Below are 144,179 nucleotides of genomic sequence, written 5' to 3' on the forward strand. Positions count from 1 at the left end.
AGTCGGCAGACCAGTTTGTCAGAGGATGAGCAAGAAGCCCTCCATTTCCTCTCCGCCACCCTACACTTCCGTTAAAGTGTAGCTAGGTCAGAGTCATGCCAAGAATTGCACTTGGATTTGGACTTCAAACAGATTCTCATGACAGGGACAAGAGTATCAAGAGTAGCAGAAATAGAGAAGTAGAGAAGACAGAGGTCTGTGTCAGGGTGTAATCCGTCAAATTCTGCCTGTTTAATTATCTGACTGTTTGTACCTCTTATCAATCACAGTTTAATAACATTTGTCAACCTTCAGCTTGATTGTAAAGATTGTTAAAACCATTGCAGGGCTCATCAGCAGGGCCCTATTAAATAATTTGCTCTACAGCTATTGAGTTGGGGTCAGTCGTCCAACTCGAATTTTGTGAAATAACAACAGTGAGAGATTGTTACTGAGGAAAGATGGCTCCATATGGGCCGTTTCTTTTTATTTCAAAGCTCTATTTTGCAACGGTTGAAGAACACAGAAAAATCAAACAAAATTAAGAAACATTTTTAAACAAGTATCACCAATAACGTGTTGCCTACAGTGCACAAAAATTCCAAATTAGAAAGATGTAAAATCATATGTGACAGCTGATTACAGCCCCATAATTTTCTATCTGGAGTAACTGTGGGATGTTTCAACCCACTAGTCCAGGCCCTGCAACATTCCTGTGTGCTGCTTGCATCAGGAACATCAGAATGGCCGCTGGAAAGCATTATGCACGCTAAAATCACCCAGAAGTGTGCAGGAAAAACCTGAAAAATAGGCTGCCAATCCACTTCTGCCTATGTCAGTGGTAACACCGGAGACCACTGCCAAAACCCACCATTGGGCTACCCAAAAAGTAGCCTGAAACTACTTGAAAAAGCAATGCTGATTGCAAAAGAAACACAGAGCTGTTTGGAAATCCGTTTTTCTTGGTTGTCAAATTTGCAAAAGTCATGGTTCACAAACCACACAAAAGATCCAACCTCCTTGTTGGATATTAAACATCATTCTACTTCAAGAATCCACATAAATATAATATCAGCAGAAGTACATTTATCAGAAGAAAATCCACATTTAAAGATGCTTGCTTGGGAAAATATGTTGAAAATAGGCTCAATACCGCTACTCACCTGTGTCAGAAGCTGGCAATCTCTAAACCTGTCATGTTAAACTTGTGTCTCAAAGTCTAAGTGTGGGGAAAGAAGAGACTTCCATCAAATGCAATATAGGTTGCCACTATTCATTTTCATGTTGAAAAAGACTGGAATTGAAGATATGTTTGCTTATTTTAAAATGGTATTTTTAATTTTCAAAAGGAACAATGTCACAATTTACTGTAAGGTAACCTGATTCAGCTAAAACTTCAAAGAGGTTTCCCCCACTGAGAACACACCACCCTTTTCCTTCCCACCAAAAGGAGAGGATCTCTCATTTGGATGCTAATGAGAAGAGGAGGAGACTTGCTCTGCTGCTCTGGTAAAGAGACAATGGGTTTCTTGAACTGAAAGAAAATGCTAATTCGGGTGTGAACTGAAACCAACTGCCCAGGAAGACAAGCCCATGTGACTCTTTGGCCCAGCCAAGACCTTGGAGGCAGAGATAAACCATTTGTGGATTCAGAAAGCACAGAAAATATGTTTGAGAAAACGACTTATAGCAAATTGTACTGAACTGATATAAATATGGAATTTAGAGTTTATTAAAATGAAAAGTTTGCTCACAGTTTAAAACTAATCTGGAATCTGTGCGAAATTCAGAGACTGAACCACGAAAATGTTCATATTCTAGCTATTGTGATTATGTTAGGAATATGAAAAGTTACAGGGATATGCCCATATGGTATGTGCATGTATGTAAAAAAAATTGGTACAGAACTGACACTGAGTAGGTGCCCAAAAGCACGAAAAACTGTCATTTGTGAACCAAAACTCGCAGGAAGATGAGGCTTTGACGGAAACGGACCATAGTTAATCTGTAATATAAATATGTATTATTAACCAGTTGGGGATATTGGAAATATGTTTTTTTGTGAAAAATAGATTTTCTGGGTAAAAACAAAGGGGAGGTTTTTTCTCTGGACCATAAACACAGTGTCACTCTGACACATGATGACACATCATGACACACTGTTCCCTTCTCAAATCAGAGGAGAGGGAATTCTCTGACCTATCAGATTCTTAGAGGGTTGGGCATAGTATAATCAGCCTCCCCACCCCCTTGGAAAATATATAAATAGGGACTGCTGAGGACAGACACACACACATTCACCCATCACTGATCTACCGGCGAAGCGCTCTGAAGAACTATCCAGATCCAGAACTGTCCAGACTACAGAACTATCCAGACTCCAGAACTATCCTGACATCAGAACCCTGAAGCAGAAGCCCAACCCAAAAAGCTGAACATTTCTCAGCGGGCCTTCAAAATCTTGCAACCTGATTTTAACCCCTAAACTTCCATGGGGCCTAACCAATTCAACAGCCTGGCTGCACTGTTTGGTTGCTTCTGGCCAAGAACCCTTGCTAGAACCCAAGATCCAGATCATTCCAGCAGAGCTGTACACCCGTCAGATCCAGTCCAAAAGGCCGTGCATCCCAGAGTGCCTTGCTGAGTGCAGAACCAAGCGCCTGAGACCTGTCCGGTGGCAAGCGAATTCCAGCCAAACCTTTGACCAGATCTCTGACGGGCCCATTCCAAACCATAGTTGTGAGTATTTACTGTAGAACTGTCCATAACCAACCTCTTAGTATTAAGTAATCCAATCCAACTGCATTCCATCTCCTTATATTTTATCTGTAATCACGTTTTTCGTGCGCTGAAAAGTTAGCCACGATTTTGCATTTGGCTCAATTTCACCACATGTAAAAACAGCTTTTTCTTGCTTTTAACTTCTGAATTATGTTTTCCATCTGCTAATCATTCACACATCATTGCTAGTGTCTACCTGAACCTATCCAAAGCAATTCTCACTAGTTCTGAATCCTATTTAGTGAATTAAAGTCATTTTTAGCATTTTCCTATTCATTTCAAATCACATTTAAAAGCATTTGACCTGTTTTCTCTAAACTTGCTGGGGGAATTGGGATTGAACTGCAATTGTGATTGTTATTTCTGAAACCTGTGTGCCCTCATTCCATCTCTTCATATTGCATATTGGGGGGAGTGTGTAGTATCAGGGGGAAAGAGTAATTACATTGTCTTTGATTGAATTCATATCAAGTTTCATTTCTGTGCTGCATTAATTTCAGATCATTGCATTTCATTGAACCCACACAAAGTGTTATTCTCTGCTACATTATTCTTCCTATTCCTACTCCTAATTGATTAAAGAGATTGTTGATTACTGTCATATTACCCATTGCTGATCATTGTTCATATTCATAATAGTGTGATATCTAGATATTGTACATATTCATAAAAGTGTGATATATATATATATATATATATATATATATATATATATATATATATATATATATATATATATCAATTCATCAAATAAATCTTTTAACTTTGCAAAACAACCTTCTTCTTGATTCAGTGAGACCGGGGGGATTCAAAGAGAGGGGCGTTATATAAGGGTACATCATCCATAAATAAAAGAACTTTTGACATAAAAATATACAAATAAGGGTTTCGATTGGGCATCCCATACTAGGCATTGACTTAGGTGGAGTGCTGGGTTGAAATCACTTACATAACGTTCAATAAATAACACGTATTATAAATAGTTCTTTAAAGACTGGGTGAGCCTGGATTGCAAAGGTTGATAATTTGAAAGTCCCTTTGAGTTTAACGAAGGGATCTTCCTCCATGACATGGAAAGATGTTTCATCACCTAAGGTCTCATGTATATTTGCTTAACATGTTGGATACATGGAGTCCAGACATTACAAAATATATGGGGGCAAAGGGTAAGGTTGACAGGGAATGCCCTTATTGAATCAATTTATAACACGAAAGTCCAATTTAAGTGAAAAACCAGAGTCTAGTCTATTTTCTAAAGTCAGGTAAACAACTTGTTCATCGGAATAAAACCACTGTGGTTGAGGGCACAATTAGTTGCTACTGAGGGAGGGAACTACTGTGGGTTTTAACACCCACAGGGGCAAGGCTGTGTGGGAAGACAGAAAAGGATAGAATGAGATTCTAAGTATCCCTTCCTAGTCAGCTATTCTGTCCCTGTGTAGCGCTGCTGGACCGCCTACAAAAAACAGGGGATAGAATAAGAGGAAAAACTAGCTTCTTCTAAATGTAATACACCATTCAGCCTTGCAGCAAATGTGCCCTACAACCACTCTCTCCCCCTATGTGTTTGCATGGGGAGAGACAAATACCAGATCTAAAAATAGTGTTATTGTGATGGGGAGCAACAACATCCTATGGGTTATATACAAATTTATCTACCCAAGGATTGTTAGTCACAACTCATCCACTGTGATTTTTAAAACAAGGCATATCACAACGTCAGGTTGAAATCACTCTGAGCTAGTGTTTAGACCAACAAAAAAAAAGACAACAATTACAACATTCTCCACTCCGCGTTCTTCTAGAACCTCCGATTGATCTAGCGAGTGGAGGATGGTAAAAAATTGCTCATAATTAGAAGGTGAATGTGGTATCTATTTTATGTAGCAATTACTGTCTACCGGTTTCAGCGGCTCATGTTTATTAAGGTCGCTTTCTTCAGGACAGTCTTTTTCTATGTGTTTAACACCACCGGGGAAGAGGGATGAGTGCTAAACCCCATGTGTAATTTCTGGTATGGAAAGTGTATAGTGAATACTTAACCACCTTCTTACTATGGCACGGCTGGACCAGACAGGTGACCTGTGTAAGAAAACAAGAACATATTCACTACACGTGTCTCCATAGGTTGTTCACTGCCAATCAATGGCTTTAAGGATTAGCAATTTTTTAGTCCCAACACTGATCTAAAACACACTACGCAGGGCGTGTTATGGGTTACCTCTTTAGCAAAGTTATGAGTCAAAGGATAAACAGAAACCAGTTGTGACAGCCAGGGGACCCCCGACTACCACAGGCTAGCTAGAGTATTAAATAGCCTGTTGCACGGCCCAAACCACTCTTTCACGATTATGCTACTGAGCTGTGCTGTCTATTGTTAGCCTGGTCCTATACATTGATATTGACCTAGGTATGGGTCTCTTCATGTGCCTCGGATGTGTTCACAAATAGCGAACGCTTGGTCTCACCCTGGATCAACTGTGTTGTCCTATTCCTGGCTCAAAACAAACAATACAAGCTGTGTTTAGATTCAGCTGTTCACATTGGAGGGCCGTAGCTATAGGGTACTTCAAGGTGCATTTGGTGCTGACAAATGTCCATTTAAAACTCGGACCACGTAGCCGGCAGTGCTACTAGCTATTTGGCCCACTAAGCGCTTGTGAAGTCTCTTACCGTACTCCGATATCAGCTCCAGTCCGTAAGTGCCCTCTCTCTACCACGTACACCGGCCGAACTATTGGAGGACCAATAGAAAGCCCATCCAAAATCACGTGCCGTGCATCTAACGCATCTCGTATGCGGCGCGTGTCGCCCACGGCACCGTCTGCCCGGAAGTCAGGCATCTGAGAGGACTCAATACGCCGACACGAGCAGCCATTACTACCATCAATTGTTGAGCGTATTGCTATGGTGACACGGCCCAACAAGTTTGTAATAAATGGTCACAAGTGAACCGCGTGGCTGATGTGAGTTAGCAATCGATGATACGGTGTCATCGAGCGCTGTCTCCGAACGGCCTTGATAGTCAAAATGGGCAAGATCTATGCTCCTGTCCCATCTATGAGCGCTGTTGTTGTGAAGGCTCATATCGAACAGGCATTCTCTCGCTGTGCCAGCGTAAAGTATGCTCTGTGAAAGAAATTAGAAAAGTGGGGGGGGGGGGGAGAAGGGAAAAAAGTCCATGGATGCTCAGTTGTTCATAGCCAAAGTTTGCCATACAATATTCTCATTGAGTCCGACCTTGTCTAATTTTAGACGGAATATCCATCTTTGTTCTCTCTTAAGGAGCAAGTTGGTCATATCTCTGCCTCTTCTTGGGCACGTGACTTTCTCTATGATGGTCCATGTCATTTCATTCGCTTTATGTCTTTGTGCTTTGAAGTGCTCGACTAGAGGGGCATTTTCCCTCTCAGTTCGTATACATGACATATGCTCTTGTATGCGCTTTTTGACTGATCTCGTGGTCATCCCTATGTATTGTTTGTTGCACGGACGGGTGATCATATAGATCACATTGGAGGTGTTACAATTGGTTAGAGATTGTTGTCGCCATTGAGTAGCTAGGCCCAATTCCAATGTTTGGGATTTTTTCGTCAGGGCACACACATTGCATTGTCCGCAGGGTGTGTGTCCACAAGGTGGTGTAGTACCCCAGAGTGTTGTCTGTCTCGTGGGATCCTGAGGTGGTGTGTATGAGTGAATTAGAGTGTCTCGTATGTTCTTCCTCTTTTTGATGGCAAACCGTGGTGTGGGCAAAGTAACGGGCCCCATGTTTAGTAGTGGCCAGAGTTTAATAATTTGTCTTTTAATTTGGTTCACTTTGTTGGAATAACTGAACACTGCAGTGATGGTGTTTTCACCTGATGGGCGTGTTTGTTGCTGTAAAGTGATGGCCCGTGGATTATTTCTCGCTCTTTTGCATTCCATTTTGATTGTCTTTTTAGGGTAACCCCTCTCCACCAGTTTGTCTGCCAGAATCTTGGCTTGGGGATCATATTCTTGGACGGTTGAACAGTTACGCCTGTAACGCAAAAACTGTCCGAATGGGAGATTTTCCCATAGGCTTCGTGGGTGGAAACTTCTGTAGTCCAATAGGGCATTTCGGTCTATAGGTTTCCCGAAAACCGTGGTCGAAAGATACACTCCGTTAGATTTGATTTCTACATCCAAGAAATGGATCTCTTGTTTGGAAATGCTGTGGGTGAATTTTAAAAAGGGGTTACGGGAATTGAGCCATTCCAAGAAGTGTAAAAATGAAGTTTCTGACCCTGTATAAATAGCCAAAATATCATCTATGTATCTTGTACTTAGAGATATCTGTTATTGAAAGGGGTTTGTTGCTGTGTAAATGTGTTGTTCTTCGAATTCTGCCACATAAAGGTTGGCCAGGGTTGGGGCAAATGTAGCACCCATCTCAGTCCCCGAGTACTGTTGATAGAACGTTTCGTTGTATAAAAAGAAATTCTGTGTTAGGGCCAACTCTGCCAATTGCATGATGAAATCTATTGGCACAGCCGGTGAGATCCCAAGTTCTCGAAGTACTTTCTCCACTATTTCTAGTGTTGCTGTCTGTGATATGGTTGTGTAGAGTGCCTCAATGTCTAGTGTCACCAAAAATTGAGTAGTAGGATCAAAGGAGACATCTTGTAGCATGTTCAGTACACTCATGGTGTCTTTCAGATACGACCGCATTTTTGGAATTTCAGGTTTGAGAAAGAAGTCAATGAACTGCGAGAGGGGTTACAAGATGGATTCAATTCCAGCTACAATGGGCCTGCCTGGGGGGGTTGATATGCCCTTGTGCACCTTAGGTAAGGTGTAGAAAACTGGTAGTTTCGGAAGTCTTGGGGTGAGAAAGGCTGCCTCTTTTGTACTGATGTATTCCTCGCACGCCACTTCTTCCACTATATTAGCGATCGTGTATCGCAGGGTCTGTGTAGGATCCCCTCTCAGGATTTTGTAGTTAAGTGCTGGGCGAGCCCGGAGACAGTGCAAGGGCAACTGGACAAGAAGGAGCTTGTGCCAGAGCTCAGAGGGTAGCCAGGAGACCACTGCGTGGAGCAGTCGGGACATGAGCAAGGGGAGAGAAAGAGAGAGAATGGAAGCAAAAAGGAAGGTCTTGAGTTGCTTTCGGAACTGGAGGTGGTTCTGCTCAAGTTTGAGAGAGTCAGGGGGGCTGTTCCAGAGGGAGGCCCAGGACGAAGAGAGAGAACTGCCTCCAACTCTCTACTTGGAAAAGCATCTGACCCTCAGAAAAATGGAAGTGTATGAGAGGAGAGCTCGAGAAGGGAGATGCCCCAGAAAGCCTTGTGGACGATGCAAAGGGTCTTGAACTTGATCGTTGCTGCCACAGGGAGCAAGTGAAAAGATTTCAGAGCTAGAGAGATACGATCCCTGGGTTTGAGGCCAGGGGCAAGTCTTGCAGTCCTATTCTGGATAAGTTGTAGAGGTCAGAGAGTAGAGGCAGGCAGATTTAGAAAGAGGCTGTTGTAATAGTCCAGCCTAGAGAGGACCAGAGCTCTGGAGACATTGAGCTTCTGGGGGGAGGTGGGGAAAGGAAGAGGGGGTGCAGCTGATAGTTTGACTTCTTAGAGATGTCAGAGATGGGAGAAGAGAAGGAGAGGGTGGAGTTGAAGATAACATCAAGGTCGTTAGCCTCACGGGTAGGAGCAGGAAGAGGGCCCAGAGTGGGCGGCGAGAGAGGAAAGGAGTGTCCAGGTGTTTCAATGAGGAGGTTCTCAGTCTTACTGGCATTAAGGCAGAGATCATTAGCAGCACACTGTTGGGAAGGGGGCACCCCCATCCCCCTCCCCTTAGGCGCTTTCAAGTAGGTGAGATGCATTTGAGGCACTGTAATGAACCAGGGAGTTCGGGGGGGGCAGTGAAAGGGACACTTTCCCATCCAGCAGGACCACATGCTACCATCATCAATTATAGCGTATTCATATGGTGTAGCCCAAGGTGCGGGTGGCATCACTATTTTGCCTAGATATTCATATTCTTAGGTAGAAGAGAAGGATTGCGAGGTAAACACGGTAAAGGCGGCATTGCATGCACTAGGCCCAAATCTACGGAGCAAAGGAAATCTCCAGTCATGCCCAAACTCCCATGAGGACAGTTCGCACCCCCACTCATTACACTGTATGTTTATTGTTCTTGAAAGTGTTGTGAAGATGAGTCTTTCACCCAAGAGGAATGTGCCCTACAAGGCCGTGATCAGAGGCTGGCACCTGGTGTGCATGTTATCTTACTTTAGCCAAAACATGACCTGGTCCATTCCCGAGTGACCACGAGTTATAGCCCATACAACTGACTAAAACCCTAAGATCCCCGTATTTCATGACACCAGGTGCCCTTTGACCATTTACCCCAAAGTAACAAGTCCTAAAATGCTCAAAGAGGATGGACAGGATATTTCGAAGCAGCGTCAATCGAGTGATTTGTATTGCGAGGTGCTGGGAGGGATAAACTATAGTTCAAGACGAGGGCAGAGGCCTTGATCCGGAAGGCACGGGGGAGTGAGTGAAATGTGTGTGTGAAAGCTAGAGTGTCGGGGAACATCCTGTGTCTCCATTTTGAGGCCTGCCAAGTGCACAGTGTGAGTGATAAACAATCTGTACAGTGTGATTATAAGTCATTTTTTGTCTGACCTTCGACATGAGAAGATGAGCCCCGCAGCGCCCACAAGATGGAAGATGGACGAACTGGGCTAGGACCAATAAACTGCCATCCCATATGGATAAAGGCAGCACGTGTATAGGGTCCATCCAATCAGCCAGTTGGATTTTCACCATATGTATTGCATCATTTATGACAATGTTTTGCTTTAAATGTTTCTGTTTGTACCTCTTTTGGCAGAACGTTCTTGGCAGCAGAGTTCTTTGCTGTTGCTCTCATCTGCATCTGAGATTAAACTTGATATCCTTACAAGATGGACTTGGGCCTTTCTTCCCTAGCGGGTAGTATTCTCTCTGGTGTGAGCGTTTAGGTGCTTACTTTCAATTGGTGACCCCAACGTGATCCCAGTGCCCCCCATACCTACGGAGGCTTCCAGGCTGCTTCTCCAGTGGTCTAGTAGGAACCATTTTAAGAAAAGTCCTCTCTGCTCTTTGAAGCGGGGCGCGGCTCCGCAGAGAGTGCTGGCCGGTGTTGGAACCCCATGATGGAGGAGTTTGGGTCAGCACGCACATGTGAGTAGTTGAGAGCAAGGTCATTGATGTGATGTGGATGAGGGTAGGGTTATTGTTGATAAAATTTGTATTAGTGATTAAGTTGTTTGGTAAAGTATTATGAGGTGAGGAATTATAAGGTAAGGCAAAGGTAAGGCAGGGATCAACTCCTCAGGAGGGGAGGAAAGGTGGTACCACGAGGCAGAAAAATATTTAGAGGAGGTCTATGGAAGTACAAAGTAGTGGTCTCATATAAGTAGTAGGCCAGGAACAAGTACTGGTTGTTAGTGTAGTGTGTTGGTTTAGTCTATGTAATTGTGTTTTGTGGGTGAAACAGAAGGCCCAAGAGGGGGCGGTAATTGTGTGAGTTGCAGTGTTGTGTGGTGCTGGCCAATTGCTTGGAGTGGCGTGTGTGTGTATGGAAGGGTGAGAGAGAGGGTTTGGGGTTGGTTCTTTTGTTTTTGTTGTTATAAGCAACCTGCAGCATGCGCAGAGCTTTCAATTGGCTCTGCAGGGCTGGTAAGGGATAGACATCACTAGTATGGGGGAGGATCACCAATAGAGTACATGTAAATGGCCCTACCACTGTATTGTGACAGGGTGGAAAAGTATCATAATCAGTGAATTGTGGGGACAGGAGGATGGGGGATGCCCTGCCCCTGCCCAGGGCAGGGCTCACACAATAAGACGATTTGGGAGCACATGTCCACATTTTTTGTAGCGATCTATCCGCCTGAAGTACCAGCATCGACAGAGCACAGGTCTAGGGAGTTTCAGGAAAGGTTGACAGGTTTGATAACAGAACTGCAAAGGTAACAGACATCCCCAGACACAGGCAAGGTGTACATTAGGAGAGGGATCAGGAGAGTGGACATCGTGAAATATTGCTTAAGATGGACAGTGAAGGCATAAAATGTGTAGGGGCTGAGAAGGAAAAGGGCCCGGGCCAGTGGATTGGAGAAGGAGAATATAGTGTTGAGAGAAAATGTGGAGGGAGGGGATGCTGGCACGTTCACAGAAGACCCAAGTGAAGATGAAGGGAGGGGTAAAGAGGAGGCTGAAAATAGCCCCCAAGTAGAAGGTATATGGGCAGGAGGTAGGTTGAGAAACAGGGCTGGCTGTATGGCATTGGTAAAAAGAAGAGGAATTACGAGGAAGGGTGTGGGATGTAGAGCAGAAATGCATATGCCTCTAATACATAAGGGGGAAGGGAGGACACAGTAGGTTCCCCGGCCCCAAATGGATAAGAACAATTTAATTAAGGCCCTCCCACATCTTACAGCAGGGGCAAGTAAGTGGATATATAAGTTTGAAAAACAAATGGCTGGGGTGGCCCTAGCAATAGGGGATCTTAAGAGTTTATTGGTTGCCATAATTGGAGATCAGGCTGGGGAGGTGAGGATTATGGCTGGATAACTGGGGGTAACCCTGGGGGATGATGCGCATGATGGAGCATCATTTAATGGAGTTAGGGAAATGGTATGGGACGCATTACGGAGGACCTTCCCCGACACTCCCAATTTACTGTCTTTAATGAAGTTTACCCTGAGGGACAATGAGACCCAGCTGGATTTATTCTCAAAATGCAAGAGAAATGGAGAGCAGAGACTGGGGAGCCCTGGGACCAATCAATACCTTTATTCTATTTTATCATAAAGCAAGGTTTGACGAAAGAAGTGCAGAATGCACTGAATAAGATTGTGGGTATTGAGGCAAAGAGGTGTCCAGAAATACAGGGCATAATAGTACATCATTGCAAGAGGATTAAGGAGCGGTAGAGGGAAACAGTGTCCAGAACTGTTGTCCAGAACGGTGTCCAGAAATACAGAGCATAATAGTTCATCATTGCAAGAGGATTAAGGAGCGGTAGAGGGAAACAGTGCAAAGGCATCAGGGCGATAAAGCAAAGTTGGTAGAGAAAGAATTGGCAAAGGTACCAGTTCAGGTGCCCGTGCCAATGCCAGTACAAGTGGAGGGAACAGAGAGTACACAGCAAGATGTGAGTGCCTCTATTGCTGTGCTTTGGGTGGAAGGAGGACAAGGACAGTGGGGAGTGGGGCAACCAGACCCTGGCCCGCAGTGGCAGCAAGGAGGGACGCAGAGAAGAAGAGGGGGATTTTGAAGAGAAAGAGGAGGAGGGTTTGGACCCAGGGGAGATGGGTTCGGACAGTCTCAATGTTAGAATTGTTAAGGTGGGGCATTTTGCAAGAGAGTGCAGGAGGAGGTCTGCGTGAGGTATAATTATGGGCCGCAGTAGCAGGGCCAAGGCCTTTCTGGATGAATGTACCAGCAACAGTGCTTAGGGCACCAGAACCATGAGTATCCTTGGGGGCAATACCAAACTTATAATCAACCGCCCCAAGAGCCGGATACACAAGCGCGATAACCGCTGCAGCAACGGCTGGGTTGTGTCATCCCAGTAATCAGGATGCTGGGTGGGGCGGCCACTCCCTTTGAGGGAGCAACAGTCACTGGAGATAGCCCCTTCTCATTCTCTGGAACGAGCATGTATCCCAATTAGGACAGCCCACAGAGAGCATTTGCGAATCTGGTTCTGTTGATGGATATCCACCCTGAAGAGGAGCCATTGGTGGGGGCAGAGATAGGAAACAAGCAATTCATATTTATGACGGATTCTGGTGCAACTAAATCATGTATTATGGAAGGCAACTTTCCACTATCCCGAAAATATCTTGATGCGCAGGGGTTCTCTGGGGCTATTTCCAAGGTTCCATACACTGAGGAGTTGGACGTGAAGGTGGGAGGGAAGGTAGTATGGCATCACAGTGCTTGTGAAGGTAGTGCCCCAGATTGCCAAGCAATGCTGGCGAGTGACCACTGATACCATTTTTCGCCCCGATGTGTTGAGCGAGGTGGTGACAGGAACAATACTATTGCTGAACCTGCAGGGTTTGGTAGTGTCGGGCAGAAGGATTGTCCGATTAGGAATGGATAGGGACGGGTATGAGTGCCGCGCTTTGCTCTGTATGGACCCAACAGTGCAACTAAAGGAGGTGACGGATGATGAATTGTTTGAGAATAACAGTAAATTATGGAAGGTAACTTTCCACTATCCCGAAAATATCTTGATGCACAGGGGTTCTCGGGGGCTATTTCCAAGGTTCCATACACTGAGGAGTTGGACGTGAAGGTGGGAGGGAAGGTAGTATGGGCACCCCTACTGTATTCCGAGAGTTCCCCTGTCAATCTACTGGGTAGTGACCTGCTCAGTAAGTTAAACATGACAATATCCTTTAAAGATCATGAAGTAGTATGTTCTATGCCTGGGGTGTGCGCTGTGAGGGCGATGTTGATAATCCACATAAGGGAGGTGGTAGTCTGTGGGTTTCCCGTAGACCCAGACATGTTTATATACAGTCACACAGTGCTTGTGAAGGCAGTGCCCCAGATTGCCAAGCAGTGTTGGCGAGTGCCCACTGATTTCATTTTTCACCCTGATGTGTTGTGCGAGGTGGTGGCAAGAACAATACTATTGCTGAACCTGCAGGGTTTGCTAGTTGTGGCCAGAAGGATTGCCCGATTAGTAATGGATAGGGACGGGTGTGAGAGCCTCACAGTGCTCTGTGTAGACCCAACAGTGCAGCTAAAGGAGGTGACGGATGATGAACTGTTTGAGAATAATGGTAAAGAGGGGGAAATAATACTGGAAATGTGCATCCCTCGTGACATAATGATACAGTACCGAAGAGTGCAGTGTCCTTTAATGGCAGAAGTGACTCCATCGCCATTTTTCAAAAAAGCTTTAAGGTATGTGCTGCCGCAGTTGTGGACTACAAATCCACTTGATGTAGGGTTGTTGAAGGATGTAACAGCTGTGCATATAACTCTAAAACCAGGTGGGGTGCTGCCCCAGGTAAGACAATATTCACTCTCAAGAGAGGCAAGGAAGGCAATAGAAAGACCATACAGGCTCTACTGGACCAAGGGATTATCGTGCCATTTATGTCCCATGCAACACAGCAGCATACTTGGTTAAAAAATCAACGGGGGCAATTGGAGAATGATCCAAAACTTGTGCCCCCTAAATGATGTGGTACAGAAAGGAAAGAGTTTCCAGTGTTCCAAATACTGCAACGATTTTATGCATCATCCCCAAGGAGGCTACATATTCACTGTGGTGGATTTGAAAATGTATTTTTCTCGATTCCACTCCATCCAGAGTTGAGGTACCTTATGGCATTTGCGCAAGTTCAGATGAGGATCAAGCATACTAGATTACCTCAAGGGTACGGTGAGAGGCCAAGCATATTTAACAGAATACTGCACACTGATTTAGGGAATATTAAGGTGCCCAGCATGATTATCCAGTATGTGGACAATCTGTTAGTGTGTAGTGACAATGAACAGCATTGTCGAAGAGACTCAGTTGTACTGCTACAATTACTAGCTCGTAAGAGGTACACGGTTGATAAGGCCAAATTGCAATATTAACAGCAGGAAGTACATTATTTGAGGCAGTTGATATCAGTGAATGGGAAGAGGATACTACCCGGTAGGGCAGCATCGGTATGTGCCACCCCCAGACCTGCCTCAGTTAAGGAGATGCAAAAGTTTCTGGGCCTGTGCAATGACTGCAGGGCCTGGATCCTCGATTACGCGGTAATAGGCCACGTTTGAAAGCCCTAAGGGAAGCACAGAAAACAAAGGACCACAAGCCATTGTGTATGCAAAAATTATTAGACAATTTAACAATTTAAAAGAAGTGATCAGTTCGGCACCCGTACTGGCCACCCCAGACTTTACACAGGAATTCTATTTGTTTTCACATTGCGATGGTTAGTTAATGACAGTAGTGTTGACACACAAGAGCACTATGGGCCATGAGCTATTGGTCTATTATAGTGGTAGTCCAGATGCAATGTTGCAAGGGTAGTTCACGTGCGACAAGCATTAGCCTTCACTATAGAGAAAAGCTCTATGATCATAATGGGGTGTTCAATAACATTGTATGAAGAAAATTCTCTATTTGCTGTTCTCGGACGGTGGAAGCCCACCCTGACTACACAAAGGTCATCTGCATATGAAATTATCATCTTGAGACCCCACATTCATGTGGTTAGGTGTAAGATGGTGAATCCTGCCACCTTTTTAACAGGCACTTGACAGCGCACGACTGTGCCACATATGAGGTGGAGGAGGATGACACTCCCAAAGCAAGGGATCGTACATTGACAGAGGGTATGGTACTTTTCTTTGGTGGGTTGTTCACAATTGTTCAGGAGGATGGACAGAGATGGATCGGGGAAGCAGTGGTACGACTTGAGGGAGGGGAGTACAAGATGGTGGTCATGAAAAGGTTGCCTACACACTATTCTGTGCAAGCAGCAGTACACTCACAGGACGGACAAAATCTCAAGAGGGAACCCATCCTCTGATGTGGCAGCCAAAATGGTGGTGTACCTGCCAGACAAACCATCCACTGAGTATGTTGTAGCTGCCCCACCGACTGACGAGCATCCAGTGCCTTATACTGCATTGCCCATCTCCCAGATTATTGATCTACAAGGAAGAGCGCCTGAGTGGGAAGCTGTGTTTTGGTCACAGAGAGGATGTAAGCAGTCTCTGACAGATCGCTTATGAAGACAGGAGAGCTCAGGGAAGACAGTTGTGCCCCAGGAATTGCTAGCAGTAGCATTTCAACAATTGCATTACCCGTCCCATAGTTTGAAAACAACACTTAGCCGCAGACATACAGGAGGACTGGTTCACACCAAATATTCAGGAGAGCATCACTGGTATGATCGTCAGCTGCACCACATGTCAAAGTTTCAGCACAGGGATGACACTACAAACGGTTACCAGTCAATTGGTCGAAAACATTTGGTCGACGGGACAACTGGTCGACACCATTTGGTCGAATGCCAAATGGTCGAATTTTTTTTTTTTTTTTACCCCTTTTTTGGTTTTTTGGGGGGGTCCCCCCCAACCCCCTTTTTTTTCTTTTTTTTTTTTCTTTTTTTTTTCCCCCACACGAAAACCCACAAAACACATATATAAATAAAAAAAAAAAAATTCGACCATTTGGCATTCGACCAAATGGTGTCGACCAGTTGTCCCGTTGACCAAATGTTGGCGACCAATTGACCGGACACCACTACAAACATTACGGGGTACTTTGCCCTGCCCTATTGGGCCATTCCGGGAGTTACATATAGACTACACCGATATGGGGGGAGCGTTGCAATGGATCTAGTTACCTCATTGTGGTGGTCTGTCCCTTTTTGAGGTGTGTGGAAGCAGGACCATATGCCAAATGTGCTGCAAGGTTTTTAGTGCAGGAAGATTTCCCACACTGGTGTATGTGCAATGTTTGGAGATCAGATAATGGCACACATTTATTCAATGCATTATTCCAATATGTTACAGCACTATTTGCTATCAAGCATCAGATATTTTTGATTTACCACCCACAGACCAATTGCATTGTGAATAGAATAAATGGCCTACATAAGAGCAAATTATCCAAATTGTGCACCACATTGAAGAAAAACTGTATGCCCCTGAGCCTCTTCATTCTATCCACGCAGCCCAGTAAAGACCATCATCTGTCACCTTACGAGGTGGTCACTGCTTGGCGCCTGCATAGCCCTCTATCCCCTGTGAGAAGGGTTTGTAATGCACATAGGGTTGCAGCGGTGTTAGGAGAGGAATTCAGGGAATATTTTATGACATTAACTTGGGTCATTAAATGTGTCTCCCGACAGATTGCCCCTCCCAGGATAGCGACTATAGAGATGCCCGATGCTGCACAGACAACAGGGACAGATCCTGAGCACATAACTACTAGACCATTGCTGCCAGGGGATTAGGTCTATGTTCCCAAATGTGTGCGCCGTTGGAACAATGGTTAGTTTCAAGGACCGTACAAGGTGGTGTTTTGTACCCCCCTTGCGGTTAAAGTCAAGGAATTGCGCTACTGGGTCGACCTCCAGAGAGCACAGTGGTGCATCAGTTGTCTTGAGAACAGGGGTATCAGTACCTGCACCCTGAGCACCTTACCGGCCTGCCCAGAGGAGACACAGGAGTAGTGGCATGTCCGAGTGGCAGGCAAAGGATCAGCTACTGCCTCTGCGCTTTTCATTTTCTGGAAGTGCTTTTTTCTCTATCTCCCCTCTCTCCCTCTCTCTCGCCTTCTCTCCCTCTCTCTCTCCCTCTGTCTCTCTTTCTCTCTCTCTCCTTCTTGACCCCTTCCATTTTCGTTTTTTCCTTTTGTAGAGTGCTTGTCTCATACATCTCCTACTTATTTTTGTTGTCTTGTGTATCTGTGCTCTTATTTCAGGAGAGAAGAAGATGGACGCAACTAATGTACATTGCTTGTTAAGTAGGGACCCGAGGCGTAGAGACATGAATGAGAGACTGTGGACATATATTTATTATTGCGGATCAGCTTTTGCTCGAGGACTATGTATAATATTACTGATACTTCTGGGAGTGTATTGGGGAGGGTATTATGAAGGGAGGTCCTTTTGTAGAGTGCATGTGGGAAATAGGATTGAATATTATGCAAATGGAATGATACATATAAATGTTAATAACAGGAGTGGAGTTACATATATTAGTACTAATGTGAATATGAATAATAATAATGGTAATAGATTCAATGACTCGAATATGCAAGCTCGCCCTGTGAATGGAGGAGAGAACAAGTTGTTTACAATAAGAAGGTGATTGTCTACCACTATGTAAAGGTATAATGCATATGTTTGACCGTATTACTAGAGCGACCATCGGTGAAAATGTGTATAGAAGAATGAAAAGAGAAGTACAATGAAAGTATGACACACTTTGAGGGTTGGGGTTTTATGTGATTGAGGATATTCATCACCGAATTCTCTAAACCATGGTACTCTGATATGAGTGGAAATGCTGTAAATGGGAGCTGTTATGTGTGTTCACCGATTCTGCACACGTATTAGTGCAAAAAGTAGTCCCAATTACAGAGGCGCAATGCCTTGTTCATCTTGTGCTATGCCGAATAAAAGGAACGTTCCAGGCATACAGTGTGGAATTGCAAATGGTGCGCCCAGATTTTGTAAAGTGTCCCGATGACCAAAGAAACATCAAGTGTGTGGGGTTACCTTATCTGATGGTGAAGGGGCAGAAACATGTGATTTGTATTGCAAGGTGCTGGGAGGGATACATTATAGTTGAAGATAAGGGCAGAGACCTTGGAGCCGGATTGGCGCGGGGGGAGTGAGTGAAATGTGTGTGTTAAGGTTAGAGTGCCCGGGAACCTCCTGTGTATCTGTTTTAAAGCCTGGCAAGTGCACGGTGTGAGTGATAAATAAGCTGTATATAGTAAAAGTCATTTGTTGTCTGAACTTGGACGTGAGAAGATGCGCCCTGCAACGCCCACATGATGGAAAACGAACAGACAGGGCTGGGACCAATAAACTGCCATCCCATATGGATAAAGGCAGTGTTAGGCAGAATCACATGCAGTACCCTTTGGGAACTCTACACAAAATTAGGACTACAAGTGTCAGTACATTTTCACCGTTGGTACAAGACTGTACTACACAGTAATGTGGTAGCAGTGGCTGAGCAGCCAGACTTATCTCAAGAGTAAAGTGAGCAGTACAAGAGGGTACACAAAGCACTAGCAATCACAGTGATTCAAACAAACACTTACTCAAGGTTTCTTGGTAAAAGAATATACATTTATTTACACAGTCATTTGTGAAACATTCCACTAGCAAGAGCAGCTCAATATCACAATCTAATACACTACAATACACTACCAATCAGTGTCTGAACAAGTTCAGCTCCCCTGAAGTAGAAACAAAAGGGCACTTCAGTTGCATTAGAAAGGGGTAAAAAGACAAGGTTATAAGAATCAAAGCACAAATACTTTGAGAGGTAGGGCAAATAGTTTCAATTCACTACAAACAGCAATTCGATTCAATAGGCCTGGGCCAAAGTCAATGGTTCAGAGTCTTGGATAGGATAGCACAGTTCTGGTAGTAAACGGTTAAGTCTTTGCCACAGTTTTTTTAAGTAGTTGGTCAGCTCGTCTTTGGTTCTTTCGTTCTAGTGGGCGGCTCTGCTTCCAAGTCCCAGAGGCCTGCTTTTAAACAGTTTTCCCCCCACTAATTCTAGCATGGCTGTCACTCACACAGCAGGGTGGCTGTCCTTGCCAGACAGCCAGCCGGCCAATCACGCCAGAGTGCATTCAGGTCTCCTAGGAGACTAAGCACAGGGAGTTTCAGGCATCTCCCTCACATCCTGTCCACCACAGATACTCAGGCGCCATAGGAGGGCTTCAGCACTGAAGCCCGCCAAAGGCCAACAAACAAAGGGACCAAACCTAGTTTGGTGCGCAAAGTTAAACACAAGAAGGACCTTTCCTAAAAGAAACGGTGAAAAAAGTCGACCAGAGTCTGTTTTTACAGATAGGTCTTGGGTGCCATGTTGAAAAACATGGCTGAACCGATTTTTTGCAACCGGTGTTTGCGGTTGGGAAAAATTATGGTTGCTTGTTTAAAGCCACTGCCATCAGCCATTTCTCGTATAAAAGGGTAACATTTGACTGTTACATGAGTGTTTAGACTCAGGGGAAGCTAGGCAACCCCTCCAGCACTCAATAGGAAGATAGTGTGTGGTGGGTCTGTAAATTTAAAAAGACTAGTAAAGTCAATTTAACTTTACATGCTCTGGGAGACAGTAGTCGGTCCCAGAGAAGGTGTTTAAACTTTGGGGAGTCTGAAAGACACCACTGTGCCACTGCACTGAAGGTGCTGTGTGACACACAAGAAAAAGATGATGACTATGGAGTTGCTTTAAAACCCCATATCCAAAGAAGACAAAAGTAAAATACACATCAAAATACATGAAAGAGTGGGGAAAAAAGGTTCACACTCTTTTTCAGGTAAAATTTTAAATCCTAGAAATCCAGCAAAGTTTCTGGGGGTCTCAGAAGGTAATGGAAATAAGCACATTCTTGAGAATTCTCCCTAACAGGCAGCACCTGTATAGGTCCATCCAATCAGCCGTGCGGGTTGTCACCATATGTATTGCATCATTAATGATGATGTTTTGCTTTAGATGTTCCTGTTTGTACCTCTTTTTGACAGAAGATTCTTGGCAGCAGAGTTCTTTGCTGTTGCTCTCATCTGCGCATGAGATTAAATTTGTTATCCTTACAAGATCGACTTGGGCCTTTCTTCCCTAGCGGGTCATAATCTCTCTAGTGTGAACGTTTGAGGATTTAATTTCAACACCATTCCAGACAGTCTGGTATGAGAGAAAGGGAAGAGGCGGCTGAGGGGAGCCTGAAAGAGAGCTGGGTGTCATCCGCATAACACTGAAAGTTGGAGCAGAACGTAGCGATGCCGTGGGTAAGATGTGTCAGGTAGTGGTTGAAAAGCCAGGGAGCAAGGTTGGACCCCCTGGGGAACACCACAAGTAGAGAGAGAGATATAAGAGAGGAAAGACCCCAGTTGGACCCCAGTTGGACCCCAGTTGGACCTGAGACGGTCGGTCAGTGAGAAAGGAGGTCAGCCAGGTCCGGACCTCTCACCACTCCTGCCTGGGGTATTCTGACTGTGTGGAAGGCCCTGCGCTTAGAAACCTCTTCGTAATTAATCATATCATATCATGCGTATAGAACGTTACCCAGTAAATGGGACGGCACGGTGCGACATTCACGCTGAGATATCACAGTAATGGGACTAAGTACAAGCAGTCACTGTGAGAGAAGAGGGACAGGGATAACCCGTTAGTAATTCACAACATAGGCTTTCATCAATTCATATGAATATGGATGCCACAACTGGGGGTATACAAGCTGGAGAGCGCCTTAGCAAAAATATCCGCAGCATTCAAGATATTTGTAAATGCTACGGGAGATGCATTAGAGTGAATGCAGAGAGAAATACTTAGCATAGGGGCACCTTTATGCAAAATAGAATGGCTCTTGTGTATTACTAGCTAACAAGGGAGGAGTATGCACATTATTTAACAGCCCCTGTTGCATGTATTTAGAGGAGGATGGCTCCATCACCAAGGACTTTCAAGTGATAAGAAAACCAGAAAATATATATCACCAGGTAGCATTGGATGGGAGTGGGCACTGGACTGGTGAGCATAGACTCAGGAGGATAGCTCAGGGGCAACATGCTCGCCTTGGAAGCAATATGATATAGAGCAACACGGGTTCAATCCTCGGGTCCCTGCTTAGAAACCTCTGGATATTAAGCACCTTGTAAATATCATTTCATGGTTGATGGGGCCATGGGGGAACTGGGACATGAAATAGCGGCATTCGTGATGTTCCTCTGCATTTTTGCTATGCATATGCAGTATTATTGCTGTCTTGAAATGTAACATGAATAGGGGATCAAAGGTGGCAGAAATGAGGGGTGCTCAACAACATTTGTAGAGGGAGATGAAAAGAAAAAATGTGTTCAGTGCTGTGGAATGCGTGACAGACATACCTCAGCAAGTTGGGTAGATGTGAGCTCCTTCCTGAGAAGTATATGATGTACGTGGCTGCAAGCTGTAACAAGACCCCCAAGGACGAAAGACTGAAACTATCTTGTTAGCAAGAAGCCATTATTGCAACAACTTTGAAACCTTCCGCCTGTCCCTTTCTTGCCCTTTCTCGCCTTATATAATAATAATAATAATAATAATAATAATAATAATAAATTAATAATAATAATAATAATAATAATATATTAATATATAATATATGGACCAGGATGCATGTTCACGGGCACAAAGGGAGTGACATAGAGTGGGCTAGCTACTCCGTCTGTTTATAAGGATGAACAGGCCTGAAGTGAAGAGAGCAGCCCGACCAGGCATTTGGTTCCTGCATTCATTACACGCTATACCTTTTCTACTTCTGGTCTCCTGTGTGGTTATTTTGGTGTTGGGGTGCGCTGGTATCATGGGGAGCAGGACAGACTGAGAACAGAGGCACAGATCAGCTGCTTTCCCGTAGGGGGCATACACAGAGAAAGTGCTCTCCAGTCCACATATTCTTTCTGGTAGTGGCCCAAATTTGTGGCACAAAGGGAATTATTGTATAGTTCTAGGGCGCATAACGCCAAACTCATTTACTGTTGCATGAGGCTAATTTATTGGTTGATTTAGGGCTATCATTACTCACAATTCTGAAGTCTAACAGGACTTTATTGGGGATTAGCGATAATACTGACTTTTTTATTACTAAACTAGACTGATTTTTTTTATTTTTGAATGCCACAACCTATATTTAGGGAGAGCAGTGAAGCCAGAAGAATCTCCAAATACTGCCGGTTTAACCACAGTGGCTTAATTAATTATTTATTTATTCATTAACAATTCTTATATCATCGTGCCACACGCCCGTAGGCCTCAGGGCGTGCACGAAAAAGACACAAACAGACAACCGAGACAGATGGCATTGGAACGGTGCGATGGGGGAAACCATGTCGGAAACTTTGACTCAACTGAAAGCAAATATAAGCTGTAATGAGGCTCTCTGAGAAGGTTGTAGGTGTTTGGGGGAAGGTGTTTTATACAGGAAATTCTTCCCAGCTCATGTGTTCTTCTGTGAGTCCCTATAGTAGGTCACAGGTCAGAGTCTCTGTAAGTTTGTTAGCACTCGTTACCGGTACCAGAAAATGACAGTGGCAGAGTAACATTTTATTGTGACCAACCAACGTGATACCAGAGCAACCAATGCTGTGTTTTCTTCTTTTGTTTAGCCAAGAGAGAAGAACACCAATGTTCATTTGCAAAGTGGCAAAGGGTAAGATGGCCCCCGATAAAATTGGAGCTGCCAAAAAATGGATGGGGCCGTGGCCACATCAATAATTCTATTGAAACACCAATGGAAAATTCTCTCCAAAACCTGCAGACATGCCTGGCAGTTAGTTCAACCACCATCACAACCAAAACCGCCAGCAGTTGCAATAATTCATCCTAAAGGTACAGAGGCAAAAATAGGGAACATGCAGCCTCAGACTTCAGCGAAGCAGAGGGTTTGCAGGAACAAATAGAAGTAGATGAAACCATATACGCAAATCAAAAATCAAGTGCGGCAATAACAGGCTCGGGATATGAAGGATGTAATATGCAGGTGATATTGCAGGTGATATTGCAGGTGATATTGCAGGTAATATTCAGAAACTGATGGGCAGCAATTGTTCTAAATTTCTAATTCAGAGCAATGATAGAAATGACAGAGTAGAGCGACTGGGGGAATAAGCACGACCTCAGGTATCACATCTGATGCTCCGCTGCAAGCACTTCTCCGCCCCCATCAGCTGGAAGCAAGATCAGCTGTTCATATTTGTTTCGGAGCACGCTGTTGCTCCAGCCCGCTCACGGCCGCGTGTTCAGCCGTCCTTTCCAAGATGGATGCCCCCGTCTCCATGACTTCACCTACAACAACTGCAGGATCAGCTGAAGCCACAAAGTTCACTGCCGCAGCCCCAGGTCCTGATTCGCCACGTCGGCCCGCCCGCCCCTCCCCTCCTGCTTTAAATGGAGGGGGAGAGGACCGAGAGGCAAAGCCGATGAGCGAAGGCCAGGAGAAAAGGCCTTCTGTGCTCTTTACAGCTCCACTGCGAGCACTTCTCCGCCCCCATCAGCTGGAAGCAAGATCAGCTGTTCATATTTGTTTCGGAACACGCTGTTGCTCCAGCCCGCTCACAGCCGCGTGTTCAGCCGTCCTCTCCACGATGGATGCCCCCATCTCCATGACTTCACCTACAACAACTGCAGGATCAGCTGAAGCCACGAAGTTCACCACCGCAGCCCCAGGTCTTGATTCGCCACGCGGCCCGCCCGCCCCTCCCCTACTGCTTTCAATGGAGGGGGGGAGGACCGAGAGGAGAAGCCGACGAGTGAAGGCCAGGAGAAAAGGCCTTCTGTGCTCTGTGCAGCTCCGCTGTGAGCACTTCTCCGCCCCCATCAGCTGGAAGCAAGATCAGCTGTTCATATTTGTTTCGGAACACGCTGTTGCTCCAGCCCGCTCACGGCCGCGTGTTCAGCTGTCCTTTCCAAGATGGATGCCCCCGTCTCCATGACTTCACCTACAACAACTGCAGGATCAGCTGAAGCCACGAAGTTCACCGCCGCAGCCCCAGGTCCGGATTCGCCACGTCAGGCTGCCCGCCCCTCCCCTCCTGCTTTAAATGGAGGGGGAGAAGACCGAGAGGCAAAGCCAACGAACGAAGGCCAGGAGAAAAGGCCTTCTGTGCTCTTTGCAGCTCCGCTGCAAGCACTTCTCCGCCCCCGTCAGCTGGAAGCAAGATCAGCTGTTCATATTTGTTTCAGAACACACTGTTGCTCCAGCCCGCTCACGGCCGTGTGTTCAGCTGTCCTTTCCAAGATGGATGCCCCCGTCTCCATGACTTCACCTAGAACAACTGCAGGATCAGCTGAAACCATGAAGTTCACCGCCGCAGCCCCAGGTCCTGATTCGCCACGTCGGCCCGCCCGCCCCTCCCCTCCTGCTTTAAATGGAGGGGGAGAGGACCAAGAGGCGAAGCCGACGAGCGAAGGCCAGGAGAAAAGGCCTTCTGTGCTCTTTGCAGCTCTTCGCTGCTCGTTCGCCATTTGCCACAAGGTCATGCCGCATCAGGCAGGTAAGGAGTCAGACTATCCCCACCTGCACTCTAACCCCACCCCTGTCACCACCAGAAACCTCAGACTATGTGCTTGCATTCCTAAGGCCAATACTTGCTCCCAGCCCCTCACCACGAGCACCCGCAATGTACGGCTATGCTCCCGGACTCTGCCACCCACTTGCTACCAAGATGCCACCTTTCATGCAATCAAGGCCAGAGCCTCCCGACCAACTTGCAGAGACATTAGAGTCAACTCCAATATAGTTGCCAATGAAGCAACGCACCCCACTGTCAATCACACTAACTCAATATTAAATGTCACCCCATATATGCACACTGTAAATGAGCACCTCAATGCAAAATCTGTGTTATGCAAATCCTCCACTCCCTCTCTGAATGCAACTGTACCAAACGTGCTCCCACATGCGTCAACCACCTCACCCTTTCTCCCCTCCCTCCCCCTTTAGCTGTTACACAACCCCATCTCAAATGTGCCATGATCAACGCCAGGTCCGTCAATGCTCACGCTCTGGACATCCATGACCTCATAATCACCCATGATCTTGATCTGCTCATGATCTCAGAAACCTGGCTACATGAAGCCTCCGGTCCTGCACTCTCCCTTGCACTACCTTCTGGCCACTCCACCACAAGACAAGATCGCCTTTCTAAAGGTGGAGGTGTAGCAATCATTGCCAGAGACTCCCTCTCCATTAGAAAGATAGAGAAATCCCTACGCAACAACAGTGACTACCTCCAAGTCAAAAACAACCTCTCTCCCCACTGTACCATTGCTGTTCACATTGTCTATCGCCCTCCGGGCCCAACAGGAGACTTTCAAGCCTCTCTCATCCACCTCCTTTCTGACAACCTTAAAAAACACTTTAAAGCCATTCTCCTTGGGGACATCAACCTAGGCCTCCTTGACTTCAAGGACGCAGCAGCTGAATCCCTTGACTCATCCCTCAAGGCATTAGGCTACAAAAACACCATCTTCAGCCCCACCCACACCCAGGGCCTAACTCTCGACTGGATTGCACAGCATAACTGTCCACTCATCATCACTGGTAACACGGCCAACCCGTGGTCTGACCACCATATCATCACCTTCAGCATCCCCACCACCAGCCCCTCCACCCCGGCACCCCAACCCCTGCCACCCTGCCTCGCAAGAAGCTCCCGTCAGCTCACTAAGGAAAGGTTACTGCCCTTCCTCCAAGGCCCAGCCGTCAGACCTCCTTTCTCCACAGACCCAGAAATACTTGCAACAGCATATGACAGTGCCATCAAAGCAGCTATCAACTCCATTGCCCCACTCAAACCTCGCAAACCCACCACGCACTCCAACTCCTGGTTCACCCCGGACCTTCTCACACTCCGCAACGAGAAAAAGGCTGCACTCACACAATGGCAGACATCCCACTCGGACAAAGATAAGATGATCTTCAAATCCCTCTCTACCAAATACAAAAACGCAATCACCCAAGCAAAGGCTAAATCCTTTGAATCCAGAATCTCGGAAGCCCAATCCAGCACTAAAGAAATCTTTGCCATCTTCAGGGAGCTAGAGACGCCCCCTCCCGCCCTCCAGAATTTCACCAAAGACAAAGCCTGGTGCGATGAAATACAAACTGCCATGCAAGCCAAACTGAACCTTCTCCAAACAAAATATTAGCCACTAAACAAGCCATGCCTAATACACACATCCCTGTCCCCCCGCCAGCCTCTGACCCCCCGACCTTTCCCCTTCAAACCCATAGAGCAAAAATACATCATCAACATAATGAGGAATATCAAACCCTCTAACTGTAAAGGTGATGCATGCCTAGCTACCCTCATCAAGGACTGTACTGAAGCGCTTGCTCCTTTCCTGACCGCCTTTATCAATGCCTCCATTGCCACGGGGAAAGTCCCCGCCTCCCTAAAGGAAGCCTGGGTCCGCCCTCTATTAAAAAAAACAACTCTTGATCCTACCTCCACTAACAACTATAGACCCATCACCACTGTCCCATTCCTCCTCAAAATACTGGACAAAGCAGCCTATCTGTTGTTCAGCATTTCATTGAAGAGAACAAACTCTTAGGTCTCCAACAATCTTGCTTCCACCCCAAACACAGGACTGAAACCGCCTTACTTGATTTGAAAAACCAGATGGACGACGCCAGAGACATGGGCAGACCAGCACTTCTCCTATTTCTTGACCTATCAGCGGCCTTCGACCTCGTAGACAATGATGTCCTATGCCACCACCGCTCCTCCACTGCTAAATTCTCCCCGGACGCCACAGCATGGATCAGTTCCTTCCTACAAGACAGAACCATGCAAGTATTCTCTGACTTAGCCTCTGCCTCACCCACCATCATCCTCTGTGGGATGCCCCAAGGCTCCTGCCTCTCCCCCACCCTCTACAACATATTCACACGACCCCTCTTCCTCGACACCATGGGTATCTCCTACACCAACTACGCTGACGATACCCAGATCCTCCTCACCCTCACTGGCAACTATGACACTGACTCCTTGGCCCTCAACAACCTCTACAACACCATCCAAGCCAGGATGGCAGAAAATGGACTATGCCTCAATTCCGACAATACCGAACTCCTCCTGGTAGGTTCCCCTGACACACTAAAAAATCTCCCAATTCAGTCATTTCACCATCGACTCCATTAAAATACCTGTCTCAGACTCGGTCAAAACTCTTGGTGTCTACCTGGATTCCAACCTTTCCATGGACAGACAAGTCAACGCAATAGCCTCCTCAGCTGGGTACCATGCCAAACTTATCAACGCAGCCAGACCCTTTCTCTCCAAAGAGAATTGCCTAAACATAGCCAGAGCAATCACCGGATCCAGGCTAGATTACTGCAATGTACTCTTCTTAGGAACTTCCAACAAAACCTGGAAAGGCTACACATCATACAGAACAGTGCCCTCCGCGCTGCCCAAGGCATTGCTAAAAGAGAACACATTTCCGAGGCCAGTAAATTAGCCCACTGGCTACCAATAAAGGAAAGAATCTTCTTCAAAGCTCTGACATGGACCCACAAGTGCATCCACCTCACTCTACCTCTCACAAAGAATCCACCCCGTCTCCTCCACAAGGCCAACCAGATCACCATATACCAACATGTTCTGGGTGCCACTTGTAAAAAGAGCCAGAGCAGGAGGATCCAGCTCCCCTTATCACGCACCAACACACTGGAATGCCCTACCTCCCACAATCCAAGGTGAGCCCTCCCTCATTGCCTTCTGGAAAGCTATGAAAACCATCCTATTCACATAAGGTCCATCGAAGTACCATGTTTGACAATCAAATGTCTGTAATGTAATGACCAAAGATGCAAGAGCTGTAATGACTACTATGTTTGTAGCAATCATAATGTGCCAATGACTGCTACCATTCCTGTACCCCCTGTAACTAAGCTCCTGCATGTAACAGTGCCACAATGCCCCTGGGCTGTCTGCGCGCTATATAAATATAAATACAAAATAAAAAAATGTGAGGAACACGATCTGCTCATGTTATTGTTCATATCAGCTTTTCATGTAAGACTTCATGTTGGACTCCTACCTCTTCAAAATCCTATAACAGCTGTTATTATAGGACTTTGCTGCTGGTTGGTTAGGTTGCAAGGATGCCTCACCCCCTCAGCTATATGAGAGATTTATGTTTAGGGTAACATTCTAAAATGATGTCCCCCCTGAATTGGTGGTGCTGACAATGTCGCTCCCCTAAGTCAACGACTTGGTCAGCAGAGACTGTAAGCATCAGGGAGGCACCCAAGAGCATGTCCCGCACTATGGTGGATTCCAAGGGCTCTAAGCACACGCCATAGACCACAGTAAAACCTGATGGGCATAGGAAGTCTGGACCTCGCTAGCCTCTCATTTCTGTGCAAATAGCGGGAATCACGCAATGCATTTCAGGAGATGAGGGTTGGGCCATCTGGCTCACGAGATGGTGGTGGCGGGGAGCTGAACCTATTTGCTGTATAGGCACATTACAAAGAGCCAATAAATAAATAAATAAATAAATAAATATGCATGTGCAAAGAAGGTGTTTATGAATGTAGTGGGTGTGTGTGGGCGGGATTGGAGTACTAGGGCTATAATGGCCAGAGGCAAGGTGAATAGCGGGGTAGAGGCACTATCACTGTCACTGAAATGTATGCTTCGATTTTTGAAGGCATGCAATCCAACTACGATTAAGACTGTTCTGGAATTGGATTGTGGTTTCGTGCCAATTGCACTTCTAGAAAGAAAATTGTATGTAATGAATATGATATGATATGATATGATATGTTTATTTATATAGTGCCTATACACAATGTGTTTCAAAGCTCTTCAAGGGAGGGAACAAGGGAAATACAATGACATTCTTACAAGCCATGAACAGTAAGGATGTGAAATTAACTATCGTACTCGGCCTGACGACCTTTCAGATAGTGCAAGAGCTAAGACATAGATAAGGAAGGGAGGGGGAGAGTGGGAAGGAAATGGAAACAGACAGGCGACTACCGTACTAGGCCTAGACATTTCTGGTAGAGCCGGAGAAAAACAAAAGGTGAGGGAGAGGGGTGCAGAAAAGTAGGGGAGGAACAAAACAAGCAGCTATCATACTAGGCCTGTCGACATTTCAGATAGTGCTGGAGGGGCTGTGTGGAAGAAAAAAACAGCAAGGGGAGGGTGAAGGAGACAGACGAGATTGCTATCATACTGGGTCCAGAGCCAATTCTGATAGAGTAAGTGCATAGAAGAAAGTAAGGGGATCTGATAAAAAGGACAATTCAAAGTTATGACCACATAAATCTACAGGATTCAGTGTAGGTGGCTGAAAGAGCAGGCAGGAAATAAGTGAAGCTGGCTTGTGTCCAATGTTATGTGTTTCTCGCAATGTGGAGATTGCATAGTCTAATGCCAGCACCCATCATTTGATTCTCATGTGAGGATAACAATGCGCATACAGTGCGAGTCTAAATCTTTATTGTTGCTCGCTATGTGAAAATGCTAAGAAACATTAAATCTGTTCTGATTGCTGATTATGTGTCGCAAACCAGCTGTATTAAACGTAGTGTTGGAGGAATGTTACCGTTCCAGCTATTGATGCCCTGTTGTCCGGTCCAAAATTGGCATCCAGCATGTGTGTGAGGGTGGATTTTGGATTATGTTGAGACGAGGGCCACTATTGCTGTGACGGTGGGTAGGCATGCATTGTTTCAGCCAGCATGGACATACTTCAGTACAGTGATATGAAATGTTTTACTGACATTTTGGGCCAATTTTCGGGCCAATTGAACTGCATGTCTGTTCTGATGTGGCCATAATGATCTACATTGGTTCAACCAGTATGAACATGTTTTCGAACAGTGTCATGACATGTTTTATTGCCATTGTGGTCTTAACCTATATGGCAAGTGTCCATGCGAAGTCATATTGGCCTACATTGGTGCCGCCAGTCTAGACATATTTTCTTACAGTGGCATGATATTGTTTACTGCCATTATGGTCAAAGCTAACATGATGAGTGTTCTGCAGCACCAGTGTTTTTTTAGATCATCTGTGCCATTTCAGGAGGGGACCAGCCATAAGCAAATCAGTCTGGTACTGCGACCAGTGGGAGCAGTCCAGCCCAAACTGCTAAGCCATGTTCCCATTGAACAGAAACACAAGCAACCCCACACATGTTTGGGCAGTGTTGGGCCTCATCAGGTCCATTTCTGGGTATACCCTCTCTCTCATAGGGAGACAAACAAAAACCAAAAAAGTGATGGCTGGGAAATTTAGAATAAATCTTAACCACTGCCCCTGCTCTGGGCAAACTTTCATATCATCGTGGGATGGGTATGCCCAGACATGGGTCCCGAGCTTGCAGGGCCTAGAGGCCCATGCTACACCTCACTGATGGCACCCAATGCGTCTGAAACATCTATATGCTCTTGGGCAGAAGGGATGTAGCCAACTAGTTCAGGCTGGCCTGTCCCCTTTTGGGGAGGGACAAAGCCTGATTTGCATATGATCTTTTCCCTTTCATTAATGACTTGGCAGGCTGGTGAATTATGGTCTTGAGGGGTGTTCAGAGCTCTATCAGAGGTTAATATCAATTCCAAACCTTGCAGCCATAACTCTTTTGTTTGAATTATGGGAAAATAAAACATGGGTATGTTGCTATTTGGAAATACTGGCATATATTGGTGAAGCCAGTATGGATAGGTATGTGCACAGCCAACGTGAATATGTTTTTAACACTGGCAGAATACTGCCTTGTGCTCCTGATCACTCTCTCTCATCTTCTCTTCCTTCCTCTGACTTTGCCAACTACTTCACTTCAAAGGTTTCTTCTCTCCTTTTCCATCTAATACCCTCTTCTCCTTTGTCTCTTTCCCCTCCCCCACTCACTCTCATCTTTTCCCCACTCACTGACAACGATACTGCTGACCTTCTTACCCGCGCTCATCCCAATGTCTCCCTTCTTGATCCTCTCTCATATTCCCTTATCCCGCATGTCTACTCTCATCTCATTCCTTATCTCACCTGTTTCTTCAAAATGTCTAACTCCTTCTTTGCATCCTCTTTCAAACATGGCACAGTTATACCTATTCTGAAAAAACCTACTCTTGATCCTACCCTTTCCGCCTTTTTCCATTCCATTCCTCTTCTATCACTCCTCTCTAAACCTTCTGGGAGCGCTGTCTACTCCCAAGTTTCTTCCTATCTAAATCTTGATTCTCTTCTTTTCCCTCTTCAGTCCGGTTTTCGCTTCTCACACTCCAATGAGACGCCTCTCCATCATGCTTCCAGTGCTCTTCTTTCTGTCTGTCACTCTAAATTCCATTCTATCCTTATTCTTCCAGACCCTTCTGCCACCTTTGACAATGTGGACCCCTCTCTTCTACTGTCTTCTCTCACTTCACTCGGGTTCTCTGATTCCGTTCTTAAATGGTTTCACTCCTATCTTTCTAACCATCCTTATTCCATTTCCTGGTCCAGGCATATGTCACCCTCATGCCCACTTCTTTATGGCATTCCACAAGGTTCTGTACTTGCCACTTTCCTTTATTCCCATCACACTATTCCTCTCTCTTCTCTTATATCTTTTTACAACCTCGCCTACCACTTCTTGCTGACGACACCCACATCTTTTTCTCTTCTTTTCATCCCCTCAATCACAGATGCAGTCCATTTTACTGTCTCCAGCTATTCTTTCCGCTATACAACTTTGGATGACCTTATGAGGAATTCGACCATCCGCACGGGGAGTGTGTGCTTGCTTGGGCTTTTTTTATTTTTTCATAATGAAAATGAATGATGGGAGACCAACCTCAGAGAAATGTGCGAGGCCATTCCGAGCACATTTCATCTGCTCCCTGCACAAAACACATAGTCATGTGTACTCCGGGAAGACGCAGCCTACCAGCGCCATCTTCCCCTGTCATATTCAGCTGGAATGTGACAGACCCAGGTACATCAAAGCATCTCAAGAAGGAGTAAAGGCACACCTTCCTCAAGCCACCGGCAGCCTAATTTAAATATCAATGGCTCCACGGATATGCATTAATTTTGTCATTCGGCTGGTGGCAGTGCATACCAACGAGATAATTGAAGCAAGCCTAGAAAAGGGGCTTGGTTGCCAAACAGACAACAGGAAGGCAGAGCTAACACCTCTTTGGTGTGAAATGTGTCAACCTAAAGTTAGTTCCCAACCCTCTATATGAAAGGCAGTGAAATGCATGTCTGGGTCCACTATTTACAGTAGGCAAACCCCTGCAGAGATGACCCCTTTCAGAGGGGTGAAGTATGTGATTTGGGTGAGACAGGAAGTCTGCTCCCAGCACAAACTTCAAGGGAAACCTGCAGTTTAATTGACAGTCACAGTCAGTTTACCAGAGAGACACTTTGATCTACAGCAGCCAGGGAGATAGCTGGGACTTAGGAATAAGTTGTCATCCCTTGTCTTTCCAGTGCAGAGCCCTCTGGTTCTGACCTCATGCATAAAAGAAAATTGTTGGTGGAGACCCAGGATTGGTTCATTAATGTAGGCTTAGACTGCACCAATCACTGGGACCCATTTGGCTTTAAAGAGGACTGAACCCTTCACTAAGCAGATCATCAGATGACTTTGAAAGGAGTAAGAAGAAGGACTCATTTGGACCCGGGCTGACGGTACAGTTTACCTTACATCTTCCGCCAGTGAAGGAAGGCCGAGAGTTCCAAGAGGGAAGCAATATACCTCCTCTAAGCATCTCCCTGGGAACAGAGGGATATACCTGACTCAGAGGACCCGTCCAGTAGCTCCAGAACCGGTACCCAGCCAGGACACAGCATGCCCTGCTAGGTTCTGCCAGCAAGCTTCCTATGTGGGAAGTGCCAGAGAGTCTCTGGACGAAGGACAAGGCTGGTGACTGCAACCATTCTCCCGAGATTTGGGCTGTCCACCTTGAAAGGACGAGCCCAGCGAAGAAGCTAGGAGTGCCACACAAGCATCATCCAGCATCCATCTTTTAAGGACATTTTCGAGACAGTCGAGTCCTCGGAATGCATCTGGCTGCACCGCTAACTGTTATCACGCCGCAGTCACACGAACCATCCGTTCCGCCCAACCAGCATTCCAGATCGGCCAACCAGCACAGAGACAGCGATTCTTGGTCAGAGCTGCCACGCCGGACAACCTGCAGATGTCCGTCTAGCCTCACTTGCCGAACTGCATGCCACCTGGTACCTGCAGCTGTCTCCCGCCACTACCTCTGTCTCAAGGGCTCCAAAATGCCCTGGAACCGCCTCAATGCTGTCGTGCACCAAGAACTTCTTCAGCGCCAGGTGCATTGTGTTTCTGCACCCCTGGTCCTTCTCCAAAGGCCCCTAGAGACAGTTACAACCCTTTTCACCAATGGTGCTGGAACCGAATAACCTTGAACAATAAGACTGATTACTTTACTGACTGCACTCCTGTCAGTATGCAGAGTGCATCCCTTTCCTTCATGAAACTGTCTGTCCTCTGTGTTCATTTACAGGGTGGGTCTTCTTTGTAGTGTGCTAGAACTGTCTATTGTAGGAATAATAATGTAGATATTTGTATACAACCTTGTCTGGACAGCCCCTTTTATCATTGGGCAATAATTGTATTTTTGCTGTGTTGCAACTAACCAATGATCCACGACCTTGCGGAGATAAGCCTGCCGTTCCATCCACGTTACCAAAATTGGACAAGGAGGTCTCATAATTCACTTGTATTACAAACTGTTCATATCCCTTCTGGTGGACTAGAGGTTTTGGGTTGATTGATGGTTTAGAAACCAATATTTATTGGGACTGTCCTTCGTCTCACCATTAGATCATCCTGCTCTCTGCATATTTTCTAACCTTGTCTCCAAGCTCACCTTCTCTCGTCTCTTTATAATGCATGACCTTTCTTACCTGCTTTTTAGTGTCTTAATTTATCATTGTCGCATTCCTATACCGTTTTCATCATCGAAAGTGCTTGATAAATACAAATACAAATGCTGGCATGTATTGTGGGAAAAGGCATCATGAAAATATGTTGTACAATGCTTCTGTGTATTATTGGTGATTTGGCATCTATTGGATTTTTTAATGTTTTACTCTACAAAACTGATTGTAGACTTTGTGTTAATTACCATGCGTTCACAGAAAGTGTGCTGTAAAATGCACCATTGTAACTCTTTATTTTGAAATCTTTTTCAGGTGGGTGTACCCCCTTGGTTGGTTCGGGACCACTCGCTATGCTTGGTCGTCGCTGCGTATTCATTGGAAATGTTTGCCCCCTCCAATCAAACAATTCAACAACCTCCACTGCAATGGGCACGTCACATTTTACAGTTTGTAGCCAAGAAGCTGGCAGCACTAAATATGAAAGATGAGGCATGCCAATATTGTGGGTGTGGGGCACTCTCACCTTTTGCCCATTTCCTAACACGTCTCTTAAATATCAGCCAAGATAATATTCCATCAACTTGGAGCTGGGCCTGGGAAGCAGCCTAAGCGCTTTATATAGGGTCTCATGGCGTGAGCAACCCGTCTGCTCAGGGTGAAAAGGTAGATCCCACACAGCTGAGCCTAGGATTCTCGTTTGGGCATGGCACCTTTTGTTTCTGGCAGAAATATTTGAAAGGGAGCCTGATTTCACGAGTTGCCAATGGAGTTGCGGTAAGCTGGGTGATATGCCTTCGTCCTTCTTCCCAGCTCTCGTTATCCACCTGGCCAATGCTAGGCTGTGTGGGCTCTGACTCCTTGATTCCAGAGTAGAGACTGGTGCAGTAGTCTAGGTGTGAAAAGAAGGGGGATTGACTGGGATTGGCGGGGAGGTGGTTTAGCTCACACAGTGCTTCAAAGAGAATGCCACCTTTTCGTGTGACTCTTGGCTCATATGCCATGTGAAGCAAATGGGTGGGTCAAAACTGATGTCTGGGGGATATGGTTGAAAGGACCTGAGAAGTTCCCCTTTGGTAACTGAGGCTAGTAAGGCTTTGCTAAAATAGTATGGCTTAGGGCTAGTCATTGGAACAACTTTGCGTAATTGAACCCATTAAACTCTATGTAAACCTTATACTGAATCTCTGACTTGTAGCATGAACTGAAAGATCTTCTGATTACCAAAGAGAGGGCAACGGTGGTCCCAAAAATATATATTTTTTACATGGTCGTACATAGTAAAAATATCTCTGTAAACTGAAGCACGCTGAAGATGAGGAGGTAAGACTAACCTTTACTGAAAAAAACTAAGCTAATGAAGTAAGCAAACATAACCCATCTTTGAAATATAATATCAGCAGAAAATGAATCAAAAGAAAAGCACTTGTGGTCAGGAGCCGTAGGTGAGGAGTGTGAGGAGCGTTGTTTAGAATAGGCGAGGAGGTGGAGGAGGGTTGGCTTCGAGTAGGTGAGGAATGGGAGAAAGGTTGGTTTAGAGTAGGGGAGGAGACGGAGGAGGGTTAGCTTAAAATAGGTGAGGAGTGGAAGAGGGTTGGTTTAGAGTAGGTGTGGAGGCGGAGGAGGTTTGGCTTAGAGTAGGTGAGTAGTGGGAAGAAGGTTAGTTTAGAGTAGGTGAGGATGGAGAGGAGGGTTGGATTGGATTAGGTGAGGAGTGGCAAGAGGATTGGTTTAGAATAGGCGAGGAGGAGGGTAAGCTTAGAGTAGCTCAGGAGTTGGAGGAGGGTTAGTTTAGGGTAGCGGTGGAAAGGGAGGTGGGTTGGCTTAAAGTGGGTGAGGAGTTGAAGACGGTTGGTTTAGAGTAGGCAAAGTTGGGGAGGAGGGTTGGTTTAGCGCAGGTGAGGATTCGGACGAGGGTTGGTTCAGAATATGCAAGGACGGGTAGAGGGTTGGCTTAGAGTAGGTCAGCAGTGGGAGGGAAGTTAGTTTAGAGTAGGGGAGGAGAGGGAAGAGGGTTGGCTTAGAGTAGGCAAAGAGGGTTGGAAGGATGGTTGTAACACGCAGGAACGCCACTTCCGCCATTTTGAAAGCATACCATTATAGTTTGAAATAGGTTAGTACAAGATAAGGGATGCTAAGTTGACCGCAGAATGTTACCCCCAGAAAGAACCCAAAGACACATTTTTAAAACAAATGCCTGCATTTGGAAAGAATGTATTTCAGGATAAAGTTAAAAAAAAATGATGTATGTAATTAATTTTACTTTTTTTATTTGTAAGGTCGTTGTTTTTACTGTTTGCACTATTTTCAATGTAAATCGGCTATTGTTGCGTTTCATTTTCCGTCCAGACTGTTATTCACGGGAATTTATAGCTCAGACCCTTTCCGGTATACATAATACCGATTTTAAATTACGGACAAAGGCAACTAACTGTTCAACTTCTGCGACTTGCTCAAGGGTTTAATACTCTGTGTTTCTTTCCGTCACCCCTGTAAAGGCTGTCATTGCAGCCTAATGTTGGCACGCCATGCAGGGTGGTGACCAGTCTCTGAAGGTGACCGGCCATGCCGGTCACTGAGGTGGCAGGACAATCTTAGCTCTCTCCCTGCCACTGCGACCCACCCCAGGCTCAGAGTAGCAATGCGGGCACGTTATCGCTGTCCAGGAGTACATGGACACTGCTGCAATGGGGCTCGCTGGGCATATGTACAGTAGGGATGTGCATTAGGCTCGACATAATGAGTGAGTGATCGAGCAATCGAGTCAATGGGCCTCATTAGGACCCAGGCGGTAAGGGGTTTACGCCGGCGTAAACCATGCCGACCCTTACCGCCTGAGTACGAGTTCCCTTAGCGCCATGGTGATTTTAACGCCTGCTTTTAGCAGGCGTTAAAATCCATGGCGCTAAGGGACCTTGTTGTTAATTACGCCACCGTAATTTACGGTGGCGTAATTAACGCCTTCCCCACTCCCATTATGCCCTATGGGGCCAAAAATGGGAATGGGGAAGGGTAAATGGGGATTGGGGACTTACCGCCCCGCCAAGGTCGGAATGGGGCGGTAAGTCCGCCAACCACCATGGCGGAGTTGGCAGCTTAGCGCCATGGACCATGGTGCTAATAGCGCCATGGTCCTCCGCCAAGGTCCTAATGAGGGCCAATGAACCTATGAGGAAGCAAATGAGGGATGACGGATTGAGTGTGTAGATTAACTAGCAAGTGAGTGCCAGAGGACTGAGAACATTAATAAATGAATATGTGATTAAAATAGTGAGTGACTGCTCAAGTGAGCAAGTCAAACAGTGAGTGAGTAGATGACTCAATGCGTGATTGAGTGAGTAAATGAATGAGGATGAGAATCCTGCCTGTGAATTTGATCCTTAGTACACAGCACACAAGAGGCGAGAGAAGCAACAATCCCAGCGGGCTGCGTGGGGGCCCCAATGGGTTGTTCCTCGGACCGCATAGAGACTCATCTCAGTGCATTAAAGAGCTTTCATCACCATGATGGATAGCCTGGGGTTTCACTTACTTCTAGGTAATTTACAGCATCAATCACCCAAAAGAGCACATGCAACAGTGTAAGCAACAGGATAAATTGAAGAACTGGGCAAAGCTTTCCACAAATACAAAAAAAAATCTCCAAAATATAAAAGGAGAAAGATTTGAAAACATTTTATTTTTGAATTCTCTATAAAGAGAGATACTTTTTCCATATGTTATGTGTTGTTATGTTATTGGGTTTTGTACCACACAGCGTTGTCATTTCCATGGTCTCCAGGCCCGCGTGTGGATTTGAATGGGACAAAAGGGGACAGGACTGCTAGAGGGAATAGAGGGAGAAGATAGGGGATCTGCTCAGCTGTTGGTGTGTGTAGAACCTGGAGCAACTGCCATCTGTGTGGATGTTTTTTTTTCTCCAGTGGACATTGATTTTCAGACCAGAGAGATTTTTTACCAAGGTGGGAGAGCTCAAGAATTTGGTTTATCATGATGCTTTTGTCAGAGGATGGGTTTGCAAATTGATTCGAAAGGTGTGAATTGTGACTGTTTTGGTATAGGAAGGGTTGGTGACAGCATGTAGTGTGTGAATGTGGATGAAACATTTATATACATTTATTTGTATATAGGGAGGAACGATACTCTTCTGATCACAAAAGAATGTACAATAGATAAGAAATCAGATTTGATGTGAAGCAGTGAGCTTCTTGCAATAGGGTGAATTTGAGGAACATCCTGAACAGGTTGTGAAGGGGAGTAAACGGAACAGTCACCGGGGACGATACATGGGTGGACATTCATAGATTGAAGACAACTAACATTAGACAGTTTTAAGTGCAGGGAGGCGGTATGGACATCTGTGTTAAGGATGTAACCATGACGGATGAAGCGCAACAGTGAGGCAGAGAAAGTGAGAGGCAGAGGCAGGTTAGAGGTGAGGGTAAAAGGTTAGCTAGAAAGCAGGTGAGAAGTAACTTAAGAGGGTAGCTTGACAGCATAGAAGGAAGCATATAGTTTAGTTTTAGACAAATTGGTGCAGACTGTTTCTTGGATTTCCGGGGGATGAGAATACCATGCAATTGGAGTAAGGAGAGACAAAGAGCAGAAGTGGGAGAAAACACAGGGAGGGCGAGGTGTCACAAGGGTAGTTGAGGAGGCAGAGCAGAGATTCTGAGAAGGCTTTTAGAGCTTCAGAGAGGAGTATAGATACGGTAGTGCCTTACCGTGGATAGATTTTTAAACCAGGGAGAGACATTTAAATCTGGCCATCGTCAGCCATTCAGCCTAGTGACAGTTTGAGGAAGTAGGTGTGAAGTGAGGGAGTACAAAGAGAGTCCTGGTAGTGAGGTTAATAATCTTGTCAAGAGGACAGAAAGCATAGTTGGGTAGATCAAAGAGGATGCTGGCACAGTAGGCCAGTTAAGACAAGACAAGAGTGGTTAAGAGATGCTTGGCAGTGTTGAAAGGAAGGAGGTGCCTGGTTTTCCTAACATTTAGGAGGTTGAGGCAAGCTGCCTTTGCAGTTTTGGAGATGAAAGTAGAGAAGGGGTGAGAAGGGTCATAGATGATTCAGAGGTTTCTAGCTGAAGAAGAGTAGGGGAAAGTCTCAAGTGGGAACTAAATAGGCAGGAAGAGAGATGTGAGTAAGTATTTGGCAGGAAAGAAGAGCACCTCTGTTTTGGTAGAGTTTATCATAAGAGAGTGCAAAGTCATCCAATATTTAATGGCACGGATACAGTTGGAAATGTTGATATAGGGATCAGAGGAGGGTTTAAAAAAGATAGCAATATCTGTGTGCTGTCTGCAAGGAGTTGGTACGAAAACCCAAAGGAGGAAATGAGTGCCCAAATTGCAGAGGTGTAGAGTGTAAAGGGCAGAGGACCCAAGGTAGAGCCTTGTGGAACACCAACAGTTAGAGGAGTATGTTGAGAGGTGTTGTTGCTCCAGGAGACAGACAAATGGCGAGGTGCCAGGTAGGATTTAATCCAGGTAAGGGCTCGATTGTGAATACCAAGAAGAGAGATGGGTTATTACTGGGTAATTCTCTTTTCTGGTGGTTTGTGAAGTTTGTTTTGTCTTTCTCATTAGCTTTAATTATGTAGAGGTTTTTGAATGAGGGTTATCTTTATCTGGATTTGGGTGATGTTTCCAAGTATATTGAATAATGTAATTCACGTGTGCTCTGCCTGTATGATATGCTGGTCAAAATGCATTTTGGGTAAGTTCCATTTGTGTTTTTCCAGATGGTTTGATCCTTGTTTGTTTGTTCCTTGTTCCTCCTGGTGAGAATTGTTCTTGTTGGGAGGCTGTCAGGTCATCTGATGCCAGTGATGCTAGATGGGTTGTGTCTGTATGGCATGCTGTCCCAAAGCGATTAGAGTTAGTGGAGAGTTGTGTTTCATCTACAGTGCCATTGAGTGTGTGTTCCTTTTGTTAATCCCATGCTTTCATTTATTATGTTTCTTGCTTGCATATTTTTAAAGAAAGTGTGACCACCTTTGATGATTGCAGGCCAATCTTTATTTTCTCTGAAGTTGAAATGTTGCATTAATAAAGTACAATTTACCCATCACAATAAATACCACAACTCGTCAATGGTCAAAGAAAATCACATTTTTGGAGTACTTTGTTGTGTGCGATGTCAAAATGCATATGGGGTACGAAAATAATGGAGAGAGGCACCGCTTCACCTTACTCACGAGGCCCAACAAGGCCTTAACACGTGTCTGGGGTTGCTGTTCTTCAGTAGAGAATTGCCTAAAATTTCAGTGGTGGACCGCCCCGGTTGGTGGGACCAGAAATATGTGTAAATGTATTTTTTTTTTCTCTGTGAAAGGTACATTGAGCTAAAACGTGGTTGTCGACTCTCTTTGGTGGGAATCATTCAACAGAACAGGTTAACAGAGCCATGTTCGGTCTCCAAGAGGGGCTCCTCCATTTTTGTAAATTAAACAATGAGGTATCGCCAAGAAGGAATGCAGGGGAAGAATGCATTGCAAGGAGCAGAAAACCTCACACCGAATCCCTAAACCCATCATCCTCTAACGGAAATGATGCCAAAAACCAGGGCAATACCTAAGGGCCATCGCAAGGAGAGTCAAGTGCCACCCACTAAACCCACTAATAATTAAAAGAACATCCAAGTGGATCATCAAATACTCCACAAGCTGCTACTAATAGTGATAGAGAAACCCTCTATCACTCTGCCCCGGCATTCCTTGTCAACACAAAGTCCACTACAAGGAGGGTGACCTGACATAAAGAAAATATACAACAGGGGAATTGGAGGAATACAAACAACATCAATCCAAAATGTCAGGACTCTAAACCCATATATTGGGAGGGATTTCAGACCCTTAATACATGTGCAGTGCCGACAGTAGAAAATGCATATATGACTGGAAAAGCAAAGCTTCAAAAGGGGTGTGACGAAGGAGGGGCACCCCCCGATTTAATAAAAGCATTTATTGCATTAGACAATAAAAGGTCAGCCCTCACTCCTTCAGGAAAACATTAAAAGCATTTTTTTTTTTGTGTGTTTGGTTATTAAACAACATAAGATTGTAAAACAACAGATTACACATACAACTAAAATAAAACTACACATACGCATGAATATCCAAAGGAGCAAATACGAAGGTATATAAGTACTTAAAGTGCCAGGATTCAAAAGATGTGAAAATTCACAAATGTGCAAAGCAGCAAACTAAATTAGCTCATACATTATCAGCATTTAAAGGATGTGTGATCTGCTGGCTGGATAAACAATATATTGAATTAAATGTCCACTTTCCCCACTGCCCTAGAGATTGAAACATTCAAATTATGGGGGGTCCTGGCACTTCATCAGTGGCAATGCAAAGTGCAGCCCCAAATCAGCTATTCTAGAGCCCTGCTGTATGGCAGGTACAGTTGCTGAATAATTAGCAACTCTGCAGCCAGACCCCAACAAAGAACCAGAAAGCTGTTTGGACGCTGTCAATTGACAAATTGAGCCCCAGTCCATCCGTGAATAACAAAAAGGGCTCATTCTTACCAATGTAGTCTTTGAAAATGACAACTTGTAATTTCCCAGTTTTGGGTGGCAAGATGTATGGCCATAACCTGCAGGATTATGTTCATTCCAAGCAAACTATAAGGTTGCAAGAAACCTGGTCCACAGGTCCAAACATGGCTATGTAAACCCTGCCATCCCTAGTAAAAAGGGTGGGTGAGGTTGCCCGCTTGGTATTATTGTTGTGTAGATTGATGTAGATCTGAATGAATCCGCAGCCATGTTGGACTCAGGTTCTCCAGCCAAAACAGCTGGAAGCATGTCTTTCGCTGACATGTCTCTTTGCTACTATATATTGTATACACACACCCATCTGCCCTTCCTTCGGAGGCGGCCTTATAGACCCGTTAGCAGACCTTTTCCCAAATATCAATGAGTTATATAAGACCGATGCCTGAGCAACCAAAATATTGGTATAGAGGTGCTCAGTATAAAGTTCGAACCCTTAAAGACCATGACCAAGGATGGGATCAAGCCCGATGGAATCCATGAACTATGTGCCATCCCCACTTGAAGTAACAGCATTGGAATGCAGTAAATCTGGCCTGTACTCCAGTAGCCCTGCAGGTGGGAGCTTGCGTCTGCCGCCTTCTACGTGATCCACCAGCAAGTTCTACATCTACCATAATTCATGTACAAGCCATTGAGATTATATCTTAGTGAACTAAGCAAGTTGAAATAGGTGCAGCGATTTGATGTTTGAAACCCATATAGCAAACTCACGTGACCCCAAAACCCTAACTTTTAAAATGTATGTGTTCAGAAGTAATACCCTGGGAATGCCACAAATAAGCACTGTCATAGTGGCAGCTGATTGTGGAAGGTAAGTCGTGTGCTTGATGTCGAATAAAACATGGTGCTACCTTGTATTCATGTGGTTTTGGTGGACAAGACTGTTTTGAATGTTTGGGCCCTTGGTATCTCGGAGCGGGCACTGGATTGACTTACCTCCTTCCTAACTGACATAACAACTCTCACTTATTAAAAGTACACCTAGAGTCATTCTACATGTGAAGGTTGAAACAGTAAGATGAGAAAATGAGTCCTGATTAAACAAATAATGTTATTCTAGTTAATGCTATGATAACCCCATGAGTTTGATGCAGATGTAGCAGCAATAATCGATTCCATTCCTTCTTAATGGATCGCATTTTGTCCATGGTTTAGTCTTATCAGACAAGCATTGCGAAAAATGAAACTTTTTCACCTAGGTCATACATTGCCCAACAACCACAAGGTTAACCTTTGAATATAGTCCTAGAAGCATATGTTGAGTGGGTCATGCAAGATATTACCCACAAAAGCTGGGGATCTGTACTCACTAAAAGTAATGTAGCAAATATGCCACTGTTAGGTGTGGGAGGGGGACAGAGGATTATCTAGATAATATTGCACCCCAAAATAAGAAATTGCTTTTCCTGAATATTAATTGAATCCAGATAAATTCCCCCATTGGGCCCCGTTCAGGAAGGATGGTGTTGGTGTATGTTCCCTTTGTGTAGGGTCAACGGAGGAAAGATGTCATAAGATTTATGCGGAAGTTCTGATTTGCAGATCCACCACTCAACGACAAGGGCTCTTCGATATTGCTAACTTTATTAGTAGAGCCTGCAGAAGGAGCATCAATTAGATGCAATTAGTTTAGAGACCTGATTGGCTTTCTAGCTGTATAGATAAATATACAAGATAATGTATTGATTGCCTAAATGAAATAGCGTGCAGATGTAGGCCTCCAGTGAACACATACTGAAACACATGATTGTAATCAATTGATCAATTCTTTAAAGCATTGTTTTAAAATTGTTATAATCATGGTGTATACCTTTATTGTGATATCATGCATTTATTATTTTAGGAGCTATGTCTTTAGAATAAACCTATCTGAATTATGTCAAGAGTGAAATACATCTGTCTAGTTGCTGTATGTCTTGCTAGTAGAGAACACATCATTTAGGAGCTATACAAGATCCTATATAAAGCACTTACTTTTAAAGCTCAATGACTGGTACACAAATGAGCCTGTGTGGTGGCTCCTGAACCATTGCCTGCCGAAATCCTCCAGTGCCTCCATATAAAAGGTGTCAGGTGAGAAGATTTTAACATTCTAAAAATGTCCTCAGAGCCCAACCCGCCACTGACCGGGCAGGCAATTCCCTCTGCTTGGGCCCAACTTCAGCAAAAAACTCACTGCATGTGACCAACATTTCAGAATTTTAGACATTTGTAGGCATCTGTAACTATCGCTTCCCCAGCGTTTCACCACCAGATAGTGGGGAACAGCCTCAAGAAATGGTGTGCCCTATAAACCGCACTTGATATATGTAGTTTATGCACCCATCTATCGCTCCTAAACTTAAACCCGACAGTGTAACACGCTTCTCAAAAGTGTACTCGGGTTCACAAATTGGATGGGCTTTGAAATGTATGAATCAGAAAATATTCTCTGCCTATTTGGAACAGGGCCAGAGGATGCACAATGCACAGAAGAATCATTTTCGACTATTCTGTGCCCAGGAACTGCTGCTGTCCCGGTGGAATATCGATCCCTCATCCGGAGAAAGAAATGCTTTGTTTCTTTTATTTTTTTTCATTTCTGTCTGTCAGAGTGAAATGCGCTTCCACCCTCAACATGTATACCAGGAAACACCCATCACTAATGCACAGTGTGCCGGGTGCGGGGCAGCTCAGTGCATCATTTGGGTATCCCTACATATTATCCCAACCAAAAATATCACCGTATATATGGTCGTCTGGAACGCCATAAGCAATATTTTTGGGGGGGATCATTTGTGAGAGCGTGGGTTGCGGGGGTGTCCCCTGCACATTTAAAAATAGTGGGGGGGGTTGCACCCCGTTCATCCTCTCATCTTTCAGCGCCTTCCCTCCAACCACCCCAGCAAAACTGTCTCCCCTGCTTCAGACTTCCAATGAATGCATCCTGTGCACATATAAACCATTTGCCGCTCAGATGATAAAGACCTAGCTCTTCCGCCCTCCTCATTCTCAACTTCCTCCACTATCTCCCTGCTTTGACAGCATTGATGATCCTCCTCTCATTCACAGCCTCCATCATGTTGGCTTCCAGGACACTGCCCTTGAATAGATGTGATCCTACTTGGCTGACTGCTACTTTTCCATCATCGGGAATACCGGCAGCTCCGCTAGGCCATCCCTCTCAGTTGGACATCGCCAGGGTCCTTTGTATCCTCTTGTTCAAACTCGACAGCTCTTCACTTGAGAAAGTGATCTCCTCCTTTGGTTTCTCCTGCCACCTTTTTGTTGCCAATATCCACATCCTCGACTCCGTCTCCTCCTACACCCTTGAGCTATCCACTTCTATCTCGAACTGTATCTCTATCACCCATCCCCGGGCGGCACTTTGCACTCTAATGCTCAACTCTTACAAAACCAAAGCAATCTTCCTCACAACACCTAATGCCTCACCTCTCCACCCCCTCCAACTGCCCACCACCTCTGCCCATTACCTCTGATAGGCGAAATATGATCCTTCTATTTTCAAACGATATGTCAATGATCGGCTGTCATAACCAAATATCAATGGCCACATCTACTCCTACCTCCCCTGTCACTCTGTCAGAACCGTTATCACTGCTGCGGTCCTCCGCAGGCCCAACTACTGCTCCAGCCTTCTCCTCCTACTCCTAGTCCCTCAAATGACTCGACTTTGCAATCAGCACACTCGTCAATATTCCTTGCCCCTTTCCCCACCCCGTCCATAGCCTCAGCACAGGTTTACTCTTCAAGCAGCAGAGTCAGGGCCATCACTCTCTTTTTGCCACTATATTCCCCTTTACTTCCCCCTCACTTCCCTTTCTTCCCCTTTCCCTCTTACCCCCTCCCTTCAGTTCGTATTCCCACAGAACACAATCACTTCTCTCTGCCACACATGCCCCTCCCTGTAAACTCTCCTTTATTTCTCATCACTCAATCATACTCTCCCTATCACCCTTCTCCTTCTTCCACTTTCTACCCTCTCTCTCGTTCACAGACACGCAGCCTCTCCTATCTTCCATAACCTGTGGCATCACTCTAACGAACCTCACTCTACCTCATTCATATTTCGTTTTTACACAGTGTAAGAAGGACAGCAGATACATTGACAGGCATGACAATAGTTGTTATTTCAACAAAAAGAGAGATAGAGGTGTCTGTGGCACCAGCCTACCCTCAACATAAAGGGATTAATCCTTAATAAATTGCAACAACCGAGCTGGTGCTCATCTTCGCTGCATTCTCTGGGTGGGTTCTATTCTCATACCATATTCGATTCTAGGCAAGAGAAAAACTACTATTTAGACATGGAATTGTAGAAAAATAAATATATTTTATTATTCATTTACACGCAAAAATTAAAAACACACCTTCGGTGCAAAGTTAAAGTGCTTATAAAGTCTCCTGTGTTGGGAGTCTGAATATCACGTTAACAGCAGTATATGCACAAGCTTAGACCTTTTCCATCGGTAATTCAATTGGTTTTGATTTTTAACCGTTAGAGTGTATTGTGCTGTGTTGTTTATCACACCAGGCCATACCTTATTTCGCACACCTCACTCAAACGCATTCCATTCACTCTTTCCTTCAGTCACTGTCACCATCTCATTCTACACACACACAACTGGTGCCCGACATGTTTCTTTCCGTTTCAATGTAAATGTAATTAATACTCTGAAGTTCTTCAGGGGCTTTTTAGTGAAGGGTTAGTAAGACATGCATAACAATTCTGTCAACGCCATAACGTAAAAACAGACAATGATTACTACAAACAAAGTCATGTCAACAATTCGCGTTGAGATTCTAGTGGTATCTTCTTCTTAAGGGTTTGTAGTACCCTTGCCGTCCATCTACCTGGAAGGTAATCACCACCCGTTTTATCGACTGTCAATCCACAGCCTTTGACGATGTGGCCATGTAGTGAGGGTTGTCTAACTCGTACGGAGCATCAGCTTTCACCCATGAGGTGGGTCCCGTTTCTAGGGTCTTCTAGGGATTGTCTGAAATCACTCGCCTTTTACTGGGCGTGCTATGTAGTGCTAGTTCCACCTGACTCCGCCTTTAGAACATTTGGCTAATATCCCCTCTGGGCATGCTGTTCAAGCACACTATGTCCTTCAGCCCAAGCAGTTTAAAGCGCTGATGTGTAATCAAGCGCCATTCCCATCTACACCCGTTGTGCGTTGATCACCGTTCTTACTCAGAACACGGGTTTGTTTTCATCGCTATAGTCGGGTATGAATTCCGCATTCAAGCTTGGCTGAATCGTCCGCGTTCTCTCGGCAGTCAATCCAATAGTTGTGACATGATTACTTCTAAAACAGCAACAGTATCTTGCCGGCCCGACAAGAGAACGCTGAGCTTGCGTCCCCTTACCACCCAACATCCAGCAGGCAGGTCTGCATATACCCTCCCATTCTTGCCTTCACCACTTGCACATCAGAGTTAGGGCAGTGTAAAGCACCAGGGGTCTCATGGTCGAGCCTGCGCTTTACATGGTATCGCCAGTGCTGTCATTGGATCGGATCTGTCCCCAATCCTTTGGAATCTATGTGCACTCTCCTGTGTGCACTATTTATCTGGGAATTCTGCCGTGTACTCCGTGCATGTGGGGGCCGGGATGTTATCCGTGGTCGTAATGTGGAGAGGCGGGACACTTCCCCCACAAGACCACTTGAGGGTCTGGGCCGGAGTGCTCTGAAACCCCATGTCAATGTTGTATTTTACCGGAAATATTGATGTGCATTTTTGGGGCGGAGGGGGGAGTTTAAAAGGTGTGCACATTTGGAACTTTGCTGACATTACAGGAAATGTGGCTGTTTTCCAGGTGTTTGTGATTCATCTTCTGAGGGGCTGAGAGGCAAAAGTTTATGGGGGTGACTAAAATAACCCATAACCGGCCCCCTAGGGGGAGGATCTCCCAGTAAGAAAAGTCATTTTCCACCACTGGTTATAGCAACATTTAGTGACCGGGCATAACAAGAGGCAATCCACTGTGCCTCCCACAGACCTGCAGTGGCTAAATCTGATTGGCTATGTGTTCTTAGCACTATTAAGGTAGGATCAGAAGAGTGGCCAGCAGTGACTATGTGATGTAACTAAATGAAGACTCCTACAACCTGTACTATACTCTTTGTAAGTGATAATGTAATGCACCATATAACTGTCTTACTGTCTTATGTAAGATAAGCGCCCAGTAGGCTCGCTACACAAATGGCAAAATAAATAAATAAATAAATAAATAGTGCTTGGGATCGGGTGAGCGAGATGCCAATTCTATAGAAGTATCTTCCAGCTCATTACATCATGCTAGATCCCTCAGCATGCCACGTGCTACAGGGGCATGCAGCGACCACCATCCAATTGCCAAAGCCATGGCTAGCAACCTACATTCTCGCTTCTGAGAGCCACGAGTAAGGCCCAGAAGGCGCATCCCTGGACTAAGTTGGACTCCTCCCCTGAAATTTTGCAGGGTCAAATTGTTTTTATTGTATGTCAGTGATACACGCCTGATTTATGAATGTGCATGAAATGTCTTATTTGCTCGCACGTGTGCGTTCCGTCACCAGCAGCTATGCCATGTCCCTTAGCATTCTCCCATTTCCCTCTAGCCATCACCTGCTGGCCTTTACGCCACCCCTGAGCCATGCGGTGTAGGATGGGGATCATGTGTTTTGCGATTGGTAGTTGGATATGAAGAATTGTAGCATCTTGGTGGGTGGGCTTCACTCGAGCATATAACTAAGGACCCTGTGGCATTACCTGACTCGGTAATGCCCCCGCGGCTGGGGGCATATTTCTTAAATATGAACCCTGCATTTGTTCTCCCGGGTGCGAGCGAGTTGTGTTTGTACCGATCTGCCCACGAGTGATGTCCTCAACATCCAGGTGTTGCATTTTCTGGCAACTCTGCGAGTGCAGGTCACACCACTTCCGCCTGGTAAAGCAGGGTGAGAAGGTGACTCTTCGCGAATATCGTGTGAGTGATATTACGTTATTAGCCATGTCAGTCCCTGATTTGCCGACTCATGCTTTTCACCTCTCTTGCTATTTAGATGATAGATAAGTCGGGATTGTCACCCCCACATCCTTCATGAGGAAAGCCCAATGCTGTGTATGCTGGTACTTGAAAAGTTTACTTTTCCATGATTAATGAAGGCCTACAAGTACCAGAATGCACAGCAAACAATACCACGTGAACTGCCCGTGGCATTGATATGGGTAACTCGCGATCGGATTCTGTTTTTACGTGTATCGGATCTGTTTATTGGTGGACGAACAAAGGAAAGCACTGCTTTTACGTATTGATTGGCTTTCCCCTTGAGAAGGGGACACGTGTCCTTTAACATTCGATAAAGCACAATAATGGCATGAGTGAGGAAAGCTGCAAGTGGGATGATTATGGCCAATGCAGCTGTGCATGCGCAATGACTACCAGCTGACACAGCATTCCCAGCCCTGAATCGGATTCCTCTGCTCGCTCCACTACAAGGCTGCCTTTTGTCTTCAAGGAAATGGCATTGATTTGTAATGTTAAAGGTCTGCCGCAAATGGCCTTGGCGTTAGTGTGTCCGCGTGTCTTATTGTTAAGAGCTGGTTGATGGCTAAGTGATTGGGATGTCTATTGGTTGAGGTGTGGTGCCTTTCCCATACCTAGGCAAAAGCCCACACTATTGCCATTGCCAATGCTTGTTTTTACTGTGGTTTGGTGTACGTGACAAACCGGCAGAGAGCTAAGTGCACCTTATTTTCCCCCCTGCAGTTTCAAGCATGCGCTGTTCAGCGATTCGCTCATTAGCGCACCCTGGCGAATCTGTCGGAGAATTACAAGAAAACAACAGGAAGCGAGGCAAAGAAGCACGCCTGGCCCAGCTTGAGAAGCGAAGGCAGGTGGTAGCAAATGAAATAGAAATGTTTCTGTAAGGCCGGTGTGAACTGTGGAGTTTTCCCGTTGCCTCGCTCTGGGGAGCAAATGTGCTCAGAGCTTTCTCCAGGAGATTGAAGAAAAAACATTGGGGCCAAGAATACAAGGGAGAAAGTATATAATAGAGCGAGCTGGCTGGATAGTCTATGTTCCTTGTTTGCTATGAACAATCTGTAATCACCAGCAAAGGTCCATGAAATTCTTGTATTAAGAACTGCTCTTTTGCTGCTAATACTCACCAGATGCCCCATAACAGATATGAAGACACTCCACTCCTCTGCCAGCTGTGGACATGCATATCCCTGCACATATTCAACACTGCCTCCCAATGGGCATTCATGATGTGATATGATATGATAGTTTATTTGTTTAGCGCCTATACACATGTGTTTCAAAGCGCTTCAAGGTAGGGGAGGGAGCAAGGGAAAATACAATGACATTCTTACAAGGCCTTGAGACATTAAGAATGAGCAAATAAAAACTATCGAACGAGGCCTGATGACATTTCTGATAGCGCAAGAGCTTTGACAATAAATAAGGGAAAAGTAGGGGGGTGGGAACAAACAGTAACTACCGCACTAGGCCTGACGACATTTCTGTTAATCCAGGACCATTGACAATAAATGATTGAAAAGGAGGGAGGCGGGGGGTGAACAAACTGACGATATTGACATATTAGACTGCTGCCCATAGCGTAACAGAAGGCAGTCTTGACAGCATGTGGCTCCAAACAAAACATAAATAAATAAATAAATAAATAGAGACAATTTTAAAAAGCTGCAGTAGAGGCTCTTCCCTCACAACCATTCCCAGCAATCGTTGCTTACTGTTGGAAGGAGGGGGCATTTATGCATCTGCCAGCATACACTTTAACTTTAACCCAGTGGGATAGGGCAAAGGAGTAGGGCTGCGACAACATTTTAATGGGGGACAAAATGAGTGGCACTCTCGCATAGCTCAACTTGACTGCTGGAGCGCAATTCCCAGGGACAGCACTGCCACGCAAGCCTTTTGGCCAAAGAGGAGGCTAGAATCTTCTGCCACTTTAATTGGCTGAAAGGCCAGCCATTTCAGCGAAATCGCAGCCCACGAAAGCAGTCTGACCTCCTAATTTTCACACGCCAAATGCAAACGTCCCTAAAAGGGTAACATTTTCACATGCTAATGGAACGGGCTGGGGCAAATTCGATCTTTCTCCCATTTCACTATTCAATTGTTCTCTATGAGTGTTTCCTATTTGGTATTACCCAAATTGTTCGTTTACAATTGTTCGAATGAACAATTGACCAAATTTAAAGGGTCACAATTGACCTTTTCACAATTGGCCGAATATATATATATATATATCGGTTTGGTAATATATATATATATATATGTATATATATATATATATATATATTCAGTGAAACAACTTTGTTAAAGGGACGTTATGGTTAAGTTGCGCTCCTAAAAACCTATGAAATTCAGTGAAAAAACTTTGTTAAAGGGACGTTATGGTTCCAAGTAAAACCGAAAAACCCTTGAAATTCGCCAGTTATGGTAAGCTAAGCAACCATAACTCGCGCCACCACCGTGCACTGCTAAGACTAACACCCACAACATCAAAGATGACATCACAAATGTCATTGATGACATCACTGATGACATCACATGTGTATGTACTTTTCATGAAATATGTGTCCAAGGGATTCTTATTATATTGTTGCGAAAAAAGTGTCAAGGATCATTGCAATAAATATCATACCCTAATTAGTGCATTGAACGATGCATTGATATAAATAGCATTTTATTATGGGGTTCTATCTAGTATACTAAGCTGCTCATGGAGAAACATAGCATTGTGTGCAGTGTACAAGATGACGGTATAATATTCGTAATGTTAATATGTTGAATAATGAAATGATAATTGTTTCTTAATAGATTTTTGTGTACTGTGAAATATGTAATAAGTAGCTAATAAAACCCATGTATTACATAATTGCATTACTATAGACAAAACACAAAGAGACAAGAACACATACCAATATGGCTATATACAGGGAAAGTGAAGTTAGCAAAAAAGCACAAGTAGTAGCAGAAACAATTCATAACCTAACTGATTATTTTCATGCAAATAAATGATTGCTGTTTCAAAGCTGCTATTTACCCTATGTATATGTATCACTTGATGTGATTGGACCCTAAGGAAAGTAGTGTGAGTACAATGTATACAAATATGACCATATACAGGGAAAGTACAGCCATAAAAAAACAACAGAACTATCAGAAAGTGCTGATAAGTCTATTGATTATCTTTATGCAAAAAAAGGATTGCTGTCTTTCAAGCTTGTGTCTTCCCCTATGTATATGTTTCATATGATGTGACTGGACTCTAAGGGAATTACTGTAAGAACCTACTTGAAGGATACGTCTACAAATAAAATAAATGTTTTAGTTTCTGACTGTTACTGAAGAAAACCATATGGCCTAGATATGTCAGCAAAAGAAAAAAGAGTGAGCCAGACATGTGATGTCATCAGTGATGTCATCAATGACATTTGTGATGTCATCTTTGATGTCGTGGGTGTTAGTCTTAGCAGTGCACGGTGGTGGCGCGAGTTATGGTTGCTTAGCTTACCATAACTGGCGAATTTCAAGGGTTTTTCGGTTTTACTTGGAACCATAACGTCCCTTTAACAAAGTTTTTTCACTGAATTTCATAGGTTTTTAGTAGCGCAACTTAACCATAATGTCCCTTTATCAAAGTTTTTTCATTGAATTTCATAGGTTTTTATTAGTGCAACTTAACCATAACGCCCTGTAACAAAGTTTTTTCATTGAATTTCATAGGTTTTTATTAGTGCAACTTAACCATAACCTCCCTGTAACACAATTTTTTTTACTGCATTTCATAGGTTTTTATTAGTGCAACGTTACCATAACATCCTTTTCAATAGATGAAGACCACTAGCATCTTAGGTCCTCAGAGTGGGAACCCCAGGTGGTAAAAAAAATATTTTTCTTCCCAAGCCGGGTGCAGGAGGGAAAATATTTTACCAAGATGGCCACCATGGAAAGGGAAGGCGGGGTGTATAAAGAGAACACAACAGGGCATGAGCGGGGTGTGGGGGGAACAGGAGAGAGACACGGGGCATGAGCGGGGGGTGGGGGGAACATGAGGGAGACACGGGGCATGAGAGGGGGCTGGGGGGTAACAGGAGAGAGACACAGGGCTTGAGAGGGGGGAGGGGGTAACAGGAGAGAGACACGGGGCATGAGCGGGGGTGGGGGGAAACAGCAGGGAGACACGGGGCATGATCGGGGGTGGGGGGCAACAGGAGAGAGACACGGGGCATGAGAGGGGGTGGGGGGTAACAGGAGAGAGACATGGGGCATGAGAGGGGGGTAGGGGGTAACAGGAGAGAGATGCGGGGCATGAGCAGGGGGTGGGGGACAACAGCAGGGAGACACGGGGCATGAGCGGGGGGTGGGGGGCAACAGCAGGGAGACACGGGGCATGACTGGGGGTGGGGGGCAACAGGAGAGAGACACGGGCATGAGAGGGGGTTGGGGGTAACAGGAGAGAGACACGGGGCATGAGCGGGGGGTGGGGGGCAACACCAGGGAGACACAGGTCATGACTGGGGGGTGGGGGTAACAGGAGAGAGACACGGGGCATGAGCGGGGGGCAACAGCAGGAATAGTGGGTGGGAGGGATAGGGGCATGAGCGGGGGTGGGTGGGAGGGATAGAGACACACGGGGCATGAGCGGGGGTTGGGTGGGAGGGATAGAGACACACGGGGCATGAGCAGGGGGTGGGGGGGAGAGACACACGGGGCATGAGCAGGGGGTGGGTGGGAGGGGAGAGACACACGGGGCATGAGCAGGGGGTGGGTGGGAGGGGAGAGACACACGGGGCATGAGCAGGGGGTGGGTGGGAGGTGAGAGACACACGGGGCATGAGCGGGGGTGGGTGGGAGGCACTAGAGACACACGGGGCATGAGCGGGGGGTGGGTGGGAGGGTGTACAGACACACGGGGCATGAGCAGGGGGTGGGGGAGGGAGAGAGACACACGAGGCATGAACGGGGGGTGGGGGGAGGGAGAGAGACACAGGGCATGAGCAGGGGTGGGTGGGAAGCCCTAGAGACACACGGGGCATGAGCGGGGGTGGGTGGGAGGGCGTAGAGACACACGGGGCATGAGCAGGGGGTGGGGGATGGAGAGAGACACACGAGGCATGAACGGGGGGTGGGCGGGAGGGAGAGAGACACGGGGCATGAGCAGGGGTGGGTGGGAGGGCTAGAGATACACGGGGCATGAGCGGTGGGTGGGTGGGAGCGCTAAAGACACACGGGGCATGAGCGGGGGGTGGGTGGGAGGGCTAGAGACACACGGGGCATGAGCAGGGGGAGGGTGGGAGGGCTAGAGACACACGGGGCACGGGGGCTGGGGGGAGGAAGAGAGACACACGAGGCATGAGCGGGGGGTGGGCGGGAGGGAGAGAGACACACGGGGTATGAGCGAGGGGTGGGTGGGAGGGCTAGAGACACACGGGGCATGAGCGGGGGTGGGTGGGAGGGCTAGAGACACACGGGGCATGAGCGGGGTTGGGTGGGAGGGCTAGAGAGGGGGGGGTGGCAGGGGGTGGGTGGGAGTGTAGCGACACACGGGGCATGAGCAGGGGGTGGGTGGGAGGGGAGAGGCACACGGGGCATGAGCAGGGGGTGGGGGGAGGGATAGAGACACACAGGGCATGAGCGGGGGGGTGGGGGGAGGGATAGAGACACACGGGGCATAAGCAGGGGGTGGGGGGAGGGCTAGAGACACACGGGGCATGAGCCGGGGGTGGGTGGGAGGGCTAGAGACACACAGGGCATGAGCGGGGGGTGGGTGGGTGGGCTAGAGACACACGGGGCATGAGCGGGGGTGGGTGGGAGGGCTAGAGACACACGGGGCATGAGCGGGGGGTGGGTGCGAGGGCTAGAGACACACAGGGCATGAGCGGGGGGTAGGTGACAGGGCTAGAGACACATGGGGCATGAGCGGGGGGTGGGTGGGAGGGCTAGAGACACACGGGGCATGTGCGGGGCGTGGGTGGGAGGGCTAGAGACACACGGGGCATGAGCGGGGGGTGGGGGGAGGGAGAGAGACACACGAGGCATGAGCGGGGGTGGGCGGGAGGGAGAGAGATACACGAGGCATGAGCGGGGGGTGGGCGGGAGGGAGAGAGACACACGGGCATGAGCGGGAGTGGGGGGGAGGGAGAGACACACACGGGGCATGAGCATTGGTGGGGGGAGGGAGAGAAACACACGGGGCATGAGCGGGGGTAGGGGGAGGTTGAGACACTCATGGGGCATGAGCGGGGGTGGGGGGGAGGTAGAGAGACACACGGGGCATGAGCGGGGGTGGGGGGGAGGGAGAGAGACACACGGGGCATGAGCGGGGGGTGGGGGGAGGGAGAGAGGCACACGGGGCATGAGTGGGGGGTGGGGGGAGGGAGAGAGACACACGGGGCATGAGCGGGGGGTGGGGGGGACAAACAAAAACACGGACATGCCGCACGGACATGAGTTTGTGCGGCAGATCCCGCTCCTCGGCCCTCCGCTGGCCACCGTGTGCGATGGCGTGGGCGGGGGGGCTGGAGGAACAGGGGACACACGGAGCATGAGCGGGGGTGGGGGGGACAGGAAGGACACACAGGGCATGAGCGGGGGTGGGGGGGCAGAAAGGACACACGGGGCATGAGCGGGGGGTGGGGCAGACACGGGGCATGAGCGGGGGTGGGAGGAACAGGAGACAGACAAGCTCCTGCTGACCTGACAAAGCCTCTCATGTGGGAAAGAAAGATGGCGGGCGTCTCTGAAGCCAGACGCACTGCACGCTTTCACCGCATCCATTGAGAGAGCACGTCAGATGCCCGCGGACATCACGCAAGCTGCTGGCCCAATCACCGTCCTGTCCGCGGAGCGAACAGGGAAGTCCGTCCGCGGACCGAACACAGATATCACTAATTTTTTTTGCCCTACTTTTTGGTCATTTTAAAAAAAACTACCAGACGGATTTTCACCAAATTTGCAAAAGCACGCTTTCGGGACCACGCCGCTGCTCCTGGTCCAAATTTGGTGAAAATCCGTCCAGCGGTTTGGGCTGTAGGCGCGAGCAAAAAAAAATTTCCCATTCAGTCTATGGGAAAAACAGAAATTTTGGGATCCCCCCTATAACTTTTCCCCCCCTGCACGCATCCTCACCAAACTTTGCAAAAAAATTCAGAGTGAACCATATACTTTTTTTTGCAAAGTTTGGTGAGGATTCGTCCAGGGGGAGCGAAGTTATAAGCCGCCCAAAAAGTGCTCTTCCTATGGAAACAGCAACTTAACCATAACTACACTGCCACTATCGTTGCAGTGTAATATATACATATATATATATATATATATATAGGGGTTTTGGGGGGTTTGGCGTTGGGTAGGGGGTTGTGGGGGGTTTCCCCCCACATATATGGTACAGTTGACCTTCACAATTCGGTCAATTGTGAAAAGGTCAATTGTCATTCGATTAGTTGTAAAACAAACAATTCGTATACAACCTCCTATTTAGCCCACCTCTATGAAGTAGTCATTGTGGTATGTAAAGGGAATACCTTACCTAGGTCTTTCAAATGATCAGAACACAACTCAGCCCCCTTAGTGTACCACATAACCCTTCCAAAATTAAACAGAAAAGCAACACAATGTTCTCAAGTCTCTCTGTAAGACTTAGTACTTTCTTCATTTCGTTATTTAAATCTTGTGCTCGTTGATTTGATTTCTCTCAATTCAGAATCTAAGAACTCTACTTCATAAAACAAGTAACAGCACAAATCACATGAACAGAAAAATACATGTAAAAAGCAATTTAATACTTATTGTGCCATCTGTCATGGGGCAGACTATGTACATCCCTTTCTCAACATGTTTCAGTCCCAATCAGACCAACTCGACCTTCTTCGGGGAGTGAATTCAGTGCAGGACAGGATAAAGATGCTTCTCAGTGGGGCTGCCTTCTCACAACATTCACACTTGAAACTCCTTAAGATGTTCTAGGTGCATGAGTGAACCTAAATGAAGACAGATAAATGGCACACACATGGACTAAGCTAGGGGCAATATTTCGAGTGTGATGGATGCACCAGTGGCACATGCAGTGGGGCACGCTGCCATGTAACGTAGGAGATACTGTATGTAACATAAGAGATACTGCAACCTTACAACCTTTGCGAATGGTCTGCACTGTGGCCAGCACTTGTGATGAGGGATTGGCAGATCAATACGTTTTAGAGTATGGAGTCCATTCTGGAATGGACAGAGAGCACTGGGGCGACCAAGAGGACGCTACATGAGGTACGACAGCGAGAGCGCAACTGACATTATTTTCCCCATACTGTAAGCATCTTCAAAGGCACTCAACCTAAGCCTCCACTAAAAAAACTAATCCTAACCCTCAAAAGACTCTCTGAAATCACCCTTGTTGCTTTAAAATCAGTCCCTGCCTCCCACGCCCTGTTTCAAATTGCTCCAAGCATGAAGCAAATTGAGACTCTAGTGGTATATTCTCGGCCTATACTGACTTGTCATGAAGGTGGGTCAAATCTCAGTGGGCATATCTGGGATGGTCTGCGACTAAGTAACCCAGCAAATTTGTTGTGCCAGTTGGTCAACGAGAGTTGTGTGCACAAAACCTGCCTCCATTTCACCTGTTTCTCACACACTCTATTCCGCCCATATTATACCTGGTTATCACTTACATGTGCCACAACAAATTCTTATTGAATGCCACTTGCATCCTTTAGCAGGCTCCATTGGAGTCCCCTAAGCCAACCATCAGTCGAAAATCCTGCTCCATGGAAAACATAAAGGGGCAGATATATGTGTCAAGTCAAACACTACTTCCCTCCCTCCTCTTCCTGTCCTCACTGGTGATCAGCTGGATTGTCACCCTAATCTTGAGCGCATCAATGCTATCACAGTCTCAGCCCAAGACCTGCTCAATTTTACTAAGCTTATGTTGATATTCCTACAACTCAATACAGAACAGCAGCAGTGTACATTGAGTATAGAAAGAAGTCAACATATTTCTGGTTGGGCATTAATGACATGCGTAGTAAGCTTCCTGGCAACATAGGATAACAGAACTTTGAAAGGAAATGGGATGTGATGCTTTAGACAAAGTAGAATACAAATATTCAGATACAGAGTTCAAGATTTCCTGATGATGTCGCATGATGTTGGCACTGAAGTTTTTGGATCTCAGGAAACTCCTTTGTCTTAATGTCAGCAGAGGGTAGGAAGTTGCTGTGGAAAGCAGAAAATGCATAAAGCACTCAATATAGTGGGCGGGAGAAAGAAAGATAAATGAGCAAACAAAAGCAAGAAGTAACTCTCAGTCTAGTGGCAGAGAGAAAAAAAACATAGAGGAGCAGAAGCATGAAGTAGTGATCAGTCTAGTGACAGGAAAGGATAGAGGAGCAGAAGCATGAAGTAGTGATCAGTCTAGTGACAGGAAAGGATAGAGGAGCAGAAGCATGAAGTAGTGATCAGTCTAGTGACAGGAAAGGATAGAGGAGCAGAAGCATGAAGTAGTGATCAGTCTAGTGACAGGAAAGGATAGAGGAGCAGAAGCATGAAGTAGTGATCAGTCTAGTGACAGGAAAGGATAGAGGAGCAGAAGCATGAAGTAGTGATCAGTCTAGTGACAGGAAAGGATAGAGGAGCAGAAGCATGAAGTAGTGATCAGTCTAGTGACAGGAAAGGATAGAGGAGCAGAAGCATGAAGTAGTGATCAGTCTAGTGACAGGAAAGGATAGAGGAGCAGAAGCATGAAGTAGCAACGGATCTAGTCTCAAGGATAAAGAAGGATAAAGAAGCAGAAGGTAGCGCTCAGTCTAGTGTCAGGGGGAAAGAAAGATAAATAAGCAGAATCAGGAGGTAGATTACATTCTAGTTGCAGGGAGACAGAAGGATAAAGGAGCAGAAGCTGGATGTAGAGCTGAGCCTAATGGCAGTGAGCAAGAAGAATAAAGAAGCAGAAGCAGGAGCTAGCGCTCAGTCTGGTGGCAAGGAGAAAGAAGTATAAAGTGGCAGAAACAGGAAGTAGCGCCTAGTCTAGTAGTAGTAGTAGGGAGTAGTGCTTAACCTAGTGATAGGAAGGAAGAAGGATGAAGCAGCAGAAGCAGGAGGTAGTGCTCAGTTTAGTGGCAGGGAAAAAGAAGGATTAAGGAGCAGAAGTAAGAGGTGTTGCTCAGTCTAATGGCAGGGGTAAAGAAAGATAAAGGAGCAGACGCAAGAGGTAGTGGCAGGAAGAAAGAAGGAGAAAGAAGCAGAAAGAAGCAAAACTAGGCGGTAGCACTCAACGTAGGAGAGGTAACGCTCAGTCTAGTGGCAGGGTGAAATAAGGATCAAGAAGCAGAAGCAGGAGGTAGCTCTCATTCTAGTAGCCGAACGAGAGAATAATAAAGGAGCAGAAGCAGGAGGTAGTGCTCAGTCTAGTTTAGGGGAAAAGAAGCATTAAAGGAGCAGAAGCAGGAGTTAGCACTCAGTCTCGTGGCAGGGATAAAGAAGGATAAAGGACCAGAAACAAGCGTCTAGTGGCAGAACGGAAGAAGGATACAGGAGCAGAAACAGGAGGTAGCGCTCAGTTTAGTGGCAGGAAGAAAGAAGGATAAAGGAGCAAAAGCAGGAGGTAGAACTCATCTTAGTGGCAGGGATAAAGAATGATACAGGAGAAGATGTAGGAGGTAGCGCTCAGTCTTTTGGCAGTGTGTAAGAAGGATAAAGAAGCAGAAGCAGGAGGTAGCGCTCAGTCTAGTGGCAGGAAGAAAGAAGGATAACTAAGCAGGAGGGAGCCCTTAGTCTAGTGGTAGGGAGAAAGTAGGATAATGTAGCAGAAATAGGAGGTAGCACTCAGTCTAGTGGCAGGATGAAAAAAGGAAAAAGGAGCAGAAGCAGGTAGTATCGCTTAACTTAATGGCTGAGAGAAAGAAGGATGAAGGATCAGAAGCAAGAGGTAGTGCTCAGCCTAGTAGCATGGAGAAAGAAAGACAAAGAGACAGAAGCTGGAGGTAGCTCTCATTCTAGTAGCAGGGAGAGAGAATGATAAAGGAGCGGTAGAAGGAGGTCGTGCTCAGTCTAGTGGAAGGGGAAAAGAAGGATAGAAGAGCAGAAGCAGGAGGTACTGCTCAGTCTAGAGGCATGGAAAATGAAGAATTAAGGAGCAAAAGCAGGAGGTAGTGCTCAGTCTAGTTACAGTGATAAAGAAGGATAAGGGAACATAATCAATAGGTAGCACTTAGTCTAGTGGCAGAGAGAAAGAAGGTGAAAGGTACCAAACTAGGAGGTAACACTCATTCTAGTAGCAGGATTGGAGAATGATAAAGGATCAGAAGCAGAAGGTAGTGCTCAGTTTAGTGCAGGGGAAAAGAAGGATAAAAGAGCAGAAGCACGAGTTAGCGCTCAGTCTAGTGGCAGGGATAAAGAAGGATAAAGGAGCGGAAAGAGGAGTCTAGTGATCGGAAGGATGAAGGAGCAGAAGCAGGAGGTAGAGCTCAGTCTAGTGACAGGAAGAAACAACAATAAAAACAAGCATTGGCAATTCCAAAGTTCGGGCTTTTCTGTAGGCATGGCAAAGGCACTTGCAAGGCACATCCATAGTAGTATTAACTAGCAATTGATGGTAGCAGGTGCTTTGCCAATGCTTGTTTCAAACAGTACTTCAGTGAAGGACACGCAGAGTGTTTACAATTCGAAGGGCTGAAGGCAAACCTCTTCAAGACATTTTTATTACACCAGTAGCTGTTTTACAACTCCAATTAAGGGTCCGATTCATGGAATTATTTGCATGTAATGCCAGGAACATGCGCATCAAACTGCATGCGAAACATCGCTCGTCGATTCATAGAACCGGATGCACAGGACTTTGCCGGGACTTACGTGGAGTCTGTGCAGGTTCGGCATGGCTCTGCGAGCAGCCGACTGCCTTGCGTGAGACTCCACTCAGGGTGTGTGTGTGTGGCCAGCATAGAGGCCGGAATAGGGGGTGGAACACACAAAATGGGGAAGAACGAGCCAGAAAGTGGGCATTACGAGGGTCAAACCGCAGGCAGTCCATAGCATGCCAACAAATATGCATGACAAAGCGTATTCATGGATATGACCATGCAACCTCTCACCTGCGAAATGCCCATGCAGTGCCCTCAAAATCTCTGCCACACGAAAACAGGCATGCAGACATGCGCAGAGCAATTGCAACTCTGGAGGTAAGTTCACATGTAGGGGTACGTGCATGCAGATGGGGTTCCGATAGTACTTAGGGGTACGCGTATGCAGGGCCTGTCTACATGGTTTGCACGCAGTTTGACCGGCAGAATAAATGCTTTCCCTGATAACTGTACACATGTCCTTGGGGTACCGAGGTGCAGTCTTGGTTCGGGGGACCCCACGCGTGTGGTCGCGCTCTGGGAGCCCGCAAGTGTATGTGAGTGTGGCTGTTTTGGCTTTGCGTGGCGGCATGTTGGGGCGTTCCAGCCACGACTTGCATATAGAACTACTTTGCGCGAACTATTCCATGAATACGCTGGGTGCGCATTCTTTATCATGCACGCTGGCTTGCTCAGTGTCATTCTCAGCAGGCAGGCACTGTGGGATAAATGCGTACTTTTCCATGAAACGTGCCCTACGTCATTAAATCGCAGATGATTGCATTGAAAAAACACTGGCTGGCACTCTGAGTGCAAAGTTTGATGGTAAGGCTTGCGTAAAGCGAGCTCAAAGACTTCCCACAAGGAGGTGCTTTGGGCAGGGAGGGGCAGGAACTGGATGGGAATTACCATAGGGATTAGCATGGCCATGTGCAGTCAGTGGGTGTGCAAATAACCAAACAACACCTACAAACTGTGTGCCGCTCCTCATATGGATTGTCTCCCTATCTGTACACTGATGCAATTGTTTTGGCTTATAAGTGTCTAATAGCCCAAGCTAAAATATTTAAAACGCCACCTGAAGCACTGGCTACCATGCACTGTTTCTGTGGAGCACGGTTTGCCTGTTTGACACCTTTTCTAACTATAGAAGTTGCCATTTAAACTGCTGAGCCACAAAAATAGCCTGTTTTTCCCGGCAGAGCTTTACAGCTGTCCCTTTCCCCTTCATCAAATTTGTCACTTCATGCCTTCGATTAGGGAATTGTTGTTTCTACAGGAAAAACATCCCTTTAAAAAAACAGCAAAGATCAGACGCCCGTGGAGCTTGAAAGTAGATATTGGCTTTTTTCGATGCATGCTGTTACCTCAGTCCTGGTCACATGTCCTGCATCGACAAGCAGTGGCTAAATTAATACACTTGACTGAGACCATCGGTTCGTTTTCCTGACAAATATTTCTTCGGCCGTGTTCAGTCTGGGGAAGATGGGCAGGTCGATACCCTCGATAACCACCAATATATATGTTCCTCCGGCCCCGGCACCGGCACCCTTCATTTGTCGGAAGTGTGCCTGGTAATTGGAGGAAGCGGAGCGGCTGCTTGCCTTTCGTTAAGGACCCATCTGGTGACGGGTGCGCTGTGAGACCAGTGTCCCAGTGCGTAATGAGACTCACCTGGAGCTGTGCATGGTGCCGCGTGCTCCAGTTGAAGGAGCGGCCTCCCTGTCGACCGGAAGTGGGTCAATTGACATCATCCTGCCACCTTCATTTACTGTAGACTTGCACCGTGATCTGCCTGTTAGAAAGGCAATCGCTACAAATTAAAAGCTATTTGTCAATAATCACCCACAAGTCCTAGAAAAGGATGTGAGGTGGGGTGGGGGCCAGGGGTGTACTGGCCAATAGGGAACTTTGGAGATTTCCCAGTAGGTCTCTGCACCCTGGCCCTCTTTTGTGTGGTATTTCTAAATTTCCCCATAGGAAAAGGGTTGGGATTGCTGTAAATGTGTAATATGGGGCCACTTTGAAATTATTTCCAGAGCCTCTTTGGTTTCCAGTCCACCGCAGGTGGGGGCTAATTAGCATACTCAGTGCTGGTAGGGTGGGCAACTTTCCAAAATGATTTTGAGGACATTGGATGCAGTAGAAGCAGCCCATGGTGCTTGTCACTCCATATGCCGTCATTCAAGCCCAACTGTCTCCCCTATACATGTTTTGGTAACATTCGGGGAAAACGGCGGTGATGAATTGCATTCTGGTAAAGGTGTGTTTTGTATTAAATAAAATGATACTGGTAATTCTGTCTCAGAAAGCGTCGTCTGATAATCATTGTAAGCAACACCTGTGCCCTGCTGTATTCGTTTCCTGATCTCCAGTGGTACAGAGCAAGTTCAGAGGTCACACACACCTTATTTGACAGCTGGAGGTAATTGAAAAGTCACCGAAGACAGAGGTTGTGTTTACATCTGCACCTCCGAAACCAGAATAATTATGCTATATTACAGCCTGATGCATGGGCGAAATTTTAGGGGGGGACAGGGGGTCTTGTCCCCCCAACTTTTATGGTACACCACTACCGTTCAGAACGGGTAAGGTGTCCTGCTGCCAGGACAATGAGCGTGCTGAGCAGGAATTGTTCAGCACACATTGTCCTGCCAGAGGGACACTTTTGCCGTCGGGCACCCTCTTGGAAGTGCCTAATGGGAGCGGTGTCCCAATGACAAATGGCATTTAAAAATCTATACCAATTATATTTGGTCACCCACCGTACTGTATTAACCAGTGGTTTCTGCCTTTGAATGAAAGGACTTATCTGGCAAATTGCTGACATTCCAGTGAATCTGGTCCTTTCGGTCATGGCTTTATAGTTCAACTAGGTCAAGTCAACGTAGCCCAAAATTTCAGGTATCGGGGTGATAAAGTCTGGTCTGCCCAAAGGACGTTGCGCCACTGTTTCCATGTGTTATTGTAAATGTACATATACATGTTGTGTGCACACAGTATATGTCAGTGGATGTGCTGGGTGCATTTGTGTGTGAGTGAGAGAGTGTGCAAGCATGTGTGTTGACTATTGTGTCTGAATGAATGATAAATAATGCATTGTTTGTATGTTCTAGTGGAATTAAGTTTGTGAATGTTATGCTGTGTCACTGGGTGCATGGCAGGCTGGCTGAAGATGTGTGGGGGCCCCAGTGAATTTTAAAGATACGCCACCAGTCTTCTGAAACTTATAACAGCGCGTCAGCAATGGACTCTTGTGGTATAGTAGTCCAGTGTTATCCCTCATGGATTTAGGTTGTTTGACCAACGTACACAATCACGGTGGAATTAACCGTAGTCATGTTCGCTGCGAATACGTTTTTACCTCGGTACAAAAAACCAAACCCATGTCCCCTCAAACCATCAGTACACCCATAAACACCCCATTTACCTCTCTTGTAACCTGCAGCATCAGATCCATCCCTTCAACACAAGTCGGATCTGACACTGCAGAGTCCCTTTTGTTCTTTTTTTTTTGTTGGGTCCCCTGCCACCAATGCTGAGGAAGAGGGGGCCACCCCTGCAACCGCTAAAGCCAACAATACCAAACATGGGCTGAGGGGGCCACCCCTGTAACCACTGCTTCTTATGTTCCGTATCTTCGGCTTCGAACTAATGGTGGTGACCGAATTTGGTCAAATCTACCATTCGACCAAATTATTTTTAACAATTTGGCCGAAAAGATCCCTCAGAGCCACCATCCGCCCTCCCTTCAACCCACCCCTTTACTTCAGTTGTCATGTCCCTCCCAACATTTTCAGCAAAGTTACTCTACTGGCCTGATGGCAGTCTAATCCTGAAATATAAACCCTACCTAGATGTTGGTATGATGGCCGGTGGATCACATAATAATTAAAGCAAGCCACAGCCGATTTGTAGCATGCACATGTCAACACTGTGAGCCTAGGACAGCCAGGGAGGGGCTGTATGTATTCTATTCTAACTGCCTGACTGTCTGACTCAGCCAGCAGAACAATGGCAGGTAGAATGAGCCTCTGAAACACTCCAGGGTGGGAGTGAAAAGAATAAGGACCAATCTTGTCCTTGGGCCCGTGGATGGGGACTCACAGCAGCAGACAAAGCAGAGCAGAGGTGTAGACAGGGTAGGGCCTGAGTGGGCAAAGCCCACCCAAAACCTGTAAATGCCGGCTCAACAGCAATGTGTGGATATTTACAAATGTTAATGTCACTGCAGTGGGCCCAACTACATTAGCTTCAGGCCCCACTTGTTAGATAATTCTGGCTACACTTCTGAAGAAGAGCAGCTCAGCTGGTTTCCTACATTCCATGCCAGTTCCCCTGCCGCCATCTTCCCCCCACCCTCAATCCCCTTTTTCTTTTTTTTCATCACCCCCTTACTTAACTTATTTCGGCAGCAGAGGGTAGTGCCGCTGCATTGGCTTCTTTCCCTAGCCGCCCGCCATCCACTATGGAATGGAGAAGAGGAGCCTGCCTTCCCTTTCCATGGTGGCCATCTTTATAAAGGATTTTCCTACGTTGAGCAGGATGCGCGTTGTGTCCCGTTGAATGACACCCCGGGTTACCACTTTGGTAGCCCACGGTACTAATGGCCTTAAGCCCCCGTAACGGCCCTTGGAAGGGGGCTTAACGGCACATTGTCGACTGTGTTTGAGCATCATCAAACGACCAGGACGCAAATGCTGCCTTTGGTACTTCTTTGAAACTATTAGAACCGCTGCTGCTATAATACTTCATCCAGTTTGCGGCTGCTCCGTGCCAGCTGAGCGTGTTGCTTGCTCTAGCTCGAACAAGAGCTTGCCACTGTGGAACTCTTCAAACCCTCATTGCTAAGGCTTAAAGTCAGGCAATTTCCATCTTTAACAACTAACTCCAAATGGAACTGGTTCAGCCAAGAATTCAGCAGAAGGAATTTTAAAATAGGAGAAAGCATAATGCTCCGATCCCCACATAGTTTTTATATGTATGTACACCTTGGCCCAGATTGTCTAACATTTTGACCAGTGCTAAAAAGTGAGCACATGCGCTTTGCGCCAGTTTTGCTGCTCAGATAATATGGAATGGAGCAAACAAGTTTCTTCTGTATTATCTAAAAACATTTTCACCAGGATAGTAATGATTCAAAGCTTTTTTTGTTGTTGCTATGCTATCTGCGTACCACATAAGTACTAGAAGTACTGTATTGGCTACATTTATTCTCATGTAAAGCTGCAAGCATAGTGAAAAATCACAGCCTGCTTCATTATTGTCCTGCTCAGAACATTTTTAGATTGTACTGATTGGGACAAAACCTGTTTGCTTCATTACGTATTACCTAAGCTGCAAAATGAGTGGCAAATATATGTGCTCCATTTTATTGCACAATGGAAAAGTTTACATAACATTGAACCTGGATTGACTGAAAGGCTCTCAGCCCTTCTCCTATCACCTCTTTAAATAGTGTGAACATCCTCTTTGCAGCAACAAGTAGTCCAAAGTCGTGAGGCGAAATGGAAGCTTCCATAGTTAATTAAATCTCTCTGCCCACATGCGCCAAACAAGGACATAATTTCACCAAAATGCAGGTGTAGCGGCAGTGACATCACACAACACTTGACCTCTGATGACATCACAGGAAGTGATGTCATTTGACCCCACACAAAGTGACATCATGGGAATCGATGAGACACAACCTTTCATCCCTTGGCAAAACAGGAAGTGGCATCACATAGCATTATTTCTAAGTACACTACGAAAAATATGTTTACAATATCACCGTAATGTGATATACACTTCATACAAGAATAAAACACCATATGTATCGTTAATAGTGTGTTTAGGCCAATGTTACCAAATTACTGTGAATGCAAGCCGATGTGCAAGGCCAAATGATAATGATGTGTTATTATATAGCACTTAGGCTTAAGCACTTTATATAGAACAAATATACATACAATATCACCCAACCTTTGTTGGTACTTATTTATCAACTTCAGAAGGAAGAAAGGCTGTGTTTTCCTTGCCAGTATTCGAACCTGCAACCTGCAGATCACTCACACATCACAGCAGCAAGTGCTCAACGCCCTGAGCTATCTTACTTGCTATAGCTAGCTTACCCACTATAATAAAATGAGCAATTACATGTCTGAATGTTGTCAAAGTCAGAACGCAAATTACACTCTGTAGTGGATACCATTAAACTGGTAACTGAGATTCGACAGCAGGCCAGTTCATCTGCAGGTCTGGTGCAAAGTTGGCCACATTTCAAGACTCTGTGGATCTCATTTTCAGGCTTCTGAGGTTGGCAAAATACATACCGTTGGGAGAGTTCATAACTGTGTATTAAAGAATTTAGAGTAGAGCAGGGGGAGCAGCGCACTTGCACAGCATCCCGTACTCTAGGCTCTCGTTACCTCCTCCATGCAAACAAACATCCTGAACAGCATGCCATGGAGATAGGAACGATAGACCAATTACAACAAAGCATTAATTGTGGCACAATGAAATCAAGGGCCACTTTCTGTGCTATGATTAAACATTTCCACACTGTACAAGAGCTTTTAAGCACAAGGATTTTTTCAAGTGATCGAGACACTGTTTTGGAATGTCTTGTGATGATTGTAACAGAGACAACGGCAGAAAAAAAACATGCTATAACTGCAATTTGCGAAAATGGATGCTTATTCTACTACACATGCTTTTTGAAGGTTTTTGTCTGCATTGTGAATTTGAGGTGTTTAAGAGTAGACTAAATCAGTGACTCACTCCTGAAGTGTGCCTGAAATAAACCTTTAATGGGTTTATCATTATTGTACGGAATTCCAGAAGTGCACGTTATTTTTTATTGCTATTCTTTCTGATGTTGGGTCACTGCTCAAAGTGTTAAACTTGTGCAACCCCCCGGTTTTTTTAAGAAGCCAGAACAGGAAAGCCACCAACTCTATAAACAAAGTCCCCAGGAGCTTCAATTTGTAAAAAAAATAAAAAAATATCTTTTATTTTTTTCATCTTTTTAGGTTGTAGCAAGGGAGACCACAGGTGTAGCAAGGGTGACCTCATGGGTAGCAGGTGAGACCCCTGTTGACCCCCAAATGACATCCCTGGCGCCAAACCCACCAGCCCGCCAATAGAGAGCTAGAGGCGCTAGTCTGCTAGGAAATGTTGAATTTTCCATACAGGCGTCTGCTTGGGAGGGGATATGACCTAGTGACTAAACTGGAGACAGTGGCTTCAGGAAACCTAGGTTTCAGTTCTTGCTCACACTATATTCTACAAGCCTGAGCAACTATCATAACCCAGTGCACACTTTACTCAGTGGACTCCACACAGTCAATCTTCTTTATCTACCAGCACTGGGAATACTTAGAAATGGGTCAAATGCTGGCCTATATATATACATTACAAATCAATAAACCCAATCGATGGAATCTGAGCTTTATTATAGTAAGTCAACACCTGCTTCATGTGCTCCATTGAGGAATACCAGTGCAGTATCCATAAAGCCCATATTCTGTATTGTCTATGCACTTGAATGAACATGGTGCTTCACCTACCACTCAAATCTAACATGTAAATTCCAAAGTCATAAATGTGCTCCAATGTGTTTTACTCTTCTTCACTCTTGAAGTAGAGCTCATTGGACTATATAAATAAACTGGGCATCCGGGCTGATATACGCCAAGCATATGTCATCCTGGCCTGGGAGACTAGGTCTGCCCCAGACCATCTAGTGGCTTTCAAAGCTAGCGGCCTATTGGTTAATATGTTTTTATTTTCTACCAGTCAGTAAACCTCCTTATATTCCAGTCACTAATTTGGAAACAGTTCTACTGTGTGCCCTGCTTTGAATCCTACTTTTCTCAGTTAACCACATAGTACAATCCTGGGCAAATCCCTTTTTTCATTCCTGCTCATAAGATCCATTATCTGCCACATTTAGAAACATTTGCCAAATATCTAAATGCCAGTGTATGCTCATATGAAATTAATAACCAACAGCGTGTCCATATTATTGTACTCCCTCACTCTATCCCATTCTTGTTCCAGGCTTGGTTGCTTCACAGGTAGGTTCACGCTTCATTAAATGCAGCAGATACATATACATAGCCTCCTTCACTTACCAGGACCATTGCTATGTATTTGATGTATCTTGTATTTTGCTCCTATTGCAATCACTGCTCTATGTATTGCTACCTTTGCACTGTAACTAAGTTTTAAGATTTCTTGTTTCTGTTACTCCCGTCTACCCAAGGGCTTGGTGCGCATTACCAAACAAATAAACAAACAAACAAACAAAACACACAATTAATAAAAAAAAAAGGATATACAGTGATTTTAACAAATTTAAAATAACAAATGTAATTATAACATACAAAATATTTTTAAAAAATGGACATGGGATTTATGGGTTAAAATGGGTGGTGGGGGTTCGGGTGTGGTTAGAAATGTGGAGAAACTGGGGGTTTGTGCGGAGTACCCCCAAATAAAAACAATTAAAATGTATTTTATTTTCATTATAATTTCATTTGTTCAAATTGTATTTGTTAAAATCACATATAACCCCAAAATAGATTCATGCTAGGAACAGTTTCATGAGTCACATTGTGGTGTTCGTTTGGTGTATGCTTATAGCCGTGGTCCACATGGATTATTTGTTGATGAAAACCCACAGTGAGGCTACAGTGGTATCAAAGAGTCATTAGAAGGCTCTCTCAAAGTCTAAAGTGCATAATAAGGGCGACTAAAAGATCCTTTCAACAGCTTGGTGTGTTGCCTAGTTTAGGCCAAGGTAATATTGATGGCCGAGAATCCTGAAATTGGATATACCATGAGTGTTTTCAAATGTTGTGACTAACACAGAGACCAGAAGATTCTGACACAGCATCTACAGAAAATGATCCAGACCTTTTTGGGAGCTATTTTGCAGATCTTCAATAAGATCTCGCAAGGGTGAACTGGTAAATTCTTCTTTCCCTCAAGAGTAGACACGGCTGCACCACCACAGCTGCGTAAAACCTGCTCTTCAAGGCTTCCAAGAACTTGTTTTTTTTAGCAGGTAAAAGAAACCCATAACTCCAAGCACAAAGCAGACGGTTCCTACTGATACTGGACATTGGCTAGGAGCAGGCAGTCCTGTCCTGCAATACATCTTCAGTTCTTCAGGGATTCTTAGTAAGGGATAAAGTTCAAAGCTAGTGGCCCAAAGTTGGTATTTTGAAACAAATCATCACTACTCATTAGCAATGAATTAGAGTACCCTACAGTGTCCAACAAGAAACTCCCTGCAATCGACCATCCCATCCATTTTGACTACTTTTCCAGCAAATTCAATGAGGATCGGTTTACATCCTTCATAAATATGTGATTTCTTTTCTTGTTGAGAGGGCCTGTCTCCATGCCTACAATTCTACGCCATCAGGATGCCCTCTCAGAAGAATAAAGAGAAGGTTGACATGTTCATACTAAAAGCTTCAACTACACCACCAGCAGCCCACCTGCACCCAATGAGAGCTTTGTAGCAGGCTCCAAGGGTTGCTAGGATTATTGACTGAGATTTCCTTTTGTAAAATAATCAGCATCCTCAATGAATACCTCCACCCCATCCTGGCAACTATCAACACATCGCTCACTCAGGGAACCTTCTTTGCCATCCAAAAAACTAGACAAATAACCCTCACTGATCAAAAGAAAAAACTCTTGACGCTGAGGACCTCAGTTACTATGACTACATTACTTTCCTCCTTTTCCTACACAAGATCCTTGAATGGGCCAAAGCCGCAAAACTTCAAGCACACAACAGTGTCAACAGCCTCCTACAGATCTATCAGTCAAGCTTCAGACCCAGCTGTAGAACGAAAACAGCTAGTATCCAAGTGGTAGACAGTACACCCCTCATCCTTGATGAAAGACACTGACGGCTTATAGCTATCAGCGTTATAAGCACTGTTGTTCTCGAGTGAATGTTACTGTTTTATTACAATTTTTACCCATGTCATAGTGTGCCCATGTTTATGTAGGAGACATTTTTTCTATTTAAATTTAAAAAAATGATGGTACAACTTGTGCTATAATTCGTGGCGTGTTTGACTTAGTAGATAAACTTACTTTTTAGGCACATTTAGCCAGTGTAATCGAAGGGTAATAGAAGTTCCCAGTTGGCATCCGGGACTCACTGCACTTCATCTCCCATCTCCCATCAGGACTAGTGCTCGTGCACCGGTGCTGATGCGTCTCCTGAGCAACAAGGCCATTACTGGCCTGCGTCATTGCGTAGCGCTGACGCGAAGCTGTTAGGGCCTGTTTGTGGCCGGTTTTGTAGCGTTTGGCGAGAAACCCTGCACGATATTCAGTGTGTATTATATGGTAATGCCTTGAGTAAGATTGTATTTGCATACCATTTGGGTGATTGTAGACTTGACAACACAGTATCTATTAGATTTAGGAGAACATTAACTTTCTCAGTGCTGTGCTGAGGGAGTTTGATCACAATAAAGGCCATCTGTCCCTTCATACTTTAGATAAAATTAGTTTAGGCCTAGAGAAAAAAAGAATTTAAAATTGAAGTTCCATCTAAAACTCAAGAAATAATGGAAGGCCCACTGAAGGCATCCCTACTAAACGTTAGGTCAGCAGTAAAACATGCTCTCGAGATTCATGATTTCATTGAGCTTCGTGATTTGGATTGCCTGTTTATTACGGAAACATGGTTTAATGATTCGTCCCAGTCCATGTTTCATGTATTCGTCCCTCAAGATTATTCCATCCAGTTTATAAATAGAATGGCTAGGAAAGGGGGTGGGGGGGGCTATAATTTTTAAATCCTCACTTACGTTGTTCCATCTGGAAGTGTTAGATTGGGAATACTCCATACAGATAGGACATGCCTGTATTTGGTGTTCACAACCAAAAGCCATACAAATTCTTTTTGGATATGGATAACAGGGGTCAGCAAACATGTTTATGAGAAAACTAGACCAGTTTCTCATGGATATTGGAAGCAAACATAAGGAGTTGCTGTGCTTGGGTGACTTCAATATTTGGTTGGAGGATGTTACATCTCCTGATGCTAAAGAGCTACTGGATATTGTGTCTAGTCATGAGTTAATCCCATTGGTAACATCTTCCTCACATAGTCGGGGGACATTTTCTTGATGTTTTGCTATACTGAGGAGAGATTATAGAATTCTCAGGTACACTATTTGTTCCTTGGTCTGACCACGCTGCTAGATTGTTTAGGCTTGAGCGAGCTGCAGGAGGGTCTTTGGGGAACACTAACCCCACTTCTGTTCAATTTCGGACGCCCAAAGATTTGCTGGAGATATCTGGTAGTGAATAAAAAAATGCATTTAAGATAGTTAATCCCTCTTGGACTTGTGATGAGTTTTTCAATGCAGGGATGGTGATTATAGATAACATCTGCAATCGAGTCGCCCCTCTATGACTGGGTAAACCTAGGAAAATGTCCAAGTCTTGGTTCACACAAGAACTGCTCACTTTAAGTCAACATCTTAGATCGGTGGAAAAGAAATGAAGGAGCGGGCAACCCCTAACCTTATTGATATGTTTAAGGTAGCTCAAATTGCTAAATCGAATTTTTTGACAAATAAAATTGATCAGGTAACTAATAGACCAAGAGAATTATACTCTGTCATCACAAATTTTTTTGAACCAAGATGTGCCTCATTGGCGCTAGAAGCTTCCCAGATTCAGGCAGATGCGTTCAACTCAAAGATTGAGTAGATTCAGGAAAAGATTACACAATAATCGTTTACTTGGGTTTTACTTTCTTAAGTCTCGGGAGGATAGCTCAGCGGCAACGTGCTCACCTTGGAAGCAAGACGACAGGGAGCAACACAGGTTCGATCCCTGGGTCCACACTTAGAAACCTCTGGGTATTAAGCGCGTTATAAATAACCTATCATCATACTGAATCTGGGTCTAAAATGATTGCAGTAGATCTGTGGAATCTGGTGACCTACCAGTTAGAGAACCTTTTGGGTTTTCTAAGGTAAAGGAAGAGACAGTACGATCTTGTCCTCTGAATTTGAAGCCCACTAATGATACTCTGTTTACTATGCCATCTTGTGTGGCCAAAAGGCTTGCATCAGATGTACCACCTTATGCCATCTTGTGTGGCCAAAAGGCTTGCATCAGATGTACCACCTTTTCTTACTGGTTTTGTGAACAAATATCTTTATCTTCGGGTTTAGTACCGACAGTGGTGAAAAAATCAGTGGTTACTCCTCTTCTAAAAAACCCTAAATTAGATCCTCAAGTGCTGCAGCACTATCAGCCAGTGGCAGGACTATCCTGGCCAGGCAAGATTCTTGAGAAAATTCTAACATCTAAACTGCAGGAGTACGTGGAGAGGCAGGCTTTGTTGGAGCCCCTTCAGTCAGGCTTCTGACCTGGCTTTGGTACAGAGACAGCTCTGCTGACCATGTGATATGACCTCCCTGAGGTGGCATATCAGGAGGAGTTATCTCTTCTGATTATGTTAGACCTGTCAGCAGCGTTTGATACGTTGGACCATGGTATTATGTTGCAACGCCTTAGTGAGATCGGCAATGTCTCTGGACAAGCATTGGGGTAATTTATGTCCTTTTTGACAAATCGGGAACAATGGGTTAGACATGGGGGCTATCTTTCAGAATCCCTTCCACAGACCTGTGGTGTCCCACAGGGTTCTTCTCTTTCTCCCATTATTTTTAACTTATACATGAGACCTCTTAAGGATATGCTGAGGAAACACCAAGTTAAATTTCACTCGTATGTGGATGAAACCCAGGTGTTCACAGTTGCCTGAAGGAAATTCAAGCATGGATGTGTTCTAACCAGTTCTTGCTGAATGCTGGGAAGACTGAGGTGGCACTGTTTGGTCCAAAACATTGGGCCTCATTACAAGTTTGGCGTTAGCCTTGCCTGTAAAATTGGCAGGCTGCCGCCGAATTTACGAATAATACGGGAGCCTGGGAATGGGCAATTACCCGGTCATTACGGCCCCGCCGGACCCGGTATTTGCCCATTCTCGGGCGCCGGTAAAAAATGCCGGCTGCACAGACACCATTCAGAATGGTGCTTGTGCATCCGACATGCTCTGCTCGCGGGTGCTGGTCCGCCCTCCAGTTCGGACCTGGCTGGCGAAAAGGCACCCGCGAGCAGAACTCGTAGTTTGCTAGTCCGGTAACTACGGTACTGGCAAGCTTACCGGTACCGTGGTTACCGGACCAGCAAACTTGTAATGAGGCCCATTGACTTGAAAATTGTAGGCGCCCTCCATCCCGCTGCTTTTTGGGCTCACATCTGGCTTTAGCACCCAAGATAAAAAATCTAGGTTGTATTTGGGAGGAAGACCAGGGGAGCAAGGCGCAGGTGAGTGCGAAGGTTTAATCAGTTTTTTGCACCTTACATTTGTTAAGACAGGTCCTTCCTTTTATACCTGCTAAGGACTATGCAACAGTCGTAGGAACCGTTATAAACTCACATTTGGACTATTGCAGTGCTCTGTTTACAAGTATTCTGATTACAAGTGCAGAAACTGCAAATAGCCCCAAATGTGGCTGTGAAACTTATCTTTGGGGTTTCTAGATCTTCTACAATCACAGACTTGTGGCGATCACTGCATTAGCTTGCAGTGAAGGAGCAGATTGATTTTGAAATACTTTGCATGGTATTCAAATATGTCAATCAGTTGGCTCCCAGCTATCTTGTGCATAAAATTAATTTGTAAATACCATCTCGCCAGCTGCGCTCTTGTGATAAACTACTGCTGCAGGTCCAGAGTTCCAAATATGTATCTTGGGGTGACTGAAGATTTGGAATATATGGTCCAAAGTTGTTGAATAAGCTCCCAACAGAAATTTGAGCATTAAAAACACTTTCTGCTTTTCGGAAAGCTCTGAAAACGTATATGGTTAGCAGTGTTTGTGGAATCTGGTAGGATCCTTCTAGATCAGGGGTGCACAATTGATTTTGACAGAGGGCCGAAAGTACCTTACATGATGGCTATAGTGGGCTGAAAAGTAAATGTGGGTGGGGCGGTAGGCGCTGTGGGGCGTGGCATGGCAGGAGGCTTTTTCAACCCCCGATTTTTATTAAACACATGGAAAAAGAATATGTTTTTGAGGTGTAATAATTTTTATTTGTATTTCAAACTTACATTTTGTACTACACATTTTCCATTGTTATCATTTATTTCGATTTAGTTATTGCATATCGTCTGTTTAATTAAATTATATATATTTTATTGACACTTGATTGGACATTCCATTAATTTGGACTGCTATACTTTGCTGTTTGGATTGCCCAAGAGGAGTATGGCGTTCGTTGAGTCAGGTTTCCACAAAAAGCAAAGGATGTACATCTCCTAACTGTGCCTGTTTTAGCTTTATTTTTGGGTTCACTCTTGGAGTTCGGCACTATGCCCCATGGTCCCCACCCCCAACCAAACACTATGCCCCATAGCCCCGCCCCTCAACCAAACACTATGCCATATCGCTCCCACCCCTCATGCAAACACTATGCCCCACAACACCCACCCCTCAAGCAAACACTATGCCCCAAGACACCCACCCCTCATGCAAACACTATGCCCCAAGACACCCATCCCTCAAGCAAACACTATGCCCCTAGACACCCAGCCCTCATGCAAACACTATGTCCCAAGACACCCACCTCTCATGCAAACACTATGCCCCAAGACACCCACCCCTCATGCAAACACTATGCCCCAAGACACCCACCCCTCATGCAAACACTATGCCCCAAGACACCCGCCCCTCATGCAAATACTATGCCCCAAGACACCCACCCCTCATGCAAACACTATGCCCCAAGACACCCACCTCTCATGCAAACACTATGCCCCAAGACACTCACCCCTCAAGCAAACACTATGCCCCAAGACACCCAGCCCTCAAGCAAACACTATGCCCCAAGACACCCACCCCTCATGCAAACACTATGCCCCAAGACACCCACCCCTCAAGCAAACACTATGCCCCATGGCTCCCACCCCTCATGCAAACACTATGCCACAAGACACCCACCCCTCATGCAAACACTTTGCCCCAAGACACCAACCCCTCCTGCAAACACTGTGCCCCATGACACCCACCCCTCAAGCAAACACTATGCCCCAAGACACCCACCCCTCATGCAAACACTATGCCCCAAGACACCCATCCCTCAAGCAAACACTATGCCCCAAAACACCCACCCCTCAAGCAAACACTATGTCCCATGGCTCCCACCCCTCATGCAAACACTATGCCCCACGACACCCACCCCTCAAGCAAACACTATGCCCCAAGACATCCACCCCTCATGCAAACACTATGCCCCAAAACACCCACCCCTCAAGCAAGCACTATGCCCCAAGACACCCACCCCTCATGCAAACACTATGCCCCAGGACACCCAACTCTCATGCAAACACTATGCCCCAAGACACCCCCCCTCATGCAAACACCATGCCCCAAGACACCCACCCCTCAAGCAAGCACTATGCCGCAAGACGCCCACCCCTCATGCAAACACTATGCCCCAAGACACCCACCCCTCATGCAAATACTATGCCCCAAGACACCTACCCCTCATGCAAACACTATGTCCCAAGACACCCACCCCTCATGCAAACACTATGCCCCAAGACACTCACCCCTCAAGCAAACACTATGCCTCAAGACACCCACCCCTCAAGCAAACACTATGCCCCAAGACACCCACCCCTCAAGCAAACACTATGCCCCAAGACACCCACCCCTCAAGCAATCACTATGCCCCACGACACCTACCCCTCAAGAAAACACTATGCCCCATGGCTCCCACCCCTCATGCAAACACTATGCCCCAAGACACCCACCCCTTATGCAAACACTTTGCCCCAAGACACCCACCCCACATGCAAACACTTTGCCCCATGACACCCACCCCTCAAGCAAACACTATGCCCCAAGACACCCATCCCTCAAACAAACACTATGCCCCAAGACACCCACCCCTCAAGCAAACACTATGTCCCATGGCTCCCACCCCTCATGCAAACACTATGCCTCACGACACCCACCCCTCAAGCAAACACTATGCCTCAAGACATCCACCCCTCATGCAAACACTATGCCCCAAAACACCCACCCCTCAAGCAAGCACTATGCCCCAAGACACCCACCCCTCATGCAAACACTATGCCCCAGGACACCCAACTCTCATGCAAACACTATGCCTAAAGACACCCACCCCTCATGCAAACACCATGCCCCAAGACACCCACCCCTCAAGCAAGCACTATGCCGCAAGACACCCACCCCTCATGCAAACACTATGCCCCAAGACACCCACCTCTCATGCAAACACTATGCCCCAAGACACCCGCCCCTCATGCAAATACTATGCCCCAAGACACCCACCCCTCATGCAAACACTATGCCCCAAGACACCCACCTCTCATGCAAACACTATGCCCCAAGACACTCACCCCTCAAGCAAACACTATGCCCCAAGACACCCAGCCCTCAAGCAAACACTATGCCCCAAGACACCCACCCCTCATGCAAACACTATGCCCCAAGACACCCACCCCTCAAGCAAACACTATGCCCCATGGCTCCCACCCCTCATGCAAACACTATGCCACAAGACACCCACCCCTCATGCAAACACTTTGCCCCAAGACACCAACCCCTCCTGCAAACACTGTGCCCCATGACACCCACCCCTCAAGCAAACACTATGCCCCAAGACACCCACCCCTCATGCAAACACTATGCCCCAAGACACCCATCCCTCAAGCAAACACTATGCCCCAAAACACCCACCCCTCAAGCAAACACTATGTCCCATGGCTCCCACCCCTCAAGCAAACACTATGCCCCAAGACATCCACCCCTCATGCAAACACTATGCCCCAAAACACCCACCCCTCAAGCAAGCACTATGCCCCAAGACACCCACCCCTCATGCAAACACTATGCCCCAGGACACCCAACTCTCATGCAAACACTATGCCCCAAGACACCCCCCTCATGCAAACACCATGCCCCAAGACACCCACCCCTCAAGCAAGCACTATGCCGCAAGACGCCCACCCCTCATGCAAACACTATGCCCCAAGACACCCACCCCTCATGCAAATACTATGCCCCAAGACACCCACCCCTCATGCAAACACTATGTCCCAAGACACCCACCCCTCATGCAAACACTATGCCCCAAGACACTCACCCCTCAAGCAAACACTATGCCTCAAGACACCCACCCCTCAAGCAAACACTATGCCCCAAGACACCCACCCCTCAAGCAAACACTATGCCCCAAGACACCCACCCCTCAAGCAATCACTATGCCCCACGACACCTACCCCTCAAGAAAACATTATGCCCCATGGCTCCCACCCCTCATGCAAACACTATGCCCCAAGACACCCACCCCTCATGCAAACACTTTGCCCCAAGACACCCACCCCACATGCAAACACTTTGCCCCATGACACCCACCCCTCAAGCAAACACTATGCCCCAAGACACGCATCCCTCAAACAAACACTATGCCCCAAGACACCCACCCCTCAAGCAAACACTATGTCCCATGGCTCCCACCCCTCATGCAAACACTATGCCCCACGACACCCACCCCTCAAGCAAACACTATGCCTCAAGACATCCACCCCTCATGCAAACACTATGCCCCAAAACACCCACCCCTCAAGCAAGCACTATGCCCCAAGACACCCACCCCTCATGCAAACACTATGCCCCAGGACACCCAACTCTCATGCAAACACTATGCCTAAAGACACCCACCCCTCATGCAAACACCATGCCCCAAGACACCCACCCCTCAAGCAAGCACTATGCCGCAAGACACCCACCCCTCGTGCAAACACTATGCCCCAAGACACCCACCCCTCATGCAAATACTATGCCCCAAGACACCCACCCCTCATGCAAACACTATGTCCCAAGACACCCACCCCTCATGCAAACACTATGCCTCAAGACACTCACCCCTCAAGCAAACACTATGCCTCAAGACACCCACCCCTCAAGCAAACACTATGCCCCAAGACACCCACCCCTCAAGCAAACACTATGCCCCAAGACACCCACCCCTCAAGCAATCACTATGCCCCACGACACCCACCCCTCAAGAAAACACTATGCCCCATAGCTCCCACCCCTCATGCAAACACTATGCCCCAAGACACCCACCCCTCATGCAAACACTTTGCCCCATGACATCCACCCCTCAAGCAAACACTATGCCCCAAGACGCCCACCCCTCATGCAAACACTATGCCCCCAAGACACCCATCCCTCAAGCAAACACTGTGCCCCAAGACACGCACCCCTCAAGCAAACACTATGCCCCATGGCTCCCATCGCTCATGCAAACACTATGCCCCAAGACACCCACCCCTCAAGCAAACACTATGCCCCATGCCACCAAGCATGCACCATGATTACATACTCATACAGACCCCAATCCCCCCACCCCTGCATACAAACTAACAAGTATACACCATGCACCCATACAGACCCGAACCCCTACCCCCAACTCAGCACACAAACTCACAAGCATACACCATGCACCCATACAGACCCGAACCCCCCACCCCTAACTCAGCACACAAACTCACAAGCATACACTGTGCACCCATACAAACCTGAGCCCCCCAACTCAGCACACAAACCCACAAGCATACACCCATACAGACCCAAACCCCCCACCCCCAACTCAGCACACAAAATCACAAGCATACACCAATACACTATGCACCCTTAAATACCCAAACCCCCAACTCAGCATACAAACTCACAAGCATACACCATGCACGCATACAGACCCGAACCGCCCACCCCCAACTCAGCACACAAAATCACAAGCATACACCAATACACTATGCACCCTTACATACCCAAACCCCCAACTCAGCATACAAACTCACAAGCATACACCATGCACGCATACAGACCCCCACCCCCAACTCACCATACTAACTCACAAGAATACATCCTGCATCCATACAGACCTGAACACCCCACCCCCCAACTCACCTGTCATGCCCCGCATTCCTGTTTCTGGACGCTCGCGGGTGTTTACTTCCAGGTGGAAACTACCCTGGAGACTGTTTACAGCTCACGGAATCTGCCGCACTACAAGGTCCAGAATTCCATCTGCTTGCGGTCACGTGAAACGCCCGCAACGTGCCTCGCGTTCTGAAACAGACTCCAGTACTTAGTGTGGCGTGTCCCTGTAACGGGTGCTCCTAAAACTGACTATTCAGTTCGAGTACTCGACATTCTGTTACTCTGATTCCTGTTTTATTACTGACCCGGCTTTGTATCAAGGACTATTCTGAACGTCTTTTCCTTCGATTTCTGGCTCCTGACTCCCTCGGTTGTTTCCCCTGGTTAACGAACTCCTGGCTCCCATTTCGGATTTGTTCTCCGCCTGCTCCCGTATGTTATGGTATTTGGATTTATGCAAGAATAAAAGACCTCCAGTGCTACTCTCTGTTGAAAACTTCCACGCAAGTTTTCTTTATCTCTAGTGTGCTATCACTCTTGCACGAGTTTCTTGCTTTCCTTCCCCTTCGCCTATTACACGGAACATATACAAACTCTTTACCACGGACAGACCCACGGCGCTGCCCGCCGCACAAGAAGACAACGCTCTACCTACTGAAGTGACCAAACGGACGCTCTCCTGTTTCTGGTGGTCACCCCCTGGATTGGTTACTTACACTTGGGGACGCTCTGCTGAATACACTTGGGGATTATTTTGAACACTACTAGTTGCGCCCTCGTGCCGTTCGGGTTAGGTGGACCATTGCACAGACTTCCTTCCACTGGAACTTCCATTTTCTATCATCAAGTCACCATCCTGCTGCACTCTCTTAGGTTACAGGACTTCCTGTCTTGCTAAGCAGGTAAGAGGGGGCAAGTACGGGGGGAGGGAACAAGTGCTGTAATTTCGTTCCTCTTTGGCTGCTATCTTGAACTATCCTTTTCTTTGTTCCCTTAGCTCTGTTGTCGCTGCTCCTGCCTTTCCACTTAAGCCCCTGGCCTGTTAGCTGGTATACTTTCTACAGGCTGCGCTCTTGGGGGGAAAGTCTTGTGCAAACATAGCGTCCAAGATATCCCAGAACCATCTTGGTGATAATCCAGGACATCCCAGAGTGAAGGGGTTCCAAAAGCGGATGTTGGCCTTGTATCCTTTATAAATCTGTATCCTTTTTCCAAATTGCGTAAAAGTTGTGACATCACCAAACAAACACACAAGCATGCACCCATACAGACCCGGACCCCCCACCCCCGCATCTCAACATACACTGAACATGCACACACTGAACATGCACACAACAACAACAAACATTCATGCAGACCCGACCCCAGCACCCCCACAGCATCTCAAAATACACTGCACTTGCACACAAACACATTCAGGCAGAGCCGATACTCACCCCACCCCCGCATCTCAACATACACTGAACTTGCGCACAAAACCAAACATTCAGGCAGACCCGACACACACCCCACACCCGCATCTCAACATGCACTTTCATACAACAACAAACATTCAGGCAGACCGGACACCCCCCTCACTCCCAGCATCTCAACATACACTGCACTTGCACACAAACACATTCAGGCAGACACGATACACACCCCGCCCCGGCATCTCAACATACACTGAGCTTGCACACAAACACATTCAGTCAGACCCGACACACACCCCATCACCGCATCGCAACATACACTGAACTTTCACACAAACACATTCAGGCAGACCCGACACACACACCCCCTCTGCATCTCAACATACACTGCACTTGCACACAAACACATTCAGGCAGAACCGACACCCCACACCCGCATCTCAACACACACTGCACTTGCACACAAACACATTCAGGCAGACCCGACACCCCACCCCCCGCATCTCAAAACACATTGCACTTGGACACAAACACATTCAGGCAGACCCGACAGTCCCGACCCCCCCCTCTGCATCTCAACACACACTGCACTTGCACACAAACACATTCAGGCAGACCCGACACACACCCCACACCCACAAACACACACTGGACTTGCACATAAACACATTCAGGCAGACCTGACACACATCCCACACCCCCATCTCAACATACAAGCAGCACAAAGATCCCACACACACACACACAAACAAACATCCCCCTCCCAAAAAAAATCTGTACTTACCGGACGACATGCTGGAACGCTGGCGAGGTCCAGTACTACGTCTGGCGTGGAAAGGCTGAAATGCCTTCCGGCATCAAGCCTTACTGGCCACCCCAGCCGTAGTGCTGGCCCTCCATTGGTGCAGCACACACGCACTTTGTGGCTCGTAGGAACTACGTAGTTTGTGTGCCCTGAGCCAATGCGGGCCAGTGTTTTGTCCAGCCAGGAAGACAACGCCCTCCATTAGGAAAGTGTTTGTTGCTGGCGGGCCGGACAAAACGGCATGGCGGGCCGCAACTGGCCCATGGGTCGTATGTTGTGCACCCATGTTCTAGATGGTTGACCACTGGTTGACCCGTTCATGTTCCAGCTGCACCCAGATACGATTGGGTTTGTTCGGGCATGTTATAAATGACTCAATTCAATTCAATTTTGGCACTCTTTGATCTCTCCACAGCCTTTGGCACTGTGGACCATAAAGCCCTCCTCTACATACTGCACAACCACATGAGAATCGAAGATAATTTCCTTCTCTGCTTCACATACTACCTAGAAGACCACCATCAGTTTGTCCACATTAATACTCCCAGATCACTACTTCCAGCTGTCACCTGTACAAGCCCACAGGGAGCCAACCCCTCACCCACGAATCTGAACCTATAGATATACCTGGATGTATCTAATCAAAAAGTAATCTTAAAGAAGCTTTGGGTACTCACCAGGAGCACAACCAGTCCAAAATCCCTCCTGACACCCACCCTCTACTTACATGTCCAGCATTGTTACAAGTTCCAATGAAATGTAAATCATATATACAAGATTGCATTGGGCACTGGGCATGCGCAGAGCTGCATACACAAGGACATTCTTACCCTGACACCTAGTTTAACCTCTCTGTCACTCAACTAAACCTCTGGAACAAAAGGACCCTCGATCCCAGACACAACCAATTCTGTTTTCGTCGGCACTGCCAATTTATAAGGACCCCCACATCCTTAAGTGGTCTGACTGAGTACATATGGTTATCGTGCCTTGAAACACTTGCGTATAGGCGCACTATAAATAAAATATATCATATCATTGCTCCAAACACTTTGATGCTAATGTAATTGCTGTAAAAAATGTAATTACCACCAAGTCATCTGATCATTACATACTGAGTGATTAAAGCATGGAACTGTGTTGTCACAGACTTATGTGCCAAATGTAAGGTTATATAGTCACTACTATGTTACCAAAATATTCTTCGATTTTATGCAAATAAGTCAAGTACCCACCTTCATACAATAAGTCACCTTGCATTTTCTCATAGTGGTATTTCGAACGTGTACAAAAGGAGTGTGCCAGATGTTCATCTTGAAATGCTAACCATTTTATCAGAAAATACTTTATAGTGTTATTCTAGATTTTGATTACGTGGCTCTCAATTAGGAAAGATTATGCTTCGGATCTGGGTAATTTATTGGAATGGCTTTTTCATTGAGAATAAACTACATTGGCTATTTATTTCGTTTTTCTTTCATCATGTTTTTTGTTTGCCTTTTATGAAAATAGGGGGTTCAACCAGTGTCTGCCCCTTGCACATCCCTAAGCTTCTTCCCCTTTTCCACCCACCTCTCATCCTTTTTCCCTTTTGAGCGCCCTTTCTAACTTACACATTTCTTCCCTTGCCCAGCATTCTTTTTCTCAGTGGGGGGTGGGTGGGGTTGACAAGAGTGGTTCTCAATGGATTTATCAAATCGATGACTGTATACTCAATGTTCTTATTATGACTACAATATTTGCTGGAAGTGATTAATAGAAGTGAACGTTGTAAACGTTTAAAATGAGACCACTTACAATGTTTTTTATTTGTTTTTAATTATTTCTAGTTGATTTTCAAGGTCCATGGGTGAAAGGAAGTGGTGCCAAATTACAATTAAGGTAAATAACGTGTTTTTTGGTAGCTTCTTTTTTGCAGAGAATACACACAATTGTGTCTTATGAAATGTCTTTTGCAATTGGCAAGGGTTATGAACAGGTAAACCCAATTCTCAAAATATGTGAGCACTAGGGTGATATTTATTTTTTTGTGCTGGCCACTGATTAGGTGACAGTGCTGCTGAACTACACATTTTTGTTACATAATGCAGAAACCCTAATAATGAATAAATATAGAAAATAATCAAAAAGCAGTTGAAGACACGAAATCCGGTCGTCTGGTGTCTTAAACATTCTGTCAAAACTTCAGCAGCCCCAGCAGCTACTATCTGTGTCACAGGGAGAAGTACACCGTCAGGGAAGCAGAGATACAACAGAGCGGGAACCTAACAAAGGGGATGGGGAGGACAGGCATTTTGGCAGCAAGGGTTCTACAAGCAACCAGGGGAGAGCAGATCTCTGAATCTCGGGTGATGTGGGGAGTGAAGGGTGTGTCAACCTAGGTCTTAAGGAGGAGTCAATGCTTGAAGAGAATGGTCTTTAGTTACTTCCTGAAAAGTCTGAGGGTGAGTCTGGTGTTTATGTGGAGGGGCTACCAGTGTCTTCTTCTGGTCCTTTCCTTCCTGCTCTGGCAGAGCTCAAATATGCACATGCCTTTGCTTCTGGTGGCTCATAGGTGTCGGGATATTCTGAATTTCTCAGCAAGGCAGCGTGTGGACTTCAGGTAGACAGCCTTGAAGATGATGTGGGAGGATTTGAAGATGAAATGTGCTTGCAGTGGGATCGATGAAAGTCAAGGTGATGCAGTCAAATTTGTAGAGTTGTGCTACAACATGTAGGGCACATCTTGGGCGTGCCAATGTAGCAAATGCCTTCCAGTAGGGAGAAGGCCATGGCGTATATAGCAGATATGAAGTTGGTATCTGTGATCAAGGCCTTGTTCTTCTGCAGTAGGGAAAGGTTGTGCCAAGCTATTTGTATCTTTCTTGCTATGTGGTCCAAGAGGATGTCAAAGCCAAGGTAATTGCAGCAATGGTCCATCTGGGCTGTTAATCCCTTAAGGTTCATAGCAGAGAGCTAAATCTGGATGTCAGTGTGTTCTGTGTTGTTTTTCAGCAGTACAAATTCGTTCCTGGAGGGGGTGAGCTAAGGGCAAGCACTGAACATCCAGGACAGGAACAATATGAGGCAATCTGATGGGGATGGGATGAATTCTTGTCAGATTCCACAAGTGCTGGTTAGAGTTGGTTATCTGGAGGAATCTATATCGATGAGTTGGTGGTGGTAAACAATCTATTACTTGAACCAGCTGTGGATAATCTTACTGATTCCCATGCACCAATGTAGAATGTCTGTGGGTGGGTTATGGGTCAAATGTTCAAATGCAAAAGGTCGAATGACAAAAGGGTCGAGGCAAAATGATTGAAAAAAATGGTCGAATTATTATTATTTTTTTGAGGGGGCAAGCCCCGTTTTTGGTGTAAAAGCACCTTTTTTTTACCTATACTAAAGCAAAAAATATATATACATTTAAAAAAAAAAAGTGACCCTTTTGTTTTCGGTCGTTTTGCCTCGACCCTTTTGTCATTCGACCTTTTGCATTCGAACATTTGACCGGACACCCTGTGGGTGTCTGGTGGTCTTCTCTGCTGTACTCTGCTAAGAAGTTGAGGGTAACCAGATGGCAAGGATGGGCATTGTCGAGGATGTTAAAGGCATCGTTGATCACCTTGATGATAGCCATTTCCGTGCTTCATCTGAGTCTGAAGCGAGATTGTTAAGACTGTAGGAGGTTGTGGGCTTTGATGCGTTGGAGGACTTTTGTGGCTATTGTTTTCTCAAGGAGCTTACCTAAAAAGGGAGGATGGGTGATCCAACAGTAGATGCTGAGGGTAGTGGGGACAAGTCTTGTTTTTTTCAGAAGCAGGAGGATTTCTCGGGTCTTCAGTGTCTTTGGAAAGTGGCCTTGAGTTAATGACCTGTTGATAATTTTCAGGTAAGGAAGGAATGCTTCACTCGGAAGAGGCTTCAGTATGGTGTCAGGGAGGATACCGTCTGCATACGATGTTGCCTTGAGCGATGGCAGGGTGGCAGTTAGGGCTTCCATGGTGAGCATTGGTTTTGCAAGATGAGATGTGTGGTTTACTGTCAGTTGTGGCGTTGGTGTCTGTGTACTAGATGATCATGCTGATCTTGTTCATGAAGAAAGAGTTTATGGCAGTGGATGTTTCGTACGGGTGGGTCAGGTAGTGTTTGATAACTTTGAAGAAGGCTCTGCTTTCATTGTTGGCTTTGGCTATGGAGGTTTGGTAGTAGTTTGCCTTGACAGTGCTGAACAATCTTCTGCATGTAGCAAGCAGTTCCTTGAGCAGAGCAAAGCCAAATGCGCTGCTGGATTTCCACCAAGGCTTTTCTCGTTTTCCGATGCTTCTTTTTGTTGAAGGTGAGTTCTTGAGTGTGGGTGCAGGGTGCGGAAGGTTTAGGCTTGAGGGTGCGTTGTTTCACTGGGGCATGGCGGTTGATGTTGATTCTGGGGTGCAAGATCGGCTTCTGGTACATCGGGAAGCTAGACTTAACGATTCCCTGCTGCCCGGTAATAAACAATATGCTGTGCGGACTGTTCACCCCGTAACCGCCTGAACGGCTGTGATCTCTACTCATGTACAGAGCTCCATTGCTCCCTGAAGCGAGGTCTACGCTCAATAAATGCCCAAAGTGAAATAATAAACAGTAAAAACAAATGCCTTATGTGCGCAAAAAGCAGTCATTTTATTCAACTTACATCTGCAATATACAAATGTGAATTGACCCCTAAATATTTACAATGCTTTTTCCCTTTCAGACAAGGCAAAACTGCACTCCTTCGGTGGTTAAAAGGACCTCAGCAATTCCATTTTGAATAAACAATTCCTTTTCATAGCAGATCAAGGAAAATAAAGCACGGTTCACTTGGAATCTCAGATTAATATAATCAAATAAATATGTCTATTCTATCGCATTGAAATTCCATACGTAGCGTTCCCAGGTGTCAGAAATGTATTTGTGTATTCCCCAGGTTGGTAATTAGAACATGCGCTGCACTCAAACGAATAATTGTGCTCAGAAGGTAAACAATAAAATGTTGTCTAAAGAAAATTCTTCAAAGGTTTCTGAGCAATGTCTCTAGATGACATCGAGGAAAAAAAAGGCTTCATTTTAACTCATTTGTTTTCGCTTAGCCAAAGCCGGTGCACATTTCTATAAAGTGTGGTTCAGTGTGAAAATGTGCTATGCAATCCTCTAAACGAATACACTTAAAACTAGTGGCACTGTATGCTGATGTCCCACCATTTGCTCTACTCTCCTCTGCTCTCCTGCCATGACTCATGCCAGTGTAAATCTGTCCCATTCCACTCTCCTCTCCTCCGCTGGCTGACCTCATAGGCCCATGAATCATGCTATCAGTGCAGATCCACTCTCCTCCACACTCCGCTCCTTTAATTATTATTATTATTATTATTGTTATTATCATGGTATTTATTGAACACGGGCCTAGCTTCGAGAAGCGACAGAGTGCTTTACAGAGGTATACAACCATACAGATACATAATGGAGCGCTTTACAGAGGTATACAACCATACAGATGCCTAACAGAGTGCTTTTCAGAGGTAACAACCGAACAGATATACAGCAGAGGGTAGAATACAGAGTGTCTCAGAGGAGGGGTACATCTGTAGAGAGTGGCAGGGAGGAGAGTGGTGGGCGTCGTCTAGCGAGACAGGTGGCGCGGGCGGCAACGTGATAGCCTAGGTGTTGAGGAGGAGAGACTCCTTGTAGAGATGGGTCTTGAGTACTTTTCTGAATTGTAGGAGAATGGGGGCGAGACTGATGGTCACGGGGAGCTGATTCCATTGTCTTAGGGCATAGCCAGAGAAGGCTTGTTTTCTGGTTCTTTCCTTTTTCCAACAGCGGATTTCAAGTGTGCATGTGTCCTTGTTTCTTGTGGTGCACTGTCCATCGGAGATGCTGAGTTTCTCCGCAAGGTAGCTGGGTCTCTTAAGGGTGATTGCCTCATAGATGATGCAACAAAACTTGAAGGTGATTTGTGCATGGAGTGGGAGCCAGTGAAAGTTGATGAGGGCTGGGGTGATATGGTTGCATCTGCGTAGACTCTTGATGAGGAGTGCGACCGCATGTAGGACACTTCTCAGGTACACAAGGAAGGGAGATGGGAGTCCTTCAAGTAGGGCATTGCCCCCATCAAGGTGGGATAGTACCAGTGCTTGAGCAATGGATCTAAAGTTGTCCTTAGGGAGGAAGGGCTTGACTTTCCGCAGAAGGGAGTGCTGAGAACCAGCTGTCTGAATGTATGTGTCTTGAAGGAGAGCTGTATGTCTATGTGGAACATGAGGAACTTGGCGCAAGAGGTGATCGCGGGTGTGAAGCCCTCAGGGTTCATGGTTGATAGACAGGCGTGTTTGTCTGGTTGTTCAGTGTTTTTGATGAGGAGTAGGAATTTGGTCTTGGAGGATATCCAAGTATGCACTGGACATCCAAGACTGGATCAGCGAGAAGCCCCAGGAGGATAGCTCAGCGGCAACGTGCTCGCCTTGGAAACAAGACGACATAAAACTACACAGGTCCAATCCCCGGGTCTGCGCTTAGAAACCTCAGGGTATTTAAGCGTGTTATAAACACGCAACTAAGACAAAAAACAATTCCTTTAAAAGCGCCTCGATGCCCACGGACTGTGTGAGCGCTTTAAAAAAAAAAAACAAAGGCAGGTTTTGAGCCTGTTGATGTCCTTGATGGAGTTGATCTTGAGGTATAGATTTGTGTCATCAGCATATTGGTGGATGTGGATGTTGTGTGTGGCTAGGGGGGCTCCCAGCGGCTCCAGAAATAGATTGAGGACCACTGGAGAGAGGGTGGAGCCCTCGGGACTCCACTGGTGATGGGTAGCATTGGTGATCTAGAGGAGTCAATCTGATCAAACTGCTGGTGGTTGGCGAGGTACGACTTGAACCAGCGTAGGACAAGGTCGCTGATCCCCATATACCGATATAGGGTGTTCATGGCCGCCTGGTGGTTTACTGTGTTGAAAGCGGCAAAGAGGTTGAGTAGAACCAAGAGGCAGGGCTGGCCGTCATCCAGGATGTTGGGGGCGTCGTCGACCACCTGTTTGGTGCTGTCTCTGTGCTGCATCTTGATCTGATGCCAGATTGGTAGATTTGTGGGATATTGTTGTGTCGTTGTGTTTCTAGAGTTGCGCGGCTACCACTTTCTCAATGATCTTACCTAGGAAGGGGAAGATGGGTGATGGGGCAATAGTTACCTAGGTTGTCGGGATCCAGAGTGGGTTTCTTTAGTAGAGGGAGGATTTGTCATGTATTTAAGGCGATGTGAAGGTGCCTTGAGTTAGGGAGCTGTTGATGATCTCCAGGTAGGGAATGAGAGCGTCTGTGTGGAGGGTCTTAACGATGGATTCTGGGAGGATGTCGTCTGTATATGATGTCGCTTTGAGGGACGTCAGGGTTTTCTACCAGGTACTCTGTAGTGAGTGTCTTGAATGTTGTCCAGGGTGTGGAGATTTCCGGATGTGAGGTGGGTCTGTAGATGCAGAGCTTGTGTCTATGTGCTGGCGAATCTTGCTGATTTCAGTGTGAGGTATGGTTGGGTCGGGTTGCAGGTTGACGCAGTACTTGACTACTTTGAAGAGGGCTCTGATTTTGTTGTTGCCTTATACTATGGTGTTCTGAGAGTAGGAGGCTTTGGCTGTGTTGATTAGTTGTTGGAGGGTTCCTATGATTTCCTTGAGGTGCTCCAGGTTGGATGTGGTTCTGGAGCGGTGCTAGGTTGTCTCTTGTTTTTCTTCAACTGGGTGTGCCCATGAGTGTCCCGTTCTCCTCTCCACCGCTGGCTGGGCCAATGAGTCATACCATCAGCAGAGATCCTCTCTGCTCCACTGTCCTCTCCTCCACTGGCTGGTCCTATGAGCTCCGGTCTGCTCATCTGGCCCCGTGCATCTCCTTCAAGGCTACTATGAGACTACTGTCTGTGGCTGCACTGGACATAAGAATGGAGTCCACGCTCAGTACTTTGGAACTCAAGAGCAGGCATCTCACAGGCTCAGGCAAACACAGTACTTCAGTTTATTTAAGATGGTGACCATCTTGCAAGGGAGATGGTTGAGAATTGCATACATACAACTCTTACAGGTTGTTCAGAGTACTAAAAATGTTAAGACATTTCCAACCATTGCCAGGTTCTCAGTTCCACAATCTAAGGTTGGTGGAATATTGCAGCTTCAGCTCCAACATGAACTGACAGAGATGTCAGTGGGCGTTCATTGGAAAAGGGAGTGAAGTGTACCCCTGGATGGCTGTGTGTTGCTGTTCCGCGGGACCTTGCCATTGCTTCCGTAGTACTGTCTGTGGCACTGATTGCTTCTGCATCTAGCCATGCCAATGCAGCTTCAATGGTGTCCAACAGTTGCAACGGATCCGGCTGAATCTCCAATGGTGGTTTGGGCCAGTGCAGCTTCCGCACATTCACTCCACTACTCCCCCAGTGCTTATACTGAGAACATGTTGTTGGCTTTTAGATGAACTACTCAATTGCAGATTGATCGTAACATGTGTGGTGCCGGGATACTTTAATTGCAGGATCCATGCTAGCAACAGATTAAATCTCTTGAAAGTTTCATCTTCAAATTCTCTCTCCTTCACCAACTTTATGACCGTCAAAGAGAATATCGGTAAGAAGGGTATAACTGCCATTTATTGAGTAACATATTCTCAGCTAAGAGGATCTATCATTCGTGAAGCCATAAATATGATGTGTACCCATGCTTCGATAGTATTAACTGGGCCAAGCCCATCTTATGTCCCATAATAAGTAATGCCATCTTGAATCACATGTCTTGGATTAATGTGTGACACATGAGCCTAAGATGCAGTTATTCCAACCGCATGGGGTACATTACAACTCAGACGTTATAGAACAAACGTAGGCCACACAAAGCCCACATCAGCTTCTGCCTCATAAGACAAATACCAACCCGTAGCACATTGGACCATGACCAACATGAACTGCATAAGATCAATATCTACTTATACCAAATAGGAATAATTATTGCACTAAGTCGCTTTCTGAAGATCATAGACGATGAATTATCAAGAGTTAAAAGTCTCCAGTCTTCTTTTTAGTATGTTCACTTAAAGTGCTGCAGATTTATATAGTTTTTAATCAAGTGATATTTTAATTCATGCACTATAATAACATTCTTTTAAACATCTTAGGATGATGCGAATGTGGACCTTTGCACATATGTGAAATTGCACACTTGTATTTTGCACAATTGCAAATTGTGTACATTTGTATTTTTGCACAGATTAACTCATACATTAATTTATGTATAGAAATAACTTCCAATTTTTAACCTTTTGGATTTTATTTTTGAGTATGATTTTAGAGAAATGTAAAGTTGATGATACTAATATACTTTTTTGTAAAGGTATTGAAAAAAACACAAAAAAGTGTAATAATAACAATGTGTGCTACTTACAAATTACAATGTTGCAAAAGGTCAATATCAGTTCATATCAAATACGGCCTTTATTCTGTAGGACACAGGCTGGTTTTGGTTCTCTATGGTAATACTGTCACTATATGATACGTACATCTACGAGCAAAGCGTATGCACCATGATGCTTAATTAGACTGTAACACACTACAATAGAGAGGAGGTAAGTCCAGCCTATGCAAAACAGGAACATAATCGGATTCTCAATAGTTAATCGGCCCCATTTTGGATCAGGCTTGATTCCTATTTCACCGGAGCAAGACAGACATGCAAATCTCACATCTGACCACCTAGGACAAAATCCATTTGGACCAGCATCAGTGTGTATGTGCTACGTAGGGCCACAATCGAAGCATTCACCGTAGCATGAACTCACCAAGAGCAAGATCAAAATGTGTCGCTTTCAACCAAGGTTAGCTTGTGACATATAGCATTATGGTCAAATGTTGTCATGCCAGTCCATTTTTAATTCATGCCACATGTGTTCTATAGGAGGGTGTGCCACTGGCATCACATGGTTTCACATTAGATTAATGTAAATTGAAGCATATAGAAAGATCAGACTGTGCCACATCACATCAATAGCATCTCGTTCCATTGGAGCAGGCCATGCTCAAGTCACAAATTAACAATATCAACATGTGCCACACACTGCAAATATCGACGTGTGACATATTGCACCACCATCAGGCCATGTACTTCTATCGGGGCTCAAAAACACAGGATCTGATGGGTAACCAATGTATATGATTGCATATGTGCAAACGTCTTGTACTAATTATTAGGTATAAAAGCAATTATTCATTTGAACAAATAGACTACCAAAATGAAGAAATCAAACATTAATCCCCAAGACAATTGGCCTCATTACGAGGTAGGCTACTAGCACCATGGCTACCCCCTTACGGCATTCCGGGTCCGGGTTCCTGAAATAGGGACTTACTGGGTCATCCCAACCTTGGAGGACCCGGTAAATCCCCATTCCGGGAACCATTGCCCATTCCCATTCGAGCCCCCATAGGGCTCAATGGGAATGGGGATGGAGCTAATAACGGTACCGCAATTTGCGGTATCGTTATTAGCTCTGAAGTCCCTTAACGGATGCCTTCCATAACGCCTGGTAAAACCAGGCATTAAGGAAGGGACCCGCTAAGGGACCTCGGAATAGGGTGGTAAGGGATTACCGGCATCGGTGTCCTAACCGGTGTCCTTACCGGTGCCGGTAATCCCAGAAGATGCCGAATGGATTTCTAGAAAGGTTGTGTGGCAGCCCAAGCCAAGTCATCTCACAAGCTGCCCTTTAAACTGATCATACCAGTATTTTTAATGAATGGAGTTGCCTTGTCCTTGGTGAGTCAGGATCAGCTGCTCACAGCAAGACGTGACCAGAGCAAGCAGGGAATCAGCTCTGATGGTGCCATAGGTGATGCTCATGTTACAAGGTAATACTACCAGGTCAGCACCTCCTCTTTTATGAAGCATAACCTGGAAGTACTTCATAAACTATTTCCCCACTGAAAATGGTCTCTGCATGGTGTTCCCACTGAACAAGGTTCACTCAGCAATTCTATACTTTTACAAAGGTTTTCTTGTCCTGCAAACAGACCATCTTCAGATCTACCATTTCTGATAAAATCTTTTTGGCAGGCACCTTTTTACTACTATGGCAACAATAAGGGCTTTACTCACATGGAAGGCGACCATGCTTCTGAAGGTCATTCGAGGTTATGCAATATAAAGAAGACATCCATTGGTGAGGAAGGATAGCTCAGGAGCAACTCGTTTATCTTGGAACAAAGACAACGCAGCGCAACACCGGTTTGAATCCCGGTCCCACGCTTAGAAACCACTCGCTGGTATTAAGCAAGTTATAAAAGAGCAGAGCAATTTTAGATCGCCCGGAAAGTGATCACAAACCCATTTTGTTGAAGTGGCAGTTGTGAGTGTCCCCTTCCCCTGAGTGCTGCATGACAGCAAACATGACCCAGCTTAACCCAGTGCAAGAAATTGAGAATTGTGAAATCAAAGCCCAGCTCCAAGACGAGGAATCCCTCGCTCCGTGCAGCAACCCATTAAGGGTCCCAGTCTCACGTTGAAGTGATGAACCTCTGTATGCTTTTACACTCCCATATTCATAATACTGCTCCATGTGTCTCATAGGAGACCAGCACCGATCCAGGCGCTAGCAGAGCGAATGCACCCTGTTTTGATGCCGATTGCAGGCAGGATAAAAGGGCTCTTCATCTGGCATCTTTGGGAGGGCACACCTCGTCTCATCAGCTTTGCCTGCTTAAGAAAGCCTATAGAAGGCTTTTGTATTAAAAAAAGAGCCAATTTATTGAAATGCAGTGGGATCTTTTGGACAGGATTATTCGTGAAAATCACCCAAAAAGATTCTAGAAGATAGTGAAGAAAGGTTTTGAGGGCGTTGGGGGGAAAATCTCCTCTAATTTCTGGATCTCAAATTTTCAAGAGACTCTTTATGCCGCAGAGGCACAGGTGCAAGTTAGCACCACAAATGGAAGGAAGGTTTATGGTGAGGCATTTTAGCAGCAAAGAAGTCGAGAAACAAGTAAGAATTCTTAAGAAGGGAAATGCTGCTGGCGGACTGCTTGAGACTGGATGTTTTAGTGCTTCGTTGGACTGGTGGGCTCCGGTCCTTCATCAGGTTTTTTATTCAATTGCTAATACTTGTGTGTTACGACACTCATGGAAAAAAGTGTAGTAGTGGTACTGTTTAAAAAGGGTACTGCCTCGGATTCCCATTATTATCGGCCACTTGCTCTCCTGGACGCTTCTAATAAGATCTTTGTTGGTTGCCTGGCATTGCATTTGGAAGAGTGCAAATTAGATAAGGTTATCCTCCCAGATACAGAAGCAGGCTTCCATAGGTGCTTTTCCACAATTGAACAGTGTTTACTGAATACTATTGTGGAAAATATACTAGAAGGAGAAAAAAACACCTTTATGTGGTTTTCCAAGACCTCACAAAGGCTTTCAACTCAGTAAGTCATAATCTCTTGCAAAGCTCAGCAGCATTGGGGTCCCTCCTAGGCTCCTTCAATTAATTGTTCTGCTTTATGCAGATACCTCAGTTAGGGTGTGGTGTGCTGCTTACCCTAAATACTCAGGAGATTGTATGACTGATATAGCGGTAAAGCAGGGTTGTCCTATTGTCCCTCTTTTATTTTCTTTATTTCTTTATGATTTAAACCTCACGCGGCGAACCATGGTCTGATTAATGGGTTAGTGGATTAGTGGGTTACAGCACAGTCGTCTGTTGTATTCGCACAACTATTTCTGGAGCATGGATTCAAATTGAATCTCCTCAAAACTATGATACTCCTTTTTGGTAAAGGGAAATGATCTTTTACATGGGTTTTGAGCAAATCACCTATTGAGGAGGTGGACATGTATAAATATCTGGGCTTGGTGTTCTCTAAACTGGGAGGTTGGAGAAGTCACATAAACGTGGTGGTGAAGCGAGTGTCCATGAGTTGAAGGGGAATTCTCCGTTTTTATTTTTATTTTGGTGGGAAACGTCTGGATAAATGTCTGTAGGTTTTAGGGTGAAAACTTAATGCGGCAGTCCTCTATGGATCAGAGGTCTGGGTGACAGCTCCCTGTGGGTGTTTAGATACAGTGATGACCTCTGATTTGCAGAGGAATATGGGACTCCCCTCTAGAGCCCCGGGGGATGCTTTAAGATATGAGTTAGTTCTTTGCTAGTGTATCCCTGCAAGCTCAGCAACAGTTTCTAGAATTCTTCTTGAATATCAAATCAAATCCCCTTTTAAAACCAAATGTGATGATAGCCTTAAAAGGTTCTATGCACCAACAAGGACACAACATGATGGTATAACAGCGGAATCAGCCCACTGAAAGGATGGAGGCTGGGGGATGTAACGACGATGGGTGACTTAACTCTTTAACGAGAGAGCCGCAGAACTGGAATTTGATGCTCTCAAGGTGAGATGTATGAAACTACCCTTGCTGAAATTTTATGCCTGATACCCAAACGGCCTGGTCCTGTTATAACTGAGATCAAGGCTGCTGGCGGCCGTAGGGATATCCTAATGGGCAGGTTGAATGTACTCCCGCTGAGAACAAGGGCACCATGGTTGGGTTTGGATAAGGTCTGCCGGTGTGCTTTGGGATGTGGAGAAGATCTCCTGAATTTCTTAATGGACTGTGAACTCTTGATTGAACTAAGAACACAAAGGCCTCATCTTATCAAGAATCAATGATGGACACGCGGGATTGCTATGCTATTTTTTTATATAGAGCGACGATGAAACATTTCTAACTGATACAACTCATTTTATCAAGGAGGCTTTAGATGTTTACAGAAACAGGTCGCTAGTGAAACAAGATACGTGGCTGATATTTTATAACGTTTTTAGTATTATTTTTGGCTGTATTTTCTGTCCTATAGGAATAGGTGTTGTTGGGAGTTTTGAAATGTTGTAGTTTTTTCTTTTTAATGCATTTTAATTCTGAATAAAATGTATTCCCTTTGTTAAATGTTAATTTTGAACTTTATTAAATCTCACTTTTTAGGTATCCCGCGTCTCCGCTTCATTGTTACACCCTGCTCACAGGTTCGGACTGGGGCATCAAATCAGTCCAGGCACTGACGAACAAGAGGCCCACAATCACACATTACAATTCATTACTATCCAGAACAGACTGTTTCAGTACTATCCAAAAGCTGTTTTTGGTCAAATATATTGCAAATAATGCATTTTAAAGCATATTTCCTTGGTAACATTGGTTAAAACTAGCATAGTAACTTATGAAACGGGCCAACTCTGGCCAAAAAAGTGTCCCATTCTGACTTAAAAGGGACTCATTCTAGAATCATGGACTGGAACTTAGGGCACTGCCTGATAGGCCAGTCCGACCCTGCCTGCTGATACTGAATGGCGGCTCTAGAATGCTCTGGTTAGAGTTTTATGTGCATTTCCTGTTATGTGTGTTACATTACTCAGCTCTTAATGCACATTTTGAGATTTACCAAATCCCTCTTTTGAAGTGTCGACATTTAACAGGAAACTGCTGATAATGAAGAGTGTTTTTTGGCAAAAAGGATTCTTATTTTGATTAGGTGTTTCTATGAATGTATTTGTTGATATTCATACTTGCAATGAGCTACATGCCACAAGTGGCATCAGAGTAGTGACAAGGTGAAAAGCAGCATGAGGAGCAGAGGACTGGATTGCTTTCCGACCTGCAACTAGTGGAGAGTAGACAACCCTGGTGGGACGCGTTCCTCCTACCTGTTGAGGTGGTAGGGGAGTCTATCGGTTGCTCATGGACACGCTGGAAGCAGTGGGTTGGACCAAACTAAAGATCTAAATAAAACATCTTGTCATAGTCGAGGTTAGATATTTACTTCATTCTAAGTTGGCACGAGCCCTTCTATGCCAGCAGTGCCTGCTCAGCAGTTTTCTTCATTCACTGATGCCTTTAAGTGCCCATGTGTATAGAATCTTTGCCACTCCACGGGGAACATGATTTGAAAAGTAGTGGCTCTGTCTGGGAACTTGAGGGTTTTTATCCTCTGAGACTCTTGTATGGACGTAAACGGGACCACGAGGAGAGAGCCTGTGTCTGTGTATCTCTGCTGTCTTGAGCAGACCAGCAAGCAGACCAGTTATCTGATCACACTATTCGGCCCACATTACTTCCTTCTCCCACAGGGCCATGTCTACAGCCCTGCTGCTACACCCCTAACTCTACAAGCTCATTCAATCCATATATTAATCTGTCTGCTTGTATTTGGATATTATATGAGCTATTTGTTGTCACCAGCCTACTAACTAATCGTCAAGGTATCCACCACTCCCCTGCCTTCTTTCAATTCTACCCATGTTCACTAAATAAAACCATCCAATACTCCCAAACTCCTCCCCTCATCACCCTCCTCCTTCTACTCTGAACTGCCCTTATTTCCATCTCTTTCAAGGTCTGCGCCTGTACCCTTCCTTCTTTCGCTGCCCCCCCCAATGATCAACACTCCCACTAAACGACTTCCTGGCCAGTCTCGTTCCCTGCACATGCTCCCTCCAACCTCAACTACTCTCTTCCACCTTCACTCCACTCTCTCATCCCCTACCTCTTCACCCCATGCTTTCCCCAAGTGACCGCACAGTGTGCCTCTGGAGCCGCAATCTCTCTGCAAGAAAGTCTTTCCTCACTCACCACGCCAGATCCCATCCCCCCAAACTCCCTGTGATGGTGGAAAATAAAACCGGGATCACCCTGAACTGCACACAAAGCGAGGTCCCCTCCATACTGACTTTGCCACCATCTGTCATATCCTGCATCTCACAAAAAAGGTGGCAGTGTTGATCTTCTTGCTCCCACCCCTCTTATCATCCTCCTAATCTGCCGCTCACCTGGCACTCTTAACGTCTTCTTCTCGGAACTTAAACTATTACTTGAGCCCAACAAAAGTGATGTTCCCATGGTCATTTCAGAGGGACTCACAGGTCCATCAACTACAGATGACCCCACTCTCACCAGCCACTACATGTTCAACATTCCAACTCTCAACCACAGGAGTTCTGTAGATATCATCTTCCTGCCCTCTATTATCTATTCTCAACTCCTCTGCTCTCTACATTTCCCCTTTACCTCGAATCACTAACGGATCCTCTGCGCGCCTCAGCTTGTCTGCTTCATCGAACTCACTTTTACTGAGTTCAATAATGTGATATTTACCTCTCTTGACCACTGCTCTCCTGATCACTCCATCACCCTTTCTGCCCCCCACATTCAATCACGGACCTCAGCATCCATCGATGAACTGAGAAAAACCATCCACAGACACTCATGGGCATAGGACATGGGGGGCTGGGAGGACAAATCCCCCCCCCACCATTTTAAGTGGGGGAATATGATGGCATTTATCCACCTCAGAATATGTAAGTAGAACATGTAAGTGTTGTGCATGCAGTGTGTAAACATTTGCAGCGTGTAATTATACTTCTGCGGCAGGGGTCAACAAATGCAATGGGATGTGACATCACCAGAAATTTTACCTTTAGTTGTTTGTTATTTTTCATCAGGTTATATAATGCAGTGGTGAAGTGTTCGGCCTACAAACCTACAAACCTGATGATTGTGGTTCGATCCCTGTGGTCGGTTTTAATGCATAAATTCAAAGAGGACATTCATTGTTTATCATTTGAGCTGTCCCCCCACGTGTACCCTCGACTTGAGCCCTGTTCTGCAGGCTGCAGCCGTCAGCGTGCAAAGGTACAACCATTTCATTTAAAAGGGGCCTTGAACTTCCAGATGACATTGACCCCCCATTTTGCAAGTCGGCACCTACAACATAGCAATATATTCCTTTCTATATTACATTCGTTCTGGGGCTTATAGTGTGCACTTTTCTGGAGACCTTCCGGACGTCACTTCCCTCAATTCCACCTTGGGCACTTCCCTCATACACAAAAGAAAAGCCCCCAAAGTGTCCCCTGTCCCCCTCAGATTGTATGTGTCTCCTACGCCCCTGCAGACACTTGTGATACTGGCACAAGGATTACTCCCTCACGCGGTTCTATGTTTACAAGGACTCTCTCGTAGCCCTCTGTATGGCTTTTAACTCTGCCGAATCCTACCAAATCCACTTACAACAACGATGTGTTATCCTTATTCAGCTTGCACCCATGCAAACTCTCCAGGACCCTTCAGGCAATGCATTCCCTCCAAAATCAAATATCTATCTTCCCCTTCCTCAGCTGCCTCCTATTTCTCCTTCAAAATCACTGCAAGTATGCAGCACACTGTCTGCCCCTAATCGTTCATACTCCTCCTTTGGCCTGCCTCCTATGACACCAACCCTCTGCTCATTATCTCACATTTCCCCCACTTCCCCCACTGAATTCTTAACATTCCTATGCTCCACTACCCTTCCTGTCTCCATTGACCCCTCTGAACCCACAAACAATTAAAGAGCTTCTATCTGTCACCTCTGCTTACCTCTCTGGCATCTTCACTCCTTCCCTTCTCACTGGCAGATGTCCAGCCAGCTGTAAAATAGCCACTGTCCTCTCCATAATAAAGAAGCCCACTGCTGATCATAACAACCTCTCTTTCTACAGTCCTGTCTGTCTCTCCTGCCGCACCATTTCAAAATCCTTGAGAGTGTGGTATTTAAGCACATAGCTGCCTACCTCGAAAGGCACTCACTCTCTGGCTCTCTCCCATCAGTTTTCAAAAGTACACACTCCACTAAAAGTGCTCTCACCCCCAAATTCCTAACCACTGCTCACCACACTCACCTCTCCTCTATCCTTTTTCTACTTGACCTCTTTGAAGCCTTTGACACCGTGAACCACACCTCCCTTCACTTAATTTCAAGGAGATTGCACTGGACTCGGTAGTCTCTTATCTCTCTGACCTCTCCTTCTCCGTCTCATGGAACACTAACACCTCCTCCCCCACGTCCCTACCTGTGGAGGGTCCCAATAACCACTCTTCACACCTCCTCTCTGGCTATACTGATCGCCTCCTGCGGCTTCTACTACCACCTCTTTGCCGATGACACCTAGATCTTTTCCTTCTTTCTCTCCTTCGACCCTGCTGTCTCGGATCACATCTCCATCTGCCCAGAAGCCATCTGCCACAGAATGGATCTACGGTTCAGGATGAAATCTCCCCAAAGTGAGACCTCATCATCCTTCCCGCCTCCAAAGCTGACCTCACTCTCCAAACTGTCACCACCTTCGCTCCTCACTCCTGCCCCAAGGCCCAAAAAAATTGCATACTCTTTGACAGCGACCCAAGACTGCAACCGTGCATCATGTCCACTACCACCACTGCCAGGATCAGCCTTCACAATGTAAGGAAATCCACATCCTCCTCGCCCACCACTCTGCAAAACCTTTACTCTACACTGTTTTTTTTCCTAACCTTACTACTGTTCGCGTCTATTCCTTGGTCTCCCGCTCTACCCCTTCTCCCTCCCTTAGAAAGTTTTCAAATTCACTGCACCTTCTACAACCTATCAAGATGCTCCCCAGCTCTGCACAATGACACCAGGCTGGATGGCTCTCCACACAAAAACCACTCGCTCTTCAAATTCAAACTCTTTATCTATAAATCCATCCAGTGTCCTGCCCCTTGAACCTTGCACACTGCATTTCTGCCTACATTCCATATGGTACTCTGAAATCCTCCTACCTCCTTAACCCCTTCATCCCCTGCACAACCCTCTTGCTCCTCCAGCTTCTGCTCCAACTCTCTACTTGTCCCTCCACTGGAATGGCTCTGGCCCAGACATTAAAAAGAGCTCATCAGTGATAATGTCCAACACCAAAAGACTTGAGCTCCATCTAGTAGCCATGGGAGTTGCATGTCCCCCTCTGATCCCCTTACTACCTGTCATTAATTGACCACAGCCGTTTCCTCCTGAATAATGCCACAGTCCGTCATCCGTCTGTCCTTGAGTTTTGTCCTGATAGACCACTCCTTAATGAGCAGTTCACTCTCATCCACACATCCACCTGATATAAATCAGACAACTCAGTCTCTGTCTTCTGCATTACTTCCTAATGTTCATTTATTATTAGGAAAAATAGTTTATATCAAACCTCACTCCTTCTACTTCATTTCCATATTACATACACAATCAATTACTTTATATTAATCATATAATTAAATAATAAAATTCGGATAAAATCCTACATTTAAATTGTTACCATTAAATCATTTCATTCTTTAACCATTCCCTGATAATAAACAAAACGATGAACAATCAGTTAAAAAATGTGCACTTGATATAATCCCAGAACAAAACGACTCCAAGCACCATGGATATCACATTACTAGTTAGCATTCTGTTCCACATATCTTCATGTTATAGAGATTTCGGATCATAAACAGTTTCACCAAATATGTCATGTCTTAGCTCATCCAATAAATCACTTTCAATAAACAGATACTTCAAAGTTTCGATCTGATATTTGTGTGACAAATTCTACAAAATCGCCATGTCCTAGGGACTTTTCTCCAAGCTCCTTTCACTTCATGTGTTTGAAGATTTTTCAGTCAGAAGAGCATGAATGTTCTGGCTCTCCCTTTACAGGGGACTTGTATGCAATATTTCTGTAATTGTTTCTATGCAGGAAAAAACTCAACAAGGACATTCTTACCGATTAAATCACAATAGCTCTGCTCTCTGTCCCAGAGATCTACTTTCTTCAAAATCTCTTTTGTAAAAATGCTTAGAAGTTCAGCTCATTAAAACCAATAGATTGAAGCCGGTATAAGTTTTCGTTACGAAAGAGTCACCCATTTCACCCGAAAGAATATGTATGTGCACCAATTCCGCTCGAAGTGTGATACCCCACGTTCAACTAAATACAAATACACATTGGTGGATGCATGAACAGAATCAGACCAAAGCAGATCCAATACTCATAACTTCCTCTATCCACTGATTGCAGCAAAGGGGGCTATGGCATCAAAGTGAAAAGATGCCACACCACATTGGCATCAGGAATGGGTAGCAGGCCCCAGCACCTCTCCACAAGCGATGAACTCTCATGTACCAGAAGGGGCAAAGGAGTAGAATTTCAGAGAATGTGGGCTGGCTATTTAGGTTAAATAATTTCTGTTCTTCAGTTCAAAGGTAATGCCTGGGGTATCCTGAACTCGTCAGACCGGCATATCATAATATGTAAACTAATGACTTGCACTGATTAGAAAATGTGTTATCTGAATAATGTATTTTGCGTCTTACAGGATATGCATCACTACCTGTGCCATTCCTCAAGCCCAACAGTGGCTTTAGAGTGTCCATATGTATGCACTGTGCATGATATGCAGCACTACCTGTGCCATTCCTCTAGCCCAACAGTGGCTTTAGAGTGTCCATACTTATGCACTGTGCATAATATGCAGCACTGCCTGTTCCATTCCTCTAGCCCAACAGTGGCTTTGGAGTGTCCATACTTATGCACCTTCCATGATATGCAACACTACCTGTGCCATTCCTCAAGCCCAACGGTGGCTTTAGAGTGTCCATACTTATGCACTGTGCATAATATGCAGCACGACCTGTTCCATTCCTCTAGCCCAACAGTGGCTTTAGAGTGTCCATATTTATGCACATTACATGATATGCAGCACTACCTGTGCCATTCCTCTAGCCCAACAGTGGCTTTAGAGTGTCCATACTTATGCACTGTGCATAATATGCAGCACTACCTGTTCCATTCCTCTAGCCCAACAGTGGCTTTAGAGTGTCCATACTTATGCACCTTCCATGATATGCAACACTACCTGTGCCATTCCTTAAGCCCAACAGTGGCTTTAGAGTGTCCATACTTATGCACTGTGCATAATATGCAGCACTACCTGTTCCATTACTCTAGCCCAACAGTGGCTTTAGAGTGTCCATATGTATGCACATTACATGATATGCAGCACTACCTGTGCCATTCCTCTAGCCCAACAGTGGCTTTAGAGTGTCCATACTTATGCACTGTGCATAATATACAGCACTACCTGTTCCATTCCTCTAGCCCAACAGTGGCTTTAGAGTGTCCATACTTATGCACCTTCCATGATATGCAACACTACCTGTGCCATTCCTCAAGCCCAACAGTGGCTTTAGAGTGTCCATACTTATGCACTGTGCATAGTATGCAGCACTACCTGTTCCATTCCTCTAGCCCAACAGTGGCTTTAGAGTGTCCATACTTATGCACCTTCCATGATATGCAACACTACCTGTGCCATTCCTCAAGCCCAACAGTGGCTTTAGAGTGTCCATACTTATGCACTATGCATAATATGCAGCACTACCTGTTCCATTCCTCTAGCCCAACAGTGGCTTTAGAGTGTCCATATTTAGGCACATTACATGATATGCAGCACTACCTGTGCCATTCCTCTAGCCCAACAGTGGCTTTAGAGTGTCCATACTTATGCACTGTGCATGATATGCTGCACTACCTGTGGCATTCCTTTAGCCCAACAGTGGCTTTAGAGTGTCCATATTTATGCACCTTATGTGATATGCTGCACTACCTGTTCCATTCCTCTAGCCCAACAGTGGCTTTAGAGTGTCCATATTTAGGCACATTACATGATATGCAGCACTACCTGTGCCATTCCTCTAGCCCAACAGTGGCTTTAGAGTGTCCATACTTATGCACTGTGCATGATATGCTGCACTACCTGTGCCATTCCTTTAGCCCAACAGTGGCTTTAGAGTGTCCATATTTATGCACCTTATGTGATATGCTGCACTACCTGTGCCATTCCTTTAGCCCAACAGTGGCTTTAGAGTGTTCATATTTATGCACCTTATATGATATGCTGCATTACCTGTGCCATTCCTCAAGCCCAACAGTGGCTTTAGAGTGTCCATACTTATGCACTGTGCATGATATGCAGCACTACATGTGCCATTCCTCTAGCCCAACAGTGGCTTTAGAGTGTCCATATTTATGCACAGTACATGATATGCAACACTACCTGTGCCATTCCTCTAGCCCAACAGTGGCTTTAGAGTGTCCATACTTATGCACCATGCATGATATGCAGCACTACCTGTGCCATTCCTATAGCCAAACAGAGGCTTTAGAGTGTCCATATGTATGCACCTTAGAAAATATGCAGACTACCTGTGTCATTCCTCTAGCACAACAGTGGCTTTAGAGTGTCCATATTTATGCACATTACATGATATGCAGCACTACCTGTGCCATTCTTCTAGCCCAACAGTGGCTTTAGAGTGTCCATACTTATGCACCATGCATGATATGCAGCACTACCTGTGCCATTCCTCTAGCCCAATAGTGGCTTTAGAGTGTCCATACGTATGCACCGTGCATGATATGCAGCACTACCTGTGCCATTCCTCTAGCCCATCAGTGGCTTTAGAGTGTCCATATTTATGCACCTTATATGATATGCAACACTACCTGTGCCGTTCCTCTAGCCCAACAGTGGCTTTAGAGTGTCCATATTTATGCACATTACATGATATGCAGCTCTACATGTGCCATTCCTCTAGCCCAACAGTGGCTTTAGAGTGTCCATACTTATGCACCATGCATGATATGCAGCACTACCTGTGCCATTCCTCTAGCCCAACAGTGGCTTTAGAGTGTTCATATGTAGGGACATTACATGATATGCAGCACTACCTTTGCCATTCTTCCAGCCCAACAGTGGCTTTAGAGTGTCCATACTTATGCACCATGCATGATATGCAGCACTACCTGTGCCATTCCCCTAGCCCAACAGTGGCTTTAGAGTGTCCATATTTATTCACCTTATATGACATGCAGCACTACCTGTGCCATTCCTCTAGCCCAACAGTGGCTTTAGAGTGTCCATATTTATGCACATTACATGATATGCAGCAATACCTGTGCCATTCCTCTAGGACAACAGTGGCTTTAGAGTGTCCATACTTATGCACCAGGCATGATATGCAGCTCTACCTGTGCCCTTCCTTTAGCCCAACAGTGGCTTTAGAGTGTCCATATGTATGCACCTTACATGATATGCGGCACTACCTGTGCCATTCTTCTAGCCCAACACCGGCTTTAGAGTGTCCATACGTATGCACCATGCATGATATGCAACACTACCAGTGCTATGTCTCTAGCCCAACAGTGGCTTTAGAGTGTCCATATGTATACACCTTATATGATATGCAGCACTACCTGTGTCATTCCTTTAGCCCATCAGTGGCTTTAGAGTGTCCAGACTTATGCATCTTACATTATATGCAGCACTATCTGTGCCATTCCTCTAGCCCAACAGTGGATTTAGAGTGTTCCTACGTATGCTCCTTAAATGATATGCAGCACTACCTGTGCCATTCCTCTTGCCCAACAGTGGCTTTAGAGTGTCCAAATCGATGCACTGCGCATGATATGCAGCATTTCCTGTGCCATCCCTCTAGCCCAACAGTGGCTTTAGAGTGTCCATACCTATGCACATTACATGATATGCAGCACTACCTGTGCCATTCCTCTAGCCCAAGAGTGGCTTTAGAGTGTTCATACTTATGCACCTTAAATGATATGCAGCACTACCTGTGCCATTCCGCTAGCCCAACAGTGGCTTTAGAGTGTCCATATGCATGCACCTTACATGATATGTGGCACTACCTGTGTCTTTCCTCTAGCCCAACAGTGGCTTTAGAGTCTCCATACGTATGCACTGTGCATGATATGCAGCACTACCTTTGCCATTCCTCTTGCCCAACAGTGGCTTTAGAGTGTCCAAAACTATGCACTGCGCATGATATGCAGCATTTCCTGTGCCATCCATCTAGCCCAAGAGTGGCTTTAGAGCGTCCATACCTATGCACATTACATGATATGCAGCACTACCTGTGCCATTCCTCTAGCCCAACAGTGGCTTTAGAGTGTTCATACTTATGCACCTTAAATGATATGCAGCACTACCTCTGCCATTCCGCTAGCCCAACAGTGGCTTTAGAGTGTCCTTATGCATGCACCTTACATGATATGCAGCACTACCTGTGTCTTTCGTCTAGCCCAACAGTGGCTTTAGAGTGTCCATATTTATGCACCATGCCTGATATGCAGCACTACCTGTGTCTTTCCTCTAGCACAACAGTGGCTTTAGAGTGTCCATACTTATGCACCTTCCATGATATGCAACACTACCTGTGTCTTTCCTCTAGCCCAACAGTGGCTTTAGAGTGTCCATATGTATGCACTGTGCATGATATGCAGCACTACCTGTGCCATTCCTTTAGTCCACCAGTGGCTTTAGAGGGTCCATTGTTATGCACCTTATATGATATGCGGCACTACCTGTGTCTTCCCTCTAACCCAACAGTTGATTTAGATTCTCCATACTTATGCACTGTGCATGATATGCAGCACTACCTGTTTCTTCAGTCTAGCCCAACAGTGGCTTTAGAGTATCCATATTTATGCATCATGCCTGATATGTAGCACTACCTGTGTCTTTCCTCTAGCACAACAGTGGCTTTAGAGTGTCCATATTTATGCACTGTGCACGATATGCAGCACTACCTGTGCCATTCCTTTAGCCCAACAGTGGCTTTAGAGTGTCCATACTTATGCACCTTCCATGACATGCAGCACTACCTGTGCTATGTCTCTAGCCCAACAGTGACTTTAGAGTGTCCATACTTGGCCACTGTACATGGCATGCAGCACTACCTGTGCTATGTGTCTAGCCCCACAGTGGCTTTAGAGTGTCCATACTTAGCCACCATACATGACATGCAGCACAACCTGTGCTATGTTTCTAGCCCAACAGTGGCTTTAGAGTGTCTATACTTATGCACCGTGCACGATATGCAGCACTACCTGTGCCATTCCTCTAGCCCAACAGTGGATTTAGAGTGTCCATACTTATGCACCTTCCATGATATGCAGCACTACCTGTGCCATTCCTCTAGCCCAACAGTGGCTTTAGCTTGTTCCTACTTATGCACCTTAAATGATATTCAGCACTACCTGTGCCATTCCTCTAGCCCAACAGTGGCTTTAGAGTGTCCATACGTATGCACTGTGCATGATATGCAGCACTACCTGTGCCATTTCTCTAGACCAACAGTGGCTTTAGATTGTCCATATATATGCACCTTACATGATATGCAGCACTACCTATGTCTTTCCTCTAGCCCAACAGTGGCTTTAGAGTGTCCACACTTCTGCACCATGCATGATATTCAGCACTACTTGTGCCATTCCTCTAGCCCAACAGTGGCTTTAGAGTGTCCATAGTTATGCACCATGCATGATATGCAGCACTACCAGTGCTATGTCTCTAGCCCAACAGTGGCTTTAGAGTGTCCATATTTATACACCTTATATGATATGCAGCACTACCTGTGTCATTCCTTTAGCCCATCAGTGGATTTAGAGTGTTCCTACGTATGCTCCTTAAATGATATGCAGCACTACCTGTGCCACTCCTCTTGCCCAACAGTGGCTTTAGAGTGTCCAAATCTATGCACTGCGCATGATATGCAGCATTTCCTGTGCCACCCCTCTAGCCCAACAGTGGCTTTAGAGTGTCCATACCTATGCACATTACATGATATGCAGCACTACTTGTGCCATTCCTCTAGCCCGACAGTGGCTTTAGAGTGTTCATACTTATGCACCTTAAATGATATGCAGCACTACCTGTGCCATTCCGCTAGCCCAACAGTGGCTTTAGAGTGTCCATATGTATGCACCTTACATGATATGTGGCACTACCCGTGTCTTTCCTCTAGCCCAACAGTGGCTTTAGAGTCTCCATACTTATGCACCGTGCATGATATGCAGCACTACCTGTGTCTTTCGTCTTGCCCAACAGTGGCTTTAGAGTGTCCATATTTATGCACCATGCCTGATATGCAGCACTACCTGTGTCTTTCCTCTAGCCCAACAGTGGCTTTATAGTGTCCATACTTATGAACCTTCCATGATATGCAACACTACCTGTGTCTTTCCTCTAGCCCAACAGTGGCTTTAGAGTGTCCATATGTATGCACTGTGCATGATATGCAGCACTACCTGTGCCATTCCTTTAGCCCACCAGTGGCTTTAGAGGGTCCATTTTTATGCACCTTATATGATATGCAGCACTACCTGTGTCTTCCCTCTAGCCCAACAGTGGATTTAGATTCTCCATACTTATGCACTCTGCTTGATATGCAGCACTACCTGTGTCTTCCGTCTAGCCCAATAGTGGCTTTAGAGTATGCATATTTATGCACCATGCCTGATATGTAGCACTACCTGTGTCTTTCCTCTAGCACAACAGTGGCTTTAGAGTGTCCATACTTATGCACCTTACATGATATGCAACACTACCTGTGTCTTTCCTCTAGCCCAACAGTGGCTTTAGAGTGTCCATATTTATGAACTGTGCACGATATGCAGCACTACCTGTGCTATTCCTTTAGCCCACCAGTGGCTTTAGAGGGTCCATATTTATGCACTGTGCATGATATACAGCACTACCTGTGCCATTCCTCTAGCCCAACAGTGGCTTTAGAGTGTCCATACTTTTGCACCTTCCATGACATGCAGCACTACCTGTGATATGTGTCTTGCCCAACAGTGGCTTTAGAGTGTCCATACTTAGCCATCATACATGACATGCAGCACTACCTGTGCTATTTTTCTAGCCCAACAGTGGCTTTAGAGTGTCTATACTTATGCACCGTGCATGATATGCAGCACTACCTGTGCCATTCCTCTAGCCCAACAGTGGCTTTAGAGTAGCCATACTTATGCACCTTCCATGATATGCAGCACTACCTGTGCCATTCCTCTAGCCCAACAGTCGGTTTAGAGTGTTCATACTTATGCACCTTAAATGATATGCAGCACTCCCAGTGCCATTCCTGTAGCCCAACAGTGGCTTTAGAGTGTCCATACTTATGCACCGTGCATGATATGCAGCACTACCTGTGCCATTTCTCTAGACCAACAGTGGCTTTAGATTGTCCATATGTATGCACCTTACATGATGTGCAGCACTACCTGTGTCTTTCCTCTAGCCCAACAGTGGCTTTAGAGTGTCCATACTTATGCACCGTGCATGATAGGCAGCACTACCTGTGTCTTTCCTCTAGCCCAACAGTGGCTTTAGAGTGTCCATATTTATGCAGCATACCTGATATGCAGCACTAACTGTGTCTTTCCTCTAGCTCAATAGTGGCTTTAGAGTGTCCATACTTATGCACCTTCCCTGATATGCAACACTACCTGTGTCTTTCCTCTAGCCCAACAGTGGCTTTAGAGTATCCATATGTATGCACCATACCTGATATGCAGCACTACCTGTGTCTTTCCTCTAGCCCAACAGTGGCTTTAGAGTATCCATATGTATGCACCATACCTGATATGCAGCACTACCTGTGTCTTTCCTCTAGCCCAACAGTGGCTTTAGAATGTCCATATGTATGCAATGTGTATGATATGCAGCACTTCCTGTGCAATTCCTCTTGCCCATCAGTGGCTTTAGAGTGCCCATATGTATGCATCTTACATTATATGCAGCACTACCTGTGCCATTCCTCTAGCCAAACAGTGGCTTTAGAGTGTCCATATCTATGCACTGTGCATGATATGCAGCACTTCCTGTGCCATTCCTCTAGCCCGACAGTTGCTTTAGAGTGTTTATACTTATGCACCTTAAATGACATGCAGCACTACCTGTGCCATTCCTCTAGCCCAACAGTGGCTTTAGAGTGTCCATACTTATGCACCGTGCATGATATGCAGCACTACCTGTGCCATTTCTCTAGACCAACATTTTCTTTAGAGTCTCCATATGTATGCACCTTACATGATATGCGGCACTACCTGTTTCTTTACTCTAGCCCAACAGTTGCTTAAGAGTGTCCATACTTATGCACCGTGCATGATAGGCAGCACTACCAGTGTCTTTCCTCTAGCCCAACAGTGGCTTTAGAGTGTCCATATTTATGCACCATACCTGATATGCAGCACTACCTGTGTCTTTCCTCTTGCACAACAGTGGCTTTAGAGTGTCCATACTTATGCACTGTGCATGATAGGCAGCACTACCTGTGTCTTTCCTCTAGCCCAACAGTGGCTTTAGAGTGTCCATACTTATGCACCTTCCATGATATGCAACACTACCTGTGTCTTTCCTCTAGCCCAATAGTGGCTTTAGAGTGTCCATATTTATGCACCATACCTGATATGCAGCACTACCTGTGTCTTTCCTCTAGCCCAACAGTGGCTTTAGAGTGTCCATACTTATGCACCGTGCATGATAGGCAGCACTACCTGTGTCTTTCCTGTAGCCCAACAGTGGCATTAGAGTGTCCATACTTATGCACCGTGCATGATAGGCAGCACTACCTGTGTCCTTCCGCAGCACTACCTGTGTCCTTCCTCTAGCCCAACAGTGGCATTAGAGTGCCCAATCCTCTGCATGTTATGGCACGTGCAGCAGAGGCACCTGAGTGTCCAATCCTAAGCGCATGTGCAGCTATTCCCATTTAGCGATACACTTTGCAATGAATGGCCACACTGCCCCTCCCACAGGTCACTTTTATCTTCTATTCTCTGCAGCGGGTTCCGGTGCCTATAATACAATCTCCGTTGCTTTAGGACTGGATTGACTCCAGGTCTGGGGTGGGGATGTTCCCTATGAGGTCCTGTTGGATAGATGTGACACGGAAGAAGGTTCTTGCTGTGGTAGGGCCTATTGTTCAGAATGGCTGCCACCATGCCTTGATGAATCCCCCACTGCAGGATATCAACTGCAGGCATGGCACCGGTGAAACCTGCTCTGTGGAGGGAGCAAGTGCAGAATGATGCTGCTGACATCTCATGCTGCTACTCTTGGGCTGCCTGTGGTCCTCCCTTGGCAGCTCATGCAGGCTCATGAGAGCTGCTGAGTTTTCAGTAGTGTTTCCCTCCTCCTTGCTACATGGCTGCGTTGTTGCGGGTCAGGAGGGACAGGATGAGGAGCTGTTCTTGTATCTGCAGATGTGCGCTGCTGTTCTGCTGCATCTGCTTGTCTTGATGCCTCTGTGACCATTTCCCGTTGGCCCTCCACCAGCAAGGATACGGAAAGCTGGCATCCTCCAGCGGCATGCCGATGTGCCAGGGGTCGTGTTGGTCGTCATTAACAGGCCCATTGTAACCGGTACCTGGCAGGTCTGCCCCCTGAATGGGGTGCAGCTGACGGAGGCTGGGAGGGACCATTGGGTGGGTGTATAGTCTGCTTCTGCATCTCAAACGCTACCAGCTGGTGTTTATGTAGCATGCACGTATGGATGCATTTAGCTTTCGAACCAGATCGGCTAATCGTGTGTTGCATTGTGGCTGTGTTACAGAGTTGGACAGGGCTTTCGTAAGTGAATAGTAGAGTTATTTTGGGATGACTAGATGACCAGTTTGAGGGAAAGTACTGCTGCATTTAGGACCTGTGCCCTAGCTGCCCACAGTAGCCACATCAGTGCAGCGTCAGTGAAACGTGGGGCCCTGGTATCCAAGATCTTGCTTGCCCTTGCTGTGCCCTCTGAATGTGCCCTCGTGTGTGTGCATGTACAGGAATAGAATAAGTTGGAGCATGTGCAGCAGATGTCAAATCGTCACCTCTGACAGAGGCATGAGAGGCAGGGGTTGTCATCATATGGCGGGGATGTCAGTTGCCTGCTTCCTCATCGCAAAACAACGCAGACATGAGGGAATTGTATGGGCCTCACATTAAACCACTATGAGATAGATCCAGAGTGGAAGGCTCCGTTTTGACATGGCCAGAGTATTTCGGGAGCTTATGGCGGCCATTACCAAAAGCAACCATTGTTAAAATGTTAAACTCAGTGTCATCGATAGAAGCACATCTGGAAGGCATGGAACATGGGATTAAAGGGACTGATAGACTCTAACTGCAATGGAGACCCAGAGGGCTCCCTAAAAAGTAAGAGTGGCTGCAAAAGCAGAGAAAACACTAGACATTTTGGAAGTGGATGAGAAACTGGTTGAGTTCATGCTCTTCTTCGACCAAAGGTTAGAAGCCAAAGAAAACCAAAGATGAGCTATGATTGTTAGAGTCAAAGGAGACCCAGCTGGAGTATCGACTGATGTCTTTCCTCTAGCCCAATAGTGGCTTTAGAGTGTCCATATTTATGCACCATACCTGATATGCAGCACTACCTGTGTCTTTCCTCTAGCCCAACAGTGGCTTTAGAGTGTCCATACTTATGCACCGTGCATGATATGCAGCACTACCTGTGTCTTTCCTCTAGCCCAACAGTGGCTTTAGAGTGTCCATACTTATGCACCGTGCATGATAGGCAGCACTACCTGTGTCTTTCCTGTAGCCCAACAGTGGCATTAGAGTGTCCATACTTATGCACCGTGCATGATAGGCAGCACTACCTGTGCCCTTCCGCAGCACTACCTGTGTCCTTCCTCTAGCCCAACAGTGGCATTAGAGTGCCCAATCCTCTGCATGTTATGGCACGTGCAGCAGAGGCACCTGAGTGTCCAATCCTAAGCGCATGTGCAGCTATTCCCATTTAGCGATACACTTTGCAATGAATGGCCACACTGCCCCTCCCACAGGTCACTTTTATCTTCTATTCTCTGCAGCGGGTTCCGGTGCCTATAATACAATCTCCGTTGCTTTAGGACTGGATTGACTCCAGGTCTGGGGTGGGGATGTTCCCTATGAGGTCCTGTTGGATAGATGTGACACGGAGGAAGGTTCTTGCTGTGGTAGGGCCTATTGTTCAGAATGGCTGCCACCATGCCTTGGTGAATCCCCCACTGCAGGATATCAACTGCAGGCATGGCACCGGTGAAACCTGCTCTGTGGATGGAGCAAGTGCAGAATGATGCTGCTGACATCTCATGCTGCTACTCTTGGGCTGCCTGTGGTCCTCCCTTGGCAGCTCATGCAGGCTCATGAGAGCTGCTGAGTTTTCAGTAGTGTTTCCCTCCTCCTTGCTACATGGCTGCGTTGTTGCGGGTCAGGAGGGACAGGATGAGGAGCTGTTCTTGTATCTGCAGATGTGCGCTGCTGTTCTGCTGCATCTGCTTGTCTTGATGCCTCTGTGACCATTTCCCGTTGGCCCTCCACCAGCAAGGATACGGAAAGCTGGCATCCTCCAGCGGCATGCCGATGTGCCAGGGGTCGTGTTGGTCGTCATTAACAGGCCCATTGTAACCGGTACCTGGCAGGTCTGCCCCCTGAATGGGGTGCAGCTGATGGAGGCTGGGAGGGACCATTGGGTGGGTGTATAGTCTGCTTCTGCATCTCAAACGCTACCAGCTGGTGTTTATGTAGCATGCACGTATGGATGCATTTAGCTTTCGAACCAGATCGGCTAATCGTGTGTTGCATTGTGGCTGTGTTACAGAGTTGGACAGGGCTTTCGTAAGTGAATAGTAGAGTTATTTTGGGATGACTAGATGACCAGTTTGAGGGAAAGTACTGCTGCATTTAGGACCTGTGCCCTAGCTGCCCACAGTAGCCACATCAGTGCAGCGTCAGTGAAACGTGGGGCCCTGGTATCCAAGATCTTGCTTGCCCTTGCTGTGCCCTCTGAATGTGCCCTCGTGTGTGTGCATGTACAGGAATAGAATAAGTTGGAGCATGTGCAGCAGATGTCAAATCGTCACCTCTGACAGAGGCATGAGAAGCAGGGGTTGTCATCATATGGCGGGGATGTCAGTTGCCTGCTTCCTCATCGCAAAACAACGCAGACATGAGGGAATTGTATGGGCCTCACATTAAACCACTATGAGATAGATCCAGAGTGGAAGGCTCCGTCTTGACATGGCCAGAGTATTTCGGGAGCTTATGGCGGCCATTACCAAAAGCAACCATTGTTAAAATGTTAAACTCAGTGTCATCGATAGAAGCACATCTGGAAGGCATGGAACATGGGATTAAAGGGACTGATAGACTCTAACTGCAATGGAGACCCAGAGGGCTCCCTAAAAAGTAAGAGTGGCTGCAAAAGCAGAGAAAACACTAGACATTTTGGAAGTGGATGAGAAACTGGTTGAGTTCATGCTCTTCTTCGACCAAAGGTTAGAAGCCAAAGAAAACCAAAGATGAGCTATGATTGTTAGAGTCAAAGGAGACCCAGCTGGAGTATCGACTGATCAACTGGGAGCAACCCTACAGTCCTTGTTGGATCATGAGGTGGGACGCCAAGATGGTTGTCAAGACTTTTATATCCACCATTCACATCGCTGCCCTCGAAGACTTCTGATCCAAGAGAAGAGTCACTTGGCAGGAAAGTGGCGATGCCTCTTTGAGATTCATACGCCAGCGAGGAACTCCTAAGGGAAACTGTAAACGCGTCTTCTCTGGTACTGGACTTTAGGTTAATTCTCACTTTTCCTGATTTGAGTGCTATCTCCATGACTAAGAGTAGAGCAATGAGCATTACATGATAGGAATGTCCTGATTGCATATTTTCAATAATGGGGGAGTGGCGGGCAGAACGGTATCTGTGGGTTAAATGTGATGAGTGTTCCCTGGGGATGAATCTTTTTTCTTTTAACCTTCTGCCCACAAAATGCTGTTTATGTCTAGAAGGAGAGACAGTCTGTTTTTAAGAGACTGACCCTGTGCCTATGTCCTGTTGGTAGAGAAGAATCAATGTGTTGTGCAGCCAGGTGAATGGCCATGCAGGGCGTAGATGCCCAAATAGCAAAATGCCGAATCCCTTTGCTCCATTTCCCCCCAACTGTTCTCCCTCTGCATCTGACACTGCACTACGCCTTCCCACTGCACAACCCTGCTTTGTGGGCCACACTCAGTATTATATTTAAAATTTAGCATTATGGTGATTCATCCAACCACATTAATGGCCATTCATGATTCTGTAAGCCTGTAAAACTGCTTAACCTGACAGTGCTTTATTGGTTAGACAGTTCTAGAAAATCAGAGCTCTAGCACCTTTCCCATACACCGCGAGAATCAGTGTTCTGGCACCTCTCTCATACACCTCTCTCAGCTGATCAAATCCAGAAGAATCAGTGATATGGCAACTCTGCTACATACATCCTCCCTCAGCTGATCAAGATCAGGGGATTCAGGGTGCTGGCACCTCCTCCAAACATCTCCTCTCTAGGCTGATCAAGACCAGGAGACTCAGGGCTCTGGCACCTACACCATGCACCTCTCTCTGCAGATCAAGACTGGGGGTATCAATTCTCTGGGACCTCTGCCATTCATCTTCTCTCCTGGCTGATGAAGACAGGAAAATCAGGGTTCTGGCACCTCCGGCATGCACCTTTTTTGGGTGATCAGCACCAGAAGAGTCAGGGCTCTGGCACATCCACCATACACCTCTCTCGGTTGATTAAGACTGTGGGTATCAATTATCTGGCACACAGCTCCTCCATTGGCTGATCAAGCCAAGGAGAATGAGGGCTCCGCCACCTACGCCATGCACATCTCTCTGCAAATCAAGACCAGGGTTATCAATCCTCTGTCACCTCTGCCACACAGTTCCTCCATTGGCTCATCTAGCCAAGGCGAATCAGGGCTCTGCCACCTACACCATACACCTCTCTCTGCTGATCAAGCCCAGGGTAATCAATTCTCTGGGATATTCTGCCACAGAGCTCATCCCTTGGCTTATCAAGACCAGAAGAATCAGGGCTCTGCCCCCTACGCCATGCACCTCTCTCTGCAGATCATGACCAGGGGTATCAATTCTCTGGCACCTCTGCCACACAGCTCCTCCACTGACTGATCAAGCCCAAGAGAATCAGGGCTCTCGCACCTCCACCATACACCTCTACTGTGTGATCAAGACCAGAAGAATCAGGTCTCTGGCACCTCCACCATACACCTCTATTGGGTGATCAAGACCAGAAGAATCAGGTCTCTGTCACCTCCACCATACACCTCTATTGGGTGATCAAGACCAGAGGTATCAGGTCTCTGGCACCTCCACCATATACCTCTATTGGGTGATGAAGACCAGAAGAATCAGGTCTCTGGCACCTCCAACATACACCTCTATTGGGTGATCAAGACCAGAAGAATCAGGACTCTGGCACCTCCACCATACACCTCTCTATGCACATCAAGACGGGAGGTATAAATGCTCTGGTACCCCTGCCACACAGTTCCTCCATTGGCTGATCAAGCCCAGGAGAATGAGGGCCCTGGCATCTCTGCTATGTGCCGCCTCTCTCGGCTGATCAAGTACTGTGATAGTAGCAAGATATGTACTGCAAGCTGGTCTAAACCCTAAGCATGAAGTGTCACACAGAAGACATGTAGGAAGTATAAGTAGTTCTTCTTTACACTAATATTTACCTGCTGGGAAAATATCTCATCCTTGATTAATGAATGTCTGAGTTACTGGGATTGTATTGGTGGAGCTCGTTGAGAGACAGTTGGACAGTGTGTTGCATGGGTTAGGCGTTGAGCAGAGGAATGTCCAGTGTCTGGGAGGGAAGATGGGAGGAGGGCAGATTGTGATTTATGAGGGTAGAGCATGTTAATGTTGGTGGTGCTCTACATGTACGCTAAATCCTACACGTGGCCTGCAAAGTTGGACACAAGGGGGGTAATTCATAGAATTTAGCGCACAAGTGGTGCACGCGGCTGCTGCACAGTGTGCACGTGCGAATGTCTGCGCCAGCCGCGTGCGCTAAAATCCATTTCCGCGCACAGCTTATTCATGGATTTTCCCCTCCAAAACCAGCTGTCGCGCAGAGTGGCGCAGTGACCGTGCAGCAGCGCCAGTTACGCCCCCAAGAATGCCCCTAGCGCAGGGAAAAGCCATCAAAATCCCCAATCCAGAGCAAAGGGCTGCGCTAACCCTGGACCAGTTTACAGGGCTGCCAAACAGCAAACGCCAAGCGGGGAACGTGTATTACTGGGGTTCGCGGGAAGTTTCACATGCGATTTCAGCAGGATACATGTATTACAGGGTTCGCGGGAAGTTTCACACATGTAAGGGCCTGTGCGAGTGGGGTACGTGTATAACTGGGGTTCGCGGAAAGTTTCACATGCGATTTCAGCAGGGTACGTGTATTACTGGGGTTCGCGTGAAGTTTCACACGCGAAAGGGCCTGTGCGAGTGGGGTACGTGTATAACTGGTGTTCGCGGGAAGTTTCACACGCGAAAGGGCCTGTGCGAGTGGGGTATGTGTATAACTGGTGTTCGCGGGAAGTTTCACACGCGAAAGGACCTGTGCGAGTGGAGTACGTGTATAACTGGGGTTCGCAGGAAGTTTCACACGCGAAAGGGCCTGTCCGAGTGGGGTACATGTATAACTGGGGTTCGCGGGAAGTTTCACACGCGATTTCAGCAGGGTACGTGTATTATGGGGTTCGCGGGAAGTTTAGCACGTGAAAGGGCCTGTGCGAGTGGGGTACGTGTAAAACTGGGGTTCGTGGGAAGTTTCACACGCGATTTCAGCAGGGTACGTCTATTACGGGGTTCGCGGGAAGTTTCACACACGAAAGGGCCTGTGCGAGTGGGGTACGTGTATTATGGGGGTTTGTGGGAAGTTTCACACGCGAAAGGGCCTGTGCGAGTGGGGTACGTGTATAACTGGGGTTCGTGGGAAGTTCCACACGCGATTTCAGCAGGGTACGTGTATTACGGGGTTCGCGGGAAGTTTCACACGTGTAAGGGCCTGTGCTAGTGGGGTACGTGTATTATGGGGGTTCGCGGGAAGTTTCACACGCGATTTCAGCAGGGTACGTGTATTACGGGGTTCGCGGGAAGTTTCACACACGAAAGGGCCTGTGCGAGTGGGGTACGTGTATTATGGGGGTTGGCGGAAAGTTTCACACACGAAAGGGCCTGTGCGAGTGGGGTACGTGTATAACTGGGATTTGCGGGAAGTTTCACACGCCATTTCTGCAGGGTACATGTATTACGGGGTTCGCGGGAAGTTTCACAACGTGTAAGGGCCTGTGCGAGTGGGGTACGTGTATAACTGGGGTTCGCGGGAAGTTTCACAAGCAAAAGGGCCTGTGCGAGTGGGGTACGTGTATAACTGGTGTTCGCTGGAAGTTTCACACGCGAAAGGACCTGTGCGAGTGGAGTATGTGTATAACTGGGGTTCGCGGGAAGTTTCACACGCGAAAGGGCCTGTCCGAGTGGGGTACATGTATAACTGGGGTTCGCGGGAAGTTTCACACGCGATTTCAGCAGGGTACGTGTATTACGGGGTTCGCGGGAAGTTTAGCACGTGAAAGGGCCTGTGCGAGTGGGGTACGTGTAAAACTGGGGTTCGTGGGAAGTTTCACACGCGATTTCAGCAGGGTACGTCTATTACGGGGTTCGCGGGAAGTTTCACACACGAAAGGGCCTGTGCGAGTGGGGTACGTGTATTATGGGGGTTCGTGGGAAGTTTCACTCGCGAAAGGGCCTGTGCGAGTGGGGTACGTGTATAACTGGGGTTCGCGGGAAGTTTCACACGCGATTTCAGCAGGGTACGTGTATTACGGGGTTTGCGGGAAGTTTCACACGTGTAAGGGCCTGTGCGAGTGGGGTACGTGTATAACTGGGGTTCGCAGGAAGTTTCACTTACGATTTCAGCAGGGTACGTGTATTACTGGGGTTCGCGTGAAGTTTCACACGCAAAAGGGCCTGTGCGAGTGGGGTAGGTGTATAACTGGGGTTCACGGGAAGTTTCACACGCGAAAGGGCATGTGCAAGTGGGGTACGTGTATAACTGGGGTTCGCGTGAAGTTTCACACGCGAAAGGGCCTGTGCGAGTGGGGTACGTGTATAACTGGAGTTCGCAGGAAGTTTCACACGCGATTTCAGCAGGGTACATGTATTACGGGGTTCACAGGAAGTTTCACACACAAAAGGGCCCGTGCGAGTGGGGTACGTGTATTTCTGGGGTTCGCGGGAAGTTTCACATGCGATTTTGCTGTCAGAGCGGGGTACGTGAATTTCAGGGGTGCGCGGTGAGTCCTACACGTGAATTGACAGTGTGGGTCCTACCAGGTGTTCCCTCTACACCCCCCACGGCACCTGCAGGCAGCCCTCACCACAGGGGACTACCCCCCACCCCTGGTCAGGTCCCGCAGGCAGCCCATCCACCATGGGCATGCCCCCCAGCCAAGACACATGTCAGCTTCCACCCCCACCCCCCAGCAGTCAGGGGCACCTGCCAGCAGGCCCCCCATATGTCCACCTGCACCCTCACCCCCCAGCAGTCAGGGGCACCTGCCAGCAGGCCCCCCCCACATGTCCCCCTGCACCCCCACCCCCCGGCAGTCAGGGGCACCTGCCAGCAGGCGCCCACTCATGTCCCACTCATGAGACCCCCTGCACCCCCACCCCCACCCCCCAGCAGTCAGGGGCACCTGCCAGCAGGCCCCCCCACATGTCCCCCTGCACCACCACCCCCCAGCAGTCAGGGGCACCTGCCAGCAGGCCCCCACTCATGTCCCACTCATGACCCCCTGCACCCCCACCCCCAGCAGTCAGGGGCACCTGCCAGCAGGCCCCCACTCATGTCCCACTCATGACCCCCTGCACCCCCACCCCCCAGCAGTCAGGGGCACCTGCCAGCAGGCACCCACACATGTTCCCCTGCACCCCCACCCCCCAGCAGTCAGGGGCACCTGCCAGCAGGCCCCCACTCATGTCCCACTCATGACCCCCTGCACCCCCACCCCCAGCATTCAGGGGCACCTGCCAGCAGGCCCCCACACATGTCCCCCCCGACAGGTCATCACACTCCAGACCCATGCCCCTCATGGCCACCCAAATCCCACCCCAGTCCAAACACCCCACATTGAATTCCCAAAGTCATGATAGAAAATACATAACCAGCATGGCCATGAATCAATGTCCCTCAGACCCACGCAATGGTGACACATGACTGTGAAAAGATCAACATTGTGACATGCTCAAAACAAATGAGATAAGACCACATCAGTAAAGTATATAATAAAAGTGTATTCAATAATTAACCAAATGAATAAAAAAAATCACACAATAATGGAAATAATGAAGAAAAAGCTGCATGTCCAAAATATTCCCAAAAAATGTGTGAAAGCAGAATCCAAATCAATCCAAAAGCAAATGGGTCCAAAGAGTCTGTCCGTCCAACCAAATCCAAAGTGTAAAAATAAGACACATCCATTGATCCATGGTAAAAAAGAAACTTAAATGAAGTGAAATCCAGTGTAGAACTATATACAAATTACAAATCCAGGGTCCATGAGCCCAGCCATTGAAAGGAAACCTACAAAAACCCTACCTAATGAACAACTATATACAAAAAGGTGGGGCATTGTCCAAGCGCCCCAAATGAAATGAAAACCAAAAGGAAACCTAACACTAATTAACTATATACAATGGCAGCGGGCTAGTCCGACGGCTCACTTCCTGATTTCCCAGGCCAGGGCATCATCGAACTCCTGCTCGATGTCCCGGAGGCGGTCCTCTTCTAAGGGCCCGAGGGTTCGCAGGGACGATGACATCTGGACCTCCAGGTCCCTGCGAATTGCCTCGAGGCACTCGGCCCGCCTCAGAGCCCTTTACATGGAGTTCTCCGCCCTGACCATTGTGAGCCGTGCCTCTTCCGCCCGCTGCCGCTCCGCATCTATAGCATGGCCTAACCGCTGCCACACGGAAGACACTTCCTGTCCTGGGTCCTCCTGCCCTCCGGCCGATGCCTGCCCCTCCGATGTCGAAGGCCCCGAGCCATCATGGCTCCCACCTTGTTGCTGCTGCTGCTGTGCCTGTGCCTGTGCCCTGGGTCCTGCTGCCTGCACATCCTTCTCCGGCTGGGGTGCAATTGTTGAGGTGGCCACCCCTGCTGAACGTCCGACTCCCGACTGTGGCAGGGATGTGTCCTCCACCAGCCTGGCCGCACGGTCAGAGGCAGCTCCACAGGGTCCCCAGGTGATACATGGGTGGGAAGATGGCACGGAGGACGACTGGCACATAGGGGGTTCAGGTGAGGAGGGGGTCGAAGCAAGGTTCAGAAAACGGAGGAATCCGGCCATTCGAGATGACGTGCAGTCTCCTCATGAAAAGACTGCAGGTCACCTTGCATGTCCCGTTGACACAACGCCACCCCACCCAGGACATGCTCAACCCGGTCCCGGATAGCCACGTCCGCAGAGAGATGAAGGCCAGTTGTTGTAAGCGGATCCCCTCCCTGAAAACGGGTCTGGACGTAGGCATCCCTGCTGGTGCGGGATGATGCAGTCATAGGATCGGGGACAGGATCACACACAGGCACCTCCGCGGCGGCCTGTGCTGCCTCCTGTCCCTGCCCCTGCCCTGCACCACTGGCACCAGTGGAATCCCCACCTCCAGACCCTGTCTCTGTCCCTTGCGCAGCCTCCTCCTCCACCAAACCCTCCACCAACCTGGATGACTCCGTGCCATCTTCCTTTGTCGGATCCTGTGGGGTCTCAGCTGCCCCTTCTTCTGCTGAGGAGTCCAACTCTGACCTCCGCCTCTTGAACCTACCCTCGGCAGCTGCGGCCTGGGACGCGGCACCAGACTCCTCACTCCCTGACGAGATCACAACCTGGGAGGGGAGCCGGGCCTTGCGTCTCCGGCTGGTGGTGTGATCCCCGCCGCTGTGCTCCACAGCACCCTCTCCGCCCTCTTCATCAGTTGACGCTGCAAGCAGGGAGAGATAGGATACAGGCATCAAGACACTGTAAAATGGACTGATACACACATGCCAGTTGCACATGAGTGGCAGTGTCAAACTTCAGACATGGCATCACAATCCCCAACACACATGGCATGTCAACTCACACACATGAGCAATTCCATAGCCATATGGCAACAGCCAGCACCATCCATACACATACAACAGCATGAGCAGCCAAAGGTGAGCCAGACATCACATGAAACACAGGGAGTGCACTAGACATGCACACACGCCACCACACTTACATGCATGTGTACATCTCCACCAACTGTCGCAGTGATGAGATCGGCAACCATGTCACATCTGGCAATCAGTCTTCTACATATCAGTGTCCCAAGAATCCATGTTGCAACACTGTTGCACCCTTGTGAAATACACAAACATGCACATGTACACGGTGCATATACATGCAGCTGGAACCGACATCCATGTGTGACATCACAACCATGCCAACTTACATACACAGTCATTCAAACATGTGTGCTCACACATCTGCATTTGGCATGCAAGCTTACACACACATGCATCATCCATGTGTCTCACACATGAGAGGACTTGCATGTGTTAGCCTCACGGCCCTGTACATACACATCCATACATGGCCCTATAAAAACACATGTGCAACCTGCACACTACTGGCCCACCACCACACGCACAGCTTACAATCAGTATGAATGTACACTTACCGCTCGACTCCAGACGGGTCAGTATCTCAAGGACCTGGACGTGGAGCGCTGGGGATATGCGTTCCAGGACCCTCATTTGATGTTCCGACAGGTGGCCCCGGCGCCCCTTAGCATCCGCTGCCTTCAAGGGGCGCCGGGCCTTGTTGAGGGTCCTGGACCTGAAGTCCTCCCAGCGCTTCTTGACATGTTGGAATTTGCGGACTGCCACCCCCTCCGCGTTGATGGCAGTCACGATGTCCATCTAGATCCTGGTCCGTCATTCCTTGTCAGCGCGCGAACTTCCAAAGAGGGCATCATACTGCCCCAGGACTTGCTCCACCTGGACACCAACTTCGGTGGCAGTGAAGCTGGTGGCCCTCTGCCTCTCTGGCTGGGGGTTGCCAGTGGTCTCAGATGGTGGTGTGCCCGACATGGCAACCCCAAAGGCTGGTGTGGGTGGGCAACTGGGTCCTGGGGCTGGGCTGTGGAGCGATGGTATCCCATTCGGGAGTCTTCAGTTCCAGCAGGGGTGGTCACAGCAACTGCACCCCTGCAGATGGCTAATGTGCAGGCACCAAATAGCAGGGCACGTGGGCAGCAGGCAGTCAGGCAGCAGCAGATGGCAGGTGGGAGCGTGCTCGAGGCTCTGGGGGGCAGGAAAATGGCCTTCAGGGCAGGAGCGTGCTCTTCCGTGTGTTTTCGCGTGGCCAGCTTGATACGGAGTGATTTGGCACGTGAAAAAATTGCACGTCAGCGTGTAATTCGAGGAAAGGCCCTTAGCGTGTGAGCGCGTCAGAGATTTCATTGGACCAAAGGCCCTTCGCGTGTAAGCGCTTCTGTGACGTGACGCGCGGGGGCGTGCGCGGGCGTTTCCCCCGTGACGTGGGCATAGTGGATTAGCGCGCACGTGAAAAAAAATGCACGTCCCCGTGTGAATGCATGTAATCCGAGGAAAGGGCCTACGCGCGTATGTGACGTGACACACGCGGGTGTTTCCCTCAGCGTGGGTTAAAGGTGAGCGGGGCCAGCAGTTCGCTGTACGTGCCTTTCGTGGAGACCGACGTGTGTTGCTGCTTCGTGTTGTTTCGCGCACCATCTCAACTTCACAGCTATCAAGGACGTATCTCTTCTTTTGGCGGGGGTATTGGCTACGCGTGTTTTTCTGCATCGCGCTAGTCAGACGGTGAGTCGTGCATGCTATTTTTCCCACTGTGGGGGCCCCTGTGTATCACACCGTTTTTGATGTCATAGTAGCCTGCATGTCCCATGCGTACGTGTTTTTCGTGTTACTGGGTGCCATCGCGTACTGCGGGAGGTTGATTCCACGCACGTAGGATGCAGGGTTGCGTGCACGGTTTTCCAGCAGTTTTGGGGTGCCTGAGCGTTGTGTGACCCATCACTACATCACCGGGGTCACATACAGCCTTTCAGGTGCAGGGGGGCTGTTAACATCTTGCCGTTGGGCACTTCCCTGTTAATGCATCCTGTGTACATGCTAACTTCCCGGCAAGCAATCTGCCAGACATATGCTGTGTGGTACAGCCTTAGTACTCAATGCAGGGTATCTCACTTGTACTGTGCAGAGGTCAGATGCCCCGCAGGGACATGAGTGCCCGTTCATGCTCCATGTGCATTGCACGCATGCCCCTATGTGTCCTTGACTGGATGATCACTGTAATACAAGTCCTGGGTGACATACATTGCATGGCATTTCATCAGCCTTCCCATTTCTACTGTTGCTCAGTACTGCGTTGCACACATGTTTAGGGTCTGACAATCTGGGTGGGTCACAGGCCTCAGCCTGTTAAATGTCCAATGACTCTGTCCAACTGGTGTAGTGTCCTCTTCACACGCGGGTGGCCTCCAGATGTTTCATCATGTGTCCTGCTTACCTTCCCATCATCATTTGCAGTGTTGTCACTTGACTCACATGAAGCTGTTGATGCTAGTCAACACTGCCTGTCAATGCACAGGTCTATGGTCAGCCTTTTGATAACATGCTAGGCATCCATGCTTTTGCACTTGGGTGGAGGGGTGCTTTGCTTGTAGATATGCTACCCATTGAATGCACATTGCACGTGATGCCGGAAGTTGACCTTGCACTGCCTTCACATTTTCTGACACACACCATGAAGTACTTGTACATGTAGGTAGTGAGTAGCATACACATTGGCTGCACTGCATAGACCCAGTTCAATGCAAACTGCCACCTTTCAACAGGTCTGATCACAGAAGCAATTCCAAGTTTACCCTGCATGCATGCCAGGTTCTATTTTGTGTGTCACATGTCTGCCTGATGCTGTCGGTGTGTGTGTTGTGTGCTTCTGACATGTGTAGTGACCTTTTTTCTCTCTATTTTTCAGATGATGACACAATGGAGCCGGAGGATGGTGTTGTCATGCCAGGCACAGGGTTGGTATCACTACATCAACCTGGCACAAGTGGGGGTCGTGGGGTGGCAGGCCACGAAAACCCCCAAGTGCTACAGGCCATCTTGTCTCTGGCTGCCTATGAGTCCATCCCTGATGACGACTCTGACGTCCATGTCGAGTTGGATGAACATTAGGTCCATGTGTCAGGGGTGAGTGATTCTGATGTGGACACTCCTCTGTCCGCGATACCTGCACTGAGGGGTCAGACAGTCTTGGAACCTCTGCCCGTGGTGGATTGGGATGCAGGGTCACCATCCACACCAGTCACTGATGTGCCTGGGACATCACGTCGACGGGGGCATGTAGTCGTGCAGCCGCGGGCAGTGCCAACACGACGAGGACAACCGGTCCTTGGGTCCCGCAGGGGTCAAGCCCAGCAACGCGGTCGCCGCGCGCAACCGCTGTATACTGAGTGGGAGCAAGACATGACTGCCAATTCAGAACGGCAGGGGGCAGCAATGGAGAACATCGCTCAGAGCATGGAGCGTGTGGCCCGATCCGTGTTCCGCCCTGCTAGGCAGTTGCTTCTCCAGCGCAGGCGGCACGGTCCACGGCCCGCTCGCTCAGGCTGGGTATGGTGGCATCAGACAGGGCACGCCAGGCTGAAATGTCGTCTCTGTATCAAGCAATTGCTGCTCACGCAGAGGCACACATGGAGGCCCTGAGGGAGGAGTATGCTTCCCTCAAATCCACTCTGGGTGTCCTTCTGATGTCCCAGAGGGAGCGGTCAGAGGAGAGGTTTGCACAGCTTGAGCGTACCATCTCGGCTGAGCTACAGGCTTGCCGGGAGGTGCAGCGGTTGTCCAGCCAGGCCTTGCAGGAGGAACTCCGTGTTACACGTGCTACCTTGCAAGAGGAAGCACGTGTATCACGGGCGGTTCTGCATGCAGACCTACAAGTCATCGCCACACAGAACCAAGCTCACCCGTCCAGCAGACTTGCTGCCGACGAGGGGCAAGCTGCGGCTAGGCGTGGCCAGGCTACTGTGCCACGTCCTCCTTTCCAGGATGAGCCAGACTCGGACTACCATCTATCTCCCACATAGGTTGGGCTGTGCAGGCGTTGAGCCCATGGAGGTTTTATTTTTGGCTCAGCATCATCGCATGTGGGTGTTGAGCAGCACAATGTACCTCCCCCCTCCTGGGTGCCCCCCCCCCGGGTCGTATGTGGCCATTTTTGATTTTTCTTTTAGTTTAGTTAGTTAAGTTTCTGTTTGATAGTTAGTTTAATTAGGTAAAGTAGGTTTTTCGTAGTTAGTGTAATTAGTTAATATAGTTTAAAATTGCTTGTCTATTGTGCTTTCATGTGACAGTGTGGTGCTTTGTGGCTTTTGAAAGCATCCACTGTCTGTTCCAGCTGGGCCCTTCAGGCTTGTCTTGTGTATGTGTTTGCTGCTTGGGGTCCTTGACTCACATATGCCACTCCTGCCTCCCTTATCCATGGGCTCCCAAGGCTGGTTCGGTGTGACAACCTATTACACAAGGGCTTTGGACTGTCATATATGTGGCATGTCTGCTGCTGTGGAACGTATGTTAACACCCCTAGTGGGGATGATTGGGGTGTTATTGACCACTGTTCTGCTTTTGGTAGATGGGGTGTTTCATGATTCATGTGTACATTCATTGCTATGCATTGTGTAGTATGTTTCTTATCTTTACTGTACATGTGCTTGTTGCAATTCATGCGGTAGATAGTGTGTTCCACACTTTGGCTGTGAAAGACGGACTGTGGTGTGATTTCTGATGTACGTCTCTAACATGGTCCAGTGATGTGATGCCTGAAGAGACACACACAGATGAATCTAATGCATTAATCATGTGTTTCATGCCCTTTCTGCAGGGGGATGAGCCTCCAGACCACCTTTGCCAGCAGACATGGGCCATTGGACGTCTGGAATCTGGACACGTTTGGTGGTGCCCACATGCACATGTGTGCGTAAGCAGAGGCACAGGGATTGCAATCATACATCCGAAAACTGCTGACGTGTTTCAAGGGACTCCAGGCAAGGTGAGCAGCACAGGGGGGCCACAACACAGCAAACCTTCCACCAGGCCAGTTGCACATGCATGCTTAGTAGCAGCACTGAGGGTGAGCTTGGACGAATATTGGTGTTGAAAAGCACAATACAGCTCAGCTGTGTTGGTGAACTCATGGCTAGTTGATTGTAAGGTTGTCTGGGGCACCTGCAGGGGCAGTGGCACATTCCCTCCGGTCCACCATAGTCCATTGAGGCACTTGTATCACCCATGTAGCGTTCCGAGACATGGAAAGAAGCAGCTCACAGGGACAGACGGCAAGGGACAGACTCGGGTGCAGTGCATTTCATTTCCATGTAGAGTTTGAAACATGCACTGCCTACTTTATTTGGGTCATGGTGGAACACGACTTGTTTGGAAGTCATACCTTGCTTTATGCGTCTGTCTGCTTACCCAGGGAACATTGCATCTTGTGTGATTCGTGACACATTGGTGTTCCATTTGCCACGCACCCACCGGCGCCTGACTAACTGCATTGACTGTGTATGAACCATCACAGGGGTAATGTTACGTATGGGTACGAAGCATCCATACCAGATTGTGTGTTTGTAGAGTAGTTTGTTACTTTGGGGCATATTTGGTGGTGTGTTTGTGTGTTATGGGCACGCACAGATTTTTAACTGTGGCTCTCTTTGCAGCATTGAAGTGCTCCTGTTACCGGACCTGAGAGTGCACAGGCAGGAGGCCAGCACTCAACCCAGAGATAAGTTTCTCTTTGACTTCCATTTCAGTGAATTGCTGCTATGTTTATGATGAACAAGTTTGGTATGATTGTGTATGTGTTAATGTGAGTACTACATTCTTGGCCATTCCCTACTTTCCCGTGTCAATCCTACTCCCCTCTCCTGACCCTCATTCCGGTTATCCAGTATGCCAACGCCTGTCCCGACTCCATATACCTGACCCTCCTTCCCCACCAGGGTCTCAGAGGCCTGTGTGAGTTTGACCTTGCAGCCACCCAGACCACGGTGGGGGTGGTTGGTTCGTGCCACTCCTGCACCTGTACACGGGAGCAGTGACAGTACACATCCGTTTGTGGTGCTTCATTCTATGTTATGTACCACACATGGTACATATCCTGTTGTGACATTGTTTTACTGTGCTACCTTGGTTGTTACGTCATTGTGGTAGTACTTGACCTTTGTGAGGTACTGCTACTTCATGTCATCTACTAGAGGCTGTTCTGGTTAGTTTTCTGCCTGCAGGCTTTTTGCTTGGCTTCTGTGTTGGCCTGCTTTGAGTTCTCTTGGATGTAGTGTTTTTGCAAATCAAGGTGGACTCTGAGGGTGCAGGCAACTTTTTACACACAAGGTGGGAGATGGTGACAAAGGGGAAGGGTGATCCTGTGGCCAGGTGAAATTCAAGGATGAAGGCTCCATAACCCCGGTGCAGTTGTTCAGTGGGTCATGGTGATTTGTGAGGGAGGGGTGGTGCTTGGTTGGTGATAGTTGCCTTGCCCTGCAGTGTGATGGGCACCCTGACATTGTAATTGTGGTATCCTATGTACATGATGTGTTCTGCTGATCAATGCCTGTTCATGTGTTGTGTTTACCTTTCAGGTGTGAGGGGATAGTTGTGGTTTGACATGCTGGGGTGTACACATGGTGAATGTTCACATGTGATGTGTAGAAGACACTGATGGTCGCTTCATTGCACATGCATATGTTGAGTGCATGTCCCTACTGACCCACACACTCGCACTATAATGCACTACATGTACAACCACCCTTCCATGTCCACGTGTACACTCTGTTTTCCTTCTGGTGCCCACTGTGTCCCTGCAGCACATGTCCTATGACCAATTGTGGATTCTGTACATGCCTAATTTGCTTTTTAATGTGGTTTGTCGCTTAGATGTGATGCTCAGGGTGTGCATCACACGCAATGGCTGTTAACTGTGCTGTGCACTGAGCAGTGTGTTGCAGGAGGTGGACACGGCACACAGAAGCTGCAGTGTTGATTTTGCAATGCACAATGTGCATGTAGACAGGCATTCATTGTTATGTTACAACTTCGACTTTTGGAATGCATTTGGGTATGACTTAATTTGGGTGGGAGGTTGTTGGTCAGTCATTTCATCTGATTCCATGTCAGGCATCATTGTCTGATGCCAATTTACATTTTTCACATGTCAATGTGTAGCTTATTGGTACCGTGTTGGTGTATGGCTATTGCTTTCCATGTCATGTTGTGCTTTGGGAGGGTTTGAGTGATATACCAGTGATAGTCATGGCCTGTTTTGCAGGTGTGTGTGATTCACAGCTTGCATGTGTGCCTTTTGGTCACACAGGATTGCTTGTGTTTAAGTTAGCTAGGGATGCACACAATGTGGCACTTCCATGGCAACAATCTCAGGGTGGTAAGGTCGTGACAGTTGACTGTCTCTTTGTCATCATCGATTGTCACCTGGTATGTGCCAGGCCTGTGTGCACTCCGCAGGGGTGGGAGTTTAGGTGAAAAATGTGTCCACACGCTGGGTCCGGGCATCCTCACCATGTGCCCTATCCCCACCCATGGGCAGCGCCTGTGCCTGTGGTTGGGGATGTGGGGGCACCACCATGTCCACCGGTACGCCCTGCCGTGTTGCAACATTGTGCAGGACACATGTTGCCACAATGATCCTGCACACTAATGGGGGTGCATAGAGTAGCTGCCCACCAGAGGGTTCAAGGGAGCGGAAGCGTGGCTTGAGCACTCCGAATGTGCGCTCCACTATGGCCCTGGTTGCAATATGGGCCACGTTGTATCTTACCTGGGGTGGTGTGGTGGGGATCCGGATTGGCGTCATCATGTGGTTGCTCTGAGGGTAGGCACTGTCCCCTGGAGAGGTGATAATGGTTGTGATTATTGGGGTTTGTGTATTTGTGTGTGTGTGTGTGTGTGTGAGACATTCATGCATGTGCAAGGGCATTGTACTCACCTAGGATCCATGTGTCGCCATGCTGCCCAGCTTCCAGGGCCCGGCTCAGGGCGGACATTCTGTATATGAAACTGTCATGGGTGGAGCCAGGGTAGTTTGCATAGACAGAGGTGATGATTCCCTTTGCATCGCATACCACCTGTACATTGATGGAATGCCAGTGCTTGCGGTTTCGGTAGATGTGCTCAGTGGCCCTAGGTGGACGTAGGGCCACATGGGTGCAATCTATGGCACTGAGCACTTTGGGGAAGTGTGCCACCCTGTAAAAGTCCAGGACAACGGCCTGCCTTTCTGCGGGTGTTCTGGGCATGTATATGTGCCTGCGGACTGAGGGGCCCGCTGTCATGATTGCCAAGACCTGGTATAGGCAGCGTGACTACGTGGCCTGTGAGACCCCCCCCCACTATGGCAGTAGTCCGCTAAAATGACCCAGTGGCCAAAAAATGCAGGACATTGAGCCCCTTCTCCAAGGGGCTCAATGCTTGGGATCTAAGGTCATCTTCCCACTCCCTGACCAGGTCTAGGATGATACGGGGTGGAAACCTATACCTGCCGTAGACCTGGTCGTCAGGCATCCCAAAAAGGCTTGTCCGTGGTGAAAAAATGCGTGCCCTGGCTATTCTCCTCCTCCTGCGGTGTCCCATGATCAGTGTGGCGACAAATGGGGTATTCATTGTAGCTGTATATACGTGTTTGTTGTTTGCACGCACTTTTATACTGTGCGCGGGGACGCTTCCGCCTGCCTTCGTGTGGCGGACGCATTCACGCCTGTGTGCATCTTTTGCCGTGCGTGGGTTTCCTGTATTCGTATCCATGAATACGGAGTGTTCGCGTGCGTGTGGGCGTTATTCCCCATTCCGCGTGTTACGCCCACTGTTCCGCCTACTTTTGTTGTGTGTGCACGCCGTTTGATGACGTGTGTGGCCGCGTGCGATATGCACCGATTTGGCGCACAACCAGTGGGAAAGTATCGCGTGCGCGTGCGCTTGCTTTCTCACGCTTGCGCCTCCTTGCCCCTGCTTGCGCTGGGATTTTTGGCGCATGTTTGTTCCATGAATCGGCCCCCAGATGTCTTGAGTCACTTCTTACATTTGAGAGCTGTAGACCCTTGAAATAGTGCTCTAGAACGCACTTCCTCAGCCTCTTGTCAAGATTCTTTTGAGTTCATCCTGGGTTCTGGGGCACAAAGGCGTTAAATAGTTACTCAGTCTGCACTGTAACAGCAGGATGTTAGCAATATATGATGCATTGTTGTGTGCTTACAAATAACTAAATACAAATACAAATAAAATGTGGATGTAGTTCTGGTTGTATGTTAGTGTGAATTGGCATTTTTTAGTGATGTCCAGAAAAATGGGCAAAATGCAGATTCTTCCTGCTGCAAACTACGCTTTTGACCCAATAAAACGTCAAGGTAAGTCCCCAAGCCAGAAAAAGAAAAGGTTTCAGAAAACACGTGTTTGATTTCACTCTTTTTCTGTTTGTGTCTATTCTGTTCACATCTAGGCATCTCTACGGAAGGGCCACTGCATTGTTTCTTGGTTAAACGTTGTGCTTCACATCGTGGTGTTCCCCAAGAAAGGACATTGCTCTATATTTTGGGCTCCATTGCGTTCACATCTTGGTATCCTTATGAAACTCACTAATAACCTTCTAATGAACCAGCCCCACTCACCACATGGCCACAAACCAAGCTGACACAGCCAGAGAAAACCCTCCCCATTGGTGCAAACAACTCAAAACTCTACATCTCTCGAATCAACGTGCAAACCTCAGCGACCGACCGAAGCACTGTTAAGTAAAACTATGGTGGCTTCCAACCTGGAAACAAAACGCCTCCGGTGTACAAATCAATATCCACCTCAAAAAACACGTGAACAGATGCCATTTGCTCCTGGTTTTACGTGCACCGACAGCTAACGATAACTCCTTGGGCCTAATTTCATGTTTTGGCAGTATTTCAGTGGTAAATCTGCTGACATACCGGCAGACAGAATTACTGTTACCACCCTTGGTCCCATGGATTTACCGAATGATTACAAGTGGTGGAAGTCCACATTTTCTAGAGTCCATAGGACTCCATGGGGATTTCTGCAGAATGGCTGCCCATGTTAATTCTACCGGCTGTAAGTCTGCCGAAGGTGATTGCGCTTATTTTGCTGTTTTATGGTGGAAAGGTTGAGGATTTACTGCCAGCACTTTTCTGGCGGAAAATCATCCCTGTGCCTCTTGATCGGTTACCACTCTAGGCCTGCTGCACTTGTGCCCTGCCAGCCAAATTGAACTGTACTTATTGTGCCACTATTGGTCGATTGTCAATCCCTGCATATTGCATATATTCCATGCCAGTCAATCTCAATTGCTTTTTGCATAGCCAAATTGACCTGTACTTATTGTGCCACTATTGGTCACTGTGCCTCTTGATCGGTTGACACTCTAGGCCAGCTGCATTTGTGCCCTGCTAGCCAAACTGAACTGTATTTACTGTGAACTACGAGTCATTTGACTCGTACACTGCATAGCACGCACATTGCGCATCTACAGGCTGCCTCTCTATGCCGGCATTTGAACTTGCTTGCCATCCTTTCTTACGTCTTATTGCACTCTTGTGCCCAACTGGTACTGACCCATTGTCTAGGTAGATAACTTCGGTTCCATCCCTACTTCACTCTACCTTTGACGTAGCCCTTAAAATGCATTGCACCCTTGATACTCACCCTCACCACTTATCCTCACTTGATAGTGCACCAAAGCATGCACCCCTGTCCACTCGACATCTCGCCACGTACTTATTGTTCACCTTTCAGATCCTAACCTGGTCACCGCTCCTCACCTTCACCACATAGCTCTACGTCTCGCCCACTCCCACAACTAGTATAACAACATCTCCCATATTACCTCTCGCTCTCATCATGACAGGTCCTAATCCTTATCTCAACGTGCCAGCCCTCTGGCTACTACATTTTTCCACCAAACCTACCCCTAATCAACCATGCCCTATTATCATTAGAAATTCCAGGCTCGGCTTGTGCCTGCGCCACCTACCTCTCCACCAACTTACAACAATCAACAACATAGTTACACCCACCAGACACCACACGGTGCCTGACATAGGCACAATGAATCTGGTTGTGAGTTCATCTCTATCTCAGGCACACACTGCTACCAATTGTCCACCATTGCATCACCACGCCATATCGACCTCACCTAACCATTCCAGTCAACCATGTGCCTCATCAGTTAAAAACCAAAGATTATCCTCCAGATGTCATCACTGGTCCGACCACTTGAACAATCCCACGCTCGACAAAATTTCAAACTTTAGCGATAACAAAACCACGGCCCACTCGGCTCCTGAAATTGACTCTCCTCATGTTCACAATGCCATCACTGCCCCTAAACTCAGAGGCACACTCATCAACGCGTGCTCCGTCCCTACGCACGCCCTGGATATTGCAGATTTCATTGTCTCAGAAAACCTCGACTTTCTCACAATCACAGAAACTTGGCTGCATGCAGAATCCGGCCCTTCTCTGACCCTGGCCATCCCTGATAACTATTTCATTATCAGGTGTGACAGGGACACCAATCAAACTAAGGGGGGTGGACCAGCCTTCATATTTAAGAGCTTGCTTAACCTTAGAGCTTCCAACAGCCTGCGGCTGCCATCAGCGGAATTACTGTCTATTAAATTGCCCATTTCACCTAATCACCCAGCCACCGTACATCTCGTTTACAGGCCCCATGGCCCTACCTCTTCATTCCCAGAGGACATTTCATCTATCCTAGCTACCAGCACTAAGCCCAACTCGCAAATCATTATATTGGGAGACTTCAATCTAGGCTACCAAGATACGAATAACGCCAAAGCCATTGACCTAGAAAGAGTCCGGGCCGACTTCGGTCTCACCCAACACGTCAATGAGCCCACCCACATCAAGGGTCGCACTCTTGACTGGGTTTCTGACATGAACTGTGTGCTTAACGTCACTTCTGTGTCGCCATGCGCATGGTCTGATCACCACAAAATATCATTCTCCATTAATTGCAGTCCACCCACAGATAAACCCAACCTTGCCCATCCCACCTCCACACGCAACAAAAAGGATATTACGGTTGAGAAATTACTCCCACTTATCCTTCCTCTTTTGAACTCGGCATCCACCACATGCTCAGACCCCACAGTGCTGGTAGACACCTACAACCGTGCCATGCTAAAAGCCCTCAACACCATTGGCCCCCTCAAATTGCACAAACAAAAACTGCGGCTCCACCTTAATTCTGGGTTTGCCCCACACTTACGCGATCTGCGTAAAGAAAAAAGAAAAGCTGAGGCTCATTGGAAAAGCTCACCTTCTCTAGTCAACAAAAACAACCTTACCGCAGCCTCCCTTACCTACAAAGAACCCATTCTATCTGCAAAAAAGGAAGTATATAACAAAAGGATCATTCAAGCCAAATCAAATACCAAGGAACTCTTTAAGATCCTCAAGGAAATGGAGTCTCCTGTCGCCCCGTTTGATACGTGCACCCCAGACACTGAATGGTGCTCCAATATTCAAAAGGCACTGCTTGACAAAATTTCCATGCTCCGAGCCAAAATTAATACTAAAAAAAGCTACCTCTCTGACTCAACGGGTAACCTCCGTCTTACAAAACCCCTTCTCCTAAACATTCCTTCACACCTTTCAGCTTCTCACCCATCACCATCAAGGAAGTCAAAAATATCATAACAAAGCTTAAGCCTTCCAATTGCCAAAGTGACACCTGCCCTGCACCGGTCATAAAGGAAGCTGCACGTGATCTCGCCCCATTCATTACCTCATTCATTAATGCCTCCTTCAAATCGGGCATTGTACCTGACAACCTTAAGGATGCTTGGGTCATCCCTTTAATCAAAAAAACCTAATCTCCATCCCAGTAATCCCTCTAACTAAAGGCCCATCACCACGGTGGCTTACCTTCTCAAAATTCTGGATCGCGCAGCCTATCTCCAAATCCAGGACTATCTTGAAACCAACAATCTATTAGGGCTTAGACAATCTGGCTTCCGTCCCAGACACGGTACAGAGACAGCCTTAATTGATTTGAAAACCCAAATCGAGGAGCTGTAAAACAAGGGCAAACTGGCGCTCCTGCTCCTCCTTGATCTTTCAGCAGTCTTTGATTTGGTCGATCACCAAATCCTCTGCCACCACCTCAAAATTGCGGCCCACTTCTCTGACACAACCACATCTTGGATCAGCTCTTTTCTGGCAAACAGAACCATGAGGGTCTTCTCTCCCCCAGCCTCAGCTGATCCAGCCCTTATCCCGTGCAGAGTTCCACAAGGATTTTGTGTATCTCCCACACTTTATGACGTGGTTACTAAACCGCTCTTTGATATGCTTGACTATCTGGGTGTCTCCTAAACTAATTATGCGGATGACACCCAGATACTCATCCCTATCAATGGCGATTATGTAACAGATGCTAAAGCACTCAATGCAGTCTACACTGTCATCCAGGCCTGGATAGCTCATTATGGGCTTTGCCTTAATGATGAAAAGACGTAATTATTCATTCTTGGCTCTCAATACACACTCACTAAACTTGACCCCAAATACAATTCCTTCATCATTGACGGGAACGATATCAAAGTCTCCAGCGTCACAAAAACACTTGGAATATATCTAGACTCTACTCTGTCCCTCAATCAACAAACCATTGCAGTTGTCTCAGCGTCATCCTATACTGATTCTCGCCAGAACCCTCATCATGTCCAAAATCGATTACTGCAATGCCCTCTACCTAGGGACTAGTCAAAGAAACATTGATAAACTCCAGGTCACCCGGAACAACGCAATAAGGGCAGCTCTCAACGTCTCCAGGCATTCCCACATATCTAACACTAGACGCAACTTGCACTGGCTACCCATCACTCACCGCATATCCCTCAAAGCACTTGTTCTAACACACAAGGCCCAGAACAATGCAGCTCCGGCTTACCTATCCACACGCTTCATACAACACACAGCAACTAGACAACTAAGATCTTCTCAGGCTCACATTCTGATTATTCCTTGTTTCAAGCTACAGACAGCCAGAGGCTCGAGCTTCCCAGTCCTTGCGGCTAAGCTCTGGAACACCCTACCTAATGCTCTCAGAAACCTTCCTTACATCCATTCCTTCAAAGTTAAAACCAAATTGTGGTTACATGAACGGGATGCCCTAGCCTCCTCTGTATAATCCTTACATCTGTTAATCCCATTACCGATTGCTCATTGTAAATAGACTGTTTATACTGTATACTTAGATTCGTTCCTTTCCTCTCTATTCGATGCTCTGAACTTTATGTAAATATGTGTAAAATGTATATTGTATCTATTTGCTGTAACTTGTAACTGCCTCTTAAACATGCGCCCAGATGCCCCGGGGCAAGGTGCGCACTACAAATAAAACAAATACAAATACAAATACCACCAAAGTTGCAGTGCTGCAGGGCGGTAATGTGGCAGGAATGCAGTGGTAACAGAGTTACTGCTGCTTAATCACTGTTTTATCCTTCACTGCCGTACGCATAAGGAGGCCTAATCCCAACAAACCTCTTGCCCCAGACACACACACACACACACACAGACACTATTCTTTTTGAAGTGCATGACTGGAGGGTTCCATGTGATTTTAACGAATACACAAATAACAAAAACATTTATAACAAATTAAAAATAATGAAAAAATAGCAAGTTTATTTTAGTTTGTCAATTTGGGGGTCCCCCCAAATCCCCTGTTTCCCCAACTGTATTACCCCACCCCAAATCCCTCCCCGCCACTTTTAATCCCTTACCCCACCCCCTATATACACTTTAAGGAAAACATTCTAAATGTTTTCGTTATTAAGGGTTTGTTATAAAAGCAATTCGTTATTGTAAACTTGATTAAATCACTGTATGCCTACTGGAGACCATGTAAATGGAAGCAGAGTGCAATACAAAATCCCAAGAACATAGCCGTTTCTGGTTGACTATGTAAGGTATGTTGCTAGTTGCAGGACAGAAACATTATGCATGGCAGCATTATCCAGGCTAATAGAAGAGGGCATTGGTTGGTGAATGAGATGTTTGCTACAACTGATAAGGCAGAATACCAGGTTGTCCTATCGCAAGCTTACACTAATCAACCAGTCTTGATTTTTAGGCTAAGAAAGTACAAAGAGTGCAGGCATCTGGCCCTTTTCTCACTGCCTACCCTGTCTGGTTGCAGAGTCACCGCTGCCTTTCACATAGTCTTAGAAACATATTCTGCGTGGGGAGCTCAAGATATATTTCCTCAATATAGAAGGCTAAGTGTTAATATACTTTTATAGCCTACTTGCAAGTAAGGCACCACTATGTGCTCAAACTAAAATAATTCTAGCATGGTATTATCAACAACACTCGCCTTTATAAACAGTCTATCGTTGACTCTGCCACTCTTTGCCACTCTTGGGTTAGGCTTGGCTGTCACAGAGTTAACTTTCTGGAGTCTTACCCGGAGGGCAACTTCTAGAGATTCCCAGCCAATTAAGCCACCAAACATCCAAAATTGTCAAAGCACACGCTTGAGCCCCCAATGCACACACCATTGCATTGTGTACTCATGGGCGTAGGACATGGGGGGGTACAGGGGGAACAATCCCCCCCACAATTGTAAGTGGGGAGATGTAATGTCATTTATCCCCCCAGAATATGTTTGATGTGTCATACAGGGATCTGTTTTTGAAATGGGTGGAGGGCTCCTCCCCCCGACCCCCAAAGCATGGGGGCAATACCATGGGGGCAGATGGGTGATCATCTGCCCCCAGGGAAGGTGGCAAACAAAAACATATTTGTTTTTAAACATAGTTTTGGGTGGGGGTGGGTGCGGGTGGGGCCACTAGCCACCAGGGATGTTTGCAAGTGGGTGGCCCTCCCCCCCACCCTAAGTGGATGGGGGCACCTTATGTAGCCCTCCCTGGGGGTAGATTTCTGTCCCTAGGAAGGGGTACATGAGATGCCCCCATCCATTTGGGGTGGGGTGGAGAGGCCACTGTAAATATTGGCAGAACCACTCCCCCAATATTGGGGCAGTACATTTTGACCCCCCCCAGGGGCAGATGGCCACACACATGTGCCCATTTGCCCCTAGTGAAGGGGAAAAACTAAAAAAAAAACATTATTATAACTTGTTTTGTGTGGGGGTGTGGGCCCGGTGGGGCCCACTAGACCACCAGGATTTTTTTGTGTTTGAAAGGGGGCCCTCACCTCCCCAACCTAAGTGGATGGTGGGGCACCTTATGTAGCCCTCCCTGGGGGCAGAATTCTGCCCCTAGGGAATGGTACATGGGATGCCCCCCATCCATTTGGGGTGGGGAGGAGAGACCACTGCAAATATTGGCAGAGCCACCCCCCAAGCCTTGGGCAGTACGTTTGTCCCCCCCAGGGGCAGATGGCCACACACATGTGCACATCTGCCCCTAGGGAAGGGGCAACACAAAAAATATATTATATCTTGTTTTGAGTGGGGGTGGGGAGACAGGTGGGACCCACTCGACCAATAGGAGTTTTTGTGTTTGAAGGGGTGTGACCCTCTCCCCCTACCCTGAGTGGATGGGGGCATTTCTGCCCCTAGGAAGGGGTACATGAGATGCCCCCATCCATTTGGGGGGGAGAGGCCACTGCAAATATTGGCAGATCCAGCCCCCAAACCTGGGGCATTATGTTTTGCCCCCCCGGGGCAGATGGCCACACACATGTGCCCATCTGCCACTAGGAAAGGGGCAAAACAGAAATAAAACACATTATAACTTGTTTGTGGTGGGTGTGGGGGGCCACTGAACCACCATGGATGTTATTAGTGGAAAGGGGGTGGCCCTCTCCCCCACCCCAAATAGATGGGGGGCATCTCATATAGCCCTCCCTGGGGCAGATTGCTAGATTGGGGTTATGAGTGGGTTAGCCTTTTCCCTTTGCGCCCATGTAGGTGCACCCACACATATGAGGTACCGTTTCGTCGGGACACATGTGGGAACGCGGGAAAGTAGGACATCTGTTGTTGGCGTCGTGTTTCGGCGAGTGGGCAGAGGGAAACGTCTCTGAAATTTGGTGTAAAAAAACACATTTTCGGACATTTCACTCTGGACACCCACCGAAAATCCCCAGCAAAGTCTGAAACTATGACCACCTACATTTGGGGAAAAAAGGGGCCAAATGTGGCCGAGATATCTTATGTAACAAAAAAGTTACAAGGGATTGAATGGCGACATACCAAAATCACCAAAAAAGGCCTTAGCAGAAATACCCATGGCAGTTAAGCAGTTTAGACGGTAAAGCCCCAGAAGAGATATCATTTGTAAGGTAGCTCAGTGAGTTAATGCTCCAAATGCATATTGTGCACAAGAATATGTAACACCTGTGTTCAGCACCTGCCTTACTCTTCCGGTGGGATAATATGCTGAGTGAATGCATTCAGCTTTCGATGCAACACAGCATTTTCCAGGTCAATTGGTTCAGAAAAAGTGGTGGAAAACACTATTAATGTCGCTTTTTCTAATTGGCTGGATTTTCGTGCATTTTCTGGGTGGAGTTCGGGACCGAGTGGACACACCAGGACCCCCTGTATTGCCCGCTCCACCAGACAAATGCAGCCTTACTGCCAGCATGGATTCTCATGCTGGAAATAAGGAAAGGGATTCCTCTGGGATCTCCTTGGAAATTAAACCTGGTAAAAGCGGACAGAGTCCAGAGGAAGCCATTGTCAATTCCGCCAGCAATCGCTAATTGTGTGAGGTATTTACACTCTTCCAGAGTGGAAAAGCAATGTGATTTCACCTGCCTTTTATGCTAAAATCTTCAATTTTGTGGCAGAAAAGTAAAAACTTGTGAAAATGGAAATGGTCCACTCCATGCAGTTTACTTTGCGCCTTGATGCTTGTGGGTTTTGCGTGATGCTACACAGGTAATAAATAAATAAATACATTTAACCTGACCCCAGCTAAATGGCAATTTGTGATCAGAATGAGTAAGCATGGTATGTCGCTGGTACGAGGGTATCCTGTGCTTCTTGAGTGTGTTGGCAAATGCCCTTAATTGCCATCTCACATTAAACAGGTGCTTAAACCCATCATTGTGGATTGCGCAATAATAATTCGACAGAGGTATTTCAAAAGGCCAATTTAGCTCTTTGGGTGACATTGTCAAAGTGGGAGAATGTTGCCCAGAATGTGTCACTTTCTCTGCGGAGTGAATTGTGCCCACTCCGAGGAAGAAGTGTGAAAAACCCACAAGGGCACAGTGCCCTACTCTTTCTGTGTGCGCCTTCCCCACAAGGCGACAGATGCCGACTCAGACATGGATAAGTCTCAGGTGGCAAGCCTTGTACCCTAGTTGATGTGGCAAAGGATTCCAGACTTCCAAGGCTGATAACATTAGTAGCATTGAGTTACATGCCATCTGACAGGTATGTGTGATAAAGTTGCAAAGCAGTGCCGTTGGTGGGCTAAAGCAAGAGGCAATGTCTGCCCACCCTCAAAGGGTACGTATGACCAAAAGTAATAGGCCCCTTGCCCCATCATGGCTGTAAGGGCCAGGCTCCAAACCAGGGCAAGAATGCCCTCCAATCATCCATGCCCACGAGTAGGGTACCCCTCGTGCTCCAGGAACCCTGTTGAGCAACCTCTGTGCTTTCCAGTTAATACTAACATTATTTAAAGCCAGAAGTCTAAAAGGTATTTGCTAATTGCAGCTGGAAATTAGCTCCTGGCGTGATCGAAACGTCTTAACCGAGTGTGACATCATCCCCTTCAATTATAAGCAGTATGTGTGTTCTCGCGTTTCTTCATCCACTGAATTACTGTTAGAAACAAAGGCAAGAGTTGTGTCTCTTGTGTAGGCATTAGGAAGGCAGTTGCCAGCCTCTGGCATAATATGCCCATGTTCTTCCAATATTGGCTAGCTGTTGCCCTCTTATGGCCAGGTAGAACCATTATAGCAGTGACTGTCAAATGCCTTTGCCCGGCAGACAGTAAAGCGGAAATAAGAGGCCAATTCAAGACACGGAACAAATAGCAGTTAAGATAGACTACAGCTGCCATTGCTGTGTTAGGGGGAATATTTTGAGTGTTCAAGCAAGGAGGTATGTATTAAGCAAGCACGCAGTGAGACAAGGGAGAGGCAAAGAAAGGCCAGAGGGGCTCTTTGAATAGTGTAACAGGGCAGAGGACCCATGCTATACTGTCCTAGTAACATATGAGAGAATCAAATAGAGCAGGCTTTGCAGCAAATGTTAAAGGAACAGAGTCCAGCTCTGCATTCAGAATAACAAAGGCAAAGAAAGGCTAGGCTCTAAAGCCAGCACGAGATGGAATAAGAGGGATCAGACTCATCGTGAGAGGCTGGCCGGGCCCTCACAGGAGCGCTAGAGGCCACCCCCTGGGTCCACATACACCCCAGTTACTAGGCATCCCCCGGGTCCGATGCATCCGGTCCCGGACATGTGGAGTGCTTATAAGGGGGTGGGCATGCGATCGCTCATCCTCCTTGTTTGCTGTACCCCTCACCCCCCTGAGGCCCCACACAAAAAAAGTAGCAACTTGCAGTTGGTCGAAAAGGCTGCTACTCCTTTATTTTGCAGGAATCCACTTACAGGTGATCTGTCTCTTAACGAGTTGGCATCCTAGCTGTGGCCCACTGGAAGTAATTGTTATTTCCTCTCTCTTACCATGAGCTCATAGTCAGATGACAAATCCAGAAATTAAACATATAAAGACATGTTCTTTGCTGCTGCATCCTTTAATTTTATTCTGTTTTCTTTTCTTCTTTTCTCTTGTTTTATACAGTGATGATATTTGTAATTTAATACATACTGCTATTTTCATTTTAATGTTGTGAAAAGTCGAGTTCTTTGACTAAAACACAATAAATAAATAAAGAAAGCAAAGTCCCCAAGGTATCCCCTGTCCCCTCCAGAATGTATGTGTCTCCTACGCCCTTGTGTGTACCAAGTATGCCTTGGAAGCACAACCCAAATATAACAACACTTTAGGACATATCCGTCACCTCTTCGTTTTGCAGATCCAGGGCTCACCTAACAGGATTGACACACACCCATGCATGTAATGGGTTATTACAACACATTATTCACTGCTTCATTCCTCCCTCTCTGTGTTCGTAGCATTTATTTCTCACTTACCCATCCCCCTATCTTTCCCTTGCTCATTTCCTTTCCTTAGCCGTCTAAGGTCTGGATGCCAGGGTGCTCTGATTCTACTACGATGGTGATTGTGTGCAGTATTAAAGCAAATTTACGTAACACTACAAATGTAGTGAAACTTATTTCTCAAAATGTCGGGCTGTCCCATCCTAAGTGTAAAATAATCAACCAGTCCTGACTTTAGGCACCTACAATATTGCATTATATCGTTTGTAGGTCAATATTGACAAATTATGCAGATATGCAAAACGAACAGTTCTTACATTGCCAGGGCATGAATCCACAGCTCTGTTACAGCATGTGGGTCCACTACATATGAGTGCAAATGACATAGTTGGGTGAAAAAAGTGAGAGGTTTGCTTCATGGCTTTCAATTGATGACGCTCAAGTTATTTTTATAGAGATTACTCCTCTTCTGCTGCAGAAGCGAGAAAATTTTCCAATGTATGTATGTATGTATGTATGCACATATACATGGGCTGCATATAGCACGGATCTAGCAACCAAGCAATGGATTCCTGTATAGAAATGTGTAAATATTGTAATTGTAATTGTTTATGTGTAAAACGCTTATACACAAGTGAAGTGCGTCAAAGCGCTTCAAGGAGGGAAGGGAAATAGGGGATATCATTGTCATTCTTAGGCCTTTAAGATTACGAATGAACTAACAGCAAATAAATAGCATACTAGGCCAGGGCATTTCTAATAGTATAAGTGCGTGACAACGAGTGGGGGGAGAAATGTGGGGGGTTGTGGAGGGGGAGGAACATACAAGACAAAGAAAGAGTTGGTCAACAAAGCACCTATGCATGCAGGCAGCTGGGGGGGGAGGGAGAGGAGGACAAGACAGACCACCATGCTAAGCCTAGTACATTCAAAGTTGTGCAAGTGCGCAGACAGAAGTGCGAGGGAGTATAAAGAGAGAAGTCATATTCTGGCTAGCAACTGCATACAATACACAGATTAATGCTGTAGAGGGAAACGATGGAGACATTTAATTCATCTGGTCAGACTAGTACGCACAAAAAAACACATCTTTAACTATAAATGTCTCTGAGTCTGCGACTCTCCCTCGCTCTGCTCTCCAGGTAGATTTTTTGCTCGATGAAGAGACTCTTTGCAGGAGCAGCACTAATTTGTTCCAATCCCACAGAGTCACAGACAGCTCCGCTACCACTCCCCAGGGATGAGTGATGTGTTTAACATCAGCGTCCCAACCATTAATCGGGACGCCACTTCCGCTGAATTTGCGTCGTGTTCAACAAGCAGCAAAGGAGAGTTTATTATATAGATTGATGGCGTATACGTGCAGCTGTCTCGATCACGGGCAGTAGGGCGCCACGAAGAGAACTCAGATTATCTAGGAGTGTGGGCAAATCACGGTTGATGCAAAGAAAGTTCAACATGTTATGGACAGTAAACCTATATCAAGAGTTTAGCATTTTAGGACAGGAGTACTCAGCCCTAAAGATAAGGGGTTTATCAGCCATTTATACCCCCTAAAAATAGGCAAATGTTGCCAACAAAGACAAATAGGGGTTGAAAATCCTCACAACAAAAAATACGACATAGACACATAAGGTGCCTCTCTCTCCTGCTCGATGGATATGTTTAGACCAGTACTACACGCAGAGTCAGAGGAAGAAACTACTATCATTAGTACTGTCTGATCTGAGGTCAATATGTATAAGACATTTTTTACTCACTTATAAAATACTTCGGTTAGGATTCCGAGGTACTATTTTTACTCCCTAATAAATCATAGTACTGCCAACTTTAAAAAATAGGGAGTAAAACACTCCCACTTCCATATCTTATCTGGAGCGCTGGGCATAGTGATTAACACTTCAATGTAACTTCTTAGAACAGTGCTTTTCACTCCCAGTAATTGAATCAAGTTACAATAATATGTACACAATTAGAGCGCAATTAGGATGGACTATTAAGGGTAAACTTGGAAGGATAGGGAGGTAGTGGGTGCTGAGGGTTGTGGGCAGGGGATACAGGTGAAGGAGGGAAAGATCGATCGAGTCTTCACTTGTCACTGGATAAGCAAATGCGCTTCTGATGAAGCTGTTTTGCTGTTTCATACAATCAAACCTTCCAATCTGTTAGATTTATTATCTAATGATCTAAATCTGTTAATAATCAATATTTATTAGCATTTTGCCTTCTTGGGTCCACCATACATTTTACGGTAAAAAACAAATCAAGCTCTGGCCATCATCCTAGATTAGGGGGTAATTCATAGAATTTAGCGCAGAAGCAGCGCACACGGGCAGCGCAAAGAGGGAGCGTGCACCAGGGTGCACCAACCGCGTGCGCCAAATCCCATTTTCACGCACAGCATATTCATGTATACTTACATCCATAACCAGCCGTGGCGCAGAGTGGTGCAGCGACCCTTCAGCAGTGCCAGTTATGCCCCCAACCCCGTCCCATGCGCCAAAAACATCGCACAAATCCTCTACATGTCGCGAAGGCCAGTGGACCAGCATAAAGCCCCCCAACCATGAAACGAAAACACGCAAAAAATGCTACACAGTCCTCACGTGCCAGCGAAATCACGTGTAAAACTCCCTGCACACCCCTCGGAATACACGTACCCCGCTCGCGGCAGCGAAATCGCGTGTAAAACTCCTTGTGCACCCCTCAGATTACCCGTACCCCGCTCACACCAGCGAAAACGCATGTAAAACTCCCCGCGCACCCCTCGGATTATGCGTACATTGCTTGCGCTAGCGAAATCGCATGTAAAAC

Source organism: Ambystoma mexicanum, chromosome 2p (genome assembly GCF_040938575.1).
Source record: "Ambystoma mexicanum isolate Mex_15411 chromosome 2p, UKY_AmexF1_1, whole genome shotgun sequence".
NCBI lineage: Eukaryota > Metazoa > Chordata > Amphibia > Caudata > Ambystomatidae > Ambystoma > Ambystoma mexicanum.